The sequence below is a fragment of the Homarus americanus genome, unplaced genomic scaffold, assembly GCF_018991925.1.
Source record: "Homarus americanus isolate GMGI-L3 unplaced genomic scaffold, GMGI_Hamer_2.0 scaffold367, whole genome shotgun sequence".
Classification (NCBI taxonomy): domain Eukaryota; kingdom Metazoa; phylum Arthropoda; class Malacostraca; order Decapoda; family Nephropidae; genus Homarus; species Homarus americanus.
Window position 1 is genome coordinate 7,688,710 of NW_024743709.1, and position 121,896 is coordinate 7,810,605.

General features: G+C 39.7%; 3 protein-coding genes and 1 long non-coding RNA gene across 6 annotated transcripts; all 4 read right to left on the minus strand.

The window, feature by feature from the left end:
- Positions 1 to 55,711: 55,711 nt before the first annotated feature.
- Positions 55,712 to 90,947, minus strand: LOC121877272 (integrator complex subunit 2-like). Of its 3 annotated transcripts, none has more exons than XM_042382942.1 (20): positions 90,584 to 90,947; positions 86,846 to 86,987; positions 86,105 to 86,321; positions 85,734 to 85,864; positions 84,839 to 85,051; positions 84,397 to 84,569; positions 81,991 to 82,191; positions 81,403 to 81,586; positions 80,255 to 80,403; positions 79,504 to 79,687; positions 75,887 to 76,056; positions 74,025 to 74,224; positions 73,764 to 73,913; positions 70,552 to 70,704; positions 69,101 to 69,278; positions 67,910 to 68,180; positions 63,394 to 63,501; positions 60,136 to 60,355; positions 57,514 to 57,687; positions 55,712 to 56,104 (listed from the first exon to the last, which is right to left on the minus strand). In XM_042382942.1, exons 1-20 carry the CDS (start codon positions 90,865 to 90,867, stop codon positions 55,893 to 55,895), a joined length of 3,714 nt encoding a protein of 1,237 aa, XP_042238876.1. In that variant the 5' UTR covers positions 90,868 to 90,947; the 3' UTR covers positions 55,712 to 55,892. The 3 variants fall into 3 exon arrangements, with proteins under 3 accessions (XP_042238876.1, XP_042238877.1, XP_042238875.1); XM_042382943.1 differs by having other exon boundaries at positions 67,925 to 68,180; positions 75,887 to 76,059; XM_042382941.1 differs by having other exon boundaries at positions 75,887 to 76,059.
- Positions 90,948 to 95,323: 4,376 nt separating this feature from the next.
- LOC121877459 (trafficking protein particle complex subunit 2-like) lies at positions 95,324 to 99,316 on the minus strand. The gene is made up of 4 exons (XM_042383224.1): positions 99,275 to 99,316; positions 98,210 to 98,328; positions 96,484 to 96,598; positions 95,324 to 95,422 (listed from the first exon to the last, which is right to left on the minus strand). The coding sequence occupies exons 1-4, from the start codon at positions 99,314 to 99,316 to the stop codon at positions 95,324 to 95,326; spliced, it is 375 nt and encodes a 124-aa protein (XP_042239158.1).
- On the minus strand, positions 98,210 to 121,677 carry LOC121877386. The gene is made up of 4 exons (XM_042383127.1): positions 120,326 to 121,677; positions 110,680 to 111,296; positions 99,275 to 99,386; positions 98,210 to 98,328 (listed from the first exon to the last, which is right to left on the minus strand). The coding sequence occupies exons 1-3, from the start codon at positions 121,056 to 121,058 to the stop codon at positions 99,324 to 99,326; spliced, it is 1,413 nt and encodes a 470-aa protein (XP_042239061.1). The 5' UTR covers positions 121,059 to 121,677; the 3' UTR covers positions 98,210 to 98,328; positions 99,275 to 99,323.
- LOC121877387 lies at positions 101,873 to 110,335 on the minus strand. Its single transcript, XR_006090996.1, has 2 exons — positions 104,775 to 110,335; positions 101,873 to 104,743 (listed from the first exon to the last, which is right to left on the minus strand). It is a non-coding gene; the product is annotated as an uncharacterized LOC121877387 (long non-coding RNA).
- Positions 121,678 to 121,896: the final 219 nt, after the last annotated feature.

Genomic DNA, 121,896 nt, shown 5'->3' on the forward strand with positions numbered 1-121,896 from the left:
TTAATTATGTCCTAATTGTGACAACAACGACAAAAAGAAAAACAATAAGGATTGTAGTAATTACATAAACAAATAAATATTTATTTATTTAATGGGAAATTACACAAAATCTAGCACGTTATTTACTGGTCAAATACCAACGCGTTAATGTACACATTTAAGAGGTTACCGAGGCGTGAATTCTGATTAAATAGAGCATTGAAATATTTCTGTTTAAACATGTGGAGTTTTTTTAAGAGAAAAGTGTGTGACCAGTGTGTGTTGGTATAGTATGTGCTGCAGGTGGGCTATTTTTTTATACAAAATTTACATTAATTAACGTTACCATTCGCTCCTCGTTAAGATTCCTCCAGCATAATTATGTTCAACACTTTCTCAGTTATAATAACACTTTAGGGGGTAGGTTAGGTTTGGTTTAGTTAGATTATATTAGGTTAGGTTAGATTGGGTTAGATTGGGTTAGGTTACACTTATATTCGAAACTATTAAGTTAAGAAATTTTCATCCCACAATTAAAATGAATAAATACACTAAAGGCTAAAACTATTATTAATACTATTAACTGCACTGGCCTCAGCAGAACTTATTAACAATCGATTTAACAAACACGTAATGTGACGATTGACAACTACAGAGGCACCCTCCTCCCCTGGCACCCCGCAGCTCTCCCCTACAATACGACTTTATTACTGCACTTTGTTGTCACACGGAATGAATAGAGTCATAGACGATCACACACACACACACACACACACACACACACACACACACACACACACACACACACACACCATCCTACTTACGTTGGCTGGGGACACCCACACTCCACATACATAAAAGGAAACAGAAAGAAAGGAAGATTAGTTATGAGTATGCCCAGCAGGTGTCTCCCACTCCAGTATTATACAGTGTTTCAGTTCACATGATCAGCACCAAACTGAGTGTCTGCTCGTCACTCTTGTGTTCTCTAACTGTGTAGTAAACATCCTTTATATGTGATGTTAAATTACTCCAGCGTGGACAATGTGATGGGATGTTTAGAGGATTTTTTGGACCAACCATCCAGACCCACTTTGCTAAACCTTTAACTACATATTGTTAAAATGCAAGAATATTAGTATTTGCTGTAATTTTAACCTATAGAGTTAAAAAAAATGTTGCCAATGTCACAATTTTCATTTTTTTTCATTTTAATCTTAATTGCTTCTTCCAGGCTTTATTTATTCTGCTATTGATTTTATGGAAAAGAATTACCTCCCCAGGACGTAGCCTACGGTACCTAAACATATTTCCGCGGTGGTTGAACACAGTTACCAATGATCAGTATTAAACATATGCCGGTGTATTTTATGTACTGTATAGGTCTCGTGGGTTGTGATATGGCACCACTTGTCATTGTCACATGAGTGTTTAGCGCGCCATTAATAGGTGTTTACAACTGACTACTTTAAATATATCACTACACAACATACATCATACATACTACACAACATACATCATACACACTACACAACATACAGCATACACACTACACAACATACATCATACATACTACACAACATACAGCATACACACTACACAACATACATCATACACACTACACAACATACAGCATACATACTACACAACATACAGCATACATACTACATAACATGCATCATACATACTACACAACATACACACTACACAACATACATCATACATACTACACAACATACATCATACACACTACACAACACACACTACACAGCATACACACTACACAACATACACACTACACAACATACACACTACACATCATACACACTACACATCATACACACTACACATCATACACACTACACATCATACACACTACACATCATACATACTACACAACATACATCATACACATTACACAACATACACTACACATCATACACACTACACATCATACATACTACACAACATACATCATACACACTACACAACATGCATCATACACACTACACATCATACACACTACACAACATACACACTACACATCATACACACTACACAACATACACACTACACATCATACATACTACACAACATACACTACACACATCATACACACACTACCCATCATACACACTACACATACACACTACACAACATACACACACTACACACAACACACACACACTATTTTACAACATACACTACACACAATACCATCATACACACTATACATCATACACACTACACAACATACACACTACACAACATACATCACACTTAATACATGAAAACATTAATACACTACTTTATAAATTTTCATGACGGTGAGAATCATTTATTACAAACTGTATTGTCCCAAGGTGATCAATGTGAGTCCTACCCTGAGAGGAACCAATGTTGACCAATGCTTTACCTGAAACACACTATCTCCTCCTCGATAATGTGGAGGTGGTGGTAACATCATTTTGGAGAACACAACCTGTATGTAATGCACGCACACACACACACACACACACACACACACACACACACACACACACACACACACACACACACACACACACTACTACTGACAAACTGAACAACATTTACTACCGCCACAATTACTAACGACTACAACTACTACTACCAAATACCACAATACTATAACTGTCACTACAGGTACTCCCACTGCCGCACCTCGCCCCAGCCCCGCTACTTCCGTTGGAAAGGGAACCCAACGCTTGTGACGTCATTTCATTGTTCGCTCCCGTTTTTATTCTCAGAACTGATGAAAGCAAGGCAAGGCAAGGCAAGGCAAGGTAAGGTCCTACGAAGTCTCCATGCCAAACTTTAAGATTTTTTTCCTATCAGTTTCTCCTATACAATAATTTTAGTATTGACACATTTTTACACATACCCGCCTAATCGACTGACCACATAATTTTAATTTCCAACAGAGTGCCAAAGTGACAGCTCTTGAACACATACGTAACCTACAGACTGAAAATAACATCACACAGACCATCTACACTGACTGCTCTCTTAGCCGATACACTAAAGCAGTATCCACACTTCGCATCTAGTAGCTGAGCAAACTTCTAGGTACTGAACTAAACAAACAATGTACTGGAAATCTTCTGTAACACCGAACACCACAATATCCTCATCACTGGGGTCTGGTAAGAACCCATGATGACCTCTGTTCTGTAATCCTTTTTAACCTACTGTTACAGGAGGAGTACAGGGTGCACAATAAACTAGCTATTTTCCGAAGCAAAATGAAAATTATATTCATCACCCAGGACGACCCATCCACCTCCTTACCTACCCATGACCCGTGACCCATGACGGTATAAAGACGACAGGCATACAGAAAGACACAGTGGACGGCACAGAGACAAACACAGTAGAGGGCAGAAAGACAAGGCACACACACACACACACACACACACACACATACACACACACACACACACACACACACACACACACACACACACACACACACAAAAAAAATGTCCATTCCTTCATTATTCTTAAGATTATTCATATATATCAACCTTCAGACTGGCTCTTAATTACTTCTCTTTTATTCCACCAAAAAATAAAACGAATTAAATGTGATTGCAAAAAAAAAATCTTCTCTAAAAATTCAAGTGACAAAAATAATTAATCTTGAATTTGACGACAACAGAGACGGTGACAGTAAGTTTCAATCCACCCTGACTTGACTTGACCTGCCCTGCCCTGCCCTGAACTGACCTGCCTAGACCTGTACTGACCTAACCGAATTAGTCTTGTTACACGGGACAGACACCTCCTATGACACACACATACACTCACCCACACAAGTACACACACATACACCCACCCACACAAGTACACACACACACAAGTACACACACACACAAGTACAAACACACACACACAAAGATAAACAAAGCGACATTCAGACATACAGAGACCGAGAGAGATGCATATCAAGTGTGCGTGCGTGTGTGTGTGTGTGTGTGTGTACCTAAGAGTGTGTCAGCAGGAGTCTCGCACAGAACATTAAAGATGAACATCAAAACACTCCCCCCTCCTCCCTCGTGGTACACCAATAGTGGAAAGGAATAGTGACGACAAGAACATGAGTACGATGACTTTACCATTTGAGTACGATAACTTAATCCCCCTGAGAACGATAACTTTACCCCCCCTAAGTACGATGAATTAAATATTTGAGTACAATGACTTAATCCCACGAGTATCATGACTTCACCCCCACAAATTGAATACTATGCCTTTACCCTTTGAATACGATTTCATAACATCTTGAGTACAATGACAACCTCTTGGGTAAGATTTAACCCCTTCAGTACGATGACTTAGCCCCTTGAGTATTATGTGTATAATGACCTTTGAATATAATGACCACTACCATTGAGCAAGACTATAGGTGTATCACAAGCGCACACACACACAGAGTATATAATAACACGACACACACACACAGTTAACAAGTGGGTGTACATAACATATAATAGTTTTCCATTCCGTACAAACAACTGCTGGCGCTCGTTTCAATGTTATTACTACAGTGTTATTACTACAGTGTTATTACTACAGTGTTATTGGTGGCAGTCCGTATATTCTGAGCAATAGGTAATACTTTAATTGATGCCTATTCTGTTTACTCAATTTCCGTCAACTAACACAAACATCTTACACTGAACACACAAACACCTTACACTGAACACACAAACACCTTACACTGAACACACAAACATCTTACACTGAACACACAAACATCTTACACTGAACACACAAACACCTTACACTGAACACAAACATATTACACTGCAGTCTGAACACACAAACACTTCACACATGCACACAAACATCTTACACTCGACACACAAACATCAATATCTTGCACGTGTACAAAAATTATGTCTGAACACACAAACACTTCACACATGCACACAAACATCTTACACTCGACACACAAACATCAATATCTTGCACGTGTACAAAAATTATGTAAAAAAAAATTATGATGAAAATAAGCGTCACAAACATTTAACTGGTGACGTCAGAAACACACCACACGTCACAAACACGAACTGGTGACGTTACAAACATCACACAACGTCACAAACACTAACTGGTGATTGTCAGAAACACATCACACAGCGCCACAAACACTTAACTGGAGACTTCAGAACATCACACATCACAAACACTTCTGGCGACGTCAGAAACACATCACACAAGGTCACAAACACGAACTGGTGACGTCAGAAACACATCACACAGCGTAAAAAACAATTAACTGGTCATGTCAGAAGCACATCACACAACGTCACAAACACGAACTGGTGACGTCAGAAACACATCACAAACACTAACTGATGACGTCAGAAACGCACAACGTCACAAACACTTAACTGGTGACATCAGAAACACATCACACAACATCACAAACACTTAACTGGTGTACATCCGAAACACATCAGACAACGTCGCAAACACGAACTGGTGACTTCAGAAACACATCACACAACGTCACAAACATTAACTGGTGACGTCAGAACCACATCACACGTCACAAATACTTACATGGTGACGTCAGAAACACATCACACAACGTCACAAACACTTAACTAGTGACGTCACAAACACATCACACAACGTCACAAACACTTAACTGGTGACGTCAGAAACACATCACACAACGTCACAAACACGAACTGGTGACGTCAAACACATCACACAACGTCACAAACACTTAACCGGTGACGTCAGAAACACATCACACAACATCACAAACACGAACTGGTGACGTCAAACACATCACACAACGTCACAAACGCAAACTGGTGAAAACTGACGCAATAAATTTTTAAACTAATCCCTTTGAAAGACTAAATACTGTAAAAAAAATAAATAAATAAATACTGCAAAAAAATAATAAATTCACTTCATCAGATCTAAAAACAAAATTCTTGTCAAGTATAAAATGAAAATGTAGTAAACGTTGATTTTAAGCGCCATAAATATCAGTTACTCGCAATTAACGAACCTTTAGGTAAATTAGGCTTTACAGTGTGGGTGAGACCTTAGCTCATGGGAAGCAAACGACACGGCCAGAGATAGATTACCAACACCAGCTTATTTCACCAGAAGATTGGTCACCCCAGCTTATTTCACCTGAAGACTGGCCACCCCAGCTTATTTCACCTCTACATTGGCCACCCCAGCTTATTTCACCTGAAGATTGGCCACCCCAGCATATTTCACCTCTACATTGGCCACCCCAGTTTATTTCACCTGAAGATTGGCCACCCCAGCTTATTTCACCTGAAGGATAGTCACCCCAAATTATTACCTAAAGATTAGACACCCCAGCTTATTTCAGGTGAAATAAACTGGGGTGTCTAATTTTCAGGTGATCCGAGTGTTGTGTATTGTAATTGTTTTTCAGACGTCGAAGGTTAGGTTAGGTTAGGACTATAGTCTATAACTATTGTATAAGCTGTGTTCACCGCCCCTGTGTTCACCTCCCACAGCCTGGCTCCCACCATTTCCATCTGACTTACCCCTGTCGGTTCAAACACCTCACAGTCGCGTACCTGAAGAAAAATAAGTACTGTACATTTATTTTTAGTGTAGGGCAGAACTTGCTTGCTTCCCGATTCAATAAAGCATTCAGCCCCTCCCCTTCCTCTCTCCTCTCCTCCCCTTTCTCTCTTATCCATTTCCTCTTATCCTCCCATTTCTCTCTTCTTCATTTTCTCTCCTCTCCTCTCTTCTCTCTCTCCTCCCCTTTCCCTCCTCTCCCCTCGCCGCCACCCGTGCCATCTTTTTCATTAAGCTCTACAACACCCGCCTATAAATGCAACCCCTTACTTTATCACCCATCATTCATCTCGGCTTTCTCACACACACACACACACACACACACACGACTCATTCACTGGCCACTGTAATTAATTCATCCATTGCGTTTGTGTGTTTATGTGTGTACTGTGTGTGTGTGTGTGTGTACATTCTCGACTTTCCAACTCTTTCAGACGGCCACGTGGCTTAGTACTGTTTTCTCTCCCGTGCCGTCATTACAGGTCAAATGCCCCTTCCCCGCCCTCTGGTCAGTAGCCCTAATGGGTCCCAGTTGTAATCTATTCCTAATTGGCCCCAGGTCTGACGGGTCCCATTACTAATTGATAACAGTCCAGGCCTCTTAATGCGCCCCAGTCTTAACGGGCCCCACCCAACATTTCTTAAAACCTTTTACTGTGTGATTAAAGGCCCACTAAAACCTATTAGGGTCCCATCAAAATTGGATGCCCTCATGACTGGGCCCCACTACTTTGGAAGATTAATTTATACAAGGGGCCCAACCACCAACCCACCCTCCAGGCCCACCCTCACCCACCCCCGTCACATCCTAACCCACCCTCATCACATCCTAACCCAATCTAATCCCATCCGAACCTAACCCACCCTCACCCCACCATCCTAGCCCATCCTCACCCCACCATCCTAGCCCACCCTCACCCCATTCACCCTCATCTCACCCCCTCCCACCTGAGGCTCCTCTACACGACCTATCCGCCAACATGAAGCTTCTTGTCAGTTCATAGGTAACACTATACTCTTGAGAGGCCTCGTGTGTGTGTGTGTGTGTGTGTGTGTGTGTGTGTGTGTGTGTGTGATCAATTTGCAACTATATATACATTATGTTACAGGAAATTGTCTAAACAGTGATTTCATGAAATCCCAAAAACTTTTTGCAAGTTCATGTAGTTTGAAAAAATAATTACATGAACTTACTAAAAGTTTTTTGTTATTTCATTAAATCACTGGTTACACAAATTCCCTGTGGCATATAAATATATATGCCAGACGCTTCCCCAGTTTGACACTACCTGTCTCCCAGCTCCCTCACCCACTGACTTACTGAAAGAATACGAAGTTTCAAGGCGATTAGCTTAACCCCCTGCTCCATTATCAATAGTTCTCTCAGATAAACAAGATGCCCAACTGACTGGAAGGACTCGGTATGTTTCACCAGTGCACAAGTCAACGAGCTTACAATCCTTAAACGAGTTACGACCCATTGCCATTGCTCCACTCCCCAGCCTAATCTGTGAGGGTTGTGTATATGACAGGACTTATGTTGATACTGCAGGCACCATAGATCGTCAGCACTTCAGCAACATGAAAGCCCCTTCCATCTCCCACTGTCTTGCCACCTTCTTTCTTTTTATTTACCGCAACGTAACACGTCCGTGGCTGACACATCACTCACACCAGCTGACACATCACTCACACCAACTGATACATCACTCACACCAGCTGACACATTACTCACACCAGCTGACACATCACTCACACCAACTGACACATCACTCACATCAACTGACACATTACTCACACCAACTGACACATCACTCACACCAACTGACACATCACTCACACCAACTGACACATCACTCACACCAGCTGAATAAACTACCCATTTTTTTTCTAAATCTCTGGACTAAACGACGACAATTTTAAATAGTTGTGTGAATCTAAATTTACATCAGCCGAGACACAGACCAAAAATTCCCTCTTTTAACCGAGATTTTAATAAATTCTCTAATACATATCCGAATGATGATAACCAGATAAATTTCCAGATGATTTTATTTCAACACTTTATTTTAAGGGGGATAACTTTTTCGACCATTTTTTTATAGTGGTTAAAAATGTGAGGTTAGGTTATTAATAAGGTGTTTACCGGGTTATATAAACTATCCAGGTGACCTCCATAACTGAAGGTCAGGTAATGGTTTAAGAATGGGGGAAACTACAGGGGCCCTATTGGCCCATACTGGGCAGTCCCATTTAGCATCCAACTCCTATTGCACATATATCCATCCAACCAATGTTTGAAGCTATCCAGCAAATTCGAGTTGATGATGATATTTGGTAACTTGCTCCACTCGTCCACTCCTCTATTTCCAAACCAATGTTTACCTATTTCGCGCCTAAATCTAAATTTGTCTAATTTAAAACCGTTGTTACGAGTTCGCTCCTGGTTGGATAGTTTGACTACCTTTGTAATGTCCCCTTTGTTCAACCCTGACTTCCATTTATACACCTCTATCATATCGCCCCTCACTCTACGTCTCTCGAGGAGTACAAATTAAGATGCTTTAACGGTTTAACCTGTCTCTGTACTCAAAGTTCCCAATGCCCGGGATTAGTCTTGTCATTCTCCTCTGAATTCTTTCCAAGGATTCTATATCCATTTTGTAATACGGTGACCAGAATTGAACTGCGTAATCCAAGTGAGGTCTCACAAGCGCAAGATATAGTTTTAGGATGACCTCGCTAATCTTGTAACTATCACTCCTTTGTATGAACCCAAGTACTTTATTAGCCTTGTTTCGAGCAAATACACACTGTTTACTTGGATTAAGATTCCTACTTATCATTACTACTAAATCTTTCTCGCAGTCGGATTTCTCTATGGCATCGTTGTTCATCTGGTATCTGGTTTCCCTGATTACATCTCCTATACCGAGTACTTTACATTTGTCCACATTGAATTTCATCTGCCATTTTTAAGACCATTCGAAAATTTGTTTAGATTTTCCTGTAGTTTTGCGGAGTCCCGTCAGATTTAATTGCACGCCCTATTTTAGTGTCATCAGCAAATTTACTTATGTTGCTGTCTACGCTGATATCTATGTCGTTTATGTATATAATAAATAATAATGGTCCAAGTACTGAGCCTTGGGGAACTCCACTAGTGACGTTGCCCCAAACGGATTTAGTGCCGTAAATGCGCACTCGCTGTTTCCTGTCCTGTAGCCACGCCCTAATCCATTTTAGAATATCTCCTTTAATGCCATGAGCCTCCACTTTTCTTATTAGTCTTACGTGGGGGACTGTGTCGAAGGCTTTGCTAAAGTCGAGATATACCACATCATAATTGTGCCCCTCGTCCACCGATTCGAAAACAGATGAAAAGAATGTTAATAGATTAGTTAGACATGAACGCCCGCTTGTGAAGCCATGTTGAGAATCATTGATCAACTTGTGCTTCTCCAGGTGATTTCGAATAGTTTGAAATTATTGCTTCCAGTAATTTGCCTACAATTGATGTTAGAATGAAAATCGGTATTACATACGCTATCCTCCAGGATTCTGGTACTACACCCGCTTTTAAGGACATGTTAGACAACTTTGCCAAGGGCATACTAAACTCTTCCTTACATTCCTTTAATACTCTGGCAAATATCTCATCGGGACCTGGTGACTTATTAGGCTGTAGTTTGTCTCTTTGCTTACTAACATCGTTACTAGTCACTACTATCTCGCTGAATTTATTTCTTCACTATTTCTGTATAGAGTCGGTGCCTCGGGTATCATGTTGAAATTTTCGGTGGTGAAAACTGTTGAAAAATATTTATCCAGATTATTGCTCATTTCTCCGTCGTTATCAATTAGCTCGCCGGTATCTGACTGTATTGGTCCAATCTTTTCTCGTGTTTTAGTGTTATCGTTTTTCTCTTATAGTTTCTCCTCTAATATTTCTAGTCCCCGTTTTCTTCCATATGTCTTAAGAAACTGGCACTCAACAGTTATACCTGACCGATGCCGTCCTCACACACACACATACTGTACTGTGCACGCACACAAACATGCACACACTACATCCTTGACCTCCTAAGGGTCGAGACGTATCTGGCGCTTCTCTGGCGGCGGTCAGGTCAACTGTTATGTTGGCACATACCCCGACCCCCTCCTCCCCACCGGAATATCAATAAGTTCTCGCCAGAAGTTACAATTTAACTTCGGAAAGAAGTGGAATCCGTGTTGAACAGTGCTTAAGCCAGTGAAAACAACGTAACAGTAACAGCTGAGAGTCGTACCCAAGTTAACCTTCACACAGTGAGGTCCCAGGTACCCAGTGATAACTGCCCGTGAGACCCAACAACAAGCAGCGATGTGTTAATTCGTCCACGATAGGGAGGCCTGGGACCACAGCTGACTGAACACCACTTGAGTGAGTGAGCGACCCTGTGACACCAGGACACGTTTGCGTCCCCATGACGCTACGACACCACGTAGTGAATGAGCTGTTGCAGCATCATGTGAGGTCCCTCATAACACCATCTGTGAGGGAATTACTATTACTATTATTAAATTTTCGCCACCCAGACCCCGATGTGGGTCAGTGACCTGTGCCCGGGTGGGTTAATCCCCGTAAAAAAAGGGGGGGGGGGAAGGCCTTCATAACACCATCTGCCAGGGAATTACTACACCACGTTTGCTGTTCAATACAGCGCAAGTGCTCTACGTAACCGCCACTGTAAACATTAATCTGTATGTTCACTGTCTGTTCCTTTCTCTCATGAAAGTTTTTGTTAAACACCCCCCCATGTCTTTGTATGTATTAAATCATTTATGTCCTTTGTATATTTTCAGCCTTCGGGCTGCCGAACTTTTTCAATAAACCGTTAATTCTTATTATTACACACGTCTCTTCCACCATCATACTCTGAGGTACCGTAATTACCTCTACCCTATTCTAACTTAACATAATAATAACCTTACATAACCTAATCACAAAAGAGAACAATAAAGATTTGGAGTCATTAAGATCAGCTCTCAATACCAAGTGACACCAATTTAAGCGAACCATTAGGACTGGGATAGTAATAGGAGGACTTGGCCTCTTAGGACAGAGGCCCGTTAAGAGTGAGACCCCATTACAAGTGAGAACCAATAGGACGGGGCAGCAATACTTATGGGTAGGTTATATCCATTAGGACGGGGCCCATTAAGACAGACACCCATTAGGACAGGGAGCCAGTAGGACGGGGGCCCATTAGAAAAGGTAGCCATTAGGACGGGGTTCCCATTAGTACAGGTAGCCATTAGGACAGCAGCCCATTAGTACAGGTAGCCATTAAGAGAGGCCCATTAGTAAAAGTAGTCATTAGGACAGACCCCCATTAGACTCCTCACTATTCCCACTTGTCACTCATTAGAAGTAGAACCCATTAAAAGTGGGACTCATTAGAAGCAGGACCCATTAGAAGAGGGACCCATTAAAAGCTGGACCCATTAAAAGTGGAACCCACTATAAACAGGACCCATTAGAAGGGGAACCTATTAGAAGCAGGACCCATTAGAAGATGGACCCATTAGAAGTGAAACCCATTATAAGCAGGACCCATTAGCAGTGGGACCCATTAAAAGTGAAACCCATTGAAGGGGAGAACTGTTAGAACTGGAACCCATTAGAAGGGATTTATATTACTAGTAGGAATCGTGTTCGCTCCCTCCTCCCAGCTACCTTCACCCAGCCCCTGCATCTAGGTCATGGCCCACGAACCCCGAGATTCAGTCAGACTCGTGAACCCGAAGCATCAGACACTATGCATTATTCTGTTCATAAATGCTTCGGGTTCACGAGTCTGAATCTCGGGGTTCGTGGAGCAGCAGGGGAGGCGACAAGAGTTTGGTTTGTGTCTGTACATCATACCTGCCGCAAGTCACGTTTGTTCCCTGTCCTCACGGGGCTCAATCTAACCTAACTTATCTCTTTGGAAGAACAACCCATTAGGAAGAGGGACCATTAGAATTAGGGTCCATTTAGAAGAGGGCCCATTAAGAAGAAGGCCCATTAGGAAGGGGTCTATTAGAACTAGGGCCACAGCAGCTATTCTACAGTCATCTAGAGAATGACAAACATAATACTGATGGGCAACAGAGCCGTACAATGATACTCTTAAGACAACCTTCCTGTTTGTTCATCTACAATACATGCAGAGACAAACAAGTCTCCCTCACTGCCTTCAGCTACACCCACATCATCTGCGGACGACCCTCCTCGATCCGTATTGACCTCTCGAGCCACATCAGATTATCACCATCTTATGATACAGTACACCTGGTGTCCTAACAGCTGAGTTACTTGATGCCATATTTGCTAAAAACAAATACATATTTAAGAAATACCTACACACAGACGTACGAATATACTAATTAGGAGTGAAGGTGTGAGAGTATGTGTGGGTGACTTCACATATAATGGAAGAAAGAATTTGACGAGTCATATGAGGTGGGCAGCTGATGCGACACAGTGCTGAGGAAATTCCAAGCCACTCAGGTCACGAAAGGTGGTAGGATGTTTACGTGCATGATGCGAGAATAGGAACTAGGAAAACTTGGCTGGCCTTCACTTGAGATTTGGACCCCTACGCCGTATTAGGAATAGTGTGAAGGAATCCTTGTACTGTCAACTGTAAATAATCTGAAATATACTTAAAAACAAGTCATACAGAGTTTAATATACACTACACTACCAAACCCAATCAATAATGAGCATAGTGAGAAGGCGAGTAGCGGAGACAACACCTCAACGATTAAGCTCAAGCAGAGACTACGACCCTCCACGACGTGCTGCTTTATAGACTGGATTCATGATGGTTATAATAATGCAAGTCCAACAGAGAGAGAGAGAGAGAGAGAGAGAGAGAGAGAGAGAGATGCGTTTAATACCTTCACTTCTGGACAACTAACAACAGTCATGGCGGCGGATAATACAGATAACAGCTGTTAATTAATTACCGGGGAGCTAAAATTTCCGTAAAATCCTTCCGTGATGCAGACAATAGACCCAGGATAAACCTATATTATATCAGCATTAGAGTATTACATCTAATTATACCACCCCACCAGTTATTATTATTATTTGTATTATTATTTGTATTATTATTATGCTGAGGTATAAATTAGTATTAAATTTTTTTGTGAACTAGGTGTTTTGATTATTTTCTATTCTAAGCAGCAGTTATTTTGGGCAAGTTTAGGGAGATTTTCTTGTATGTATTGAAGTATTACATGTGTAAGAATTTTCTAGAATGTAATGCATCATTTTTGTTATGATTTACTTACGTATTGTAAGCCTCGATCATTCTAGAGCTTTCCAGGCACATCTCGTTCCGACGAGCAACGCCTAGATGTAGCTAGAATCATAGTAGAATGCTCTAGGCGTCTGACGAGACGTATGTAAGCGGCAGCAACCTACCTACCTAACTTTACCTTCCTTATACACCTTCTTGCATCTTCAGAGCAAACGGTTCTCTTCTCTCCATCTCAGCAACAAGGGGAAGTCAGTCGATCGTTTCTGCCCTGAGTGTGAATTACAAGTCTCGTAAGAACTAAAGATAATTGTTGTGTAAGTATTGTGGAATTATTGTGAGCAATATAAAGTGAAAATACTAAGGAATTGTACACTGGTAGTGTGCTGACTATATATAATCGAAGTGAGAAGTCCACTTGTGAAGACATACAAGGTGAGCAGATTTATGAAGATCTCGATTATAAAAAAAAAGAGTAGAGTGAACAAGCGTGTTCCTGTAACCCGGTGAAAATCCACCTGCCTGTTGTTTGTTTGTACACTGATACCGATCGTCGGGAAAGTTCAGGAGCGGATCCAGTAATATTAAAAGGGTGGGGCTGCAGTTGTGGGTGGTGGATCATAACGAACACAGTGAACCCATCCAGCTGGTTTTTTTTTTGTAGGGGGTCGCTGTTAGCGCCCCCCCAGATTTTTTTTAAATCTGACCAATATCATGGACATTTTCAGGCAATATTGAAGCGCTATGTGCATATGATATTAGGAGATATTCTGTGGTCAATAGTAATTGCTTTACTTGTTACTATGCAAAAAAAAGCCCGAGTACCATATTGCATTCAAAGAAAAGTATTGGAATTTTCTGATGAAAAGGGACCTCCAGGACCCGCCCCTGAAGTTAGGTTTGGTAAGCATATGATTTTAGCCATTTTTTTTTCCACAATAGAATACAATATCCCCCAATAAAATCAGAGACATCGGGGTATTTTTAAACCCATTTTCAACGGAAAACATCGGACGGTCACGTCCCGCATAAATTACCTCGGTCTGATACTCCTCAAATCGGCCTTACGTTCCGTATTCTTTTATTATGCCCACGGCCAGTTTGTCTGTAATGGTGTGCGTTGACAATCTTTACACACAGCGCCGGATTTATAGGCCTGTGGGGACCTTGCACAGTTCCGGTGTTTGGGGTGCCTCGAGTCCCACAGTACTTAATTTTTATAACAAACCCACAAGCTAATTTTAATTCTGGGACTGATACTTTGATCATCACCCTAAAACATAAGTACAACGCCATAAAAAACATTGATTATCCTAAGTCTAGAATTTTTTTACCTTAAATTTTTGAGAAAACAACGGCGTATCCCAGCTTATATAGCCCCCCCCCCCCTCCCAAGGTTACCAAGTACATACAACGACAAAAAACTAACTAGCCAGTGACATAATAAACCCAAAGAAACTTTTTTTTTCCCTATCTAAAGTTGGGTGCCATGATTATAACAACCACGACTGATTATAACAACCAGGACCATGATTATAACAACCACGACTGATTATAACAACCAGGACTGATTATAACAACCAGGACCATGATTATAACAACCACGACTGATTATAACAACCAGGACTGATTATAACAACCAGGACCATGATTATAACAACCACGACTGATTATAACAACCAGGACTGATTATAACAGCCAGGACCATGATTATAACAACCACGACTGATTATAACAACCAGGACCATGATTATAACAACCAGACTGATTATAACAACCAGGACCATGATTATAACAACCAGACCATGATTATAACAACCAGACCATGATTATAACAACCACGACCATGATTATAACCACGACTATGATCATAACCACGACCATGATTATAACAACCACGACCATGATTATAACAACCACAACTATGATTATAACAACCACGACCATGACCATGATTATAACAACCACGACCATGATTATAACAACCACGACCATGATTATAACAACCACGACTATGATCATAACCACACCCATGATTATAACAACCACGACTATGATCATAACCACGACTATGATCATAACAACCACGACCATGATTATAACAACCACGACCATGATTATAACCACGACCATGATTTTAACAACCACGACCATGATTATAACAACCAAGACCATGATTATAACAACCAGGACGATGATTAAAACAACCACGACCATGATTATAACAACCTCGGTAAACTGTACCACCGGACTCGCCACCGGGCACGAAGGGCCCACGATCACTTGTTACTATCTTATAACTATAAATTCTCCCGATATCTTCTGTACGAGTTCTCCCTTATTACACTTGTTTGGGACAGTAGTAACATGCCATCAACGCTGCCAGACGTACTGCATATCCCAATATGGAAATGACTGAAATACCGGAACTGGGCGAGACGGGAGCAGGGCGGAACAGGAGCTGGGTGGGACGGGAATTAATTCCCCTCCAACAAACAGGTACTCGGTGGATTCTGCGAGCGTTTGGGTGCGGTACCAGTACAGAGCTATCGGTAATCAAGGGTTAAGTACTCAAAGCTACGTCATCATACTCAGGGGGTTAAGTCATCGTCCTCAAGGCAGCCAATCAAAAAGCGGTGGTTCAAGTCATAAATGGAGTTATGCATAATGTGTGGAGTCACAGGTAACAGGGACGTAAGATAACAAGAGAGAGATAACACACACACACACATAACATAAATCTACTGTATTATGCATTTCATCATGTCAATGAGAGAAAAATTATAAAGGAAGGAAAATTGGATTAGAGAGCAAAATTGTGACCTGAAATTAACTTATAAATGATTTTGATCTAACCATCAGCATACACCTGTCGAGTCCAAACACTTGGACTCCCCCCCCCCCCCTTCGTGACCGCTTATGCCGTACGCCCATGATAGTAACACACACACAAAAACACAGCCCCCACCATCATCATCATCCACACCACGCCACCACCATTATCATCCAAACCATCACCACCATCAACCACACCACCGTCAACCACACCACCACCAACAACAGCACTACCAGCAACACACATGCACAACAGGTGTGGGCGCCGTGTTTACAAGTAGCGAGCGATTTCAGAATTTGGTGGGTGTTAAAGGGGACGTCACATCTGTGGAGGAGTAGCGGAAAAACTTATTAAAATCAGTAACGTGATAGTAATTTACGCCTTAATGAGTTAATTACTGCTCGATTAGGACAGAGGATATTGAGTTTAGTGACAGGAAGGGGGTGATGGAGGTGGTGTGAATGGTTGTGATGATGATGGTGGTGGTGATGATGGTAGTGGTAAAGGTGGTGGTAGTGGTGAAGGTGGTGAAAGTGGTGGTAGTAGTGGTGGTGAAGGCGGTGGTGGTAATAGGTTGTGGTGAAAGTGATGGTGGTGGTAGTAGTGGTGGTGATGGAAGTGTGTGTGTGTGTATGTCTTATTATGCATGAAAAGAAGGAATTTGACGTCGACAGCCGGACACACAACACTGGGACAAGCGCTGATATAACACCACCAAGAGGCTGCCAGAGGTGACAGGGTACGTTGTTGATAGGTGACATGGGTAGTAAAGGTTAGACTTCTGTGGGCATTCACTTGATACACTTAAGTGCTTAAACTTTAACTCGGATATTGTGATAGAAACCTTTAATCTTTCTTCTGTAAATACTCTGAAATAACCAATTGTACAGAAGTGTAGCCTGATTAATATACACAGGATACCAAAGCCAAACAAAGCAAGTTAACAGCAGCGAAGTAGCCGAGTACGAAGCCATGGTACGGCAAGTAGCAGTAATTACAGCAGCACGCAGTACACAGAAGTAGAAAGCACTGCAGGAAGCAGTTGCAGTAAGCAGACAACCTCCTACGATAACAACTTTATAAGACTGGATTCACGATATCTACAATAATGCATGTCTAACAGGCAGAGTATAGATGACAACGGTGTATTTCGTATTAAAGAACCATTTATATTCTACACACAACCAAGATAACGTTACATACACAGTGAAGAAATAAACTGTTATTATCGTGAAATGAGATTATAGTAACATTACCATACAACCAACCAGATATTGTAGGAGTTATAGAACTGTTGTACAAGAACAGAAGAATCGACCCCAGAGGAATGCGAGTTCAGTATTGCTAGATATGACTCATTTACGAACCTTCCTCAAGAAACGTGCAAGAGGGGAGTGGTTATCTATGCTAGGCAAGACCTTAGAGCCAGCCAGGCGAGGGTACAGGGAGAGGATGTTTTTGAAGAGTCCAAGTGGTGTAAAATTAAATTAAAGGGAAGGTACTTTCTTATTGTCAGGTGTATCTACAGATCCCTAAACTGTGGCCCACTAAATCAAAGGAACTTAAGAGCCTTAATAGACAACGCAGCGATGCTCAACCCTAGCCACCTCATACATACATAAAATGCTAGTGACAGGGGGGAAGGAGGTTCAGGGGAAGGATAAAGGGAGGATTGAAGTGAATTTTAGGAGGAGAGAACAGGTGCAGTGGCTAAATACCGCTTGTGTGAGGGAGTATAAGTTGGAGGCAGCAGCAACTCGCCCGGACGCGGCCAGGAGGCGGAAGGACAGAGTCAGGTTCGCGTCAGGTCAAGGGTCAGGTGCGTGTTGGGTTGGGCCATGGTTTCTCAGTGCTTGGTCGGCTTGATTGTGTATGTTGTTTTCTTGTTTGGAGGTAATGTCTTGGCTTCTGTCTTGGTGTTCTTCTTCGCTTGAAGTTGATTTTCTTCTAACTCTCCTCCTCTTCTTGCTCTCTTGAAGTGTCCATTCATTCGTGTTTGGGTCTTGTTGTTCGTCTTCCTCGTGTCTTATGTCCTCATAGGTGTGGAAGAAGTCGGAGACGGTGAGGTTGACCACGTGGGCTTCAGCTCCACGGGCCTCGTGGTGTTCTTGATTCTGTGTGGCGGGTGTCTTTTCTTGAGTTTTCTTTTCTTGGGTTTTCTTTTCTTGGTTTTTCTCTTCTACTGGTTTTTTCTTGTCTTGGGAGCGTACAGCAAGGAGGGCCTCTTTGTAGCTCAGTATCTTGTCGAGTCGAGCCTTGGCTATCCTGCATTCCTCCTTCCATTTCGGGCAGGTCCGATCGGCGGAGGAATGTGGGCCGCCACAGGCAGCGCATTTTTTTACTGTGTTGGGGCAGACAGTGTAGCGGTGTCCTGGGCCGCCGCACAGGGAGCAGGTATCGTCCTGGGCCTCACACTTGTTGACAGTGTGTCCGTAGTGCTGGCATTTGTAACAGCCAGTTGAGCCTCCTTGGGCAAGATTGTATTGTGTCCGATGAGGGCAGTGGTGTCGGACAGCTTCTTCACAACTTGGAGTTGCCCCTTGAGGAGCTCACTCAGCTCTGCTTGGTCCACGTGGGCAATTTCGGCGTGGGAGATTACTCCCAGCTTCAGGTTGTCCCACTTGTAGGCAATCATTTTAAATGGATGCCGTTGATGTCTGGGATCTCCGCGAGCTGTACGGGCATACCCTTCTCGGCAAAGGTGATCTTGATGTCACCATGGAGCTTCAGTCGTTCCACCTTGGTGACCCCCTCGATCTCATTAGTTTCAAAGAACTTCTTGAGAACTAGGAGGTTTAATTTCTTGGGGCAGGTCGGCGTATCCGGACGTATCCGCGCCACGTTATCAAACTCGTAACCGTTCATGGTGAGAGAGGGTTAGAGAGTGCTGTGACTTCTAGCCACCTCCTTATCATGGGGGATTTTAACTATGGCGACATCAACTGGAAAAAAGAGTTCACCCCAAATTACTTGAATAACCCTGCTACTCTTTTTTGTAGAAACTCAGAGATAGTTTTCTGTTCCAACATGTTAGAGACCCGACACATTACAGAAGGGAGCAAACACCCAAGCCACTAGACCTCATCATAACAAACGAGGAGGGTATGGTGGCCAAACTGGAACACCTTGCCCCAGTTGGCACCAGTCACCATATAGTGTTGTCATTCAGATTTAACTGTTCCCTAGTTCAAGATAAGGCCAGGCCAAGGTGCAAGTATTACAAGGGAAATTACAAGGGGATGAGGGGTATCCACTGGCCTGACTCATTAAGGCACAAGAACGGACACTACGCTGAATATCACAACTAATAAAGTGACCCATTTGATCGATAAATATATACCCAAGACCAAACCCAGTGCCTCTAGGAATACGAGGGGATCCCTACACATGAACCATGCGGTGGTCGACAAAGTAAAGAAGAAAACCAAGAAATTCAAGACGTGGGTTGGGTCAAACGATGAGCAGGTCAGGAGGATGTATGCAAGAGCGAGAAACCAAGCAAACGCAGAGAGTAGAAGGGCTGAAAAGGAGTTCCAGAGGCTGGTTGCAAGCGAGGCCAAGTAAAATCCAAAGGCGTTTTACCGCTATGCAGTCAAAATTCAAAATGCGAGTAGGAGTATCAAGCCTGAGGCTTGAAGATGGTAGGTACGCAGATTCTGACCAGGATAAAGCCGAGGCATTGAACAGCTTCTTTTCCTCGGTGTTTACAAGAGGATGCGATTAACCTTCCTGCGTTTGAGGACAGAAGGTTCGACACAGCACTGACCCATATTGTGTTCACAGAAGAGGGTATTAGAAATAAGCTGTCAAAGCTAAAGGTCCGTAAGAGTCCCAGCCCTGACATGGTGCATCCCAGAGTGCTAAGAGAGTTGTGCAACGAGCTTGCCGAGCCCCTGATGATCCTGTTTTGTAAATGCCTGGAGGAACAAAAGGTCCCCAGTGATTGGAAAGTGGCTTATGTGAGTCCTATCTTCAAGAATGGCGATCGTCACTCCACGAACAACTACAGATATGTGAGCCTGACCAGCATAATATGTAAAGTACATGAGAGTATTATCAGAGATGCCGTGATGGAACATCTACCACGAAACAACCTTGTAATGGATTGCCAACACGGTTTTATGCCAGGGCGCTCCTGCTTAACACAATTGCTCAAGGTATTAGATATTTGGACCCATATTCTGGAATAGGGTGGTAATATCGACAATATATACCTAGATTTTGCCAAGGCTTTCGACAGTGTACCCCACGAAAGGCTGAAAATCAAACTGGAAGGGTACGGAATTCGGGGAAATGTCCTTGCGTGGATAGAAGACTTTCTACATGGCCGCAAGCTGTGGGTGGTGATTAATGGCACGAAATCATCATCTGTACCTGTCACAAGCTGGGTACCACAGGGCAGTTGGGCCCACCGTGGTTTGTTTGTTTGTTTCATAAATAACATGCCTGATGTTGTACACTCCTCCATACAAATGTTTGCCGATGACGCCAAGTTATTTAGGGAAATCAAGAACCATGCGGACTGCGAAGAGCTGCAGAAGGATCTCTGCGAGCTCCAAAAATGGTCGAAGAAACGGCTGCCGAGATTCAATGTCACGAAGTGTAAGAGGATGCACCTGGGGCGTACCAACGGTGAGGAGGCGTATCAAATGTCCCAACGAGATGAAGAAACTGCACTATTTGAGACAATGTGAGAAGGACCTAGGTGTGTATGTTGACAATGAGCTGAAGCTCTCGGGCCATTGCGAGAAGAAAGTAAATTAGGTAAATAAATTATTGGGCCTTATAAGAAGGTCGTTCGATCTTCAAGAGTGAAGCGATTGCCCATCTGGAGTACTGTCACCCCGTCTAGTACCCGAGATATGCTAGGGACTGTCATTTAGTTGAAAATGTTCAAAGGAGGGCCACCAGACTGGTGCCTGCACTTCGGCACCTCAACTGCCCTGAGAGATTGGAGCACCTGAACTTGCCTAGCTTATACTACAGACGGACAAGGGGCGACCTAATTGAGGTGTATAAAAGCATCTCAAGGGGCACTACTTAGTCGAGTGTCCTTGGAGCTAGCGGACGCTCGCCCCACAAGGGGTCACAGCTCAAGATTGAAGAAGCCGCACGTCCAGAAAACTGTGAGGGCAAACTTTTTCGGAGTGAGAGTTGTGGACTCTTGGAACAATCTACCAGAGAGTGTTGTGACGGCACCGAGTGTGAGCTCTTTCAAGACCAGACTTGACTAACACTGGAGCAGGTTCAGGTACATTCAGGAGCTGGTGCTTGCCCAGTACTTGCCAACAGTGCGTAACAGCGACGTGACCGATCGCCCAAGCGGCTAACGAGCCGATCAGTGGTGAAGAGGATAAATGTAAAGTAAAAGTAAGAGCAGCAGCAGCAAACCTACCATTACACGACGAGAACCACAGGAAGACGTTTAAGTCTTTGCCCGATGTTTCACATGGATTCGCAAGCCAAGGGTAGAGATACTATTTTTGTTGACTGGATGGACAACTAAAGTAATGGAGTGACAGAGTGGCAACCTGAGAAGGAGTGACAAAACAAGAACCTGTTGTAGGGATAATATTCGTGCTCTGCTGCAGGTGGTGTGTGGGGAAGGAGGGTAGAGGGCTGACAAACAACCACTACCGTGTTATATTTACAAGTGTCATCTGTCACCAACGTATTCGTCATACTTTCTTATTTCATTAATCACACCATAATTCTTACTGTTACTCACAGATTTTCCTTAGTGTTATTGGCACGGTCACCTCAAGCAAGGTATAATCTATAGATTCTATACGAACAACCACTCCACACTACCATGCTCCATATTAATGAAGGTATATTGGGTCTAGCAAAAAACAACTTTAACTGTGGGTGAACAAATTTTTCGTTTTAATCACGGTAACTTATAAGTTACGGACAGCACAAGTTGGTGTGCAGGGGTGACCAGGTGTAACGCAACATTTTGATATCTCTTGCATTTTCAAAGCATGAAATGTTATATCTAGACTCTAGACAGTATGAGAAAGAACATTAGTTCATCAAACCCTTTTGTCTCAGAATGACTAAATGTTTTATTCCGGCCAGGCTTCACAAGCTTGAGGTAATCTTGGCATTAGTACAGTAGCCAATCTATGATACTTCTTTAATAATAATTTCAATCACAGATGTAAGAATAATACTCGTAAGGGTCTATAATAAGTTATTAATTGAAGGATATTACCATAGTACTTTATCGATCATAAATCATATTTCCCGATATAAATAAAAAAAAAATTACATCAACCAATCACAATCACCGTTACAAATGGAGGAGTTCCTTCATAAATTCTACACCGGATTGCCAGGTTACAGTCGCACCTGTCGGGGACAAAAGTTGGCCGACACTGACCTGTGTGTGTGTGTGGACGGATATACAACAGAGTATACATCATATCGGTTATAATCACTCATGTGAACTATAATGTCGCGGCATAGGCGGCAAAATACATCTTAACTACGTGCGGTATATAATAACTCTCTAAGTGACATTTTAACCAATCATAACTAATGAATGATGACCAACCGAAACGATCGTTGGGATTAATAGTGTGTGTGTGTGTGTGTGTGTTATTTGTCCTGTTGCGCGGGATCTATGAGCTACACTTGAAAAAATAATACATATCTGTTTAGTATTTCATCGTAGTAAAAGTATATAATTATAAATCCTCTATTTCATGACTCGACACAACACCAGCCCCTCTCAGATAGCCTACGAACGAACACCTGTTGACCAATCACCATCAAGTTCGACGGAACACACCACGTCTAATATGGTCCGCTGACCAATCACAATTAGTCTTCAATTACAGACGTCACGAGTAACACCGTCCACCAATCATGATTTAGGCTACTACCACGTCCACAGAAACCAGAGGGGCTTCAGCTATGGCAGTTACATGGTTGGTTTACGTAAGATCACGTTTGGTTTAAGTAAGGTCACGTTTGGTTTAACTAAGGTCACGTTTGGTTTAAGTAAGGTCACGTTTGGTTTAACTAAGGTCACGTTTGGTTTAACTAAGGTCACGTTAGGTTTAACTAAGGTCACGTTAGGTTTAACTAAGGTCACGTTTGGTTTAACCAAGGTCACGTTTGGTTCAACTAAGGTCACGTTTGGTTCAACTAAGGTCACGTTTGGTTCAACTAAGGTCACGTTTGGTTCAACTAAGGTCACGTTTGGTTCAACTAAGGTCACGTTTGGTTTAACTAAGGTCACGTTTGGTTTAACTAAGGTCAAGTTTGGTTTAAGTTGGATTACGTTTGGTTTAAGTAAGGTCAAGTTTGGTTTAAGTTGGATTACGTTTGGTTTAAGTAAGGTCATGTTGGTTTAAGTAAGGTCACGTTTGGCTTTAGTTAGGTTACGTTTGGTAAAGATATAATTACGTTTAATGGTTACATACGCTTGAACTAAGAACATAAGAAAAAAAACATAAGAATGGAGGAAACTGCAGCGGGCCTATTGGCCCATACTGGGCAGTCACGTTTACACCCAGCCCTTATCGCTCATATATCCGTCCAACCTATATTTGAAGCTACCCATCGTATTCGAGTTAATGATGATGTTTGGGAACTTGTTCCACTCATCCACTACTCTATTTCCAAGCCAGAGCTTACCTACCTCGCGCCTAAATCTAAATTTGTCTAATTTAAAACCATTGCTACGCGTTCGTTCCTGGCTGGATAATTTAAGTACCTTTGTTTAACCCTGACTTCCATTTATACACCTCAATCCTATCGCCCCTCACTCTACGTCTCTCGAGAGTGCAAATTCAGATTCTTTAATCTGTCTCTGTACTCAAGGTTCCTAATGCCCGGGATTAGTCTTGTCATCCTCCTCTGTATGCTTTCTAGGGATTCGATATCCATTCTGTTGTACGGTGACCAAAACTAAACTGCATAATCCAAGTGAGGTCTCACAAGCGCTAGTCTTGTAACTAACAATCCTTTGTATGAACCCAAGAACTTTGTTAGCTTTGTTTTGTTGTCTTGGTTTAAGATTCCAACTTATCATTACCTCTAAATCTTTCTCTCAGTCCCTAATAGAACACCTCCAATTCAACGAGCCTCCACTTATGTATGTCTTATCGTGGGGGACCCTGTCGCTGTCGAAGGCTTTTCTAAAGTCGAGGTAAACCACATGATAATCGTGTCCGTCATCCACCGATTCGAAAGCAGCTGAAAAGAATAATAGATTTGTCAAACATGAACGCCCACTTGTGAAGCCAGGTTGGGAATCATTGACCAATGTGTTTCTCGAGGTGATTTCGAATTGAGTTAAAAATTATTGCTTCCAGTAATTTGCCTACAGATGAACTTAAACTAATTGGAAGGTAGTTAGAGGATAGTGATCTATCTCCTTTCTTGAAAATGATCTCTCTCATATTAGGTAAGTTTCGATTGATTTTTTTAGATTTGATTAAGCTGGGTTGAGTTAGATGAAGCTAGATTGGGTTAGATGAAACTGGGTTGGGTTAGATGAAGCTGGGTTGAGTTAGATTAAGCTGGGTTGAGTTAGGGACATCTAGGATATCAGGATAGGCTAAAGAAACTTAACTTGCATTCCCTAGAAAGACGAAGAGTGCGGGGAGATATGATAGAAGTATTTAAGTGGGTAAAAGGAATCAATAAAGGGGATATAGATAAAGTTCTTATAATATCCGAGCAGGATAGGACTCGGAGCAACGGATTCAAGTTGGATAAGTTTAGGTTTAGGAGGGAGATAGGAAGAAACTGGTTCACAAATAGGGTGGTGGACGAGTGGAACACGCTTAGCTACTTTGTAGTCAGTGCGGGAACTCTGGAAAGTTTCAAAAGGAGGCTAGATAGATTCATGGATGATAGAGAGTGGTAGTAACTCTCGACAGGAGCTGCCATGCACAGGCCAACCGGCCTATTGCAGACTCCTTATTTTCTTATGTAGTCTGCAATAGGGTAGGTTAGGTCCTGCTATCAGTATACTGTGTATAATGTTAATTATCTAATAATAATTATTTACAAAGACGATCAGCCAAGAAGGTTGGACAACTACAGCTGGCTGCCTCAGTCCCGCTGGGAAGCTCGCCTCAACCAGTGACGTCACAACCAATCACAGAGCTTTTCGCAGTCACGTGAATTTTTAGAAACTTGAACCCTTATTTTTGACACTTTTTGGCCCAATCTATTTAAAAATGTCATTACCATAGTGAATTTAACCGTTTTCTTTACCCATTGACCTGCCATCTTACGAAAAAATTCCGTTTGTTCCACTATTACCCTGCATATTAAGCAAAAAGAACTTCATTTGATGTCTGGTACAGGTACCAATGAAAACAACTATCTTGAAGTGGCATGGTATAATTTCATTTTTTTTATGAACACGAGAGCACGCTTGGTTGTTGCACAAAGACCAGACACCACGCGCCGCCGACACCGTATTATCATATCATATTACTATAGAATAACCATATATTAATACCAGTACACGAAAAAAAAAGATCACCTAGTCAGTATAAAACCACAAAAGTATTCAAGGCCACTTACCTTCCTCCAACACTGTGTAAATCCATCCAGTTTAGAAACACCAACACTCACAACCGCTCACCTCACTTGTTTGCTTCTAATCACTGAATGGTAACCTGTCACACAAAACTCGTTCTACGTCTAATTCGTGAATAGTTATCGGCAGACTGTATCACAAACACTTATAACCACAACAAAATTCACTCCTTCCCGTACACCTGCTGCATGCCCACTGACCCACGTTGGCCTTGTGGACGGCCGACTCGGATATTCCCATGACGAAACTGGAGAAAATCAAATAAAAACCTTGCAGCCTCTCGTTTTCTTTGAGAATATTTATAATGGGTAAAAATATATTTATGTATTATGTTTTCTTTTTAATTTTCTTAGATTTAAATCATTTATGGCTTGATAAAAGTACAAATATACTTGACTCGTCAACTGCATCAGATGACTCGTTTGGTGGTTGGATTAAGTCATCTATTTACAATCGCTCTCCCTCTAATATTTACAAATTAGAGTTAGTAGAAGCTACTTATAGTTTAAACAGCTTATAGGTAACAATGACTTACAATTTAGTCGTCAAAATGGAGCAAACGCGAAAGGTGGATGGTAGGTCCAGTGTTGCTTCACGCCAGTCAACGAGACTTCAGTGTCGTAACTTTTTTTTATAATTTCTTCACTATGTGTTTTCGCTGTGCCTTTTGAAGATATCAGTGATTTTTCTTATATTTTATGTGCTTGATGATTATAAAGTTGGATGCATAAACAAGAATAAATAACCAGCTTACATAGTTTTTTATTGTTAATTCATTACTATATTTATATGACGAGGTTAATTTTCATTAGACACAAATTTCATATCTAGTTTATGGTACAGTTGCGGACATGTTGTAACCCCTATCACCAAACGGCCAATCTATACTGTATGACCTAAAGAAAACCTATCCACCAATCACGTCCGTAGTTACACGACCATTACTCATTCATTCATAAACAGTGATACTTCTACTGCAACGTTGCCGTTTAGAGACACAGGTTACCACAGGGGATGTAGGAATATATTTCCGCAACTGTACCACAATTACTATGACAAGGTGATTATCAAAGTGCATCTCTACTTAAGGCAACTGCTTAAATTACGTTGGGTGGTAGGCGGGGACTTAAAGAAAGTGTGTACTGTGTGTCTGGCATTTACCTTGAGAAAGTGCACACACACACACACGCACACACACTCTCGCACGCACACTGCATTTTACCAGCTAGTGAAATTGTGTTGCTTAGAGCAGAGTTCACTTAACCTAAATTAAAATAACCTAGCCTAACTTAACATAATCTAACTTTACGTAACCTAACATAAACTAACTTTACCTAACCTAACATAATTTAACTGTACCTAATCAAACAATCTAACTTTCACCAAATCTAACCAAATATAATTAACCTTCGAACTCATAAAGCTTTGAAGCAATGAACCTTTGTTTGTTGGGGTAAAATTTTTTGAGCAAGAGTGACTAAGCAAAGACTCTCTCTCTCTCTCTCTCTCTCTCTCCCCCTCTCTCTCTGTCTCTCTCTCTCCCGTGGTAGGTAAACATTAGCACCACCATAATGTCGCCTTAGATAAAAAATCGTGTAATTTTACCCACTGTTAGAGCTGGAAGAAATTCCTTTATTGGAGCTGGGGAGTAAACATACTTTGGGGGAGTAACATACGTTGAGGGAGCAAACATACTTTGGGGGAGTAACATACTTTGGGGGAGTAACATACGTTGAGGGAGCAAACATACTTTGGGGGAGTAACATACGTTGAGGGAGCAAACATACTTTGGGGGAGTAACATACCTTAACTAACACACCTTGAGGGAGTAACATACCTTGGGGGAGTAACATACCTAAACTAACACACCTTGAGGGAGTAACACACCTTGGGGGAGTAACATACCTTAACGAACACACCTTGGAGGAGTAACATACCTTAACTAACACACCGTGGGATAGTAACACACCTTGGGGGAGTAACATACCTTCACTAACACACCGTGGGATAGTAACACACCTTGAGGGGAGAATATACCTTTTAACGAACACACGGGATAGTAACACACCTTGGAGGAGTAACATACCTTAACTAACACACCGTGGGATAGTAACACACCTTGGAGGAGTAACATACCTTCACTAACACACCGTGGGATAGTAACACACCTTGGAGGAGTAACATACCTTAACTAACACACCGTGGGATAGTAACACACCTTGGAGGAGTAACATACCTTAACTAACACACCGTGGGATAGTAACACACCTTGGGAGAGTAACATACCTTCACTAACACACCGTGGGATAGTAACACACCTTGGGGGAGTAACATACCTTAACTAACACACCGTGGGGGAGTAACACACCTTGGGGGAGTAACATACCTTAACTAACACACCGTGGTATAGTAACACACCTTGAGGGAGTAACATACCTTAATCAATATAATGTGATAGTAACACACCTTGGGAGAGTAATATACCTTCACTAACACACCGTGGGATAGTAAATACACCGTGATAGTAACACCTGGAGGAGTACATACCAATCTAACACACTGTGATAGTAACACACCCTGGGGGAGTAACATACCTTAACGCACACACCGTGGGATAGTAACACACCTTGGAGGAGTAACATACCTTAACTAACACACCGTGGGGGAGTAACACACCTTGAGGGAGTAACATACCTTAACTAACACACCGTGGGATAGTAACACACCTTGGAGGAGTAACATACCTTAACTAACACACCGTGGGATAGTAACACACCTTGAGGGAGTAACATACCTTAACTAACACACCGTGGGATAGTAACACACCTTGGGGGAGTAACATACCTTCACTAACACACCGTGGGATAGTAACACACCTTGGAGGAGTAACATACCTTCACTAACACACCGTGGGGGAGTAACACACCATGGAGGAGTAACATACCTTCACTAACACACCGTGGGGGAGTAACACACCATGGAGGAGTAACATACCTTCACTAACACACCGTGGGGGAGTAACACACCTTGGAGGAGTAACATACCTTAACTAACACACCGTGGGATAGTATCACACCGTGGGGGAGTAACACACCATAAGACGGTACTCCCCTTTTCTCCTCGACCGCGGACGCCAAGGGAAGCAGGACACAAGGAAAAAATTTAAACTGCTAAAACGAACATAATATTCAGTGTCTGTGTGAGTGAAACGTTTCTGACCTAGCCCTTCATAGCCCCTCGTGAGTGAAAATATTTTTACTCTTACCGCTGTGTGAGCGAATGTTTTTTGTTTTTTTTCCCGTAATCTTGCGTGCATGAAACGTTTCTTAAGAAATAGGCACAAAACCAACTGACCAAAGACCGTCTTTCTCATGAACGCTGTTGAAACCATAAACATTAAATAAGATATTTTATTATTTGTAAATATGAAAACTAGCTGAAGTTGTAGTAGTAGTAGTAGTAGTAGTAGCGAAAGTAGAAGTAGGGTAGTGGTATTAATAGTAGCTGAAGGTGTAGTCGTAGTACATTTTTATTTTTATTTTTTTTTGCCTCCATCCTCCCCTTATAGCCACACCCTCGCCATCATTTTATTACCTTAAAATTAAATATCCTAATACATAAGAAGCTATCCTAGCTGTGTTGAGTTTGAGCCACAGATCTATGTGGCATTCAGTGACTGTTGCCTCATCGTCAATATCTGCAACTGTTGTCGACTTTGGGGCCGATGCTCTCGTTCCCCTGAGGCAGAGCAAAGCAGACCTAAGGAGAGAGAAGGACAGTCGACACCTCATCCAGGCTGTAACATAACTTCTGGGCTGCTGCTTCTGTTCGGATAGCACCTCCACGAGTCTGGTGTAGAAGCATCTTGCACTTGGTCCCATCCCACCAGAGGTTGTGAACACTAGAAGAGTGAAGCTGCCTTGATCAACGTTCTGAATTCTCTCCCCGTATGCCCTTATCTTGTAGTTCTCGTTCCTCCTGTGTGCAGCATCGAGAGCTAAGTTAAGTTACGGTGACATGCGGCCATGGGATCAAAAATCCTGATGTCGAAGAAGGCTCACTGTCCCAGCGTCCAGAATCCTCGAGCACTGACGTCAACACGGGCTTCGTTGGATGTGTTTGAAGTCCTATGTTGGAAATTCTCACCGTCCAATGGAAGGAGGGTCGGTTCTACCCTGACATCACTACTTCCGCTACTACTACTACTACTACAACTTCAGGGTACTATTAATACTACTACCCTGCTTCTACTTTCACTACTACTACTACTTCCACTACTACTACTACTACTCTACTTCTACTTTCGCTACTACTACTACTACTACAATAGCCACACCTTCGCCGCCATTTTATTACCTTAAAATTAAATATCCTATTACACAAGTGGCTATCCTAGTGTGTTGAGTTAGTTGAGCCGCTCATCAACTACTACTACTACTTTTTTAAATTGGCCTCCAGCCTCCCCCAATTGCCACACCTTCGCCGCCATTTTACTACTAGTACTTCTACTACTTCCGCTAATACTACTACTACTAATAATAATTCTACCACTACTGCCTCCACTACTACTACTGCTACAGATAACTCTTCCACCAACAGTGTGTGTGTGGTGACCCCCCCCCCCTAGCGCTTTTAGGCATGACGAGGAGGTGCTGGTGTATTTGTCCAGGGTATTGTGATAGGGAGTGAGAGAAAGTGTACCACACACACACACACACACGAATCATTGATATAGTACAGTCAGTTTGAAAACAATCCAATTAAGAAGTAGGTTAGGTTAGGTTGGTATGAGGTAGGTTAGGTTGGTATGAGGTAGGTTAGGTTAGGTATAAGTTACATAAATTTAGATAAGTTGGGTTAAGTTAACATGAATAAACCACCACATACATCATAGTTCTCAACAAACACCAGTCGCAGTGCGTTGTGGGATCTGGGTACAATGTGGAGGAGGGGAGAGGAGAGGAGGGGAGTTGAAGTCGCCGTTATACACCAAGTGTACATGCGTTAAATATACAACGTTTTCCATCCCGTAGGTACACAGAACGATCATTATTTACTTAACAATGTGTCGTCGGCCATGTTTGGAATGTTCCCTCCTCCCGAGCCAAAACAAACGATGACGTCACTGTGAGACATAAGGAGGTGAGTCAAGAGGTGAGGAAGGTAGAGTGACTGACTTTAGAAGGAACGGACCACTGAGCATTGGCCACTAAAAAAAAAAAAGTTCCTGGTAAAATCAAATATTATTTCAGTATTATTTTATGTTTATTAGCCTGGGGACACGAGGCGGCACAATACTTCCCAAAACAATAGTTCAGTGTACAAGGCAGCGTAACAGAAGTGAAAGCTGTGCATCAGTAACAAGTGTACGTTATCAGTTACTGTACAAATCTATTTTTTTTACTTGCTTTGTACCAGACTACAGGAGGTACAGTGCACATGAGGGTGTAGCCTGACCACGTGGCCTACACTCAGCCCACACCTGTCCCGTACACCGTGAAACACTTTATAGTCTACCCCGTGTCTCAGTTACGTGGGTCTGACGTCACATATCCCGGGGAGACGGGTCTTAGCAACTCCATCCTGGTACAGTAGTTGTAAAGAAAAAAAAAGCATGGTTGTGGTGGTAGATGAGATGAGTGGTAGAGTTCCAGTGAGGAGACGATTAGTAAAACTGAGACAGACCATCACAATCACGCCTATTGTTGTGCCATCTGGTGAGGGAGTGACGACCAACCCCCCCCCCCTCCCCCCTCCTCCCAGATAGTCACCACCAGCCACGATTTTTAACGTTTCAGAACTCATTTAATCAGTTCCTGGACATATAGTTGCGACATCCCTCTAGGTAATCAAAGAGAGAATTAACTTAGTCTATTTCACGCAAGACTTGGCACCACCATCATCCCCTTTGGAACTGTGTTGACACCAGCACCTACACGGCCGCCACCACGAGGGAACATCAAGGGGAGTTTTGTATACCTGGTTACAGACTCGGGTGGGACCCCAGTCTGACGAAGAGGGCCACTCCAGGGTTCGCTGTTGACACCACACTATTTTTGAAGTCTTTATTTGTATAGCAGATTATTGTGTGTATGTATGTACAGGAGACATTAGTGTGTGTATGTGTGTATAGGAGACATGATTAGTGTGTGTATGTGTGTACAGGCGACATTATTAGTGTGTGTATGTGTGTACAGGATACATTAGTGTGTGTATGTGTGTACAGGAGACATTAATAATGTGTGTATGTGCATACAGGAGACATTATTCGTGTGAATGTGAACAGGACACACACACACACACACACACATCATTGACCACCGGGGGGGAGACCTATCAGGTGCTGCTCCTGCTGAGCATCTGCCTCCCTTGGCCAATGCTCGGCCCAATCCCCAAGTCCCTCTCCCCGACCCATTCTCACCACCGGGATATCAACATAATCCCACCAAAAGTGACAATTTAATTTCGGAAAGAAGTGGGATCAGTGTTGAACAGTGATGAACAGTGTTTAAGCTAGTGAATTCAGCACTAGACAGTATCAGTGAGAGCCGTGACCCACCAGTGAAATAAGCACCCCTGGGAACCGACCACCATCTTCTGACCAGGCGGTGTTATTCAGTCCACCCTGAAAACAACAGTGGGCTGGCTTTACACCTGACTATGAGATAACACAACACCACCTAGCAGAGAGTGAGGTACTGTGACACCACCTGATGTCTCCATGACCATGTGAGGTCCTTCATATCAACACCTATGGACGAGTTACTGCACAGCGTGAACACCACACCACCCGGTGTCTCCATGACCATGCGAGGTCCTTCACATCAACACCTATGGACGAGTTACTGCACCATGTGACCACACCACCCGATGTCTCCATGATCACGTGAGGTCCTTCATGTCAACATCAACGGACGAGTTACTGAACCACGTGGCCTACGTGACCTCACACAGTATGGCAAGAGACCAGCCCGGGCCATCAACTGTAAACTATAATAATTTGTGTTCAATTCATGTTCCTTCTCCTTTTATAATGAAAGTTTTTGTTAAACGACCCACCTACCCCATGTCCTTGAATGTAATAAGTCATTTTTGTCTAATGTATATTTTCAGCCTAAGGGCTGCAGAACCTTTACAATAAACCGTTAATTATTACAAACAAACAACCCACACACTTACGCACATTATGAGCGTCTCCTGTACACACACACACACACACACACACACTTGGGCTCCAAAAATAGTGTTGAACCCCAGTGGCGATGTCTAATAAGACCTAATCATTAGTAGTGAGAGCGAGAGAGGCCACAGTTTTGTCGACAATCAGTGAGGCGAAGGTGACGCCCCCGGAAACCTGCACTGAAGTATCTCCTTTATATGACCATGAACTAACGTTCAGTGGCTTACGTACTCGGAAATTAGCACGGGGAATGTATATCAGGTTAAGTTAGGTTAGGTTAGGTTAGGCTGAGTCAGGTTAGATTAGTTTATATTAAGTGTGGCTAGGCTTAATCAGGTTAGGTTAGGTTTGATCAGTTTACGTTGTGTGTGCAGGTTAGGCTTTGTCAGGCTACGTTAGACTTGGTTAGGTTAGTTTAAGATAGATTAGGTTAGGTAAGGTCAAATGTCAAAAGGTTACTGTTGTCAGGTCAGCACACCATGTTCACAAAATACGACAATAACAAGACTCGTTCCAGCATTATGGAGACTCGTTCCAGCATTATGGAGATTCGTTCCAGCATTATGGAGACTCGTTCCAGCATTATGGAGACTCGTTCCAACAGACAGACGCACACCACACAACTCGAGTAAAATATGATGGATTTGTTTAAAGGTGTCGTGGCCCCGTCAAAGACTCCACGACACACACACACACACCCGTATAATGACGCCACCAAATTAACGAAGCTAATTTGTCCAAGGAAAGAGGCCACCCACCCATACTCACACCTAAGTGATCCTTCCCTGCCATACACCTGCTGCTATTGCGTGTACCTGTGTGTTCCATTCTCCCCCAGCACAGGAGCCTTCTAACCTAGCTTGGCACAGGAGGGTTCTAACCTAGCTTGGCACTGGAGGGTTCTAACCTAGCTTGGCACTGGAGGCTTCTAACATAGCTTGGCACTGGAGGCTTCTAACCTAGCTTGGCACAGGAGCCTTCTAACCTAGCTTGACACTGGAGGGTTCTAACCTAGCTTGGCACTGGACGCTTCTAACATAGCTTGGCACTGGAGGCTTCTAACCTAGCTTGGCACAGGAGCCTTCTAACCTAGCTTGACACTGGAGGGTTCTAACCTAGCTTGGCACAGGAGGGTTCTAACCTAGCTTGGCACAGGAGGGTTCTAACCTAAGCAGCACTGGAGGCTTCTACTTCAACGGCACAGGAGGGGTTCTACAGCAACTGGCACTGGAGGTTCTAACCTGGCTTGGCACTGGAGGCTACAACCTGGCTTGGCACAGGAGGTTCTAACTAAGCAGCACTGGAGGGTTCTAACCTAACGGCACTGGGCTTCTAACATAGCTTGGCACTGGAGGCTTCTAACATAGCTTAGCACTGGGAGGTTCCTAGCTTGGCACTGGGCTTCTAACATAACTTGGCTTGGAGCTTCTAACATAGCAGCACTGGAGGTTCTATCCTAGCAGCTGGGGGAGCCCTAGCCTGGCTTGGCACTGGAGGAGTTCTAACCTGGCTTGGGACCAGGGGCCGCTGCCTAGCTTGGCACAGAGTGCTAACCTGGCTTGGCACAGGAGCCCTTCAACCTGGCTTAACACAGGCTAACCTAACCTTGGCTGGAGGGTTCCTAACTGGCAGCACTGAAACTTCCTAACATAACCTTGGCAGGAGGGTTCTAACCTGGCAGCTGGAGGTTCTGCCTGGCTTGGCACTGGAGGCACAACCTGGCTTGGGGCTTCTAACCTAGCTTGGCACTGGAGGCTTCTAACATAGCTTGGCACTGGAGGCTTCTAACATAGCTTGGCACTGGAGGGTTCTAACCTACCTTGGCACCGGAGGCTTCTAACCAAGCTTGGCACAGGAGGATTCTAACCTACCTTGGCACTGGAGGCTTCTAACATAGCTTGGCACTGGAGGGTTCTAACCTACCTTGGCACTGGAGGCTTCTAACCAAGCTTGGCACAGGAGGATTCTAACCTACCTTGGCACTGGAGGCTTCTAACCTAGCTTGGCACTGGAGGGTTCTAACCTACCTTGGCACTGAGGAACCTTCACTGTCCTACCTTGGCACTGGAGGATTCTAACCTAGCTTGGCACTGGAGGGTTCTAACCTACCTTGGCACTGGAGGATTCTAACCTAGCTTTGGCACTGGAGGATTCTAACCTAGCTTGGCACTGGAGGCTTCTAACCTACCTTTTGGCACTGGAGGATTCTAACCTACCTTGGCACTGGAGGCTTCTAACCTAGCTTGGCACTGGAGGGTTCTAACCTACCTTGGCAATGGAGGATTCTAACCTAGCTTGGCACTGGAGGCTTCTAACATAGCTTGGCACTGGAGGGTTCTAACCTACCTTGGCACTGGAGGATTCTAACCTAGCTTGCCACAGGAGGATTCTAACATAACTTGGCACAGGAGGATTCTAACCTAGCTTGGCACAGGAGGGTTCTAACCTAGCTTGGCACAGGGGGGTTCTAACCTAGCTTGGCACTGGAGTCCTCCGTCCTGCCCTGGCACTGTGCCACAAGCTTGGAGCGGCGTCTGGTACACCCCATTAGAATATAAAACACTTAAAGGAGACTCGCTCACACTATCACTTGTAATGTTCTAAGACGAGTGTTGAACAAAGTGTGTTGTCTTCCATCTTTGCGTCCTTTTTCTTTTTCTTTTTCATTGTTCTTTCTAATTTTTCTTTTTCCTTTTTTTATATTGTCTTCATTTTCTTCTTCATTCGTCTTCTTTTCTTCACATTTTATAATTCTACGTTACACCTTTTGCTTTGTTTTTTATCTTTCTGCTTTGTCTTCATCTTCTGTGTTTTCTTGTATCTTTTCTTCTTCACCCCCTTCCTCTTATTCTTCTACACTGGGTAAGAGGACAAGATTGTGTCAGGTGTCATAACAGTTGATAATAACATGTATCACGTATAATAACATAACTTAGAACATGTGTCAGGTGTCATAACAGTTGATAATAACATGTATCACGTATAATAACATAACTTAGAACATGTGTCAGGTGTCATAACAAAGGATAATAACATGTATCACGTATGATAACATAACTTAGAACATGTGTCAGGTGTCATAACAGTTGATAATAACATGTATCACGTATAATAACATAACTTAGAACATGTGTCAGGTGTCATAACAAAGGATAATAACATGTATCACGTATGATAACATAACTTAGAACATGTGTCAGGTGTCATAACAGTTGATAATAACATGTATCACGTATGATAACATAACTTAGAACATGTGTCAGGTGTCATAACAGTTGATAATAACATGTGACAGGTGTCATTTGGCTTCGATGGCTGCACATTCCTTCAGCGTTAGTTTTTTAGAATCACACAGCGGGAAAAGTGTGGCTGACACTTCTTTGTGGCAAGCACTGGTAAACTTTCACCACCTGTTAATTACAGTATAACACTCAACCGCCTTCGCTTCCTAAACTATAAAGTCTTTATTTATTGCTGGCTGGACTGGTGATGCCCCAGAATCGAACCGGCGACCCTTTAGACAGAAGGCGAGTGGTTTATCTACTCGGCCGCCGCACCACAATGACTTCTTATGGAATAGATGGAATAGCAAATAACCGAACCAAAACAGCTAAATCTGACCCAACCTAAATACTTGAAACAGTTGAAGAACATTAATATCTGCCTAAGTTAGTTGTGTTACTGACCATATTTCTGAAGCTCTCAGATGGCAGAAGTGTAACAACTGCTAACAGTAAGTTGAACCTGACCTTTGTGAGCAGAGAGGAGCCGGGCTTAGTGAACCCACACTGGGAGGTGAGAGCCACTCACTACAATATATGCAACGGAAATTAGTTCATGTGTAGGGTGATGTAGAGACACCCCTTGTCTCTCACTGTGTGTGTGTGTGTGTGTGAGTGTGTGGACAACCCTCATTAAACAAGCAGTATCAGGTGACTAACAACATTACTTAAGGTAACACTTACGCTCAATATACATTAACAATTATCGCCGGAGATATGCAGTAACGCAAATGAGTTCTGTTGTGAAATAAGAACTAAAAGTTAACATTCAATTTAAATGTGTTAAATTCTCCACAATATAAGCCATTAGGTGTTAGGTTCACGTCACACATGTTCATTACCAAACACTGTAGTATATTTAACTTAGCAGTGATAGAGGAAGCAAGGCGTTAATAATATTTAACTCAAATTACTCACCGTAAATTAAAATAGTAAAAAGAAAACCTAGGTTATTTTTTTCCCCAGACATTTTTGCTTTCCTGTACATGTGTTGTATTTAAAATTAGTGTTTCCTGGTGTGTGTGTGTGTGTGTGTGAGAGCGAGCGAGCGTAAGCGGCCTCCCTCACACCGCCCTCAATATTCTAATGTTTCCCTCTTTAACACAAAGTAACCTGAGCCAAATGTTAGGGGTAGTCTACCATTATTGTGTGTAGTGAGTTAGCTGCCACCACCTTCTATTCACCCGTCACTTATACCACACAAGTGAGGGAGACGCTCACGGTGACACAAGGCGGCTCACCCCTCCCACTAGTGGTACTGTATGCGTGAGACGAGACCTCCTTACCCATCGACTTGTTTGAGGACTACTTTAGTGGGGGTTTTATATCACAGGTTTAATAATATTGATAATATAACTTAATACAGTATTTACATAAGTATATACAGGTCACCTACAACACTGGTACACTTAAACTCTTTGTTTTCGCCCTAAAGAAATATATAAGTCGTCAATGATACCGTGGCGGGTGATTTATTGCGAAGAGCCACAACTTAAAGGAAATTATTACATGCTAGGTTGTCATTCTAGTAGCAACACTAGCAGGACCTGTGCCTAACAAGCTTGTGTGAGCACTGATGCCCACGGTCACACCAGGTTATACAGTATAGTGGTCTCCCTGCTGAGGTAACAACATATTGTACCGGTATTTTACGTCATTATTACACACACCTCCACCCACCGCGGGCCTGCTGCCAGTTTCTTACCTGACACTATACCACCACCGCCACCACCACCATCCCCATCACTATCTCCACCACCACCAGCTCCTTCATCCCCATCACTATCTCTTCCACCACCAGCTCCTTCATCTCCATCACTGTCTCCACCACCACCAGTTCCTCTATTACCATTACCACCATCATCACCATCACCTCCAGCACCACCTCCTCCACCACTAGCTCCTCCATCCCCATTACCACCACCATCACCATTACCTCCTTCACCTCCATCTCCCTTACCACCACCACCACCATCACCTCCTCCACCACTTTCATCACCATCACCTCCTATGCCGCCGCCGTCACCACCACCACCATCACCACCACCACCAGGTAATTCTGGTGTGTGCTCAACATAGTATAAGAGTATAAGGTAACAGAGGCAGGACACGAGGGCGAAGCTTTAGGTTTATATTAACACCTTTAATAAACTTCAACGCTTATCATACAGGTGATTATACTGCACGCGCACCTCTGTCAACACACATACACATTTACACACATACTTACACATGCACATTTGCACACACACACACACACGCATAGGTACTAACGTGAGCACACTCTCAACTTCAAAATATATTTCACTAATTTAATGAAGTACATTGCACACGAGGTGGTGAGCCGTGGAAGCGCGAACACTTTCTCCCGTGATGAGATAACATCTAGGCACGCAACTGGTGCAAGGGCTGCTGGTGCTTCTCGCCTTACGCTAAAGGGACAAAGAGCTGCATTTTGGATAACCTCGTTGCTTGTTTATGCCTTACTTGTCGTCTCGTGACCACTGTACCAAATAATGTTGACCATCGGATTTATGCGTAAGTGTTTGAGTGACTGTTTGGTATCTGGAGTTCTACAAGAGAAGGTGGGTGACGGCGGCTTAGTGAGAGAAGGAAACATTCTGAATTACCCACATGACCTTGACTGTGTGTTTGGGGTAATCCCAGCCAAGTTCACTATAAATATGGCACCACCTGAAAATTCGTCCCCCCTACAAGAGTAATTGCCCTAAAGGTTAACACTACCCTAACGCTAATCTAACCTAATCCTCCCTTGGTAACATTTGGGTGGTTAATCTTCAGGTGAAATAAGCTTGGAGGTTTTAATCTTCAAGTGATCCTAAATTTGTAATAAAATGTAATTATGATTAATTTTATCACGTATGGATATAATGTACGGTTATGTACCACCCCCAATGTACAGGGATACAATCGCGGGCAAAAGTCCAATTGTAACGTAAGTGTTCACAGCTGTATCAAACACCAAGATCTTACCATTATACTCAAAATCACCACGACAACCACACTCGAGCAGTTCAGTCTCGTTGCAACAGTTCAGAGTCTCAGGGTTGTTAAGAGGTATGAATCATGGTTGTACTACATTACTGTGGCCGCCCAGGAGGACCCACGCTACACCTGGGAGCTGTACGGTATAATGTGTATCTGTGTCCCGACGGGGCGTGTGTAAGGCGCGCTCTTGTGTGGTGTGTGGTAGACGGGGCCGATGGGAGGAAGGCGCCCCGTCAACACCACCCTGCTTCGCTCCGCCCTGTCTCGTTTACATAGCCCCGCCCCGTCAACACAGCCCGACCCCATCAACACTGCCTCACCTCGTCAACATAGCCCCACCTCGTTAACAGAACCCCACCCCGTCAACACAACCCCTCCCCATCAACACAGCCCCACCCCGTCAACATAGCACCACCCCGTCAATACAGCCCTACCCCGCCAACATAGCACCACCCCGTCAATACAGCCCTACCCCGCCAACATAGCACCACCCCGTCAATACAGCCCCAACACCACCACCTGCACGAAGCTCTCAAAAGCATTATAACATTCAAGGGTACGAGTTGAAATACCTGGAAAACGTCACCCTAAATTTACACTAGTTTCCCCAAAGACGCGATGGTGGTGGGTGTGGATAGCAGTGATGGTGGTGGGTGTAGGTAGCAGTGATGGTGGTAGGTGTAGGTAGCAGTGATGGTGGTAGGTGTGGGTAGCAGTGATGGTGGTGGGTGTGGATAGTAGTGATGGTGGTGGGTGTGGGTAGCAGTGATGGTGGTGGGTGTGGGTAGCAGTGATGGTGGTGGGTGTGGGTAGCAGTGATGGTGGTGGGTGTGGGTAGCAGTGATGGTGGTGGGTGTGGGTAGCAGTGATGGTGGTGGGTGTAGGTGATAGCAGTGATGGTGGTGGGTGTGGGTAGCAGTGATGGTGGTGGGTGTGGGTAGCAGTGATGGTGGTGGGTGTGGGTAGCAGTGATGGTGGTGGGTGTGGGTAGCAGTGATGGTGATGAGGTGTAGGTAGCAGTGATGGTGATGAGGTGTAGGGAGACAAAGTACAATGAAGTCTCAAAAAATTAATGTGAAGAGTTTCCTTCGTACTAAAGAGAAGTAAGATAACACGGAACAGATCGACAAACTACAACACAAAAAATGAATATCCCAATGGCAGAAAAAAATCAACTGGGACTCTACTTCAAGTTAACTAGACACTTTTATTCACCACCAGCCACGAGACGAAACTAATATTCAAAATCTGTGGGTCCCCGACCTTGGATACTACGCTGGTCTGAGGTACAGTACAAGGGTTCAGAACACCATATAATAACAACACTGGTGATGTAAAATTATCAACAACAGGATATCATAGACTCGAAATTGACATGATATTGTGTTTGGAATGTGTGCATGTTGTACAATATGTCTACGTCTATGAACCAAAAAATGTGGGATATAACACGAACAAAAATATATACTGTACGTACAGTATATTTCATTAACTTTATCAATCTAAGTCAGTACGACACGATAATTACGACAATATGTGGTTACCGCACTAGACCTGCCACCGTGATCTTAGCTACCCGAGTACGGTACAGTATATCGAGCTCTGGTCCATCACAACCACTTTAAGTGAGCATCCCACATTTTTCTGGTCCAGGAAACGAGTTAAATCAATTATGGATTGGGAGAGTTAATACGAAATACGGACAAAGGAACAGCTTTCTGACATATCAGCCCTGACATGTGAGCTACTTTTCAAGAAACACTTGGTGTTTCCAGTTAATTGAATCATTTGATCTTGAAATAATGGAAGATATTTTTTTTTTAAGATTGAATACCGAGATATGATAACAAGAAACTCCTTTTTACCCAAATAATCCCCAAACAGCTGCAATCACGGTAAGTCCGGCGGCATAGTGAGGTAGCTGTGAGTAACTGCAAGAGAAACTTTTCATCCCACATGCGTGACCAAGTGTCCAGAAAGTCACCCGATGATTTTGTTGAACTTCTTCGTGATCAAGTAGGCAGCGTCCATAACCTTGAGCTTATGTATCTCTATAGTACGTAAAGAACAAAACATTCTTAAAATCACTCACGTTGAGTTTTAACAATACTGTACTCTTGAGGCACATGTTCTGATATTCACATACTTGTCCACAAAGACACGCCCATGTTTAAAAAATATTTTATTATTCCCGGATGTATGACAGTTGCTCCTTGAACCGTTGAACGGTAAGTGGAGCATTGTGAGACGTGACGGAGAACGTGTGTCATATAACTAAAACTAAATTCTTCTTTTGTCATTCTCACTGGTTGACGAATCTTCATTGTCTTTAACACACATCCCTCTTCACTCAAAATATGTGATTCATCTAGGCTGTAAACACGAGCAGTTAATCTCCACCTTTACCGAGACAAGCATGTGGGGTTTTGTGATGCAGTCTCGCACTCAGGATGGGTTAGAGAAGGGAAACTCAGCAATGGCGGTTTTCTTATATAAATATATTATATACAAAACAGTCTGGTGCTGGGAAGTTGCTGCGTGGTAGAGGAGTTGCTGTGCAGGAGCTTCTAAAGAGGTGGTGTTGCGTGTTGCAGGGCTGTAGCTAGAATGGATCTCAACGGCGAGGCAGGGAGCTTATATACACGTCCAGTGGACGTAGAACCGTTAGTAAGCGTCGCAGGTGGCAAACCCCCCCCCCCCTTGTCTAGACAGCGAGGTTTGTCAGAGAAACTCGCCAGTTGGCTGAACCCCGCAGCTACTATATGCGGCTAGGCTTGTCAGTTGTAGGGGAGAATATCCACTACAATACTCCCCTTCCCCTCCAAGCGCTGCAGGAAACTTGTTGTCGGCAGGGTTGTATCTCACATGTGAGACATAACGGGAGGGGGTGTGGATCAGTCGGCCGCTACGGGAGAAGACTCCGTCTAGTGACACGAGATCTGTGGGAGAAGCAGAGGGAGAAGGAGAGTTGTGGATAAGAGAAGGTTGTACTGGCGAGGAATGTGGTGCTTCTCTCGCGGCAGGTGCAAAGTCCTCTGGGGTGCCGGGTGGGGTATCTGGATCATTAGGGCCGCATGCAGGACCCTCATCAGGAGCAGGGTCCACGTCAGGAGCAGTAGGTACCTGAGGATGAAATGAGGGTATGCAGAAATGTTGTGGGCGAGGTGATGCTCTAAGTGGCAGTTGTGGGCAGACAGGCGAAGGAGGTGCGGGATGAATGTGTTCAGGGCGGTGGGAAGGCTGGCGTGGGGCAGTAGCCTTGAATGCAGAAACTGCCTGTTGTAGTGTTTGCAGTAGGTCATGACGGGCAGCAGGAGTGAAGTGGTCAAGGTCAGAAGTAAGGCGTGTGATGTGCTGCTTGATAGCGTCGGAGGTTATGGCGTATACCAATCCCCGTCGATGTCGCTTCCTCATGTAGTTGCAGGGAGCCTCACAGCGTCTAGCTTTAGCACCAAAACGTTGATGGTACCAACAGAAGGTATGTACTCTGTGCTGGGGGCTGGCGGCGGGGTCTGGGGTAGGACACAGTGCGTGGGGCTGGGGCAGGAACAGGAGAAGCAGCAGGCATGGAGGAGCAGAGCTGCTCGAGGGTGTCCATTCTGCGGTGTAGAGACTGTAGCAGGACCCTCATGTCTTGCTTGTCTGGCGGAATGCTACTTCTCTGAGGAGCATTGATCAGGTTGATGAAACCGGGGCTAAGTGAAGGTGTGACCACTGAGTTGTTTGCGGCAGCATGGCGCACAGCAGTGTATTCGTGGAATACTCTGTCTGCCGTGGCTGCATAGGTCGCCGAGGTAGTAGAGTAGTCCAATGCCGAGAGGACGAGACGAACTTCTGCAGGGAGCTTCTGAGTGTGAAGCTGGCGCAGGATAGTGTCAGGAAGGTCCTTGTTCAGTCTCCGCATCTTGTACCAGAGACATGCAAGCGTTGAGTTGCCGAGGGAGAGGCCGGAGAGGTCTTGCAGGAGACTGGTGTCAGGCCGCTGGTATCGCCTCTTGAGAGCATCTCGTAGAGCTGCGAATTTGTTGTTAGCTGGAGGGTTGGTGATGACTTCTGCAACTTGTATGGCGACTTCTGTGGGCAGGGAACAGATCAGGGCGACGTATTTCTGTTCATCTGTAGCTGTAGAGCCGATGAGAGCTGCCTCCGTGTGGATGAGCCAGTCTTCAATGTTGTGACTGAAGACTGGGAGAGTGATCCGTTTCTCCTCCATCCTGTGAGAGTGCGTTTCTCCGGGGGTCACCATTGTGGGGTTTCGTGGTGTGGAATCGCACATAGGATGGAGGTGAGAAGGGAAACTCAGCAATGGCGGTTTTCTTATATAAATATATTATATACAAAACAGTCTGGTGCTGGGAAGTTGCTGCGTGGTAGAGGAATTGCTGTGCAGGAGCTTCTAAAGAGGAGGTGTTGCGTGTTGCAGGGCTGTAGCTAGAATGGATCTCAACGGCGAGGCAGGGAGCTTATATACACGTCCAGCGGACGTAGAACCGTTAGTAAGCGTCGCAGATGGCGACCCCCTTGTCTAGACGGCGAGGCTTGTCAGAAAATCTCGCAGCTGGCTGAACCCCACCGCTACTATATATGCGGCTAGGCTTGTCAGTTGTAGGGGAGAGTATCCACTACAAGCACTTACAGCTCCCACCCTTGGAGAAAGTTGTAGCTATAATTGATCAGCGAAGATGGCATGAACTGAACTAGTTATTTCGGCAAATTCTAAATATTTGTGTTCGACAGTAGCCCCATAAACATTAAGTACAGTACTGTATAAACGATACAGCCAATTAGAATCAAAACAAAAGGAAAAAACCCCATCGCAGCACAGCATTGAGAGTTTTTACCCCACCACTCTCAAATTTAGGAATAACACATTATGCAGATCTGTGTATCTTTTTATCACCAGACAACAAACATCTATACAATATATCCACCCCACCTCTTGATACAGACAATAGTATCAGAATTTAACCAACTAAATTGCTTGGATTGACATTACAATATTATTCAGGTGAGAGAATTTCAGAAGAAATTATCAGGAGAAAATTTCTCTAGTGAGTTTGTGATCGTCCATCAAAACGACCATCTCGTGTGATAACGACACGAAGCTACCGTATTCAGCATAAATGAAAAAGCAAAACATCACAAGCAGGGCAGGGCACGAGACGACCCAACCTTGTATTGTTGTCCAAGTGAGGGCTGGTAACATCATTTTCACTTGTTTATTCACCCTCTCGTAACAACGGATAGTTTGGAGCTTGTACCTTCCAGGTCACCAATCGTGCACGTCAGCCTGGTGGATGAGTGAGTGAAGGTGTAGCAAGCACCACTACCTTGGAAACACCCACGGTCATGAAGCTGGGCTGTACTCAAGATATTCTTAAGCTACGGCTTGCTTATTTGTCACACTGTAAGTCAAGCTGACGAGCTCTCAGGCGGCTTGTTCCATTGGGTGTAGGTAGCGAGGGATGGTCTAGGTGTTGTATTTTAAGCCTCTCTCTCCAGTTCTTTCAATCTCAGTTAAACGGCCTGCTGCTCTTGCACAGTTGTATACTCGACTGTCTTTTACACGAAATACTAAATGTTCAGATCCTATCCTGCCTCAGTATAAGAGTGCTGGTAGTAAAATGGTAGCATTCTCGCCTCTGACGACTGCGCCGTGAGTTCAAACTCAGAGTCAGAAGTAAGAAGGGTGTTTGCAGATATGCCAAATATGGAAGACTTAATCCAGTTTATTCCTGCACTAACAATGGACAGTTAAGGTTGTAACAGAGACCAACCGCCCGAGCGGCTAGGAAGGACAATGCAGACAATAAACACTAATGACATACACCATGGTGGAGCTGCCTGATCATGATGAGACTAAACGAAAGCGATAGACGAAGCTTGTACTTGACGGTTTCTTACATTGGTAAATAAACACCACACATTGGTGAATCCAGCTTACTGCATCTGAGAGAAGAGACGAAGGGGATGGATGGCGGATACTGAGGTATATGAAGGAAAAGATAAAGGTAGATGCGTGAGGGAGGGGAGAAGGGGAGGATAGCCGGAAGAAGCTTACGGAGGGTGAGGGAAGGATTATCATAACGAATTTTTTTTTTAGGAAATGAAGGAGTAGTATGAGAGGGGAGGAGTGAGAAATAAACACAGAAATGTGGAGAAATATATGCAACATATTTTCTATATTTCTGAGACTAAACACCAACCAAAACATTACTTTATTCTTCAAGTGTGACAAACACTAGTGGTCCTCAGGTGTGAGACACTATTTATAGTATGCACAGTACTCTAGTATGGTAATGTACAATAACATCCTCATATACAGGGATCCCCCTTGTCATTTTCTATGACTGGTTGACCATTTAGTGACCCAAATTCCGTGATTGGTCAACCAGCTGATGACGTCAACTGTGGCACTGCCTGGGTAAAGAATGATGTCACTGGTTCCCACCCATTCTCTCTCTCTCCACATTAAATAATAATAAAAAAAAAATGACGAGTTTTATACTCCTCTAAAATGGCTTTCCAGGAACGTTCTCTAAATTCAGGAAAAGATATCCACCCTATTTTGCATTTATTTTTCTGAACCATTAAAGCTGGAGAGAGAAAGTGACCCGTGTGATGTGTGTGTGTGTGTGTGTGTGTGTGTGTGTGTGTGTGTGATAATGGTATATTGAAAAAGGTTCAGCAGCAACAAAAACTGAAAATATACAATGAACAGTAATGACTTATTGCATACACCGACATGAGGGCAGGGACGTTTACAGTGACGAAAAGGGACATAAAGTGAACACAAAAATTTTTTATAGTGGATGGCGGCGGCTGGTCTTAGGACAATCTGTGAGAGGTCACTTAAATCGTAAGTCACGTGCGCTGAGATGTCGAACAGCATATTCGTTCACATGTGGTGTCATGAGGGACCCAGGGTGATGTCAGAAGGGTCTCTCATGATGTTGCAGTAACAGTCTCACAGGTGATATCATAGAGAACCTCAAATGATGTTATAGTAATTCCTTCATTATGTGGCATCACAGTGTCATGGGGACACCATGTGGTGTGGCGTCACAGTACCTTGTCTGCCACATGGTATTGTGGGGCCTCACAGTTAGGTCAACATTTGCCTGACCCTCGACTGTTCCCAATATGGAGTGATTAGCTTCTGTCATGTGGTTGGTAATAGTTGTTGGTTCACAAAGGGGTCATCTCCCTGGAGGTCACGTAGGCTCCACGTGCATTGAGGTGTTGAATAGCAAACACATGGTGCAGTAACTCACTCACAGGTAGTGTTGATGAGGGACCTCACATGGTGTAGTAACTCACTCACAGGTGGTGTTATGAGGGGCCTCACGTGGTGCAGTAACTCACTCTCAGGTGGTGTTATGAAGGGCCTCACGTGGTGCAGTAACCCACTCACAGGTGGTGTTATGAGGGGCCTCACGTGGTGCAGTAACTCACTCACAGGTGGTGTTATGAGGGGCCTCACGTGGTGCAGTAACTCACTCTCAGGTGGTGTTATGAAGGGCCTCACATGGTGTAGTAACTCACTCACAGGTGGTGTTATGAGGGGTTTTACATGGTGAAGTAACTCTCATATGTGGTGCTATGAGGGGCCTCACATGGTGCAGTAACTCACTCACAGGTGATGTTATGAGGAGTCTCACATAGTGCAGTAACTCACTCAGAGGTGGTGTTATGAGGGGCCTCACGTGGTGCAGTAACTCACTCACATATGGTGTTATGAGGGACGTTACGGGATGTAACAACTCATTATGTGACATCGTAATATTATGGGGATACCACATGGTCTGTCATAGGACCCCACTCACTGTTGTGTGTGGTGGTACTTCACAGTTAGGTGAGGAGGTCCCAGCATGGACTGATAAACACCTCACTGCCTGTTGTAGGGTCTCATGGGCGGTTAACTCTGGGACCTGACGTTGGTCGTGAAGGTTAACTTGACCATGATTCTCAGCTGTTACTGATTAGCATTGATTTCACTGGCTTTAGTCACTGTTCATCAATGTTCAACACATCTTCCACTCCTTTCCAAAACAAAATTGTAACTTATGACAGAAACTTGCTGATATTTTGGTGGGGAGGAGTGGTTAAGGAGAGGGAATTGGGGGTGAGGGCGAACAAGTGGCCCTTGCCGCTACGGAGCAACACCTATAGGCGTCCTAACCTTCCAATGGTCAGGACACAAGTGTGTGTGTGTGTGTGTGTGTGTTTTGCATATTGTGTAGTAGAGACTAAGAGACCCCTAATGAATCCTTTAAACACTTTACCATTTATTCTCACAGCAGTTTTTGAGCCCTCATATAGTGCTATAACCACTCAAACAAGACTCCCTGACCCCTAAACTACAATTTGACCACTGCATTACCTCACGTGGTACCCCATCAAATGTCTTCTCTAAGTCTACAAATACAAAATACAGCATTCTCTCATTCCCTAGTTATTTCACTTGTAGTTGCCTGACCATAATTCATTTCATTTCATTCCATTTCTCTCCCTATCAATTTCTCCATCACTCTTCTCGCAACTTTCATATCCCGATCTAACAGCTTCACTCACCTGTAAGTACTGCATTCAAGTAAATCACCTTTACCCTTGTAAGTACAGTGACCCCTCCGTTAACGAACTCAATCCGTTCCAGAAGGTCGTTCGTTAACCGAAAAGTTCGTTAACCGAAACCATTGTTTTAATGGGTTTTTGGGTAATTGGTTCCAGCTCACCGAAAATTTCCTAAATTCAACAAAAATGGTAAAAAAGTTCACTTATTTTGAGGTGTGTATGTAGAAGGCTCCTGGATGATGATGATGATGATTCTAGGATTTAGAATGGGGGTGGAGGAGAAGGAAGAAGAGAAGGCATTGGGGTGGAAGAGAAGTCACCCCATGGAGCCATTTCACCCATAAAATTTTAGCTCTTTGGTGTAATTCACGATTATTTTCTTTAAATCAACACTGCACTGCATTATATATTGTCAATATGTAAAATATATTTCAAAATGACCAATAATTTGCTTGGAAACACAGAAAAAAAGCGTTTAGTTGAAGAGAGTCTCAAGCAAGATGTTACCTCCAGTGAAAACAGAGAGAGACTAACTCCTGTTTGCTGTGTTAAGAGGCTGGATGCCGCGCATTAAACTAGTCACTTTACCTTCAATTATGTTCAATAATTGTTAAAATGACTAAAAAATTGAATATCAAACTTTTAAAATTATTGAATAGTATAAACTTCTTGATATTTACTAAAATAGTAAGGAATTTAAGCCCTAGAACCGATTAATGTATTGGCGGACTGATACTAAAGCTGGTTGCCCGGTCAGTGCAAGCGAAAACATGTTGAGGTCGGTTCGTAAGAACTTCGTTAACCGAATTTTTTTTTCGTTAACCGAATTGAAGATCCTTATGGAAGGCAGTTCGTTAATCGAAATTACGTTAACCGAGGTGTTCGTTAAACGAGGGGTCACTGTATTCATGATCACACTCCTTAGTGAGTTATCTGGAACAGTACATTCCATCATGATAGCATTAGTAAATTCAGTCACCAATGACACACTGACATCATCTGATGCTTTCAGGCATTTTTGCAATTATCCCAGCACTTCCAGCCACCTATCCATTTTTCATTGTCGTATACTTTTTTCACCCATTCTCTTTTAACTGTTGGGCCTGGTCCCTATACTATTTCTACTACCCCTAGGCTGCCCATCCATCCAAACCCCTCAATCAGCAGTCAATAGCAGTTTTCTTTTCAGGCATCCATGATTTCCTGGTCATCAATAACCAAATTATCATGGTGTTTTCTAACACATTACTTCCCAACAACATCCTTGCTTCTACCCATTATTTACCTGGCTATTCTGAATACTGTACTTCAACTCTAGCATTCACAATACTGTAATATCTCCATTATCTGGAATAAATCTTTTCTTCCCGGGAAAAATAGCACATCACGGAATTTTTCCGGGTACTGAGAAAAGTTTACTGAGAGTCTAAACTATGTATCTCACACAGGCAGATAAAACTGTATTTAATTACTGTATGCAAACACCATTGTACACATACAATACTGTACAGTACAGTATATTGTAAACAAACAAAATATACTACTGTATACATTACATAAATAAACAAAACTGTACTCACCAGCAGATGCTGTCTTCTTGAGCTTGTGATGCAGGCAGGCCAAATTGTGATAGGATGATACAAGATGGCCTACTTTGTCCTGTACCATCTATGTGGCAGCTGGTCCTAACTGTCACTCTCCTCTCCTCTCCCTCCATGAAGCAGAGAGGCAAATCCGGAGAAACATGAATGATTTCCACTGCAAACAAAGTGCTGGGTCGTGGTGATGATGAGGCATGTGGTGGTGGTGGACAGGGTGAAGACAAAGTATGTGGTGGTGGTGATGGACAGGATGATGATGAGGCATGTGGTGGTGGTGGACAGGGTGAAGACAAAGTATGTGGTGGTGGTGATGGACAGGGTGATGATGAGGCATGTGGTTATGGTGGTGATGGTAGGTGTGCTATCTCTGATGTTGAGATATGGGTTGGACCAGAAACACTAGCCCCACTGGTGCTTGGCAAGCTGCCATAGGAGACAGCACTAGGACACCTGAGGACTGGAATGGGGACCTTGGGGAAGTAGTCCCCAGTCTTATGCTAATTGATCTTGACCCACTTTTGCATTTCCTCTATGACAACTGCTCTCATCTCCTGAATGTTCTGGTAAAACCGGAGGAAGTGGAGAATGTCAGTGGTGGCCATAAAGTTCAGGCGACTGTCCAGGTAGGTCCTTGCCTCTCTGAGACCGGTGGTGGTACTTTCCTCCACTTTTTTCTCTCCAGCGTCCTCTTCCTCCCCACATCCTTCTTTGTACGACCTGATGACACCTTCAACTATTTCCTCCTGCAACCACTCACCCACATCTTTTACTGCCACGGAAAAGACTGTGGGCCTCTTCCACTTCAAAGCCCTCAAAGTCTGCATCCTCCTCCAGTAACACAGCTTCTGCAGCATCATCACCACTTAAGAACTTACACACATTCCTCAGTGTCATCCCTGTGATCTTGTCCCAGGCTGCCCTGAGGCTGAACACTGCATCCCAGATGTTGTAATCCTTGATGTTCTTCAGTGTTCTGGCCCCCAAGGTGTCTTCCTCCCCATCTGGCACTGGTTACACCAACAGAATACCAATCAGGAGGAGGCACCTGTAGTGGTGTTTGCAGGCCAGAATGATGCCCTGGTCCATGGGTTGTATGAGTAAGGTGGTGATAAGCCCAGCTGTGACAGCATCTCACTGATGCTCTGTCTAATTATTCTAACATGTCAATTTTGTCTGATTTATTAACTTGAGTTCTTCAAGATGTGTTTGAGCTAATATGGAGAGTAAGTCACATCAAGGGACATTGTTTAGAATTAAATGTCTTTGTTAATCACCCTGATCCCAGAATCCACTAAAATCAGACTGACTAGGTAGAGGTTCTTGTAATCTTCTTACTGCCTCATTATCTAGAATATCCAATAACCTACTTTTCTTAGCAGAAGCAGGTTGGTCTAATTGGGGATTAAATCTGTTACCTATCACCCATAATTCTAAACTTTCTGCCAACTTAGGATCTTTCCAGTGATTTACATTTAGAAATTTATTCTACAAGGCCTTGTTCCATCTATTTTTATTTGGATCTGCAATAATTCTTTCTTATCTCCTGCAGCTTGATTAATTTAAAAAATTTGATCATAACAAACTGCACAATTCAATGGTGAAAACAGGTTGTCCGAGACACAGCTGCTATGAATTATGCAAGCCAAATGAGGATCTAACTTGGTAATCCAAGTGGCTCTACATCCTTGATAATAACATGTCATATGGTCCACTTGGGTCCTGGGTGAAACTACTACAGTGTACTACTGAATTCACATCTTCTACTGACGGACACTTCCTTGTATGTAGTGTATGAGCTGAACTTTCCAGTCCTTGTAGCTCCTCACTCAACACTAGTTCCCCAGGGACAGTTCCATGGTCTCCTCCATCATCTAGCAGTCCAGACAACTGTCCTTCATCCTCCAGTTGCACATCACTCATCTAAACTAGGAACAACACTATGAGTCACATTGTATCATCATAATAAGACAAGGAAGATAACATTTTTCCAAAACATAATCAGTATGACTCGTAACTGTGATATTTTAGTAAGTTATTTCATTTAATGTCTCTTATTGTTATATGAGTCACCAGTGTGACAATCATAAACAACTAACTCACTATATCATACACCTCTCCCTTCTCTTATCTCAATTATCCCTCAGCTCAATGAACTTTGTTTCTTCATCAAACTAACTTCATTTAGAGCATTTATATTTTGAGGGATCACCAAGTTCTCTATTTGTTGCCAATCAGGGTGCACAGACATCATCGCTTCAATTAATTAGCTTGAGCGATAATGCCCGAGTGAGCATCAAATCACTCGGAAGGGTTGACAGTGCTGAGCTGCAGGGGCGATTCTACGGGGGGGCCAGGGGGGCCATGGCCCCCCCAGATTTTGGGCTGGCCCACCCACTTTTTATTCTCAAAATTTTAATTCCAAAAACATTCCCAAAATCAGGAAGTGAGTCAAGTGACTCAGGCAATGGGCGCACCGCAAGCCAGATGCAGGCATGGGTGAGGTGAGGTGAGATCACTGAAGCGAGGTGAGGTGAGGCCCGGAGGGCAGAATTCGGAGGGTGCAGATATGCGGGGTGGGGTCACATCACGGTGTATATAAACAAACTGCCTTGTCGGTGATGAACATTACCACTCTGTATTTCCACTGAGGAGGGTGACAGACTGACAAGCAAGCAGACTTAGGAAAAGCAGCAATGCTCATTTCGTCGCTCCGTGAAGACCTAGCTGATAAACGCCACTGTAACTTGATTGAGCATTACTCCGAGAAGATTGATGAGCTCTTTGAGAAATGCAGCATTTCACCAACAAAGACACGAAAGCGAACCAGAAAACCTCGACAGAATGATGAATTCATTGTGCTGGAAACGACCGGGCAAAGATCTGACGTGAGTCATGTGCACATTGGCATCTTCTATGAAGTCCTAGACTGTTTGATTAGTGAATTAGACAGGCGTTTCTACAATGATTCCTGTGCAATTTTCTGTGGGATTTCAGCTCTTTGTCCAGGACAGACATTCTTGTCTGAAGAAGATTTGAAGGCATTGCAGTTACATACTCAGTCAATCAAAGTGATTTACCACATGAGATGCCTCTGGTGAAGAAATTGCTCGTGAAGGAACAAAAACCTTCATCGCTCGTGCAATTTATGTCATTTATATGCCCTTATAAGGCTGCATTTGACTGTTTGTATAAATTACTGTTGATAGCTGTAACTCTCCCTGTTACCAGTGCTTCATGCGAGAGAGGCTTTTCGAAAATGAAATTAGTGATAACATTCCTAAGAAATTCCATGTCCAGTGACAGACTGAGTAACATCGCGCGACTATCGAATGAAAGTGCACGCGCTGAGGGAATTCATTTAGATTGTTTTGTCGACGAGTTTGGCAGCCGACATAATAATCGTAGGATTAAGCTGCACTGAATATACTGCTACCGTCGCAGTACCGTGTGAACTGAAACCGCACCATTGCCATTTGCCATTGGGTATAATGTATCAGTTGCATGCGGCGCCCATGTCTGAAAACATAAACGTTGTCTCCATAATCTCCATTATGTGTGAAGCGTGAGATCATTCATTTTTCCGCTGATGTATGTACATACATTGTAAAGACACTGCTATATTTTTCAATGTTTGTTATGCGGTACACCCGCCCTTTATGTGACTATGTTCAAGTGTCAATACTCCAATGAATCATGATTAGTGGAATAAGAGCGTTGCCATTATACCGCCATATGCTGATTATTTTAGGCTGGCGTCATGAGAGACGTCACTTCACATTTGTCAATCAAATTGGTGTAATAATGCCAAAAACTGCATCTTGCACGTTGTACACAGGTTTGGTATTGCCCCCCCAACTTTTACCTTGGCCCCAAAGTGGCCCCCCCCCCCCACTTTCCGAGGGCTAGAAACGCCACTGCTGAGCTGCTACCATAGCGCTCCATTGGCCAACATCGTTCACCATTACTCTAGCAAGATGTAGTGGGTTGAGAATTCCACCCTGAATGGTTCTCATATAACCCATACTAAGGATACAAGGTCCATCCCAACATAACCCTAGATTGCTAGTAAGACCGTGGTTGCCATGCTTGACCAGACCGTATAAAAAATTGTCCCAAACACAATATCTGAGAGACATAAACAAAATAAAAGTCACTCGGTGTCCTCACCGTGCTAAGATGTATAAATACCAAATATAAAATCCTCGTGGCACTTAGTATTTCAGTTATTATAACACAAATTAGCAGAGCCTTCTTTGTGTGTATTTACAGCTGATTTGCCAGGCAAGAAGATGACGGTAGCAATGAGTGTGATAGAGGGTGCGGGAGGGAGTTTTGAGAATTGCAATTAAATGCCAGGTTGCGACGTGTCCTCCTAATATTACGTATTAAGTAATTATTAGATGTTATAATTGCCTGTATGTTGGCCTGGCGAGTTATTGCTAGGCATTAACATACCTAGGTATAAAGCTAGATGTCGCATTCTGGATTGAACAAAAATAAATTGTATTGAAGCATGACAACCTTGGGCGATGGAATGCATTTCCTCAAGAAGGGGTGAAAAAAATAAAAAATCATCAAAACAAAATTTAAAAAAGTTGGACTTCCTCCATCCGGTCTTGGATATTCTGAAGGTGAGAAACAAGTTTTCTTCGAAATAAAATTTTTGGGGGGTAAAGTTGCTGGTTCTTAGAGGTCAGTGTCCTACAGTATTACCTAAATTGTGTTGTGAGTGTGGCAGACAAATGGATACATAGCTCACCTCCTGTCTTAAAGGTTGCTGGTTCATGCTCAGAGTACCCTCAGGTCCATCCAGTTGTGAATGGGTACCTAAATTTACAGATGGGGATAGTGAAGACAGTTCAGTGCAGTGTTGGCTGCCTGCTTGTGATCTTAGCAAGGTTGGAAAACCCAACCTTGGGGATATATTCCTGGCCTGTCACTGAGTTCTACTATCTATCTGTAGGTGACATGATCAGTACTGAAGGTGGTGCTGAAGTTAACTCAGTTGCAAGAGTATGCAGCCAGCAAGAGAAGTGTGATGTTGTATGGCAGTGAAACATGGGAGGTTAAAGAGGATGACACACAGCCTTGAGTGAGCTAAAATAAGAATGCTAAGGTGAATGTGCAATGTGACACTGAAAGATAGGAAACCTTATATTCAGAGAAAAGATGAAACCTTATATTCAGAGAAAAGATGATGGTTGGGTATTGGGAGAGTCAGCAAAGCTTTGTGTAAGAGCAGGCTGAGACGGTTTTAGGAAGTGAAGAGAATGGAGGAGACCATCTGGGTTAGGAGATGCATGAGTTTGAATATGGAAGGGAGGAGAGCCAGGGAAAGGTCAAGAATGACATGAGGAGAGGGTGTGAGTTATGACATTACAGTCATAAACCTAATGAGAGAGGTGGCAAGATACCATGGAGAGCTGTCATTAGGTAAGCATGCTTAACCCTTAGGCCCCAGGTGATGTTCCAGAATGTCTGCCTGTTTTCCCACCATTTTTTTGTTGTTGTTTTATTATTTTTTTTTTGGAAAAGTTGATTTTTTTTCACAATTTAACCCCGTGAGGGGTACTGCCAGTAGCACCCTAACCCGGGGCTTAAGGGTTAACCAACAAAAGCATGAAAAATAGCCGTAAAATGATGATGATGATTATGTACCAAATGCTTATTAATTAGCTTATTGTCCACATTGGCCCACACAGGCCCTCTGACATGGGACCCACTTTCACAAAGTGTACAGTTACCTGAGAATCACAAGAAATATCAGCCTAGTAAATAACAAACATTTCTTTCCTACACTTTATATTTCACATACAAATACATGGTCATTAAAAACAAAAGCCTTTCTTTACATTAAGCATATAACAAAACTCTCAAGTTTTCCTAGACCAACTAATATAAAATTATGTTATGTATTGTTTTGTACATCAAATATAACTACAGTATAATAAAAACAAACTTCAATTTTAATATAAATTATGGGTCATCGAGCTCTCTGCTACGATCTTCCTAAAGGCCGCTATTATCCGGGCATAAAGACTGTCTTCACGAGGAACCTTGCGAACCAGGTGCTTGCGGAGAGTCTGGGGTGAGAGACTACCTGGAGGCAGAGTCTCTTCATAATCCATCTTGTGCTCTGCTGAATCTTTTGTCTCCTCATCAAGTGTGTCTAAAAATGCTGAAAATTGAAGCAAATGTATATGCATTAAAAAGAGAGTAAATAATTGTCCTCTCCCCTGAGGATAAACACTTTGGCTTCATACCTAATATTCTAATAGTTGTCAACATGAACACAACAAATGTCTCATGAAGTGAACCACAGATTAGTTTGTTTACAGCATGAGGTAGATTTTGTGTCTCAAGTCTGTATAAAAAACGTGGGATATTTGGAATTGTCTTTTCCTTTTTTGTGGCTGCACCAGGAGACTACACATATATAAATTTCTGGACAATTTAATATAAAAGTATAACGGATAATTTCCACCAAGACCAGGGTATCTCTCCACCGGACATGATTACAATTATTGTATACAGTGGTCACTCGATTAACGAACGGTTCAATTAACGAAATCTCGGTTAACGAATTAGCTCCCATAAGGATTTTCAGTTCCATTAACGAACAAAACTTCGATTAACGAAAGCCTTATGAGAAACACGCTTTGCTGTGCGCATCAGCTGATCGGCTAGTCCGCCAAAACAGTAATTGGTTCTATGTTTACATTCGTTTCCAGTGGAGTAAATATCAAGAAAGTTGTGCTCTTGAATATTGTTGCATTTTTTTTATATTAAAATTATTGGTTATTCTAATTTAGTTAACACACTGATAATATATACAGTACAGGGAACAGTTTTTGTGTGTCAATCAGCTGATCGAATCACCCACCAATCCTTCTCAGCTTACGGTAACTTTGTTTACAGTGGAGCAAACATCCAGTTTGTTGGTCTCTTGAATATTTTTGCATTTTTACATTAAAATTATTGGTCATTCTGAAATTTAGTTCACATATTGATAATATACAGCGCAGAAATTATTATGAAACATGAAGAAGGCATTAGAACCAACGCACTCTGTAAAGAATATGGCATGTCATCATCGCCTACCTCTACAATCAGCTGTTTGATATGTAAGCAAAGCTGCCAGGAATACGACATACACACCTCAAAGTAAGTTAAAATATAGTATTCTATTGTTTTTTATTTATTATTATACAGTACAGTATACTGTACAGTACAGTACTGTATTTAGTTTACATTTAATGTTTTGTTCATTCTATTACCAGTATACAGGTATACAGTACAGTACTTTGTATGTACTTTTCCTGTGAGTTGGAACCAATTACCCATTGAAATAATAGATTCGGTTAAAGAACAACTCTGTGGAACGAATTGTGTTAGTTAATCGAGGGACCAATGTATATTAGTCACCACAAAAACAAAAATAATAAATAAATAATAATAATAATAATAATAATAATAATAATAATAATAATAAATATATAAATAAAATAATAATAAAATAAATAAATAAATAAAAAATTTGAATGAAATAAAATAAGTTAAGACAAAATCACTTCTAAAGTCACTTACCAATAGATTTGGGAGCTGGTGCTGCCGAGAGAGCAGACTGAGCAGTAGATACCCGGCCATACATGACCAGTAAGTGCACGAGATCATCTGTAAGTGCCGGAAATGCTCTGCCAATACCCACCAATGATGGAAGTGATGCTTCCATGATCATAATTCTCTCTTCTTCACCAAGAACTGTATGAAATAAGACATACCAAATTACTTACAGGAATACTGTAGTTATTGATAATGAGGAATTTAAGGTGCTTAGAGAAAATACTACAATCCTCAGCTGAATCAGGAGTTTGACTGAAATGAGGGCAGCTTAGGAGCAGCTGAGCCAGAACAGGGACCATACCCAAGGGTTTAAAAAGAATGAGTGAAAGAGAGAAAAATACAAAATGAAGAATGGAAAGGCAGCTGGTAACTCTGTAATAGTTGCCAGAATGTTGAAAGCTTCAGACGATGCTGGCTTGACGATGGTCACTGAGCTGATTAATGAAATTAGGAGGGAATGTACTGCTCCAGCTGATGGGCTGAAAGCATGACTGTGAATACTTACAAGGGAAACTGTTAAACCAGGTTTAAAAAGTTGTGGAAAGAGTGACTGGGAAATTGATAAGGGAGAGAGTGAACATAAATGAAATGTAACCTGGGTTCATGCCAGGCAGGGGAAATACAGAGGCAATATTTATGGCCAGGCAACTACAGGAGAAATATCTAGGGAAGGAGAGAAAGCTGTATTTTGTGTTTGTAGACTTGGAAAAAACATTTGACAGGTAGTGCAGAAGAGTGTCTTGCTTGAGCAGTTATGACACTGTATGAGAGCTCAAGAAACTCTGTGAGAGTAAATGGTGAGGAAAGTGAGGAATCTCGGGTGACAGTAGAGATACATCAAGGGTCTGTCTTAAGACCCCTTCTGTTTATCAAGGTGTTATAAGGACTACTCTGTATTTTGAAAAATTGGGACTGGTTTACTCTGGGAGTTGTTATATGCTGATGACTTAGTATTGATAGGAGATAGTTTGGAAGAGGTTGTGGTGAAATTTAAGAAATGGAAGGATAGAATGGAGTAAAAGAGTATGAGAGTGAATGTGGGAAAAGATAAAGAAAAGATTCATGGTGTGGATGAGGGACCTGTGGTGGAAAGTGGAAAATGGACACATAATGTGAAGTGAATGTGTGGAAAGTGGGCAGCCAAGAAGTGCAGTGAAGTAGATGGTGAAGATGCAGGATGTTGCTGACTTTAAGTGTCCTGTATGTACAGGTAACCATGTGACCTTAGCAAGGCAGGAAATGCTCAATATTGGGCAGACAGTATAACCCTGGGTTGTATCAACAAGTTCTGCTACCTGGGTGATATGATCGATGCTGGAGGGGGTGCTGAAGCTAATTCAGTTGTAAGAGTCAAAGTGACTGGAAGAACTTTAGGGAACTGATGCCTTTACTGACAATGAGAGGACCTTCCCTTTGCTTGGAAGGCGAGTTGTATGGCAATGAAACATGGACAGTTAATGAGGATGACATACAGTACATAGGCTTGAGTGAACTGATATGAGAATGGCGAGTGGTGAGATGGATGTGTAATCTGATATTGAGAGATAGGAAACCCTGTTCACAACTAAAAGGGTAGTTGGATATGAAGAGTATTGGCAAGGTATTGCATAAAGGTGGGCTGAGGTTTGGGCATGTGGAGAAAATGCATACTGTATGTTACACCTGAATGTGATCTTGTGTGCGTGTACATTACTTTGCATGCAATAATCTTTGTTTGTACAGTATTACCATATCTTTATTTACAACAACTACATAAATTTTTTGCCAGAAAGCACAGTTAAGGTGATAATTATGGTGATCACTATAAACTCTTGGACCTTTTCAAAACTGATCATGATTATTTATAATGTACATGAGTATCCTATATCAAAATATTCAAGTTTCATCTAAATCTAATGCCTCTAAATTGTCAAGGTTATGATCATTTTCATGATTACTAATAATTACAACAAAATTGTCATTACATGACTATTGCAACATAATCTTATGCATGTAAGCTGCAATTTGTTACAACAAGAATGATTGTGCTATCTCAATTACAATAGTTCAAGAGATATGCTGCACGGTAGTGAGTTCCATTCTCCAAAGTTTAACCATTTTTTGTTTTTGTTTTTGCGTTTACAAAATTATGGTCCGCACAGCCTCATATACACTATACACTATATATTTCTAAGAAAGCCTACAATATCATATCATCACTTAACGCTTTTCTTCATCCAGTCACAGTAATATAAAACACAAAGTTTTCCCTTATTTTGTGGTCCCTGAACTTATTCTTGTACAGTATTCTAAGCACTGAAAGGCTAACAGTGAGACTCATAACAAATGAAGAAATGGTAGGTGGTCATGACACATTAAACACAACAACCAATCATCAGTGTTCATTACAAGTGTGTCCCCACAGGCATGAGAAAAAAAAAGAGAGAGAATAAGCAGACATTTTTAATAGTTAGAGGTGAATGCCATTTTCAGTTATACAACACCAGGTACAATAAATAAAAATTTTCTTATCCCTTACCCAGAAGGATCAACATAAACATATACTCAAGTTTCCAAATCATGAATAAAATCCTATCCAACACTTGCCTGAGAGAAGTGTAGCCATGGTGTTAATTCCTAGTCGTGATATGCTGAGTGTAGATGGCATGGCATTCTGGAGAGCCAAATGAGAAGTTAACTCAACAGCAAACAACTGTTTGTCCAAGTCTGGCAGCTGGAGAAGTTCTGGGATCCAGTTAAGACCAATTGCGATATGCATAGATGGGACTCCTCGTACCACTGGACCGAGTAACTCTCCGGGGTAACCCTAAGTCATAATAAAAAGATAAACATGATTATTAATGTCGCAAATGCAAATTAAGAATTATGTTTAATGTACAGACTTTAAGCATGTTTGATGAATATACCTTAAAAAAATCTTATATGTATAAAGGATTATACCATAAGGTGCACCTGACAGGTTGTTAACTATTAACATGGATTAAAAGTACTGTACAGTATTGTGTAAATTTCATAAACACAGCTACTGGAGCCATAATAAAATTTAGTACATTAATCTGCCAGTAATAATAACAGCACAGTGGTCCCTCGGTTAACAAACGGTTCGATTAACGAATTACCTTCCATAAGAATCTTCAATTCGGCTAACGAACAAAAATTTGATTAATGAAATCACATTTTGTTGTGAGCATCAGCTGATGGGGTACTCTGTCAATTCAGTAACCTGTTCTATGTTTGCATTCATTTCCAATGGAGTAAATATCAATAAAGTTGTGCTCTTTAATATTTTTGCATGTTTTATATTAAAATTATTAGTCATTTTAACATTTATTTAACGTATTGATAATATATGCAGTACAGGGAACTAGTTTGTTGTGAGTCCATCAGATGCGTGAGTCCGTCACAAGGCGTCAGTTGAGTTTTGAAACCAGGGAGAGAGCATCTATTTTGTTGGTGTCTTGAATATTTTTGCATTTTTCAATGAAATTATTGGTCATTCTGAACTTTAGTTAACATATTGATAATATATAGCGCAGTGCAGTGTTGATTTAAAGAAAATAATCTTGAATTACACCTAGTGAACTTAGTATTTTATTGGTGAAATGACTGCATCAAGCATGTTTCCCTGAAAGATGATTTCTCCTCTATCCCCACTTCCTTCTCTTCTCCCTTCTCCTCCATCCCCACTTCTAATTCCCATCATCATCAACCAGGAGCCTTCTACATACACACCTCAAAGTAAGTGTACTTTACTGCATTTTTTTTTTTACTTTGTATGTACTTTTCAGTGAGCTGGAACCAATTACCCAATATCCCATTGAAACAATGGATTCGGTTGACAAAATTTTCGGTTAACGAATGACCTTCTGGAACGAATTGTGTTCATTAACCGAGGGACCACTGTAGTATAAATGTACAGTTTGGGTGAAGAAAGACTTAAGGAATTTTGAAATTATGACCCAAAAATTTGGGATACGGCAAAAAAGTTGTCCCTTACGGAATTTTGGTGAATTTGTTCATTTTTCAAACAAAAAAATCGCGATAGATAACAAAGAAAGTCACGAAAATTTTAAAATTTATTTTGTGTGGATTCTGGGTGGTTGCTGCAAGACGGTTAGAGGGCGGCTCACCTCCTCAGCACAACAACAATAGTACTGTTCAGTTAATATTCTTCCCCATTTTGTGTTCAGTTATGAGTCTGTGTTCAGGACTGTATTCGCCCTTCTGGAATTTGGGTTAATTTATTAAATAAAAAAAATAAAAAAATAAAAAAATTGCGATATACAACAAAAAATTTCACTAAAATTATAAAATTTATTTCATGTGGATTCTTGGTGGTTGCTACAAGACAGCACCTACCAAGCAGCCAGCACAACAACAATGGCTCTGCTTAGTTTGAATTTGTTCTCCAGCTTGTGCTCAGTTTTGCATCAGTGTTACTGTGTACACCGGTACCCTTATTCAAGATGAGTGGAAAAAGGCCATCAAATTCAAGTGAAAGCAGTAGTGCTAAAAGATTCCATAAAGAAATTACATTGGATATTAAACATGTTTTAAAGAGGTAACTCCAATTGCCTCACCTCACTTCACCACCTCATGCAGCACTCAACATCATTTCTGGTGAGTTAAATTCAGGTGTGTTTATTTATTGCTATGATATATCATGAATGAATCATTGTATGTGTGTTTAAAACTGTTTATTTTCATTCATATATGTGCTTGTATTATGTTTTTTGAAAGAAAATTTTTTCCTTGGGAACATATCTCAACTTACATAATGTGAGTCAATGGGAAAAATGGTCCTGAGTTATGGAATTCCATGATACAGAAAAAGATTTCTGGAACGGAACCCTTCCGTACCTCAGAGGATGCCTGTACTTTATCATTAACTTTTAGTCCTTCATTATCACTTATAACTTTTCTCATTAAGAATTCTGAATATTGTATATATCAAACAATACTGGAGATAGAACACAGCCATGTCTTACTCCCTGTCTAATTTTGAACCAATTAGTAAGTTCATTATTTACTAACACTGCAGCCTCCTGTAGCCAGTAAAGATTCTTTAAAAGTCTAATATCTCCTTCATTAATGCCTATTTTCCCAAGATCTCTATAAGTTTATTGTGCTTTACTTTATCAAAGCTTTTTCCAAATCAACAAAGCAGATATAAACATTTCTTTGAACCTCTAAAGCCCTGTACATATAGAACACCTAAAGTCAGTAACATCCTGCAGTCTGCCATTTACATCACTACACCTTTTGTGTACCCACCTTCCACACTAACTGTATATACAGTAATTTCTCGATTTAACGAACTACAGTAATTCGAGCCACCCCTTTCCGTCATATCAAAATTTATGCTAAATCGAATTTCCATTATTTTCGTTCGATTTAGCGAACTAGTTCACGAAATTGAGCGTGATTCCGTTAAATTCTGCCTCTTGGTGTTTGTTTACATCTGCTCAGTCTGTGTCCTGCCGCCAACACGTGTGTTGTTCACTGCTACCTCTCTGTCAACTAACTACTGCCATAGACATCATGCCGAAAGTCTCTCAGAAGTCTAGGAAAGGAAGCGGTGTGGGGAAGAAAGTCAAAAGAGTGTGTATTAACAGAATGAATCTCGATTTAGCGAACTAGTTCAATAAATCGAGTGAAAAATAATGGAAAAAATTCCTTCCGCTAAATCGAGAGTTCGTTATATCGGATTCCGTTAAATCAAGAGTATACTGTATTATTGAGTTGCTGTCAACACCTTTCTTACACAGACAGCAGGAAACTATTTTCCACTTTCCACCAGAGGTGGAATTAGATGTATTATGTACAGTACATCTGCAAACATACCTGAAAGTGGACCAACTTGGCTAAAGTTGTATCCTTGAGGAATGCTTGATGGATGTATGAACACACAATACTTCTTATCTCCTGAAGAGCCAGAGCTCCAGCACCATCCTGTAATATCAATGAAAATTTCAAATTAGGTACAATTTTGTTTTGGGTCTTGATTATGGCCACCTTACTGGTTACTGGAAAAAAATTGCCATTACCCCTGTGCTGTACAGAACAGATAAAAATAATAATTTTAAATTAGGATAATAAAGTTGTACACTTAATGTTACCCAACAATGCTACAACTAATTTACTCACTACATGCCTCACATTTACCCAATACCTGTACAATCAATCAACGAACAAAACTTTCCCAAAAGATCTCTTAGAAGCAACTTGAAGCCATCTCCTTATCCATGTGAAGCTGTGGAGCAAGGATATAACATAACTGTCTAGTCTTTTATTTTTACTGACTGAACTTACTGATAATTAAAACCAAAAAGAAATATCTCCAGTTCTACTTAATTTAGCTTTCCTATATTAAAAAGAAAAGTTAGATAAATGCACTACTAAAGTAAAGTGTAATGTTGTGTGAAATAGTAGAGCTAAAAGAAACAGATCTAATGGGGTGTTGTACTATGAATGGGGCACATCACAGCATGATATGGCACAACACAACACAGAAAGAATAACAGCAAATGAGAGAAGACTTTCTGCTGCACTTGTTGCCAAGAGTGAAAAAGAAAAGATATACTGTACTGTAAGTACATAACTGGCATAAGGAAACAAAATAATGAAATACAGTACGTATATAGATATAGCTGATATAGAGAACACTTATTCCATATATAGAAATAAAAGGTTGTGAAGGAAGTATACAGGTATTTTTCAGCTGAATGGACAGTTTTTCAGTTGATGGTGATGTACAAATGCCAATAAATGGCGTAAAGTGAGAAACGCGTAAAGTGAACAACATAACATATGGGATTAATTGAAATAGAGACCGGACCGACCCCCAAACTCCACTTTTTCAGACACACTACCTACGTTGTAGTAAAAATAACTTCTTAATTTTATGATGGTATGCACACACAATCAATAATTAAGAGAAATATCAATAATATTAGGTTTTTTAACACTTACATTAGTAGAAAAGATGGCTGGGCACACGGGGATGGGGGGTTGGTTCCGAGGCAGAGGGCAGATTATTGGCCCTCACCTGTATCACTTGTTTCAATTGTATCACTATCCACCACAGAGGCTTGCAGGGCCTCTTTGTCAAACCCCTCAAAGTCCATATAAGTCCATATCCTCACTATCATTATCACTATCACTGACTTCGGCTGGCTGTGGTGGGTGGCGGGTGAAGAACTCGGTAATGTTTTGATGACCGGGCGACCTTGTGCGCTCCTGCTCGCGCCGCTCTCCTCGTAAAAGGGTACACACACCGCGGAAAGTGAGCATTCCGTGTTCGGCAGGGTACCGCGTAAACGTGGAAACGCGTAAAGTGGGATCGCGTAAAGCGAGGGTTGTATATATATATGTGTATATATATGTGTGTATATATATGTGTGTGTATATATATATATATATATATATATATATATATATATATATATATATATATATATATATATATATATATATATATATATATATATATATATATATATATATATATATATATATATATATATATATATATATATATATATATATATATATATATAGGGTATATTAAGGTAAGGTGAATTTCTATATAAGATGTGCAGTTTGATGGTCAAGAATGTTGTAAAATATATAACATAATGCATCATTTTATATCCAGTATACACAGAGGAAACAGTAAAAAGGAACCCTCCCAATGAAGCTTACATGAATTAATCTGGCATTGGAAGGGTTTACTGTACAGGGCTTGGAAATTCAAATTAAATGCCTTTTGTAACAGACAAAACATCATCTCCAGTAGAAAGATAATTACTGTAATCCTGACCATGTCTACAAACTGACAAACTAATTCCATGAGCCCCTACATAGTATTTTTGAGTGGATGAACTAATCACAAAGAAAAAGTTTCTTGTTATTCTAGATCAAGTAGTTAGGAATGCCCAGACCACAAAGCACAAGGACCAGTGACACTCCCACCACACATCTAAACTAAAAACTGCCCTGTAAAGAAAAATCCATAAAAATTGTGCCTATCAGGTTGTCACACATCTGGAAAAAATTTACAATGCAAAGATAGATAGAAAGAGTGTGAGGTGAGAACTTACCAACTGTCATGGCAGCAAAGAAACAAATAAAGATCTAGAGTGGAGTTGAATAAATGGCTGTCTTTAAAAATATGCATAATAAGATATCTTTACACAAATAAACAATATGTGTTGTTTAAAGCCAATCAAATTTTCCTGCATTGTGTAAATATACTGTATAATGACTTGGGTAAAGGTTTACTGAAACATGACGGACTTAAACATACGAGGCATTAGTACACTCCAGGCACATCATATCTCTTTCATACTTTGTGAGGTAAGCTAAAAATTATACCTTTGTGGGCAAGCCAATAACTAAGGCAGTCACTTCATCTCTCAAGTGTACACTACAAAATAGTCTACTTATTGTAATTGAACTTTCACAACAATTGACCCAAACAGAATAAAACAATCATGCACAAAGCTTGCTAAAAGTTAATTTGGGATTCTAACAATAGAATGGAGCTTCTAGGCTGTGTTAATTCCCATCAGTAAAATATTACAATTAATAACACCTTTCTAACACTAGCCTATTACAGTACTCAGGTCTAATTTAAGATGGTTCCAAGACAATTAAACCATTCCTTACAAAAAGATAATTTAGTGATATGCAGTACAGGGGGCCCCCAAATTCGCAGGGGTTAGGTTCTCAATATGGCTGCGAATCGCCAATTGGGGGAGAGGGGGGGGGGTGTTTACATTTTTACTTGTGCGCAAAAAAATGTATATTCCCTTTGTGTTTGCCCTTGGGACAATTATTTCTTTTACCTGTAGTATTGTATATGCATGTGTGTGTGTGTGTGTGTGTGTGTAGACACACACACACACACAAAACACATACAAATAAATAATAATTGGAAAATCCTCTCACAAATAATCAGAAACAAATTTATTAAAAGTGAGTCTACCATTAAGTCTGTGCTCTATTAATAAAGTACTGTAATAGAGAACGGACTTGAGGGTAGACTGTCACATTTTTAGTAAATTTGTTTCTGATTATTTGTGAGAGGATTTTCCAATTATTATCTATTTGTATGTGTTGTGTGTGTGTGTCTACACAAATATATTTACAATACAGGTAAAGGAAATTACTGTCTCTAGAATGAATGGCTCCCTGTCCCAGCCACAAAAATGCCTGCAACTTTAAAACTACCCACAGACATTCTTAGGTACATCCAGAGTGTCATCCACGAATAACCGAGAACCGCAAACTAAAAATCAGCGAAATTGGGGGTCCCCTGTACCGTATAGACAAAAGCTTTGTTTAGTGAATTAATATGCAAATACCATTTTTTACGGAATAAAAGATGCACTATTTAAAAAAAACAAAAACATGGTGGCTAAAAAAATCACCCTGTGTCCAATATGTGAAGTTGCAGGTCTCCCCGCAGGCTAATGAATCCCCCAGATGCTGTATCCAGTAAGCTATATTTACCTAGCACGACTCCGGAATAAAAATAATATTGTTTACGTAAACATAATACTTGTATTCTTATTATATTATTATTACTTTCATTTAATTAAAAAGGGGATTATTGTAAATTTTAAATGTTGTATGAATAACCCGAGACGATTATCATCTGTACGGCATCCAATTCTTCAGACCTAATCAGTAACTGTTTCTAAACTCTTATAAGCATTACTATCTATTAATGTCATATCTGCCACATTTATCATATAACTGTATTTTTATTAGGAAACATGCTTTAGCTTTTAAAAGAAACTTGAAATTATGATGATCACGATGAATAATGCTGACAGCCATCACAATTTGTTAATAGTCTCACTAGCACGTGACTCCATCTATCAGCATCCAACGAAGACTAGTACAATATACAGTTGCCATTTTGTTTTTTGCAGTGCTTACTATAGTATGGACATCTTAGTACAAAGAGTAACAACAACCACTTGGTAATAACATATCAACAAGGACGGTGCTAACACTTTGAGTTTATGGTATTCTACCCTCATTTTAAGAACACTATTGCCACAAGAGGGAAAAGATCAAGTTATACTATTAGCTACAGACTTACTGAATGATGTTCCATATTAGAAGGAGTAAATATTCAATGCCTCAAGACACTAAAAAAAAAATTCCTAAATATTCCCTGTTGAAATGAGGGCTGCATCTTATATGCCCGTGTCTTATATTCCGTAAAATACAGTAAGTGATTTATCGTTTCACCTTATTTTGCACCATGAATGTTTCCAGCTTAATCCTGTTAAGCCTTTGTTGTAGTCTGACAGGCCATGAGGACAACAAAAGGAATTCCACTTACAGAAATTCTGCCCACCTTCTCGTAGTCCTTCATTAAACAGGCCTCCAGCAGAATCTGCACAGCGCTGCTCTCCTGAGTGAGGACAAGAGCACCTCGCAGCTTTTCCCTTTCTTCTTCCAAAGCTTGAGGAGCATTATTGTTGTTTCCTCCTACTAGACTGTGGGGACTGCTCACTACAGGTGTATTTTGCATCTGTTGTGAGAGGAAGGTGCGGGAGGACAGCAGGTACACTTGTAGCATATACATCACCAGTTGCAGGAGGGGTGCACATCTGTTGATAGAAAGTAAACATCACAAGAATATCTTTTTAAATTCTGATTGGTTTAGCACATATGTCAGGATAACCATTCAAAGGTAGCTTTATGGAGACTGAAAATTATATTGTTGGTGTTTCTGGAACCTGTCTTGTGTGAATAACAAGGTACCCATGTATGTATACATATATACAGTACATATGAGGTGGCTGGAGATGTGTCCAGTATAATGATTGCTAAACTTTAACTGCATTTTCTGGTATTTTTCTCTTTTGTGGGGTAATTTTAATACATTGAGATAATTAAATATTTTGTGCTAATTCAATTGAGTCAGTGCCCCAATGATATCGAATTAGCGAGGCTTCAGTGTGTGTGTGTGTAATTAATGTGCTTATACACATTCAGTTTATTTTGATATATATACAGGGTGATTCAGCAAAGAGTACATTAAAATGGAGGATGAAATCCATGGATAATTCTAAACCACAATGTCTCTATGGTAAAATGTCAGATTCTGCACAGTTTCCATGGTACAATACATTTAAGATGTTGTATTAATGAGAGTGAATTTGATGTGAAATCCCCAAAGGTTTTTGTAATCATTTATTCACAGATCTCTACAGTGTGACCCCTCTTTGTTACAACCTAAAGGAAATGTTCAAAGTTGCCCCCTTCTGCCTCAATGCAGGCCTGTACACATTGTACCATTGATTGTCTGACGCGTTCCAGAATGCCTGGACTATATTTAATTTGCTCGCACCTGCCACGAACAAGTGGGTATATGCAGAATCTGACATTTTACCAAAGAGACATTGTGGTTTAGAATTATCCACGGATTTCATCCTCCAATTTAATGTACTCTTTGCTGAATCATCCTGTATATATGGAGAATAAAAGAAAACAATGTTGTAATAAACAATTCGTATCTGTTACTTACCTATAAACTTTATCAGCACATCTCAGTACATACAAAGGGTCGAGAATTATATCGTCTTCAGTGAGCATCTTGCGTGACCTGCCTTGAGTTTCTTCTGGCAGGAGTCCCTCCACAGTCATTGCCCAAAGGCGACGAGGAAACAGTGAGTTCAGGCGCATCCACACTTGTCTGTATGTATCTGAAAATTGAAGAATATTTATGGATTTATTGGTCCTAAAATTATATAAATTCATATAAATATAAGGTTATATTCTTGCTAATTTTTATAGAACAAAATGAGGAATCCGTCATCAATTTATTTCACAAATTTCTTAAATTTTTTCCCCATGCTGTCAGAAATTTTAAGAAATTTTGATGACAGATAAGAAAAGCTTCTGGTTTTGCCTTGATGAAAAAGTAGGAAAACAAGGACCATTTATCATTTTTATATTTTACTGGACAACTGACACTCTTACGTAATATTTCTTGGAAACAAAATACTGTATGCTTCCAAAGCGTTAAATCACACAAAACTTTGAACGAAGATTTTAAATTTTTTTAGGAAAAAAAAAATTAATGAAACATCAGAAATAATGTTAAACATCAAGATTTACTTCAAATGAAATTTTTTTAAGTTTTCTTGAACAACACAAAATATCAAATAATAAAAAAAATTAATCATATTTATTCATTAATTACTTTTATAAATTAGGAGATACTGTGTGTGAGCTGAAAAGTAACTTCTCTAATATGTACTGAATTAACACTTTGCAACACAACTCAACTATGGCCATCATTTTTTCAATACACCTTACTGCCTTGAACTTAATATCTAAAGTGATGGCCTTACTGGTCACTTTCCTGACACACCTAAATATGTTAAATCATTTGGAAAATGCAAGAAATTGCTGGTGCAGGATTCAGATGTAAAGGATGGCTTATACAAATTTCATTACATGCTGTAGCAGGTTAAACGGATTGGGACATATTGTACATAACAAAAAATTTCTTTAGATAAATGGATAATTACTGTACAGTATGTCTTTTATCCATAAACGTGTTCTAATGTTAATAGCCATTTTCTCAGGCCCATTTTGTGAGGTACATGTTCTCACATCCCACACAGTCACTCTTTAATTTAAATCTGTCCATCCTCAAAAAGTGAATATGATGATCAATGATGCACATCAACCCAGTCTTAAAAGATAATAAAAACAAGAGACAGTATCACAAAATAGTCTGAGGACACATGAAAACAATACTCTCAAAAAAGCATTATAGTACAATAAGTTCAGCAAGAATTGGGTAAGCAGAGGCCAGTTTCCATTTCTTGAACCTGAAATTTTTGCACAAGGTTCTTTGCCTTAAACCTAGGACATATACAAAAGAATAGTCAAACTTAAGCAATAACAGAGGCTGTCTGCAATGAAGAATATGAGAAAAAGGATTTAAAAAAAAGTTGAGTCACTCACCTAACACCTTCCGAGGTACTCCTGGCTGTAGTAGGCACTTGATGGAAGCTGTGATGGGGGCAGCAAGTGGCCAGAGCTGATGAGGTGGCATTCTCATTAGGCGGTCGAGCAGTACCAACAGTCGACCGGGCTTGTCTGCTGCATCTTCCATTGCTGCAGAAAAAAGTGTGACACTCAAAATTGCTTGTTAGCAAAGTGTCTCTCCTTTACTTGCCATCAAGAACAGTTTCACTGTCTAGTAAACTATTTATAAAGCCCCCTTGAATAAACAGTTGCAAGCAATTTCATTAAAGATTTCTACCTCACTTTCCAGCTTGTTCAGAGAATAATGTGAGAAGGGATTAAGCTGACCTATGATGGAAAGCGGAGTATGTTATCAAAGAAAACTGCGAAGTCCACAAAAATGGAATGACAGTAAATCCCAATGCAAAACTGAACATCCAATTTTTCCCTTATGCTGTATTACTCATAAGAGCTTTATTACCCACAAATTAGGAGGATAAACAGCTTACACACCAAATGAATATAGAGAATAAATCACTTCCACTAACAGCAGCTGCATTCCCAAATTCAAATGATTAATGTCCAGAAACACAAACATATGATATGATCCTTATATCTTCCACTTCTTTGAGAAAAGGATTTAAAAGATACTTAACAGTCTATACAAATTATATAAACTGGTATGTACTGTATCTCATTCTCTGACTTTGACTAATGAGATGAGGAAACCACTGAACAAAACCTGTGTGTATTAATAGAGTCAAACACAAGCAATACAAAACTAGTCTATCTATGATGGTGATGTACAAATCTTCTATGTTAAATTGACAGCATTAATAAATAAAAATGAAAACCCCAGAACATTATTCTATAAAGTCTAGGTAATCTGGAAAATGAAGTAACACACTAAATTTCAGCTCAAACCAAAAAGCCTTTTTCTCAATCTACAAACGAGATATAATCTAAAAAAAATGAGGAGACAGGTGGACTGGGATAACACTCTCATCCCCTATATGTATTCTAAAGAGGGCACAATAATGACCTTACAAGGGGTATTGTTAAGAATCAGGTCAAGTGAAATGAACATGAGAAGTAATGGAGTTAAAAGATGAAGAATGAAAATTAAGTAAAAATAAGTAGTGTTGTACATGGTAACGTAAATTAAGTGAGGCAGTGTTTAAGATATACTGTATGCATGATGAAAATACAAGATCATATTATATGGAAAAGTGGCACTTGTGAGATGTATACACCAACTATACTATGTTATACTATACTATGCTATCTTACACTAAATATGCTACACTATACTATGCTATCCAGTATAAGCAGTCTCCGAGTTACAAATGGGTTACTTTCCTGGACCCTGTTAGTAAGTCAATCTGTTCATAAGTTGAAAAAGTTAATTCCATAGTTTAGGTTATGTTAAAGCACGACCCTGCCCATAAAAAACAAAAACATCCCATACATAACAAATAATGAAAATACTGTAAATAAAGTGATATTAAACAATGTAAAGTACTGTAAATGGGACTGCCCAGTATGGGTCAATAGGCCCGCTGCAGTTTCCTCCATTCTTATGTGAGAGGGTTACGTTCCTGGGAATCAAGCATAAATGTGAATTCGCGTATATTCTTGTCAACCTATAAATATATACAGTATAGTATATGTATAACTATAACCCTTTTTTATACTAAGGTAATCGACTCTCAACCACAGTTTGTTGCGCCACTCCTTAGTAATATCTTAACGCTTTCTTCCAAAGCTCTCACAGTACTGTATGCACTTTTTCTTTTTCCCACTCTCATCACCACGTACACTGCCCCTAATTTTCCTCTTAGGGGCCATGATTGTGGTAAAATTCATCAGTAAAGAAAAACTTATGAGCCTGAATGCCTGGGAGATGTTTATAGAACCAGTGGGAGAGAAAGAAGGATACCAGAGTCATGGTTATTTTTCAACTCATAATTTTGGGTAGACATACAGGGTATGATTTTTTTTCTTACTGTTACATGCACACAATCTTTCATAAAGAATGTGCAAAATAAATAAATAAAATAAATAATTATCATAAGGTGAAAACATAAAGGGAATAAACATTTCTTTATGCACCAGACTTAGTACACAGAGAGGGGAGGGAGGAGCAGCAAGGGGATCTAAGCTGCTCACTATCTCTTATGTTCAATGTGCAGTGAAACAATTACCAAATGGTAATGCAATATTTTTTTTATATTATCTTATTTATTCCTGACTCAAGAGACGTGTGTCGCTGCTGCACTGTGTATGTGCTGTGACGTTACATAAGAGGAGGGAGAGTGTGGCGACGCAGTTACAGCTCACTGCCTCAATACATAAATTCACTTTCCACACATACACACCCATATTCTCCATTTTTCTTATTTTATAGTTTCATATTGTATTTCTTTTTATTTCTAAGCCACATTAAAGTATTCTAATGATCCCCCCTCAAACAAGCAGGGACAAGTGATAAACATGCTGATGTAGCGAGAGATGCTGGGTGGGTTGGCTAGTGCAGGAGTAAGACCCAAGTGTAAGGGTGGTTCAGGGGGTCAGATAAGTGGGGGTCATGTGCCTTGGATAAGTGTACCCTGCAACCTTACTGTAATGTAAAAAAAATGGGATCTTAGTTACAACCCTGCCCATATAAAAACAATAATAATACAATATCCATACATAGAAAATATTAATGTAAATAATGTTATGTAAATAAAGTGATGTTAAACAATATACAATAATGAAAGTGAAGTACTGTAATGTAAAAAAATGGGATTCTAGTTACAGATTTTTGTGATGAATATATTGGAATCCTGTTCGTAAATGTGGGTGTTACTAACTCGGGAACTGCTTGTACTCTACTAGATTATGCTATATTATACTAAATTGTACTACTGTATACTATAGTACTGTATATCATACTACACTACTGTATACTATACAGTACTATGATATGCTATGTTGTACTATAATATTTTATACTATCCTATGTTATGGTATGCTATATTATACCATAACCTAACCACATCTAAGAGCATATTACAACTATGTTATGGTAACTGACTATAATTCTGAAATACAATTAATGTATGTTAAAGTGTTTACTTTTAAAGCTTCAATATGTTTAACCCTTCATACAATACTGTATACTGTATATACAAGGGGAGAGTATCACAAAACAATAAAGTACAAACCCCGGCTAACAGACTGAGGATCCAGCGGCACTCTTGGAGGTAGGATACCAAGGCTTGAGTTAGCAGAGGGACTTTGGTAGAGCCAGTCCTCCACCAGACACAGCTGTGGGTAATGACTCACCAACAACTTAACCAAAGGAGAAAATAAACCTGAAAAAAAGTATTACTTTGTGAGTTACTAAAAAAGGGTCAGGTGTATAAATAACTCTTACTAATTTTTATCAACCATCATTACTAGAAGTGTTAAGACTACAAACCAACCTGCATATAATCTTTGTTCCTTTTGCGCATGGGAGAGTAGATATCTAATAGGGAGCTGAGCAAACAAGTGAGGAGAGTAAGAGTGTACACGGCGACTGTTTGCCAGCAGCTGGTGTGTATTATTGAGCCGCACGTCTTCGTACAACAGAAGATAGTACAGCAGCAGTAACTGAGACGTCATCACTGAAGCAACCGGCACACTGAAATAAAATAAGTATATTGTAGTATTATCATAATTATACAAGTGCAGGGATTATATAATTATATTTTCCAAAGTACAGGTTCACCTCCCTTGTCACTGGCTTCACAAGGACCAGAAGTGCCTGTACCTGATCAACATTTACCAAGCATTGTACTTTTCATTCTTTCCATTTGCCAGACAACACCTTGAGATTGTTAGGCAAGTGTGAACATTGTTCTACTCATCGATTTAATTTAATATTTTAGGACATTCTATCCCCATTCAAACAAACATTAATTTCTCCCTACTTCCCTTCTAATTACAGTATATTACCTATTTACCTCTCTATGCTGAACATCTATATACTGTACCAACTTTCTCTTCAGATTCCAAGAGTACCATTCTATTCCAAACAAATTTTCTGTATACCAAACCCCTTCTCAAATATAATACTGTACTGTAATACACTGCTCTAATATGACATAGAAATAAAGAAAATATAAAAAACTATAAAATAAGAAAAATGAGGAGTGGATAGTTAATTGTGTGTGAGAAAGAAGGTAGAAATGGCAGGATGCTGGCTGGACTGAGTGGAAAATTCCCCTTGTGGTCCCATGACCCTGTTAAAACAACAGTATGTAATTTGACCATAATTCCCATATTATTTAGGTTCATTTGATGCCAGGTTAATAAAATATTATTGTAACATAATAAATTCCCCCCCCTCCCCCCTCCGAAAAAAAAAAAAAAATCATACACTCAATGATCGTGGGCTAACTCCCTTGGACATAAGAAATGTTTATTCTCTTATATTTCTTACCATATGATAATCACTTTTTTTTTTGCACATTCTGTTTGGACGATTGTGTGTACATGTGATAATAATAATATAAAAAAAAAAGATTAAAATCACATATATCTACCTGAAAATACAAGTTAAAAAATAACAATAACACAACATGGCCTGGTAGGGGGAGAGCTGGGGGGATATAACTACAGGACGAGTATAACTTGGTGACATGCCAAGTCCACACACATATTCACTTCACACACATAGACACACATGTTCTTCATATTTTTCTTTTCTTTTTTATAGCAACATGCCATCTCCAGGAAGATGTACTGTAAAATATATATTATTTAATTTTTATTTTGCTATTTTATATGCACTGTACAGTACTGTATTTGACTCAAATTGAATTAAATATACACTTTCAACAAAAACGTCTCAAACACCTGGGCATGATGGACGTGAGAATGAGCAGAATGGGGCTTGTCATCTCAGAATGGTTTCATTTTCTTCGTTCATTTTTCAGATTGCACAGTGCTTACCGGTATAGCATTCGAGAAGTTTTGGTCAGAGTGTACAATACAGGTATTTTTTAGTGAAGGAACAGACAACTTAGTAAGGCTTTGACGAGTGTTATCCACAGCCATAGACCGTAACCCCCTATTTACCAACAATGGTGTTTTTCAGGAACCCAGCCCTAGTGATTGGCGAGAGATTACTGTACTGTAGTATTATTTCATGCTTACACGAGTCATACTCTAAAACAATCTTCAAATCATAATGATATAATGAAAGCACCTGAGTATATTAGGAAATAATGTCTCTAGAATCTGGAAAATAATGACAAAAATAATAAACTATAACAATATAACCTTCAGTAGCACTCTTTACCTGTTGCCAATCATGGATGTGTGAGGAGCCAACTGTGCTGACACACTGGATGGTGAAGGCATAATTTGTCCTGAAGACAAACTGAACAAAGGTCGTTCTCGCAGCATTGACCTTTTTGTACACAAGCTTCTGAAGGGTGCAGCACTAGTTTTGGGGACTGGTTTGGGATCCTGCTGCATTATACAAAGATAAGAACAATACTTTAGACTACATGGTACTAACGGATCATTTATCATCATCATCATCACATTCAACATTTTCCAAACTTATATGGGGTAGCCACAATTATGTAATGGCAGCTTTGCCATCAGGCATTTTGAAGCAAAGTTTTACAACTGGAAGCCCTTCCTAACACCAATCCCCAAGGCAGGAACAGTTGGCAGAGTCACAACTCCCTTAGGTAATCAAAGACTACCTGCTAATTTCATTTATAATTACAGGTATGTAAAAAATGTCATCCTTATCACTACTAAATCTGATGATTTTATATTAAAAGTCGAAATCTACAAATTTCCAAAGTTTTTTAAACCATACTCTAATTTACGATATACAGTAAAGCCTCCGATAACAACGGTTCGACCAACAACTTTTCATATTTAAGACCCTAGTTAATTTAGGACCCAATTCAATTTACGTCCTTATTTCATTCGTATTTACAACCAAAATATAATAAAAATAAAATAAAATTACATTTTCATATAAATAATAACTAAATCCCGATATGTATTATATTAAAAAAAAATAAAAATTACTGTAAAAAAATGAAGAGAGTCTTACGCAAAGAAGCTGCCTTACTAATGAGTGGTAAACAACAGTCGGAGCTTGGCGGGCCTTTTGTTTTCACGCATCTGGAACAGGAACAAGAGAAAAACTTTCTCAGGTTTCTTACAGCATTTTTGCATCTATTCAACATGAGCTAGAGAGCAAGTGATGGTAGTGTTGTTTCAAAAGCTAATAGAAAGTGTATAAACTTCACCAAGAAACTAGATGTGTTAAAACAATATGAAAAGGTGTGAGGTCTGTGGATATTATATGGAGCAAGCAATGAACATATTTTCTGAAGTGGATCCATTAACAGAACAAAGCATTAAAATTTAAATAAACGCAAATGACCTCTACATAAAGATGTATAATGAGAAAAGAAAGCAGCTGTGCAAGGTTCTTTCGACAGCATTATTATTCAAAGGCCTAAACCACCAACTTCAGCTACACCATCAAATTCAGCATCATAAGCAGCTTCACCATCAACTTCAGGTTCAGTAACAGTTTCAGCAACAGCTTTATGGAAAGCTACAGCTTCAGCCAAAATTGAACCTGATGATTTCGTCATCTGAGTAAAAACTCGCACAATATTCATTGGCTGTCCTTATGTTTTATACTTTACCACCATTGGTGAGTATAATTTTTATTTTACATTCGTAAATATTATAACATATATGAACAGTAAATAAGTGTTGCTTTCATAATGTTCATATGTTGGCGTTCTCAATCGTCTCACTTTATTTCCTTACCATTAGTGGTTAGCCACTTCTAGTGTTCCATTTATTAACATTAAATAACATTACTTAAAACAAACACACAGGCATTAATTTTTTTTTAAATTAAGTTCACTACAGCTACAACCACGGTCTTATTTTCTTCAGTTTCTTATGTAGAACCATCGTCACTCACGAAAACAATGTCGTCTTGTCTCCTCGTGTGTGTTTTAATATTCTACGTATTATTAATGAATTGCATTGTTCATTTCACATATATAAACATTAATTCAATCAAATACATATTCAGTAATAAACAATATTGAATCTTTTGTACATATTCTTAAGAAAAATGACTATGTTTCCTTGAGTGCGCACGTATACATTGGCGTTCCACTATCATTCTTACTTTTTCTTTAATATCAGTGGTTACTTCTACTGTACATTAAATAACATTAATTAAAACACATATTTTTTTACATTAATTTTACTAAAACAACAACCAGGGTCTTATTTTCTTCAGTTTCAGGTGGATAACTGACATTATGGGTGTAAGCACTGACAACAATGCCGTCCCTTATCCTCTTGTGTGTTTTAATATTCTACGTATTATTAATAAATTGTATTGTTCAATTCGCATATATAAAGATTAATTCAATCAAATACATATTCAGAAATAAACAATAATGAATCTTTTGTACATACAATATTCTTAAAAATATAAATGACGTGGTATAGTTAAATGCGCACGTATATGTTGGTGTTACCAATTCATCTCTTTTTTTTCTTTGCCATTAGTGGTTAGCTACTTCTATTGTTCCTTTTAATAACATTAAATAATGTTACTTAAGACATATATATTCATTTTTTTACATTAATTTTACTACAGCTACAACCAGAATCTCATTTTCTTTATTTCCTCATGTAGAACTATCGTCCCGGAGTCCCGGCTGTAAACACAAATGAAAACAATGGCATCCCGTCTCCTCTTGTGTGACCATATTATTATTCATATAAGGTGCATTCAGAAACATTATTTAAAAATACAGTTTGCAATTTTCATTAATTGTATTGTTTTGGGGGGAAAAGAGGGCAAAAAGCCACACAAAATATATGAAAAGGTCACACTTGGGAACGCATCTCATTATTATTGCTTTATTTTAATGGTAATTAATGATTTGCGATACGATGATTCACCTTACACTGCAATATTGGAGAACACATTATCGTCGTTATTTGAGGCTTTACTGTACTGTGTATAGTATGATAACTCCAATGTTAACAATCAATTAAAAATAAATACAGATACTGTATGGGACTATTTATTCGGCATACGTGGGACCTGGGGTTACCGGATAGAATTTTTTACGGATTTTGGAGCACCATGCCTAAATTGTACAAAATGTACAGTAAACCCTCTGTAAGTGGCTGTGAAGCCTCTGTTCCGATCCCTAAATTCACCCCTAAGAGTAGTCACCCCTGATACTTACCTTAGTGACACAACAGCATCTTTAGCAACAGTGCTCCACTGTGGACCCTCTAACCTAAACACACCACGGTTTCACAGATGTAAACCCGCAGATATGTCAAGTTTTATACAAACATATAGCTCACAAGTAGGGAATGGTTGGAAATATCACCACTTGGCCTGGGAATCACCAAAACTTTTGGCGCTCATTTTAAATAATGTGTTCCATAACAAAGCCAGTTTTTACAGCGTTCCGAATTGCAGGACGCCAGATAAACGGTCCCATACCTGTATAATATTGTAGATGTTCACTATATAGTGTATTAACATGCAAAGTATTGTATGAACCTTATTAAAAAAAACATTTGTAATCCTGGGATAAATTCAGTTATCATATAAAAGAACTGATTATCAATTACCATCAGGAAGACCAAGAAAACATATTGTTTCTTTGATTGTTTAGTGATTTTTTTATGAATAAATTATATATGTACAGTACCTGTACAGCACTATCTTTCTTTTCTCTTGAGGGGCCCCAACCCCCACAACTTATAATACTGTACAGTATTTTTTCTAGCCTCCAATACTAACCACTTAAGTATAATGACAACCCTGGCATAATAAATGAGGAAACTGAATACTTAAGACTACCGGTAGAGTATATTCATAATTACCACTGGAGCTTTCTCTGTAAAAATTGACTGAGAGAAGACAGCCATTATTTCTTCTTCAGAAATTGGCTCATTGAAGGTGTCTGTGTGTGCACCTTTACTGCCAGGCAAGATGATGGAGTTGACATACACTTCAGTCAGCTGAGGCATCACGGGGTGTAATGGTGTTGAAGATGCACAGATCTGGCTGTGATTATACAGTACAAGAACAATAGTACATTAGAACAACAAGAGCAAGACAGATAAAATTCTGTACCATTTTTTAAACTAAAACTTGTCCATAAATAGAAATAATCAAATACCAGTAGATAACCACAGCACAAACTGTAAAGAAAATCATTACTATACTAACATAACCTAATCTACTTAAGATATAATTTTGTTGTGTTATGTTATAATGGTAAACCACCTTGTAATGGAAAAAGGTAACTATATCATAATGAACTAATTTCCATGAAGTGCAGTACACAACAATAAAAATGAAGAGGGAGGGAGGGAGGCACATATAAAGACAGCTTGAAAATGTGATCAAGTTATGTAAGGATCACAATGCATATACAAGAACCAATATGTCTCCACTCTCGGCTGATTTTGTGTAAAATTTTATATAAACCAAAGTTGGATGGAAGTCTAGACATACAATATGCCGGGACAGAAGTGCACAAATCATAATGTCTCTCTCTCTCTGAGCTTAAGTACAAAAATAAATCTTGGAATTGTATAATATAAACTAACTGATTACAGAGGTACTTACTTATATATCCAATCCTTAATTGGAACTTTATGCTTGGTAAACATTCTACTCTTCAGTTGGTGATAAACACAGTGAACAGGAAGAAAACCTGGAATGTTAGCATTCAAGCCAGAGGTCACTGGAACCTTCACAGCATGAGCAGTGACAACCTGCGTACAAACACATAGAACTTGTTGGTTTAGATCATAACACACAGAAAACATGTACAGTAAAATATCATCACTAACTTACCAGGAGGCTGGGATGTCTGAAATGTGGAATTTTCTGACCTTTTTTTAATATTTCCCAAGTCATAAAATCACCCTTTTTTTACTATTTATAAAACTATTAATTTATGAAATATACTAAACCCATATTAACTACTGTAGTTATATACATATACTGTATGTATATTAAAAACAAAATAATATTACAAATTTACAGTTAATAGCACAAACAAGAAAATGGCAGTGAAAATGTGAAAGCAATGTAAACTACTGTAGCTTTTCTTTGTTGTGTTTGGTTAGTTTGTATCACAATCATACTTACAAGAGATATTTTCTGACCAATGTTATTGAGGAGAAAGATTTGTTTTTCACACACACACACACATTTTATGATACAAGTACAGACAATAGACATCCAAGGAGAACAAGGGTCAATACAGGATAAGAACAGAAGCCCCTAGACTCATTACTGTATATAACAACATATTAAGAGGTACAGAAAGTAGCTGAAGGATACAGAAGTACTGAGAGGAATGATGACAGGGACAGACCACTCAGAGTACTCATTTTAAAACCAAGCGTTAAATGTTGAAGGAGCGAACAACAAAAACCTGACATCATCCCAAACTATCAACACTTGATCAACCAGTCTCTACTACAGCATTAAGACACAGCTGTTCAACACTGCATAATGATTTAGCTTAACATTTAGATGATATAAGTATTCTTAACTGATCCCTAAGTTTCATAAAGAAGTGGACCTTCATAGGTTTTCATATTCTGTACTGTAGTTCATCAGAATTCTGGCATCACCAAAATCAAGTCGAGAATGTATTTGCCTAAGAGAGTCCTAGAAATCTATTTGCAAGCTAAAACAGTTCTAGAGAGATGTGGCTCATGTAAAGCCATTAAATTTAAGATTTAAAAAACAAAAAGCATTACCTGTTCTGTAAAAACATCATGGGTAAAGATGTACTTGATGCGTGAGAGGTTGTTGGCGCGGGTGATGACCTTCATCCCCAAGGCAGCACTGACTAACTCTATAATGGCACTCAGCTGCTGCACATGAAAGTGTATGGCCATCAACAAGAGCATTGCACCAAAGGATGAGGAAACACCACTAGCTCTGAAAACATACATAAAATGTGAAATGTTAGCTTATACAATATATTGAATATATTGTTACTTTAAAATGGGACTCAGCTGAAGAGCAATACTATGAAGGTAAAATCTGGTGACAATGTATTCAGCTACATGTGTGACTTATTATATTTCAGGTTAGATCAATCAGTCTTTTTATTAAGGCATAAAATAACCTTTAAATTTACTGTACCGCACTGTAGATGGAATCAACTTTGGCATGTTATACATTTTGAAAATACAGAATCCTTAAAAGAGGACTAAGAGTCAAAGGTTCAGGCCTTTAACTAACACAAGTGTACCAAATTATTAAGTAAATGGATTTTGTTAGCCATTTTTTTTTTTACTTTAGTTTTAAAATAGTACTAAAAGAGATTGCATGAAACTTACCCAGCAAAATAGGCTTCCTCTTTGACCAACCACTTGATCCATTCTGAGGCTCTACGTTCATTCTCCTGAGAGGATATGAGTGAAGGGCAAGCAATGAGCATACAAAGGCCAGTGCTGACAAACCTCACCCCAGCAGCTGATGGTGGAGGATGGCACGTCACCAGCTGTAGTAATAAGCCAATTTCCTTGTCCTCACTGAATCTGAAATTACATACATCATTAATATTATCCTGGCCAACCTGCCAAAAGATAATATTACCCTGGCCACCTTGCCATAAGATAATATTATCATGGCCACTTTGCAATAAGACAATATTATCCTGGTCACCTTGCCATAAGATAATATTACCTTGGCCACCTTGCCATAAATAATATTACCCTGGCCACCTTGCCATAAGATAATATTACCCTGGCCACCTTGCAATAAGACAATATTATCCTGGTCACCTTGCCATAAGATAATATTACCCTGGCCACCTTGCAATAAGACAAAATTATCTTGGCCACCTTGCCATAAGATAATATTACCCTTGGCCACCCTGCCATGAGATAATATTACCCTGGCCACCTTGCCATAAGATTCAGTAAGACCTCTATGATATTGGTTTAGTATTCCTGAAAAACATAACATTAGGTAAAATAATGTAAACTGAACCCTACAGTATATTACCACTGACTTAATCATCAAAATTTAGGATGCATTTCTGAGTACCAACTTTTGGTTAAAATAAGTATAGCAGTAATTACTAGTGAACAAGTACTAAAATAGATAACCAGTACTGACCAGATCTTTTTACAAACATATAAATTCCTGAAAAGTCTTATGCATCTTGAAATTACCTATGAGAAGTCTATTGAAATATATATATATATATATTTAAACATAGACAAATATCAGATAAGGAAATAAAATCCTGCAGAGAAAAATTTGGCAAAATGACATGATAAAACTGCACCACACGTCCCCATTAAATATTACTGATATTTACGGTGTTCATAACCAATAGCATTGAAGAGGCAGTGGAGAAATTTAAGAAATGGAAAGATGGAATGGAGTCTAGGAGTATGAGCAAACATGGCTGAAACATAATCCCTTGTGTATGGGGGTCTCCCCTGAGCTTAATAAAATCATCTGGGGTTAGCCCAATAAAATATTAAAAGAGGCATCCCCACAGTGAAGGGGTTACTGGTGTGGGCGAAGGACCTGTGGTGGAAAGTGGAAAATGACCATGTGCTGTCTGTAAGAAAGATGTTAGCAGCAACTCAATAATTTGTGGTGAGTGTGGACGGTGGGTACATAAGAGATGCAGTGATGTAAATGACACACTACAGGATGTTGTTAACTTTAATACCGTATTCAACATTAGGGGTACTGTTTATCCCTGGACTATATCGATGAGTTCTGCTGCCTGGGTGACATGATCTATGCAAGAGTCAGAAAGAAATGGCAGGAAAGAGTTTAGGGAGCTGTTGCCTTTATTGATGGCAAGATGACCCTCCCTTTGCGTGAAAGGAAAGATGTATGTAGCCAGTGTGAGAAGCATGATGCTGTATGGCAGTGAAACATGGGTGGTTATAGAGGATGACATACACAGACTTGAGTGAGATGAAATGAGAATGGTGAGGTGGATGTGTAATGAAAATTTGAAAGATAGAAAGCCCTGTTAGGAGTATTAGTGAGGTTTTGCATTGAGGCAGGCTGAAATGGTTTGGGCATGTATAGAGAATGGAGGAGATGAAGTGGATCAAGATGTGCATAAGTTTAATGTTGAGTTGAGGAGAGCCAGGGATAGGCCAAGAATGACATAGGGAGAGGTTGTGTGAAATGAACTCAGATATTAGAACCTGATGAGAGAGACTGGAAGAGACGATGTAGCATGAACAACTGTCATCAGGTAATTGCTGCTAATCCACATAAGTATGGAAAATGGCCACACAATGGTGTTGATAGATTTGTCAGCAAGTGTAGTGAAAAATCATTAAGATGAGCAATGCAAATACAAGACTACTGTATGGTCTTGCTAATTAAATTATGGCAAGAGAGACAATTTCTTATACCCAAACCTGAAGCAGAAAACACTACAGAAATTCTATTAAATGACATGAAGGTTTGAAAGATATGGCTAGTACTGATAAAGAGAAGTTCAGAAAAACAGTGTCAGCTGTTGTGGTGGTGATCAAGGTCAAGATGTGTTGTTGAGAATTTGGTCTTGCTACAAAATATGTCTAAGATTATTCCTAGTATTTCTCAAAAGCTTGGGTCGAATTATACACAAGGAATATGATAAAATTTGGCATTTTTATAAAAAAATCAGGACTCAGACTATGCACAAGATAGACATATACATTAGTGCATATGGTAAATAAAATTTATAAATCTCAATGATGTGGAGTGAACACACTTACTTGAGATTAGCTAAACTCTTGAGGGCACAGTAGAGTCTAAGAAGGGCTGTGGCGTGGATCACTTGTGAGTCTGGTAACGTATCATTGCTGTTGAAGAGCAACAAATTCCTCAACCGCTCACTGAGGTCTGTGCGGAGGGCCACTAAGGCTGAGGCTTGTTGTTCATATTTTCTCTGTGAAGACAAAATCAAATTACAATAACTAACCTACAAATTTTAATTCTCATGGGGACCTCCATTCTAAGTGGGTGAGCATGACAAAAGTGATTCCCAACCACTTTAGCATAACATATATCTGCTGTTCTTTTTATGCTAGCATAGTAACCAATATACGTACTGTAATTGAACCTTACCACATTTCTATATAAAGACTGTACTGCACTGTATAGCAATGTCCAATGCTAAAAGACAATTCCAATATATGAATACAGTAGAATGCTTACCCTCTGGCCACTTTTGACAAATTGTGCAAACCAAGTGCGTTGCTGGTGATTATGTGAGAGAAGTAAGCCCGTGACATAGCTGACAACATCTCCTCCTTCCCCGCCACACACACTGCTTCCTACACCCCCACTACTACTAGCAATACTAAAGCCAGTCTTGCCAGCATCCAATGTCAAATAAACTGCCAAGCCTGGCATGCGACACTGTTCTACCTGAAAATAAAAATTCAAAACAATCAATACCAAGGTGAATACAGTTTTAAAAAATTTGCAACAAAACCTGTTCAATGCAATTTCCCCCCCACCTCCTTCTAGGGTGAGGTGAAACTGACAATGAATCAACCCTAAACTCCTTCTAAGTTTGGTCATAATTCTCACCAGCTCACTAAGATGCACAAGTTAACCACAGACAGTCACCACCTTATAGGCTATGAAAAACCACTCACCAGGTAGAAGGACCATAAATTCCATAATTATACGCCTGAAGACATCAAATTGAACCAGAATCCTTCGTTACTATGAGTATAATGGGAGAACCCATTAAAGGAGATGGAGTCTTAAACACAGGAAACATTCTAACGTTACCCTAAATTAGGGAGCCTAAACAATCTCCTACCATCAGAGGTAATGAAAAACAGACTTAACACTAACATCATCATCTTATGCTATAATAAATACAAGTGTGGAATAAAGTTCAGCCCAAACCCAGACTCAAGGACTATGAACAACTGAAGGATTCATGCCTGCTGTAATCCTTCACATTATCTGAATGTATAAAAAATAGCTGACAAATAAAGAAGAAAAAAGTAAAAAGTAAGTTAGGAAATTGTTGAGCAGATATAAAAATATTTGGTACCCATTAATCTTTACTGTAAAAGTTTTGTACTGTACTTACACACAGGGCCCTGACATTGAGGGCTTGATTAGGATTCATCTGGCAGAGTGTTCGCACTGCCTGTAGACGTAACAGTCCACCTTGTGAATCTTCATCTTGCTTATCTCCAGTCATCACTAATCCAGTCACAACTAGAAAAAATACACATGAGTAGATTGAACAACAATGAAGTCAATAACATAAATTCATTATTAATATTTCCATCAGTTGTGTTGGAGACAGTGTCCATAATGAACACACATTGTAAAGATTATCCATCACTAAAATTTACAACTGTCTTCCTATAACTACTGCCCTTTTATTACATTTCTTGTATAAAAACTCATCAACTAAAATGTCACATGATAGAGTATAGAGTAAAGATTTCATACCTTCTCTAAAACAATCTGGTTGGTTTGCCACCATGCGAGCAATAAGTATGGGACCATTGGTGACATGCAGTAGAGCTTCTGCAACTTCTGCTGGGGGTAACAGGGCTGGTAATTCAGCCAAGGCAATACATAATACATCACTCACTTCCTCGAGGTAGCATGGGTTGTCAAACAGCTCTGACGTTTTGTGGTAAAAATCTTGTCGTGGTTCACGGATCTGTGTAAAGTACAGATGATTCCAAGTAACAAGACAGTACAGTATACTGTATACTGAGAGGAACAGTACCCTATATGAATACCATCTGGACTTCTCCAGAAGCTTCCTAAAAAGTTTTATTTGGTCTATTTCATATGATGTAATCAAATATACCTGCTCTTGTTACTATGCTCAATATTTCTTACTTGAACTAAATGACAAACCCATCATATATCCTGGTATCATAAGATTTCATAATTGTTAGAACAATGAGAGCTCAAAATGTGTGTGTGCACAGATTGGAAACCATTAACTTAATGGTAAATATAAAACTCTTACAACAACATCCTTGATCACAGACTAACCAATACATCCTTACTTCAATAAAAGATGCCTGTAATTGGTTTGAGTACAGCACATGTACTATAAAATTTTGATTGGAGGAAAATTTTATGGTGTATCTTCAAGAAAAATAGTTATGGTAGTACAAAGATATTTTTACATGATTCATAGACAAAAACTAAAAAAAAAACAAGAACTCATACTTGAGCCATAACTAGTAGGATCTCAGAGAGCAGCAGTCGAAGTCTGCGTGTGGGATCTGAACACTCAAACTCCAGAGCGAGTCCATTTGCCAAGTTTTGTACAAGAACACTCTCACTCTGGTTGCCACCTCCCAATTTTTGCCTGTAAATAGATTTGCTTTGAATTAAATATTTGCAGAATAATACATGAACTATTTTTTTCTTTCATGCATTGCTGTTCACATTTCACTTCGATAATGCAGGGTGTCCAGACATGTGTTAAGCTAATCTCTTGAGTCTTCGCCTTTAGTGTCTTATTCAAGACACTTCAGTGTATTTCCCTTATTCAAGACAAGTGGAAAGAGGCTAACATGTGCAAGTGAAAGCAGTAGTGCTAAATGAGGTTGGATAAGAAAATTACATTGGACATAAAACTTATTGAGTTTGATGCGGGAGAAAAACTTAAGACAGATTGCAAAAATATTCGGGCTTCCTACGCCTCCCAATAACTCCCATTATACCTCCTCACCTCACACAGCACTCAACATCATTTGTGGTGAGTTAAATTCAAGTGATTTGTGTATTTATTATATTATATTGTAAAATAATCAATACAATATGTGTTTAAAAATATTTATTTTCATTCAAAAGCATGCTTCTGCTGAAAAAGATTCTTAAGGAATGCATCTTCAATTATATACTACTGTATAATGGAAATCAGGGGAAAATGAAGTTCACCTAACGCTCAACTTTTCAAGGAAACATCCCTTCCGTAACCCGAGGGATCACTGTATAATCACTACTGAATCTTTACCAAGCTTACTTCCTATACTGTATCCTATTTCATTTCTGGTGCAAATTTATATTTTTTGAGTATTTTAACCTGTAAGACCTCCCCAATTACTAACAATATTGGTTGTCCAAAATGGGCAGTAAAGGGAAAATGTGAGGTAAAACACTAAAAAGAACGGTAAATATTAGCGACTGAACAGCCAGCGATTTAGCATAGTAAAAGATTATAAAAATGCCACAATTTCACTGTGTTATATAGAGGATATGTTCGTAGTTTGAGCAATTTTTTTTTTAACCCAACCCAACCCAAACTAACCTAGCCTTAACCTTAACCTAACCTTAACATAAAACCATTTTATAAAGGACACTGTCATAGTTTGTGCAAATGTTATTTTTTAACCCAACCCAACCCAACCCAACCCAACCCAACCCAACCCAACCCAACCCAACCTAACCTAACCTTAACATAAAACCACCAAATTACCCCAAGAAGACAAGTAGTGAGCACCTTAGGTGCCTAAATATCTACCAAACGAAGTAATTGCACAAAAAATTATTATTACTGTATATCAGAACTCACTGATGAAAATAGAATAAGAAAATAAACACCAAAACAAATAACTCATCGGCGGGCCAGTTGTCTATATTATATTAACCAAAACACCACTACCACCAAGAGTTGCTCGATTTTGTTGATTTTTTTCAACAGATGTCCTTATCATCATAAGAGGCGACAGTTACTAGAACCTAATAGAACCTGACCTAACCAACAAAAGGAACATACCTAACCTTACCCAACTGCCTAGCTGAAGGGCAGACCCTCGCCATTTTAAACAGAAAGTACTTAGTCAATCAGAGCTCACTCACGATAAAATAGTGTAAGTAGGAACTAGCCAGTCACGTAAAATATCCACTATGAATTCTAAAAGAAAAGGCATCAAGGAGCTCCAGAACAGCAACACGTCTTTTCCTCTGAACATTGACTAACCTTAACTGTGGTTATTACTCGGTTTAGCACATTTTCAAATCGCGTAGAAGCACTTACTTTTAGGTAATTTCTACCTCATATATACATTCATCAACTCTTGAAGCCTCTTGGAAACATGTTTCTTTCAGAAAAATCACTCAAGTGAGGAACGCCTAAAAAATTAGATCAATAAATCTCCACCCATCATTTCTTGTCCCACCGCGAGCTGTCTGGAGCATTGAGGCGTGTCACACTGCCTGACTCCTCGCAGGGGTTAGGTTAGGTTAAGGTAGGTTAATTTAGTGAAAGTTAGGGGTGTAGATGTTTGGGTTCTGATGTACTGTATTTGGACGTATTTTGGGTAAAGGTTTACGAAACCGCTATCACCAGAAGGACATGTGCGATTTGGTTACAATATTTTGGTACACACTATTAGCATGATATTAAACACATGAACTAATAAACCCAACCTATTAGGTCAGGTTCTAGTAGGTTATATGCATTATCGTGTTAATTTATGTGTTTAATATTATGTTAATAGTGTGTACAAACAATTTAAACAAAATCTCACTAAGCAAAAGAACCTAGGAACCCTACCTAATGATAGTCACGAACGAAATTAACCCTAAACAAACAACTTACCTTAATATTGGGCTCCCAAAGTAAGCAAACGAACTTAGAACACCCTACCTAACTATTGTCACGAACGAGCTTGAACTAGGCCTGATAATTCGCGATAAGAATAATCACAACCAACGCAGGTCAACATGATGTAGACAAGACGCTCTAACACATAATCATCACATGATGTACCCTTCCCTTGAGGGAACCATATAAGTGAGAGGAGACAGTTCATAGAGAATTGTGACGAATGTTAACGGTATAGAAAACGATGACAAGAGAATCGAATCAGTCCAAACTCTAAAACATCGTGTAAAAGTATAATTATGGCACAGTTACATCATTTATTGCTTGATAATAAAAAAAAGAGATAATTGCCTGTTTTTTAGTTATCGGGGGTTTTGGGTGGGGCGTTTTCCGACAAAAATTATGGCAAGGCCAATACAAAATACATAAAAGAAAAAACACTAGCAAAACATAAACCGAACCTAACCTGACCGAACCAAACCTAACATGACCTGACCTGACCTAACCTGACCTGACCTGACCTGACCTAACTATCACCATATGATGGAATCACTTATTTCTTACCTTATTGGCCTGGTTCATGCCAACTATGTTGGTCTTGACGATATTTACACTCATTCTTACACTTAGGATACTTTACTGAGGTTGGGAGAACATCATGAGTCTAAAAAAATGCTATAGCTTGTTCGTTTTTCCCCAAAACGAGCGTTCAACTCCATATAATTGAAATGACACCCATCGCAGACTTTCATGGTCGGAAATTAATTTGAATTTCGAAATATGAGACCCAAAATCACAATCGAATCTGATTGGGCAAAAAATACCGCGAATTAAACCACAATTCATTTTAATTGGTGGCCTCTCCCCCCAAAAACGCTTTTGATTGGCCGTGTGACATATACGGGAACGCATGCGAGTGACGATTTATGAAGGAAACACGTTGAGTGGGAGGTTGGGTAGGCGTTAATGGCAGAAGATTAATAGAAGAAATAGAGAAAGATTTGACATGCGCTACCTCCGTTATAATACGTTTGTGATGGTAATGTAATAGAAGAAAATTATCTTAAAAGACGTCTTTTTCGAATATGATAATAGATTTGGGGTAGGAAAGTTATGTGCACTAATGCAAAAATACCACAATAAGTATTGCAAAAATAAAAAGTCAACAAACAACTTCTAGTGATAGCGGTTTGGTTAACATTTACTGTGTTTTGTTAAGATCTTACCTTCGTTTTTGATGGAAAATAGCAGTTTTTGATCAAGGATTACTTGCATCTTTACACATCAAAATACATCAGAAACCAAACATCTCGTGAAAAAAAATTTGATGGTGTGCTACAACGAATAATTACCTCAATTGTTGTTCTTTCTTCACGTCCACCTCAAGAGCAGGAAAATCTATAGAAAGGAGAGCCACCAGGGAATTGACCACCTCTATGCCTGACAGGATCCTCAGTATGACCTTCCTGCCAGCGATACATTCTTCTGAGTGGTCCAACGGGGCTATCAGACTCATCCTCACAAGACATGGCAGGATAGGTCTGATCTCCTCTTCCCGGCAGCAGGCTAATGTGTGTATGTCTGACTTCTCAATGGCTTTAAACACCCGGGGTGAGACAGGCGTGGTGACGGGCATGATGGTGTAATATTGTTCCTCACACCTGAACAACTACACCCACCAGTCCATCATGTTTGTCTACACTGCCTGGCCGGTCCTTCTGAAAGACGAAAACAAACTAAACGAACAAGTAGAATTTATTTTCTAATTCAGTTACTCCTGTTTTGGATATAAATGTCATCATTGTGTGTATATTCTTATATATTATTTACTATTTTTGTCTTTATATGAATATTTTATATGTGTTCCTTAATTAATTGTTTAACATATACTGTATTTGAATTCCATTTTCACGATTTTGTTTGTTTAACTTGCAATTTCCGCAATAGTTATAAATCTTGGTTGTGAAACTTAAAATGTATGCATGCACAATTGAGAGATTTATCCTCGATTATGCTGTTCAGTTCTGGTGCCCTTATTATAGAATGGATATCAATTCACTAGAGTCAGTGTAGCGAAGAATGACGAAAATGATTCGGGACTTAGAAACCTTCCATATCAGGATAGGTTAAAGAAACTTAACTTGCATTCCCTAGAAAGACGAAGAGTGCGAGGAGATATGATAGAAGTATTTAAGTGGGTGAAAGGAATCAATAAAGGTGATATAGATAAAGTTCTTATAATATCCAAGCAGGATAGGACTCGGAGCAACGGATTTAAGTTGGATAAGTTTAGGTTTAGGAGGGAGATGGAAGGAACTGGTTCACAAATAGGGTGGTGGACGAGTGGAACAAGCTTAGCAACTTTGTAATAAGTGCTGGAATATTTTAAAAGGAGGCTAGATAGATTCATGGATGATAGAGGGTGGTAGTAACTCTCCACAGGAGCTGCTATGCACAGGCCAACTGGCCTATTGCAGACTCCTTATTTTCTTATGTTATGTTCTTAAGTCAACTGAGGATCATCCAGTTGGTTTAGTCAGTTTTTGTTTCAGAATTCATAATCACACTAGGCTCCAACACCGCCATGAACTTAACTTATATACTTGAATACATGTGGTAACTACAGTATTTTCTCTTACGTCCTGGTGATCGGTCTGTTAAGGAGGAGAGCAGCTGAGCATATTCCCTTTATGTTAGGGGGAGGGTATAGCCCTAGCATTAGCAGGCGACAGACATTCTTAGTGTGAGTCAACTTTACTATTGTGTAGTAGACCAACACCATATGGAATATCTCTTAACTAAACACTTATACACATTTATGCATGAAGGGAGTATTCTGATGCAAGATGGATAACCTGCCTAATGCACAATTTATAAGTAAATGGGTCTATTGAAAGTCCAGAACAATTAAATCATTTTTTATATGGTAGGTTTTGTACAGTATAAATCATTCATCATATAAAAAGCTTAATAAACTTTTATATATACATCATGTACATTGGTTGAAAACAAAAAGTACAGTACATCAGATCAAGTCAATTATCAGATTATTGTATTGCCAAATCTTTCTGGCGAGTCTATTGGATCTTGCTATGAATGACAACATACCAAATGAACATGACAGCTTATGACATGCAATATTTATGCCTAACCTTCAGTGCTGTCATTCTTAGCACATTCTATTATACACACAGAGAAAAAACAGTTTAAGTAATTCATAAGAAGATATGAATGAACATTTTCTAAAACAAATCAAAACATTTAAATTATTAAAGTTTACCTTACAAACTTGCTAATACAATACAAAGTATAGGTATGTAAAAAATATTCTCATAACTATAATCATAGATGGCAAAGGAATGATCGAAACATATCAAGTGCTTATTATCCATTACTACCTGTATAAGGTGTACTATAAACTATTAAAGTTAAAAACATACAGTAAACCCTCAACATCTGTGGAGGTTAGGTTCCTCAAAAACACCATGAATGTCAAATCTGCAAATGTTAAACTTAAGACCTTATTGGCAAAAATGGGACTGGGGGTTCCACATTCTCGAAGAGCTACCTTTTATGAGTTATAGTGTACAGTAGTACATGTTAAATAAATAAAATACATGTACTATATGTAAAAGCTGATGAGATGACAATGATGATGGTGGTAATATTGGAAGGGAGTTAGGTGGATGTGGGGTTGTCATCATCCAGGGAGGACCATGATCCCTCAGAAGCAGCAGATGATGCTGGAGAACTTGCGATGGGTGGTAGTTGTCAGGATCAGAGGTGGTGATTGGACAAAAGGTTGTGGTCGGAGAAGTGGCTGGTGCAGTGGTGGATGTGGGGGGGAGCAGTGACTGGTGCCTCTCTTGAAAAAAAAAAAACTTGTGATGGACGACCGTTTCATCTTGTACAGTAAATCCTTGTAAGTTTCAATATAGGGGAGCAGCATAACCTCTAATTCCCTAATTATTTTGAGGCATCATTCCATGAAAAGGTTCAGTTCAACTACCATGTCACCGAGGGCCTTGGTCTTCGGAAGGATTTCTGTCAGAACCATCAGCATAAGTTGTGATCTTGCCACCTCCACCTCATCACTTTCATCTTCATTTTCCTCACTTGAATGTATGAGTTCCTCCGGATCCTCTGCCAACTCCTCTTGATGGGACCGTCGGAGTTCCTGCACCTCTTCCTCTTGCTTGTCGTTGAAGACCTCTCCTCCATTCTGAAGCACCAACCTCACAATCCTCTGCACCTCCTCATTCATTGAGGGGAAGCCTGTAAACTCATTCACCACATCACTCCACAGTTTTCTCCAGCAAGCATTCAAAGTTGAAGATTTACTGTAATTTCTTCAACAAACTCACTGATATTTGTCATGCAGCCAGCAATGTCATACTTTTTCCAGAAATCAGCGACTGTCAGAGAAGGGTCGTTCTCTATCTGATCAAGGATTCTCTTGAAGGTGCGGCGTGTGTATGTGGAATTAAAAGTTGCAATAAGTTCCTGGTCTATTGGCTGGAGAAGAAAGGTTGTTTTGGGAGGTAGGAAGACTACTTCAACTTGTGGGTGAGCAAATAAAGATTTTCAGGGTGACCAGGGGCATTGTCCAATAGCAGAAGGACCTTAAACACCATATTCTTGGGCTTCAGGTACCATTGCACCTCATGGACAAAACAGTTGTTGAACCAGTCAAGAAAAACTACAGCAGTCACCTATGCCTTCTTGTTGGCTCACCAAAAGACAAGGAGGTGATTCTTGTTTTTTCCCTTATGGGCATGGGGATTCAAGGACCTATAGAGCAGCATCGGCTTCACATTAAAGTCACAGAGGAGAAGGCTAAGGCGGTCCTTAGCCACCTTGAACCACGGAGCAGATCTTTCATTAGCATCAAAGATCTGCTCCAGCCTGTAGACCTTCTCCTGTATTAGATCCTTCAATATTATTGCTGTAGGTACTGTAGTTCTCAGCAGCTACATAACCAGAAACTTTTGCCCAAACTTACAATTTGCGTCTCTGTCTTTGATAGGACAAAATCAACAATGAAAAATTTTATAGTCCTAGGTAAAAAATTATCATTAACAACACAAGTACAGTATCAGAAATCTGCTGTCCATATCATACACTCATCCATCTCTCCACCTGTCCATATCATACACTCCTCCATCTCTCCACCTGTCCATATCATACACTCATCCATCTCTCCACCTGTCCATATCATACACTCATCCATCTCTCCACCTGTCCATATCATACACTCCTCCATCTCTCCACCTGTACATATCATACATTCATCCATCTCTCCACCTGTTCATATCATACATTCATCCATCTCTCCACCTGTTCACACCATACACTCATCCATCTCTCCACCTGTTCATACCATACATTCATCCATCTCTCCACCTGTCCATACCATACATTCATCCACCTCTCCAAAGACTTACCAACACAGAACTAATGCTAATGTGAAATATTATCAGAAGGGTCAACTGATATCTCTGGATAATTTCAAGACCTAGACACCAATAACTAATGGCTCAAAATGTTTCTCCAGAAGATATAAACCTGTTAAAGTTTTTATGAGTTGTATGACACAATTATTACTGTCATGTGTGTCTGGTGTTTATGACCTGACAACACCATCAGGGCTACACAAAAATGGTGTTTATAACTTGACAACATCATCAGGAAGGAAGGAAGAAAAATGGGGAAAAAATACCTTATACAGTACTGAATACTTGTTTAAAAAATAAAATAAAAATTCATTCACCCAACAGAAGTTTGAGCCTAATGAAAGAACAGCTGTCATAATGAGATAATTTTAGTGGTGCTCAAAAATCCATATACAGTATACTGTATATATATACAGTACTAAACTACACTTAAGTTTCAATGTCCTCAGATTTTTACATAAATTTCTCTCCCTCTTCATATATGGACTCAGTGACTAGCAATAACAGTACGAATAATTACCACATACACCAAACACACATTCTTTTCACTTACAAGGCAATGATATCTAAAATTGCATACAGTACTGATACCATCAACCAGACACCTGATTTCTCTTATCTCCTATATAAGGAGAATCATTAGCCAGTTAGATATTTTCTTCCATAAAAGTGTGCCTTCTTTTCAAATGCTGGAGACTTGATGGGACTGTTGGGAGTGTAGAATGGGTTCATCGAGTGCTGTAAGAGAAATGATACATTATATATGATGTGCAAACGGTAAATAATAAGTCTTAACATGTCTACAATTTCTCTTGTTAACATTTACTCAGATAGACCACATTTACCTAAGAAGTTATAAAATACAATTAGTACAGTCTTATGCTTGGAAACTACTGTACTACTACAGTACTGAAAACTTAAGAGCAAGTATGAATCAATGGTTCCCCGATGGTTATAAAGGTTAGGTACCAAAACAGGGCCTTGATAGTTTGATTCATGATGAACTAAAGTTATTTTTAATGGAAAATAAGGGGTTCAGGGGTGGTGGTAAATTTTTGTCATCCCTCTCAAAAAATAGTTCAAAATAATAATTTGCAAATTACTCACACTGTATCTGTACAGTACAACAAACACTTGCATATATATGACAAGTAGTATGCCTATGATGCTCATTAAACATACAGAGTAAGTATAGAATGTTCATTTCATTAGTTTTAACCAGGTAATTCATCAATTCCTCCTGTTTTAGAATCCTAAGACATGGAATACTTGAGCTTACCAAAGCATAAGGTTTACATTTGAGGTCAGAAGATGACACCTTGAAAGACAAGGCAGATGCTTTGTAATAAAATACAGGAAAGTTGGGAGACCCTACCACTACATATGTAAGCCGCCAACTCTCTTTTGTTGAAAAATTAAAACAAATACTATAAAGGTTCATTAAGTACGTAATCATGACAGCTTAGGGGAAGTGCTGGGCAACAAACTTATGAGGTCAGAGGTTGGGAATGAAGTCTGATTGAAATTATGGTTTAAAGTAATAATTCTGGTTTGTTGAAATCATCCCATAAGAACTGTGATTGTATGGGGACATACTGTAATGTACTGCAAAAGGATAAGCTAAAATTATACACTGTATGCACATTGCTTAATAAACCCAGGAACAAAGGTGTACACAACTGAGTGAGGAGATGCCTCGTTCTTAAAGAAAATAAATACAATCTGTGAATTCTATGCCATGTTGAGTTAAGCTAGCAAAAATAATAATGAAAAAGTTTACAAAAACAAATGATCTTTACCTTAATATATGTTTCATACATCTCCATGAAGAAGTTTTTGATGCCATCATCATTCTTAACATCGTGGAGACAAATGAGCCGTATTCTGCCAGCAGTCACAAATGCTGACACATACCTTAAAAAAGTGGCTATTTAGTTTTACTGCTCCACAGATCAAAGACATTGACATATACATCTTATATCATCATCATTAACATTTCTACAATGCTAAATATCAGAATAATGTATTACAGTATACAGTACTGTACAGTATACTGTACTTACAACAATCTCTAGCTTTGCATATTTTCATTCTGCAGGGTTTTGCCACTAGTACTGTATTTGATTTATTTTTAAATACTGTACCAAATACTTACATTGCGCATACAGTATATTCTTTGCAATTGCACTGGATGAGCAGCCAAGGTCCATAGTTTTGAAAATGCAAAATTGAAAACACATGTCCAGGCAAGCTTCTTGGGATGTGAGGTGCAATGTGGGATTGTGATTAAAAGGTGTGCAACACATACCTACACCATCCACAGTACCCAAGTGGTGTCTTGTTCACTCACAAGGCAGTGTACATTTGTTCTTATTACAGTGTTATATTGCATAATGCCACCACCCAAAAGCCCTACCATTACCCCTCAGTGAGATATCTTTTGCAAGAAACCCAAAATGGTATTTATACTGGAATCCAAAAAAGAAACAACTCATAACTGTGTAAGTACCCATAAACAGTATTTAGTTTAGTTTCTGTCTAGGTGAAATATTTATAAGAATGTGTTCAGGCCTCACTCCTACTCAAAACTCCTACTTGGTCTTCTGCTAACCCTCACACATGCCTTACTACCCTTATATAATACCTTCACTTCATAAGCTAGGTTTCCCCCTACACCATAAATCCTCATCACCCCCCATAGTGTCTCATTATCCAACCTATGTCTTCTCAGAATGCTAACAGTTTCATATTTTCTGCATTGTATTTTTGTGTGAGCATTTTTTTTATGGACATGTGGACTACAGTATAATCCCCTACACTCTAAATTCTCTGTGGTCTTCACCTACTCTGTACTGTACTATAATTTATTCCTCATCCAATCAATTACTGTCATAAAATATACTTCCCCAGATACTACACACTGAGCAACTTTACTAAGGTAATGTATTATTAAAGGTTCCAACCACTCATCTGGCACTTTCACTATTTATTAGAACCCGTGAAGATTAGGAATCCCCACTTATTTCACCTCATGATTAAACACACTTATACTAAATGGGGAGCTAGGTTAGGTTAAAATTAGGATGTTTAATCATCATCAGTGTTTAATGGCAATTTTCCATACTTGCATGAATTAGCCATGACTACCTGATGTCAGCTCTCCAGGCTGTACGGTCAGGTGAAAGAATTGGGGGTTTGTAATCTTCATCTTCCCTTCATTACCCGTTTCTCTTCTCCGTGTTGTAATATTTCTGCCTTAATATTATCAACTTCAAGTGTTTTCCAAAATTTCAGTTTCATCACAATGGCTTTTTCCTTCCATCTGCAAAACTTCCTCCAGTACTCTAATTCTGTTCTCCTTTCTCTACACGAAAAGAAGCGCATCTTCATCAACGTGGAAATATACATGAAGTGTTATACATGGACAACAGGAAGACAGAAAACACACATACAGGGTATTCATTCTCTACATCCCCACGTCAGGTGTATTTATAATGTACTGCGTCACATCATCACACAACTTACCACTCGTTAAACTTATCAACCAGTCTGAGATACATGTTGCCCGTGGTCCACATGCTCTCATCCACCAGGTCAAGAGCTGCGTGGGCGATGAACTGGTTGAGGTGCCGATGATCTTCCTTCTGGAATTACATCATCCCAGTTTAATTTATCTAAGCAATATAAACCTGGACATGACTCTTTATAATAATGTCATAATGGCCTGTACTCATATACACATACAGACATAAGACAGGGTAGGTGAGGAGAGGCCTGACTTGTGCAATCTGGTACAAAAGACTTTATACTATATTAACTGGTAAATATGATGCAAGACCATTGAGAGAGTGGATGATGGTTACCTAGGAAACTGGATGACAGTTACCTGGAAAAGTGGATGATGGCTGACTGGGTAATTGGATTATGGTTGCCTGGTAAGTGGATTATGGTTGCCTGGATAAATGGATGACATTTGCCTAGGAAAGTGGATGATGGTTGCCTAGGAAAATGGATGATGGTTGCCTTGGTAAGTGGATTATGGTTGCCTGGATAAATGGATGATGGTTGCCTAGGAAAGTGGATGGCGGCTGCCTGGTAAGTGAATTATGGTTGCCTGGATAAATGGATGATGATTCCTGGGAAAGTGGATTATGGATGCCTGGAGAAATGGATGATGGCTGCCTGGGATAGTGAATAATCAGGACAACCAGAATATAAAAAATTTAGCCGATATGGAAGTCATATTCTACTTTGCTTCAAACAATTTTAGGTCAATGTAGCTTCCTGTGAGTAGCTATATTCCTTCATCCTCTATGTATAAGCAATAGATTATGGTTGATATATGAAAGAAAAAATGATTGATAACTCTTGTAATATATTCTGTACAAACAATACTATCTATACCTAAGTCTGTAGCATATTTGAAGCTTTCTACATACTCTCACTTGTGACTGAGATTAACCCCATTCTTTTCCATAATTGCTACTCATTCCATCTCTCCAAAACGTCAGAATCTTTTGTTGAAGAAACACAATAATCATCTCACTTCTGGCCAAAGAATTGCAATAAACAAAGCACAGACTGTCTAACCTTGGGCTCTTTGTTGGCTGGTGTAAACTCCATCTCAAACATGGGGTTGTCATGGTGTCCAACAATGGCAAAATAGTAGTTGCCTGCCACTGCCATTCTCAATAATTATTCTCTGAAAAATGAAGATATAATCATTAAAACTTGATACAGCACCTCTATACTGTACTATATTCTCCTTGTCATGATGGCCTCTGGTATCCACTTCACACCCGCTTCATAATCCATTTCTGCCATCACAGCCATTCCTAATTTCCAATCGACTCCACTATTTCTCAATCTTTCCATTCACTTAATGTAAGATACAGTGCTTAGATTACTCACTAGTATTGTCTTGACATTTGGATGATTTTAATTCAGCCCACATCCGTACAGGTATTTCACCGTCATGTATTTCCCTCAGTTCCAAGGTTTACTCTCCTTTGCTTAATGTTAGTAACCAACATCTAAATTCCCTAACCTCTTCCAAGATTTCATTCTTTGTCACAATTTTACAGCACAACTCTCCCACAAACCCAAGGGAATTTCCGGGCAACCGGGAAACCCCTCTGATGCGCTACAAATGTAGTACAGTACTTTGTAGTGTACAGTACAGAATTTGACAGTGATTCCTATACAGTATAGGGTGTACTGCACAGTCTCTTGTAATCTCTTGTTAGGTTCTTAATTCTTAATGTCATTTATTACAACCTTTCCTCGTGTCATTCTTGGCCTACCCCTGGGTCTCCTCCCATCCTCATTTAGGCTTATGCACTTCTTGACCCAATTGGTCTCACCCATTCTCTCCACATGCCCAAACTATCTCAGCCTGCCTCTGCACAGCACTGGACTGTATGGTACTCTCAATACTCAGCCACCCTTTAGCTCTGAACAGGGTCTACAGTCTTTCAGTGTCACATTGTACAGTCGGGGTCAAAAGTTTTGAACACTTAGGAATATCTGGAATCTACTTCTGAGTTATACATATATGATTGGGATATACTAATAACACTAATTGCCATCACATATTATGCCTGAACCACAAAATGGGATAAAACTCTCCTTAATACCTAAGATCTTTGAGTACTTACATGCCAAATATTCTCAAGTGTTCAAGACTTTTGACCCCGACTGTACATCCACCTGAACATTCTCATTTCAGATCACTCAAAACTGCTTTGTCATCATTTTTAATTGACCTTGTTTCTCTGACATACAAAATTACACTTCACACACCAGCTGTATGCTGTACTGTACATATTTCCTTTCACACAAAGGGAAGGTCCTCCTGCTGTCAATAAAGACAGCAACTCCCTAAACTTCCAGCCACTTCTGACTCTTGCTAACTTCAGCACCCCCACCATCACTGATCATGTCGACCAGGTAACAAAACTCATGACACGGTACAGGGATTTATCCCCCAAAGTTGAGTTTCTCCAGCCTAGTTATGGACACTTGGTTACAGTACTTGCAATTTAAGTCAACAACATCCTATAGTTTGCCACACACTGCACATTACCATACTGAATTTCTGCCAACACCATTCTTACTGGCAACATACGACCATTTTCCACAATGAGTTCTTCCTTTCCAATTTCAACATTTTGGTTCTAATATTGTCCACTAACATAATTTCCCATTATAAGTTTTATTATGGTTACTTTTATCTCCTTTCTCAATGTTTTTCTGTACAGAACTATATTCCAATTTTCCTCCCACCTACTGGCTACACATGTTCCTCCCCCCCCCCACCTACTCCCACACAATGTACAGTATTAATAAAATTGATAGAGCTTTATGTACATTGTATTCTTAGTTGGTTATTCTTACTGAAAATTATCCTTTTCTTTTTTTTGCCTCTATACAGTATCTACATTACTGTATATCACAACTGTTACCATCACAATCATTTTTAATAATTAAACTGAGAAGAGCAAATCTAGTACAGTATATAGTCTGAAATTAGGTGGGTGGGAGGTCAGTATTACACAACGGATGAAGGATTTTGACAAACCTACCAAGACAACAGGCATAGTGATGTTCATTTTGAAATTCATCGGACCCTCCATAAAGTAACCTTTTGGAGTGAGTGTACATATATATCATCCTCTCTCAATACTTATTTCAACATTATTTCCATCCCAGATTCCATTTTCACATATTAAATAACAATAACACATTTAGAAACTCAAAGAATAAGAGCACTTCCTCACACCTTGAAGCATTGTGGACAACCGAGTGTAGTGTGTGGTCATTAAATTAACAAAAGGTATAGCAACATCAACCATAAACAATATAAATCTTCACCATGAGACAGGGAACTAGTACTGTACAGTATATAACATTTGGCCAAGTAGTATTGATGCTGCATGAGTGAACTTTCTTCCAAACTCTACCAGCTTCTCTTTTATTCCCATCTCTACACCTGCAGCTCTTCCCATTGATTTATACAGTAGTAGTTTTGAGGAAGGTTTATCTTATGTACCACTTAACCCCTTCACCACAGGGATACCACTTTTAATATTCTATTTGGCTAACGCAAGACAATTTTATTCAGCACAGAGGGGAACTCATACAAACCTGATAAAGGCTCAAGTGGGATAAAATCATTAAAACAAAGTAATTTATCATTTCCTTTATTAATAAACATTACTCCATGTCATTTTGATATTTTGCAGGAACGTGCAACTCTCTCCTGAGGTAACAAATGAGGCACTGTCGATGCATTCTGTCAATCTTCTTATCAACAAGGCAAGTTCCAGGTGCACATAATGATTAATATCATAAATAAAGCATGACAAACACAAATATTTTCCAATACAGGTATTAAAAGAAAAAAAATAGTAATCTTCACCATATACACTTGTGTAAAAATTATAACCCCAAAACACAAAGAACCCATCTCCTGTGCTCCTCCTGGTACTGTACTGTAGTGATAAGTACCAATAATGGAAGCAGTATGGCACATTAGGCCACTCAAATATATGATCTGCAAACACAAATGGTGACCTCATTTGCTTCATAACACTGTCAGTTTACTCGAAAGGATTCTGCTATTTTTATACAGGCATCAAGATCGTGTATTTCTATGGCAGTGATATTAATTGAATCTACTGGTGAAGATACCTGTATAAATGAACACTATGTCTCCCATCATAAACCCAACAAACACAACCTTTGACCACTATCATCTTGATATTATATACAACACTAACTTATAACCCACAAAGATTTACAAACTGTAACAAAATTGAAACTCAAACACACTGAACAATACCCTGTCCTTCCCTGCAGTCAGAGCAGTCTTTAAAACACAACACAGTACAGGTAACAGAAAGTATTCAGTTAAGCCATGTACAGTACTCAAGAGGCTTTAAAATTCTAATCAATGAGTGTGAGAGGTGCCCATCCATCCTGTAAAGTATTTATTAATTTCCCTTCAAAATTGAAAACTTTGAATGAGTTACTAAAGTGGTGAGGAGGCAGGTGAACAAGGAAGCCTCCAAGACTGATACAGCATACTTACCAGACTATGGGAGGAAAGTCTGCATTCAGCAGCTTAAAGAATAATAGGTGTTCACATGAGAGGAAACTAACTACGTATGCAATAAAACAAGAGCATAAACTTTAAGTGTCAAGAATAAATAGGAGAAATGCAAAAAGAAAATGGTATAGAAATAATGACAAAGAAAACAGGCTACACAACTGAAAATAAGGATTAAAAATGGGAGAAACTAAACTAGAAAGATTTGATGTTACAAATGAATTCAATATTGTATTTATAATTATTTTTCTAATGTCTATGGCAATGGAAAAGGCTTGAACAACTACGCTACTAGTACTTGTACTGTATATGACGTCTGCATAACCAACAGATATACCATAGGTTCTTTCCTCTTGCTTCAACTATAAAAATGCATATACAGGGTACTGTATACTTAATTGATGGTACTACATGTATATTTATAATCAAACAGATGGCTTGTACCTCCTTCCCTTTGTCATTTCTTTTATGCATATTATTACCCCCTTTTTTCTTCTTTCAAATCACTTGTATACGTACTTTTTGTTACACTGTACATTATATTTATCATGATTCTTTTTTAGCAGTACCATAAAGAACCATTAATGATCAAGCAATAGTTAATACTGTACTGAGCTTGGCGGCAATCCTGAATAACCTGACAAAGGTATGACGTTTACTTTATAGACACTGTTTTAAGTGCAAGGGATGTCCACTCTCCAGATGAAATACTTTTGGTACATAACAGCAGCAATTCTCTCTCCGTCAAGGGGACATTGTATGCTCCATCTGACTCAAGGTTAACTACTGTCACTTGTAAAATGGATGACTACCGTAGTTCACTTAAAACCAACTAAGGGAAACAGACTCAGTTCAATTATAGAATACAAGCTTGTGGCCATCAAATGATATTACAGTAAGTAAATACACACAAAACAAACTTCTATTCTGTCTAATTGTTCTGTACTGTACAGTCACAATCCAAAGTTTCAACACCCCCCACCTCGGGCTGGGTGTTCACCGAAGCCAGGGCTGGGTGATCGGATGCAGACATTCCACCACCACAACGCTCCGAGACTCACAGCACACGAGCACTGTAGTGCCTCGTTGCCACATTGCTTAACTAGTCTGCGTCCGATCACCCAGCCTTACCTCAACCCTGGCCTCAGCGAACACCCAGCCAGGGGGGGTGTTGAAACTTTGGATTGTGACTGTACAGTCTAATAGTTATGTACAGACAGACCATAAATTACTATATCCCTTTCAGTGACAAACAATATGACAAACCAGCAAAAATTCAGTACAAAGCTCTCACCTGGCTTCACATTGGTAGCCCTGCTTTCTTTGTACAGGAATATGTAACTTATCATAAGTCCTTAATGCACGAGTCATAAAGGCAAGCATGAACTTAGTATGCTTCCCAGATGGGCGCTGTAAACGCTTCTGCGCTTCACCTTGCACAGGATGTAAGGGGGGTGCCCAATAAACTAGCCCCCTCGGGGGCAATCTAAAAAAAAAAAAATCTAAATCATAAGGCAATTTTTTTTGTGTAATTCTGTTTTAAAATATGATGAGAATATTTCAGAAAATAGGGATAATGGAAATGACTTTTCAATCACGATTACCAACCATATCAAGAAGACAAGAGAGGAAGTGTTCATTTTTAAATCCATCAAACTCCAGAGGTAAAATTACAGGCATCCCCCGGGTTATGGAAATTCGCTCTTACGGATTTTGTAAATGATGACCAATAAATTCGGGATACGGACAAAAAATTCGCCCTTACGGAAATTGGGTAAATTTTTTAAGTACGGTACAGTAATTTTTTTTCTTCAATACTACAAGTATTAGAAAAAAATTCACAGAAATTATAAAATTTATTTCGTGTGGATTTCTACAATACTGTACAGGGCGAGGCAGGAGCCAGTAGTGCCCCTTCGTCTCCCTCCCAGTAACTCCGATTGCACCACCTTACCTCACCACCTCACCTTACCTCACCACCTCACCTAACGCAGCACTCAACATCGTTTGTGGTAAGTTAAATTCAAGTGTATTGCATATTTATTACCATATTATATCATAAAATAATCAATGTATGTATTAAAAAAATATTAATTTCATTCATAAATGTGATTGTATTACATCTTTTTGCCAAAAATATTTCCCTGGGAACACATCTCCAATTATATAATGGAAGTCAATGGGAAAATTGGTTTTGCATTATGGAATTTCATGTTATGGACAAATTTTCAATGACACATGCCTCCCGTAACCTGGGGGATGCCTGTAATTTATGGTCTGACTGTACAAGTACTGAAAAATTATAAATGAAATCTTACGTGAAACTAAAATACTGTATTGATAAAGAGACATGGCCAGGTCACCTTCAATCATTATGCTCTAACTTTCTATAAAACCTGATGACTTATGCAGATTATTATTGTTACATTGCTCTATGGCATTTAAGGATGAAGGACACACAAAAAAGCCAAATTTCATTAAAATCTTTCAGCCTAAGACAACATACTATTCTAACTACCTCAAGGAATATGGCTAAATAAATGCACTAGTTCATTCTGATATTCACTCTTTCATACCAATTTTTCTCTTACAATCCTTTCTCATTACAACATAAAGTGGTAATATTCAAGGTGAGGTTAATGAAAAAGAGGTGTGTTGTGCAGAATTGTGAAGTTATGAAATGTAAAAATTAAGGTAAAAATTTCACAAACTTGGACTATCAAAATTTTAAATATAAACAGAGGGAAAAATGAGGGGATGGGGGAATGATTTGTTAAACCTGTAGATAAAGGTCTTCTGTTTGTCAGAGTAAGTCTCCTACTTTGAGTTGACATTAGTGGCACTTTTCGTTAGTGTAATTCCCACACTTCACTTGTAAATTCTGTGTTTAGCAGTTCTGGTTTGTTTTGATTTTCACTTTTCAAGGCAATTCACCCCTCTAATTATGTCTGGCAAGAGATCATTAAGTACTGATGTTATAAAAAAAAACAGGAAGATTATTACTTGAGGTGAAATTAGATAAGTTAATGAGGATTGACAGAAGTCAGACACTCAAGTGTTTATCACCAGTGTCTGGAAAGTGTACTTGACCCTGTATTTCTATTATGACTAAATTTGAGTTCTAAGTATTTATTACAGAATTTTTGTGCATACTGTACTGTATTTATTAATAATTGTACTGTATACTGCAATGGGTTTCAATAGGAAAATGACAACTGTTTAGCAGATTTTCACTCAACTGACAACTTTCCACCACACAAGGGAAGCCCATACAACAATTAAACTGAAAAGAGATGTGAGTATGGCAGTCACATCAGCACAGTAACCACATGCACCAGCCAAGAACTTGCAAAGGTGAAAACATTTATGCAACACAACACCAAAATGGATTAGAAAGGAACAAGTGTCTTATGCTGTAACAGAATAATTTTGCTTTCTGTACAAAACAGTAGCTCTGAGAGGATGCAATGCTTGTTGGCTAAAGGAAGTTAAATATAAGCACTTTACCAAACAAGGGGATAAAAACAGCTCTTCAATGTCTTTCAAAACTGATGAACAAAAAAGGGCTATCATAAGAAGGCCTTCCAGTTATACAGAATCAAGCTAGATAGCTGAGAAAATTATGTAACAGAGTACCACATAAATTATAACACACAAACCCCACTGCTGAAGAGGACTATAGGTTACGGTCAAAATACAAAATGCTCTTGTTTTTCTGTTTTATCTTCTCCTACAGTGGGATTTAATTTCAGTGTTACCTACACAGGTTTTAAGCCATGTCTCTCTGATGTATAATAAGAATCAAGGTAAAACCAAATGGTAAATGTAAAACAATACTTTATAGTTTCACAGAAGAATTCAAAGATATATACCTTACCAAGAGAACTATGAAGTCATATTTCTATCAACAACAAAACTCAAATACTGTCACTTCATTTTAACTCATGTTGACATGCTAGTGGGGGAAGGGGGAGAGGATCATGGAAAAAGGGCATTACCATCTAACCACTCACTCACTCTACCGGTAGCTGTTTCTGCTGTCTTTGTGAGAAGGTTGTTGGCTTTGCTTTCAAGCTGTGGACTTTTATCAAATTCACTACAGTACAGCTTTCCAGAGTAGGTATAAGTGATGTTTAAAGAAACAGAAAAGAAAAACTCCAACACCATAGCCTAACACACACACTCCCAACATTAGTGTCAAGTGTTATATTCCCAAACAAAGTGCAAGACTGGGTTCCCTCTTAATATGCTAGCGATGGCAGACAACCTTGGGTGAAGCGGTGGAACAACCTACTAGCTGAATGGGAGCCTCAAATCAACACCTGTCCAGCCAATCTGCACTACACCTGAAGCTTTGTATGAAAATATATTTTGTACAGTATATCGCTCACTCTCTCCCTCTCTCTATGTATGTATGTATGTATGTATGTATGTATGTATGTATGTATGTATGTATGTATGTATATGTCTATGTATGCATGTAATTTCATTCACCTGAGATTAGTAACCCTAACTTTTCATACTGCTGTATTTGTTCAGTTCAGATTAAAATCACACAAGAGAGAGAAATTCCCCAACAAAAGAAAGGCAGTAGACCTGTTCAAAACAACTGCAGTGTCCAAAATAAGGCATTCATTCACAAGCAACACATCACTCAGAAGAACAATATACATCACTCGCAGGATTTATTTTTCCTTAACAAAACAATGGCTCGTAGTAAGCAGCCACAACTGCAGCACCAGGTAACATAGCATCACACAATATTGTAGATGAACACAAAACTGACACCATTGCTAAGTATTAATCAATATTATGCACCAAATCATAGGAACTCCTTCATTGTATTTCCTGGGTGTATTAATAATAATGTAAAATTCACTGGAGTAAGTAAGGGGTCGGATAAAATAATAAAAAGTTAATAAAGCAAGATGTGATCAAGAAAAATTCTTATTAGTGTTAGGGAAGGTAACAACTGATAACAATTTCCATATCTGGTTAGTGATGACAGTGAGAGAAAATGTTTGTGTTGGATCACCCTAACAAACCTCAGGTCCTGGATTAGTGAACCTTTCTCAGCCACTCCTATAAACCATTCAAATCTCTCAATATGTAAATAAACAAATATATACAGTATATTCCAAAAGAGGGATGGACGAGAAGACTACAGTACGTATATGCAAACATAACCAGGGAGAAAACATCCCATACCCCAGTTTGCTTTGCTCTCTCTGTTCACTACTGTAAGGATAAAGGTCCCAACACTACAACCAGAGGAGGCACCCCCCTATAAATAACAAATAAATAAATAAATAAATACCAAGTAAGAAAGAGGCTGGCTACTAGCATCAGTTTCAACATTTATGACCAAAGTGACACCACCTGTTGGGTGTGTCAATAATTAATCATGATGTACAAAATTACTGTATATTCCAGTGAATATTCTTATTTAACAAATCTGACTTTCATTGTTCGTATGGATGCCAAGTGCACATGTGAACAATAATTCAAAATGATATAGAACAAGCAAAAATAATTAAATTTAAACGAGGTCTTTTAAAAGGAAAATTGAATGTGGCATATTTATGAAATCAATTAAAATTCAGAAATCTAAAAAAAATTGTCCTTTAACTTATATGAAAATCTGTACCAAAAGCAAAAAATCTATTTTCAAATGATACCCAAGGAAAGATGAATTTGAGATTTGCAGTGGGCCATTTAATGTATAGAGGTTTATAATTCAAATTTTACCTCTTTAAATTAAGGCAGCATGTACTTGTGTACACAAACATTATACCCCACTGTTATTAATAAACATTTTCAAGGACGTTGGAGACAGCTAAAATTTTGGCTAAAAATTTATTCCTAGCACTTTTCCCCATCTAAACAAGATGAATGTCATAATTTTACAAATCTGTTTCACTGAAGCAAATCTCTCAAAACTTAATCTTGTACTGTATTGCTTCTTACTAGAAAACCCTGTCAAAATATAGTTTCCGAAAATATAAATTACTAACACGGGAAAAGTTTCTCCAGCCATACAAAGCAACACAGTTGCTGACCACTAGTCTTATACTGTACAGTATTGTATACAGCAGGCCAATGTACGGACACATAAATCTTCCCAAGAGTACGGTGAGATGAACAACCATACACACACAACATGTGCGACAATGAAATACACCTCAACATTGTTTCACCAATAAAATTTACTAAAATCAATTATGGATCAAACACTTACTAAAATTTTGGGATCAATTATGAATAAGTACTATATAATGTATAGTACTCTACTGTACTGCCATTACCAAAAAGAAGAGAACAAAAATAATGATACTATTGACCCACTAGAGGTTAAACCCTTGAACAAACACTAACTCTGAAATTTTGAAAATTTTTCACTTACTTAAATTTTACATGTACTTTTAAGCCAATGATGATATATGCACACATTTAGGGGATCATACCAAAGTTCAAAGTTGACACAGCACTACTTTTGGAACATACATGTGTATGTGTATATATGTGTGTGTGTGTGTGTGAGTGTGTGTGTGTGTGTGTATGCATGTACAATCGCTCCAAAAAAGTATCATTACAATATGACACAACGAATGAAAGATTTTGACAACCCTTTTTGGAGCAACTGCACTTGTATACATGTGCAAATAAAAGTTAACACAAAGTATTATGGCAACTCTCAACCCCTGGACTTATCCATGTAAAAATATTCATGTGATGGGGATTTGCAAATATCTCCCAAAACAGGTACTAGATTAAGTTGGCATAACACTGATTTTTAGGCACACCCACAGTTCCAAAATTGTTATGCCAACTTTGAACCCCTGATTTCATGTCTTAACACAAGTATTCCTCCTAAACATGGTCACAATTTGTGGATGTTCATTACACAAGACACTTAACCACTAACTAATCAACATCCATGAACTGCAACAGGTGCTAAGTGGAAAGAGTATATGATAGAGCACTGATAGTGGTCACAATTACTGCCAAAAATATTTCTATACAACCATATGAGAAGCGTTCGAAAGCATGAAATCCTCTTTTTAAGGGCATAAAACTAATTATTGAAATAACTAATTCCAGTTTATAACTTTTATCATCCCACTGTCTTAACTTGATAATTTTTCAGAACTTTTCATAAGCAAGAAGAAATTCATAATCTTGAATTATAATTATTTCCTCCATCAACTTAATAAAAATAAGAGGCATTATAATGGTAAAAAAAAAGCCATCTTCCATGTTAAGCTGTATAGTACAGATATATGGATCAACATTTAATGCACAGTATGTATGGTCTAGAAAATCAATTTAAAAATCATATAACTCAACATAAATGTACCTGAAATTAACACAACCATCAGTGAGTCAAAATGACACAATACCAAGTAGCCAACAACCACAATAAATAAACTAAATACAACCATTTAAGGTACAAGACTAACCATTAAATATACAAAAGTTTTGTTCTTAACATATCCACAAATCACTATGAAAAACATCACAAACTCACAACCTACAGTTAAACCTGACCTAATAAAAAGCCCAGTTAATCAATATCACCATTAGTAGCACCACCCAAGTTGAGAGTAACATTTTCCCGACCGCTACGTAGCAGTTTTAATTTAAGATACCAGTACTGAGACTGATAAGTCTGTGCTTGAAGCTCTTTTTCAAGCAGCTTCATCCTCAGTTCATGCTCGCTCCGTTCTAATTCTAGACGTTGAGTTGCCAACTTTGTATTGAGCAATCTTTCAGCAATTTCATTTCTATCACTTTCATTCTCAGCAAATATTGGGGATATTAAACTGTCAATATCATGAATAGTTTCTGTATTGTTTAAAAAAACTGTATTATGTCCTGAACTTACAGAGCTATGAGAAGGGACAGAGTTGCGACCCCTCATTTTTGAAGATAGGGTACCGGACTTCCGAGACCCTCGCAAGTTAGAGTTTTTGTTGAGGCTGGACGTTTGATGTTTATTGGGTACCATTTTCTTCAAGCTTGGCATTGGTTTGATTGAACCTTGAATGGGAGAACTGCTTGGTGAAACTGAATCTCTCATGTGAGAACCAAAGTTTCCACTGATGTGATTGGTAGCACTGACAGGGTTGGGGATATTGGTAATGGATAAGCAAGATGCTAATCCCTTTGGTAATATAGGAATCTCTGATGCCGAGGTGGTGTTCACTGTTACGGTGGGACTGAAGGGATGAGCTTTCTTCTTTACATGCAGAACCTTTGTGCAAGCTGGTATATTGTATGGGAAACTGCCACTGCTACTATTCTTGTTTGTTGTTACTCCACCATTTTTACTTCCATTAACTTTCCTGGAAGGAGAACGCTTGTTTGCAGCAGCCAACAGGAGGCTGGAGAGCTTGGGAGATTCCTGACGGGCTCTTTTTAAAGCAGGTTCCCTGTCATCATCACCAGCACCACCACCACCACCACCACCACCAGAGGGCTCTGTGCTGTCTTCTTCATCATCTGTATCCAAGAAAAAATATTGTATTAGAAAAGCCACATTTCAAGAACATATGTTAGGCCTACATTTAAACACAAAACATTCTTTGTAAGAAAAATCAGCATTACCCATCTCATATAACATCCAGTGAAATCTTATTCAGTACAGTACTTTAAGTGCAAAATACAGCAAAAGCATAATTCCTTTCACACCTGCAAGTCTATTTTATGCAGTACACTATATACTGTACAATATATCTTCTGCTTACTGATAAACAAAATTACCACAAGCAATGTGTTTAATAGGTAAAACAGATAAAATCTGCATTGTGTGCACCTGTCCAGCTAAATATGTAAATACAGTACACTACCTCTAACCCAGACTTGCTTAAACCATATTCCCTTGCAAATCGAACTGGGGTCCAGCACCAGACATCTGTACAGTATCCCCCAACCCGGAAGAAAACAACCAAAATCCAGTTAGTGTGAGCCTACGAGGTAAAGTTAGTGTAAGCTGAGGCTGCCACCACAGGAAGGTAACTCAGCAGCTGCCTCTGAGGAAAATGAGCAATGTGCAGTACTGTACATATAGTCAATGAAAATAGCAGTGAAAAATAACCTCCGCTTCAACTTTTGTGACGTACATTTTGAGTGCTGTACTATCTCCACCTGCCTCAACCGCCTCGATATATATGTATGTATGTATGTATGTATGTATGTATGTATGCACACATATATATACACACACATATATATATATATACATATATATATACATATATATATATATATATATATATATATATATATATATATATATATATATATTATATATATATATATATATATATATATATATATATATATATATATATAAAAATATATATATATATATATATATATATATATATATATATATATATATATATATATATATATATATATATATATATATATATATATATATGGAGAAAATGCGACAGTGCCTTAGCTTCGTCTTTATTCAAGACATCTTCAGAGGCAACTGGATTACATGGACAGAGGGAAGCTATACAGGGTTGACCTAAAAACATGGGGTCAGGTCAAAATGATGACATCCACTAATCACACCAACTACCTGCGTGGGGGCTTAAGAAGGGTGGTGGCGTGACTAGCAAGTCAGGTCAGAAAAAAGGATCCACACAAAATATTCCTATCTTATCTAGATAAGGTTTTCAAGCATTTTTTAACCTTGGGCCACTGAACAAATAAATTTATGTAACATATTTTCAGTTTTGAACTGACCATCACTAAGGTTTATTGATTTTAATTCCTTAATCTAAAGCTTTAGAAAGCTTAAGTCTCTGATACACAAGTGATTTGAATACTTCTAGCTTTTTAAGCAATGGGTGATTATTATTCCTAACATACAATCAGCACTGCTTTCAGATGCAGTTCTGATATGTTATATTTATGTTGTTTTGATTCTGAGCTGCAGTGTTTTCCTGTCTGACCTACATAATTACAATTACATTTTGCTCGAACCTGTGGCTTACATTACACAGGCTATTCATTATTATAGTCAATGAATTGAAACACATTCGTTCTATTGCACAACTTGGGTACCCTTCTGTGTTTGTTGATCGTTGTTTAAAATTCATACTTTCTCTCCAGAACTAAGGTTTCTATAGAATATTTGCCCCTATCGTATTGAATTTGTCCGTTGTTTGGGTCCTCAAACTTTAAATATTAATGTTGTTTTTTCAGTATGACTCAACCATTACGTATATTTAATAAGGAATAGCCCAAGTTTTGAATGTAAATGGAAGTGTTTTATTGTGTATTCCATGTGGCAAATGTAATTGTGATATGTAGGGTCAGACAGGAAAAAAAACACTGCAGCTCAAAATCAAACAACATAGTATATATCAGGCTGCATCTGCAGAAAAGCAGTGCCTTGTTAGTGCATGACCTAGCAGGGAAAAGCTTGCAGTATTGATCAGCCTTAACAAGAGCTTTACTTTGTTGAAGCTGATTTGATTAAGGAATTAGTATATAAACCTTAGTGATGGTGGGTTTCAAGCTTTGATAACATGTTACATAAATTTGTTGTCAGTGGCCCCAGGTTAAAAATGCTTTGAAAACCTTTGATCCCTAGATAGCATTGAATTTATTTTGTGGATCCCACTTCTGGAAGCCTGACTTGGCTAGTCACGTCCACCCTTCTCTTAGCTCCTCTCGTGTGTGTGTTGGTGTGGGGATAGTGGATGTATCTTTCTCTCTCTGTCTACATATATCCAGATTGCCTCTGAATCTTTGAATAAGAACTAAAAGCTAAAAATTACTCCGTTGTTTACATTTTTCGTGTGTAATTTTATCCGTTATCTTATCACGTTTTCATTGTGGATTTACATAAAATATATATATATATATATATATATATATATATATATATATATATATATATATATATATATATATATATATATATATATATATATATATATATATATATATACTGTATATATATTTATATACCTGTATATACTGTACAGTACATGTGTTACCTATGTACCACCAACTAGGGTTGATGACACCAAAATTGCAGATGCAACACAAAATGCGTGAACTTTTCAATTCCGCTAAAACAATACCGTATATGGTGTGGCCTGATGGAATCCCAGCCAAGGTGTATAAAGCAGGAGGACCTCTGCTTACCAGCCATCTCCACTCTCTCCTGGAGAATATATGAGAGGAGGAGGAAATCCCCCAAGATCTTAAAGATGCCTTGATCATCAATAGCTATAAGTATAGGGGAGCCCGGTCAGACTGTGACAACTACCGCGGGATCTCACGGCTGTCCATAGCTGGCAAGATTATCGCCCGAGTCCTCCTAAGACTTCTTCCCGAGGCGGAAAACTTCCTCCCAGAATCTGAATGTGGCTTTTGACCATCACGTGGCACCACTGACATGATCTTTGCTGCCCACTAGATACAGGAAAAATGCAGAGAAGAGCTCTGTGACTTGTACATGACCTTCATCAACCTTAATAAGGCCTTCGACTCTGCCAACAAAGAAGCCCTCTGGCAGAACCTCTCAGTCGTTTTGGCTGCCCACCAAAATTCATTGCCATTGGGAGGCAACTCCACGATGGCATGAACAGCAGTGTCCTACACAATGGCACCCAGTCTGAGTTCTTCCCCATCCAAACAGGGGTAAAACAAAGATGTTTACTGGCACCAACTCTCCTTTCCATTTTCTTGGCTGTCTTCCTTACTCATGCAGTGCCAATTTAGCTGGCGGGGTGGACATCCAGTATCAGATGAAGGACCTTTTCAACATAAGACAACTCCAGTCAGGAACAAAGGTGTCAGCCACTTCCATCACTGAACTTCAGTATGCAGACGACCTCACACTCGTCGCTCATACTGGACGTGACCTACAGCACATCCTGAACACTTACAGTATGCAGATGCATATGCACACTTTGGCTTTGAGGTGAATGCACATAAGACTCAGATTCTCTTTCAGCCAGCCCTGGTTCAACCACACCTCCACCATCCATCCAGCTAAATGATACTACTCTCTCTAATGTTACCCACTTTCAGTACTTTGGCTCCCACCTGTCCACCACCACCACCATAGACATCGATGAAGAGATTCAGCATCAGATCAGATATGCATTTCAAGCCTTTGGCAGACTCCATATTCGCGTCTTCAGCTATAGGGAGCTGAAATAATCTAGAGCTTCACGTTTATCAGTGGTCCTCCCCACCCTACTATATGGCAGCGAGACAATGATCACATACAAGAGGCACCTCAAGACACTTGAAAACTTTCACCAACCTAGTCTACGTTCCATCCTCCGAGTTCACTGGGAAGACAAGAGAACACATGCCAGTATTCTCGCCGACACCAACTGTAGGAGCATCGAGTTTACCATTACTCTTGAACAACTACATTGGACTGGCCGTGTTACCCACATGGACGACAGTAGTCTATCAAAGTAGCTACTTTACAGTCACCTAACGGATGGTAAACATAACGCTGGAGAACGAAAAAGGTACAAGGATAGTCTTGAGACAAACCAGAAAAAGTGCCAATTCAACCCCCTCACCGGGGAGATGATCACTCCACACTGTAAAGCTTGGAGGAGCACCACACGAGAAAGTACAAATACTTTCGAGTTAGCTGGTTGCATACCGAGGCAGACAAGCGCCAACGCCGGGAAGACGCTGCCGCCGCCCCTCCTGCACTTCAGTAGCTGTAGCTCTCCACACGTGTAACATCTGTGGACGGCCCTATTGATCCCGTAGCGGCCTCTCGAGTCATCTCAAAGCTTACCAACGAAGGTCCCATCCCTAATAACTCATATCATTGTACCATAGCTGGATGATCAACATACTCGATTTCAGTGACAGCAAAGTAGTAGTAGTACTGTAGTAGTGTTGAATAAGTCTTTCCTACTAATACACATGAAAAACTTGAATAAGGGCACCACTTTATAACTTGGAAACTTGAGACAGAAAAATCATGGTTAATTGGAAAATGGGTACAACTGATGTGCAATTATTAACTAAACTATATAGTATAGTATATAAAATCTCAAGAAGAATAACTTTACTAAAACAGTGTAATTCAGTCACATCCACGGTCTAAATTTAATGAATTAATAGTACAGTACTGTAGCTACATAATCATGCTATATTTACCGGAAAAGACATCAGTAATGATGGTGAACAGAACAAACCATCCTGATTTAATTAAAAAAAACGTTCTGAGACTGGAAACACAAAGTGGTTATTGGTTGGTATTGTGAGTCACCATTTAAGTTTCAGGTCCACATCTCTAGTTAACCACACTGGCATCACTATGGACACTGTAAACATTAGGTACTGTAGTTATTATATACTAGTTCTGATAATTCTTGAAGGAGCTGCTCAATTTTGTTCACTTTTTTCCACAAATGTTCTTATTATAGTACTGTATAAGTATCTTCTTAAAAGAGGTGACAACTTTTTTTAAATTTTAAGTATTTTTTTCACGATCTACAATCATAAATTACTTGTAGTGGGCAGGGCATGAAGGATGAGGGAAATTGTAGGGTGAAACACAGTGAAAAACTGATCATATGACACTAAAATAATGTCTCTACATGCTTTGTACGTGAAGAAATTAATTATTTACCGTAAATGCTCCTCCGAAAAAACTGCCGAGCCATCGCCTAACATGTTTGTTTACAATCGACCCGCTCAGTTCGAGCGTACTCTCACGTCCACAATAAAGATGTTTTTTTTCTAAAAAAGTTTTTGTGATCAAAATACTCAGAAAGTGCTTTCTGTTTAATATGGCAAGGGTCCTGGCTAGGAAGTTAGGTAAGGTTAGGTAGGTTCCTTTGGTTGGTTAGGTCAGGTTCTAGTAAATGTAGCCTTTTAAAATACTTACCGGTACTATAATGATAAGAACATCTGAGGAAAAAATGAACGAAATTGAACAACTGCTCGTGGTAGCGGTGTTCTCCTACATTACCCTAGTTTTTAAAATCCAGATATTAGTCAGTAATTTTCACTGTTTGAGTTTCACACATAAATCACCTACTCTTGATTAGTTATGGATTGCAGATAACATCATCTTTGTGGCAACAACACAAAAAATTTGAAGCAGGGATTGTTTTTTTCTTACTTCAGTTTTCCAACTTTTTGTCCTAAATGCTGATCAACGTCCATCCATCAAATCCTACCAATTCTATTTTGCTCATTTACTGTACATAAAAAAACGTTTCCAGTGACCATTTTTAACTCGCCTCAGTCACTGACAATAGTCACCCTCAAAAGCGTGTTGAGTTAGGCTGGGGTATGAACTATACCCCTGTAGTTCAATCACCACACTAATAAGAAAATCTATAATCATACATCTCCCTCTAGTTCAAAGCCCTGCCCTCTTTGTGTGATCAAAATTGCATTTTCTAAGTGGGGGGAGAAAGAAAGAAAAAATAAATAAATCTGACAAAAATGCTACACTGTAAAGTACTATACAGGGTATTACTGTATTATGTACTTTAGTAAAGGTGGGGGAGACAGTTAACACCAGAAATAACTTATGGAATTGAACCAAATATTCTGGAGATACTATTTGCATTATACTGAACATGAAAGTGGAAACAAGAATGCACAGAACCTATTAGAATCTGACCTAATCTTACTTAACTCCCTAACCTGTGCATTGTCATTTTGATTTTCTTACTATCATCCAAACACCATCCCTAGAAAAAGTGAACTAATCCAATCCAATATAAATCGTATTAAACACACCCGATGAGATCCTCGTTACTTCTTGACATATAAACAAAGACCGCAGACGTTCCAGCATAACAGATGATGCGAAACAAAACACGGTTGCCTATAAAGGACATAGACATGGAACTCCTACCATACAATCAGTGTCTCCAGCGTTTTTACCCCGTTATTTCACTCTACTTTCATACCCTGCCCACTAACAAGTAATTTATGATCGACCGATAAGGTAAAAAGAACAAATACTACAATGGTCACTTCGATTTCATAACTCGGTATCATCTAAACAACGTCTGAAAATTTGGTGCAATTCCATAAGGTCCTTCTGGTGCTAACCGTTGCCTCCACTTTAACTTCTATATATTTTTTTCTTTCTATCTCCCTATATACAAATCAATCTAGAGTTCCATGGTTGGGCTATTTCAATCTTTTCCAAAAGTTGTTGAATGTACAATATTGTTTACCAGTGCCTTTAATTTTACTAGAAGATGTGTAGATAATCTGAAAATATTCCTCACACTACATCCAACATGAAGAGTTCACTGTGTACAACTGACTCACACATGACTCAAGTAAATAGACCAATTCATAAAAATAATCTAAGAGCCATGGGTCAAGATATAATCTGCTGTCACAATTATCTAGTCCCAGAAACTTCAACCACTATAAACATACTTTCCTTTAGTCATAGCTACAGCATTCAGTACATGTATTTGCATTCCCAGTATCTAGTGGCATCCTTAAGCTAGGTTTCCATTCACGCAGCAGTGGTAGTGTTAGCGGCAAAAATAGATCATATTGAAATGTACAGTACACGGTTGTGTTAGCGTTATGCATTTGCAATACATGTCAATCTCTGCAAAACGCAACCCCATGGAAACGTGATGAGAGAATCCCACACTGTGACGTCGCGATCCGTTTGCTCTCCTCATCCAGCAAAATGACCCGAGGAAAAATAAAATTAAAATTCTGTCGAGGAGACTAAGAAGTTGATTGAATTTGTGCGCCAACATGAGTGTCTTTATGATGTAACTTTGCCCACCTACAAGGATGTACAACTGGCCCACAATACATGAAAGAGCATCACTCACATCATGGGAAGGAAGGATTTAGATGGCGAGTATCAACACTCATTCAAGTAGCCTACACACCATTTATGTTCATTGTTACCGGTACTCCAGCCAGTACTTTACAGACTTAACAAAGCCTGTATCCTTGTATGAGAAACAAATTAAGATATGGCCAGGAATAATAGGTCACTCAGTATATAGCCTAGTAAGTGACAGATGTATTACAGATTTTCAGACTTCTCCCCTTCAAGAGGTTCTCCCATACATCAGACAATGTATTTAGTAGTCAGTGTGATAATACGTCAATCCAGTAATAAGCAAATATTTTTATTTGGGTAAGTATTGACGACTGATCCAAGGCCGAAGTTTTCATAGAAAACCATTATAAAAACACCTTAATTTCACTGTGTTTTATGGTGGACACTGTCATAGTTTTCGCAAATGTGTTAAAAAGTGGTTATTTCTAAATTAAACCTAACCTAACCTTAGTTCAAATGAAAAACAAGTAGCAGAGGCATTGTTAGAAGACCTCACCAACCTAACAAAATAAACCTACCTAACCTTACCTAACCTAACTTCCTAACTGGGGGGCTAGGAACCAAACGGTTCTTAATCATACACTGAACATTGGGGTTGATCAAGCCCTGGCAGCGGAGTGTTTTGAAATATGTCAATATGATTGGCTGTTTACATCCTGGGATGAGACGACTCCGCCGAATTACCGCCGAGAAGACAGAGTATTGTGCGCCTAGGCACCTAATTATCTACCAAACGAAGCATTTTTACAATAAATGATTCTCATATCAGAACTCACTGATGAAAATAAAGTAAGAAAATAAACAGTAGAACAAATAACCCTTCCGAGCATTGTAGGCTCCATATTTGGACCAATTCAGCAGCAATCTATGAGCCCACCATCTACAGTATGTTCCTAGTCCGTTTTTCCTCTGATTTACGCATGATCTTATACAAACCCAGAATGTTTAATAGCAAATGATTCTGTATAAATACCGTCGTAGCTTCGATGCACTAAGAGCCATCTTTCCTGTCCTGTTCCCGCTAACAAAATGACGGGAGCCACGAATTACCCAAAAGTATAGCAAATAAGGATAAAATATTAGCGAATATCTGTTATACATACACAAAACATGTTTAATAATATTTTTAGTGTAATTTTGTTAAAATAATTTGTAAGATGAAATAATAAACAGCGAAAAACTTTCAGTATTGGCGAACGCTAAATTTCAAAGAGTTCGTGAACAAGGGAGATAACTCAAATCCATCGTGATGCACTTCGCTAACCTAACCTAACCTAACGAAAAGTAAATCCTACGGCTATGTTAAATACCCCAAAGTAACAGAAACATCGGTAATTATATCTCCATTTTGGATAGGTGCCTCTTTGGAATTTAGCTTTTTTCGCTGTTTATTATTTCATTATTTTGACTACATTTCAATGAAAACATTATTAATCAGGTTTTATTGATGTAAAACATATTCGTTAAGATTTTACCCTGATTTAATATACTTTTGGGTAATTCGTTGGACCGCAAAAAGACAGCTGCATGCAAACGGAAACGGGTTCGTTTTTCAGGGAAATTTAACTCAAACACAAACCGCAAGACGCACTGCACAAACACACTGCAAACGCATATATGGAATCCTAGCTTTAATCTACACCTTAAGCTACCCAACATTAAGCACACTCACCTGAAGGAGAGCGTTGATCGTACTGGTCTAGCGGCTCCATTTTCACTTCAAACTCAGAAGCCTCGGCCTTCACCTGGACTCCATCCAGCACCTTGAACATTTCCTTCTCAGCCTGCTTCGCCCGGTACTTCATGTTGTCCCAGCACTTACGTAATTCTTTCTCCGTGCGCACCATAATATTCTCGGTACTGTTGTATTCCTCCACTATCTGTTGCCAAACGCTCTGTTTTTCCAGATATATTTCGCGGGTTCGGCTGCGAGTGTCGACTATGTTGCGGTATTTATTTATGATGTTCACTAACACAGATCGTTCGTGCTCGGTAAATATATTTCTGTGTGTCAGGACCCCATTGGACATATTTTTGAGAACTGGGTAGGAATAATTGGTTGGTTCCACAGTAGTGATCACCTCTAGGGGTAGATCAGCCATGGGGTAACATTCTCCGTCCATCACATACACATCATGGTCGTTCACCGAAGCTTCACAATCTTTCGTGTTTTTCTTGTCTTCGGAGTTCTTGATGTCGTCTGACTTGACGGAGTTCTCGGAACCTTCCTCGCCCGTTGGATCGCTCTCGTCCGAGTCAGAATCTTCTGCTTCTTCTTTGTCATTCTCTTCATCGGAATCCTTTCCGTTGTCGACCTCATCTTCGTGTTTGATCTCCCCGTCACTCTCCATTTCCTCACTGCCTGAGGGCGAGGACACTGATCTTTCAGCTGCCTCTGCCTCCATTGCTCCAAGCAGATACAGCTCACAATAAAAGCTTGAAGAGCACACTTCTGGCACCTACAATCTGCACTGTATCCCAGCCATCACCCACCACTAGCATGACCAACACTGCTGCCTAGGGGCCAGTACTGTCAAGGTAGCAGTGTTACAAAACAGTTCAGGCAAAGCTACACCCTCTGAGGACGTCCCCGCCAGGTCTTGCCTCATCCTGGGCCAAATTCAACTTTCCTTGTCCTTGAACTATGTGGGACTTGACCAGCTCATCACCACCTCCTCAGACTAAGTCTTGCAGCCACGGCAGTGAACCAGCAGGGTCACGCACACAATTACCCACAGCATATTAACGCTTTTAACCGCTTGAAAGATGTGAGGATGACTAGAAATAATGTGGGAGGACGCAGGTGTCACTTAATATGGCGCTGGGTGAAAGGAACTGTGAGCCGCCTCGTCCTCATTGGTCGAGGAGCAGCTCGAGGCTTCCGCCAGCCAATCAGCGCCAAGGACCTCCCACTCGAACCCCGATCTTTTCGCCATTTATACACAAAAACCACACTTAAACCACCAAGTACAACGAATTCACCAGCTCTAATACTCCAATTTGTCGTGAACAAGCGATTAATTAACCTACCAGAGACAGGGAGATGGGAAAAACAGTAGAAAAATAGAACCAGTGTCAGCTTTCTCCGATTATTCTCGGCCTTGGACAGTGACGTCACTGATCATGAGTGTTGACCGCGTGTTACACGGGATCACTAACCCTTACTATTACTACTAATACTCTATTTTGTCAACTACCTGTTAGAATAAAATCAATACATGCAGGAAAAACATAAATGTCACA

Coding starts and splice junctions, on each gene's coding strand:
- LOC121877386 (XM_042383127.1), bottom strand. CDS start 121,058: ATGGAGGCAGAGGCAGCTGAAAGATCAGTGTCCTCGCCCTCAGGCAGT. Junction 111,297..120,325: donor CGATCAACGCTCTCCTTCAG/GTGAGTGTGCTT, acceptor TCTTGGATACAG/ATGATGAAGAAGACAGCACA. Junction 99,387..110,679: donor CTGTCCCTTCTCATAGCTCT/GTAAGTTCAGGA, acceptor TTCATTTTTCAG/AGAATAATTATTGAGAATGG.
- LOC121877272 (XM_042382941.1), bottom strand. CDS start 90,867: ATGCCCGTCACCACGCCTGTCTCACCCCGGGTGTTTAAAGCCATTGAG. Junction 85,052..85,733: donor TCAATGTCAGGGCCCTGTGT/GTAAGTACAGTA, acceptor TTTTATTTTCAG/GTAGAACAGTGTCGCATGCC. Junction 60,356..63,393: donor CCAAGTTGGTCCACTTTCAG/GTATGTTTGCAG, acceptor ATTATGACTTAG/GGTTACCCCGGAGAGTTACT.
- LOC121877459 (XM_042383224.1), bottom strand. CDS start 99,316: ATGTTTGAGATGGAGTTTACACCAGCCAACAAAGAGCCCAAG. Junction 96,599..98,209: donor GTTGATAAGTTTAACGAGTG/GTAAGTTGTGTG, acceptor CACTTTTTTAAG/GTATGTGTCAGCATTTGTGA. Junction 95,423..96,483: donor TGTATGAAACATATATTAAG/GTAAAGATCATT, acceptor TTTCTCTTACAG/CACTCGATGAACCCATTCTA.